At 43.6% G+C, this 143,398-nt stretch overlaps 3 protein-coding genes and 2 pseudogenes across 7 annotated transcripts; 4 read left to right on the top strand and 1 right to left on the bottom strand.

The window, feature by feature from the left end:
* Nucleotides 1–21,943: 21,943 nt before the first annotated feature.
* On the top strand, nt 21,944–22,327 carry LOC121463516 (60S ribosomal protein L31-like). The gene has a single exon (XM_041675775.1). It carries the CDS (start codon nt 21,953–21,955, stop codon nt 22,325–22,327), a length of 375 nt encoding a protein of 124 aa, XP_041531709.1. The 5' UTR covers nt 21,944–21,952.
* Nucleotides 22,328–34,699: 12,372 nt separating this feature from the next.
* Nucleotides 34,700–111,958, top strand: Tnpo3 (transportin 3). 5 transcript variants are annotated; one of them, XM_041675402.1, is made up of 25 exons: nt 35,059–35,184; nt 46,856–47,011; nt 52,991–53,055; nt 57,837–58,037; nt 59,425–59,498; nt 61,434–61,590; nt 67,253–67,396; nt 70,924–71,099; nt 71,788–71,926; nt 73,993–74,139; nt 77,440–77,547; nt 79,353–79,444; nt 81,401–81,540; nt 84,551–84,742; nt 85,170–85,261; nt 87,711–87,787; nt 89,254–89,314; nt 90,331–90,471; nt 92,316–92,432; nt 94,307–94,401; nt 96,493–96,649; nt 96,854–97,021; nt 99,637–99,749; nt 109,385–109,482; nt 110,929–111,957. In XM_041675402.1, the coding sequence occupies exons 4-24, from the start codon at nt 57,915–57,917 to the stop codon at nt 109,443–109,445; spliced, it is 2,574 nt and encodes an 857-aa protein (XP_041531336.1). In that variant the 5' UTR covers nt 35,059–35,184; nt 46,856–47,011; nt 52,991–53,055; nt 57,837–57,914; the 3' UTR covers nt 109,446–109,482; nt 110,929–111,957. The 5 variants fall into 5 exon arrangements, with proteins under 5 accessions (XP_041531333.1, XP_041531336.1, XP_041531335.1 ...); XM_041675401.1 differs by lacking the exon at nt 52,991–53,055; XM_041675399.1 differs by lacking the exons at nt 46,856–47,011; nt 52,991–53,055 and having other exon boundaries at nt 34,700–35,184; nt 110,929–111,958.
* On the top strand, nt 48,319–51,507 carry LOC121463243 (annotated as a pseudogene).
* LOC121463242 lies at nt 51,843–54,487 on the top strand (annotated as a pseudogene).
* A 2,313-nt stretch (nt 111,959–114,271) lies between the features above and the next one.
* On the bottom strand, nt 114,272–124,227 carry Irf5 (interferon regulatory factor 5). Its single transcript, XM_041675404.1, has 9 exons — nt 124,123–124,227; nt 119,823–120,028; nt 117,621–117,810; nt 117,023–117,087; nt 116,509–116,542; nt 116,067–116,327; nt 115,475–115,867; nt 115,270–115,388; nt 114,272–115,075 (listed from the first exon to the last, which is right to left on the bottom strand). Exons 2-9 carry the CDS (start codon nt 120,015–120,017, stop codon nt 114,827–114,829), a joined length of 1,506 nt encoding a protein of 501 aa, XP_041531338.1. The 5' UTR covers nt 120,018–120,028; nt 124,123–124,227; the 3' UTR covers nt 114,272–114,826.
* Nucleotides 124,228–143,398: the final 19,171 nt, after the last annotated feature.

Here is a 143,398-nt window from a genome sequence, read left to right as displayed (position 1 = left end):
TTAAGATCCAAAAATTTACATGTAAACAAGTATTTTATAGATTAAAATCACCTTTTATTAAATTAATAAACCTATGCATATGGTTTTTAGATTAATCTTTTTCCTTAAACATGTTTTGAAAGTGCCATACTTTTATTTTTCATTTATATAAAATCAACTAAACATGTCTGTCACTCATTTGCCTTTTATTTCTGCCATTTAAAATTTATATTTTAAGTATAAATGTTTAACCAATGCAGAAAATAAACTATACAAAGGCAATACACTGGTTGTCCTATTAGCTCAGGATTCTTATTAACTCTTACATCCTATATTAACCCATAATTCTTGTCTGTGTCAGCCTCATGGCTTAGTACCTTTTATCAGACAGGCATTCTCTTCTTGCTTCCTCTGTGTCTGGGTGACAACTGCAGACTGACCCTTTCCTCTTCCCAGAATTCTCCTTTTCTGGTCGCCCCACCTATACTTCCTGCCTGGTTACTGGCCAATCAGTGTTTTATTAAACCAATACAAGTGACAAATATTTACAGGGTATAAGGCCATTGTCCCACAGCAGTGTATTGATGCAAATTAACGATATTTTTGTCATATTACACTGTGTATTTCTATCTCTGATCAAGATAATTTTGTATATTGTCACAAGTTTGAGGTCATTGTCCTTATCTGTACATCTGTTTACAGACTGTTTATTCTTATAATTTGAAGCTTTAGTCTTTAAGCTACATAGGTGATTAAGAACTATAGATTAATAGACACCCATATTTATCATACTTATAGTTATGTTAGTTAGGTTATCTAGACGCAAAAAGATATATCCCATATAGCTAGGTAATCTTCAAACACTTCAAAGACCTGTAGAATATGGCATTTAAGATGTTTTAATAACTTAGAATTCTTTTTTTAAAGATTTATTTATTATGTATACAGTGTTCTGCCTGCATACCAGAAGAGGGTACCAGATCTCATTTATAGATGGTTGTAAGCCAACATGTGGTTTCTGGGAATTGAACTCAGGACCTTTGGAGGAACACAGTCAGTGCTCTTAACCTCTGAGCCATCTCTCCAGCCCCCTTAAACTTCTTTTTTATTCCTTTTTTTGTTTTGTTTTGTTTTTCAAGACAGGGTTTTTTAGTAGCTATGAAGCCTGTCCTGGAACTCTCTCTGTAGCTTAGGCTGGCTACAGAAATCCACCTACTTCTGCCTCCTAAGTGCTGGGATTAAAGGCATGTGCCACCACCGACCAGCAATAACTTAGAATTCTGTTGATGTGAGACATGACTGCTCCTGGCAGCACCAATCTACTCCCGAGAGGATGATGGGTTCCGAAGACAGTCCATATGGAGCTTGTTTTCTTCTTGGCAAAACTAGTCTATTGGACAAAGAGCTGCCCTGGCTTCGACTGCTGACAGTAGGCACCCTGTCCAATCTGGACAAACAGGATACAAGAAAAAGGTATTACTGAACCTTGCCAAGTCAGGATAAAGCAATCTTTCAAAATTTTCTGCTTCTGAAAATGGCCTGTCAGATATTCTAGGCCTGCCAAAGTTGGATGCCCCAACAGTACAGAGAAACATTGGGTGACTGTCCAGGAAGCTAACTGTTTTTGTCATGTCCTGCATCTTTTAGAAGTCACTTGCTTGCACTTTCTGCTTACTCAGGTACTATTACCTTCCTTCTCAGGTCTTTGATGGGGTTGAAGACTAGATAGTTATAGTTATAATTCTCCTGTATCTTAGCTAGGGGCATATTAGGTACAAGATTTGGACTCTTCATGATAGGACAGCTATTATAGTATTACCTATGGTCTGGACATTTAATATGTGTTTCTTATGATGTTGTTATTGTTGGTTGTAGTTTTCATTTTAATTTATGTTATTACCTTTTCTTTCTTCTGGACAATACTTGATAGTTCTTATTGTATATAGTTTAGGTTAAGATTAGAATCTTCTTAATTAGAAAAAAGGGGGGACATGTGGGTGCTCCACCCGTTTAGCCAATGACATTTGGAAGTGACTTGCCAGAGATGTTGTTATTTTCTCTGGAGATGTGATAAAATGGAAGAAAGGGTCAGAGATGCTCTCTTGGGTGGTCAGAGCCAGAGCAAGCCTTGTGGAGCAGGAGCAAGCCTTATGGTTGGTCCAGCGCTGTGGTGCCATATGGTTGGTCGTCATTGCCTTTGGGAGAACGACGAGACAGGGGCAGCTGGATCAGCATCACTTCATAAATTGTTAAATAGACTTTTGTGGGCTCACACTTCATTTCCTCCTTTTACTAAGGATAAGTAATAAGACAGTTAAGACCCAAGGTTATAGTTCTCAAAAAAAAGTGTGGGGGTACAGTGGAGGGGAGATGGGAAGAGCTAGAAGGAAAAAAAAGAAGGCAGATGTGATCAAAATTGTATACACATCCTAAGTTCTCAGGGACAAGGTTCAAACAGATTATTTAAACTACTGGGATATAGAGATGACTCCCTGGGCTCCCAGGGCACCTGCACTCACATGTGCAGACACACTTTCCATCATACATATATGCACACACATGCACACACACGCACACATGCATACACACATACTCACATTGAAAAGTAAATCAAGGACTGGAGAGATGGCTCAGTGGTTAAGAGCATTGCCTTCTCTTCCAAAGGTCCTGAGTTCAATTCCCACCAACCACATGGTGGCTCACAACCATCTGTAATGAGGTCTGGTGCCCTCTTCTGGCCTGCAGACATACACACAGACAGACTATTGTATACATAATAAATAAAATATTAAAAAAAAGAAAAGTAAAGTAAATTGAGAGAAAGGGGTAAGAGGACAAGAGCCTATGTCCCGGAGTGACTTCAGCTTCTCAAGAGAGAGTTGCCCTGGTTCTACTTCTTAGTCTGGGTGCTTGATCCATGGGGAGGCTCACTTTGTGAAAGGTACATGGGTGGTCACGTGTGCAGTTTTTTTTATATTATATGGTTCAATTAAATCCTTAAACGGTAAAACATACCGACAATCCTAGAATGAAGGAGAGCTGAAGGCTCACCTGTCTACATAGTGAGTGCTAGGCCAGTCAGGGCTGAGCAGTGAGACCCTTGAAACAGAGAAAGAGAGAGAGGAAAAGAAAAAGATGTTTCCCAAGTTTGTGCGGCTTAGGTCCTTTTTAAGAACAAACCCAAACCCTGCCACACTGAAGGCTCTGTTTGTGATAGAACAGAACAAAGCTAAGGGGACATCTCATGATAAAGTGACAGGTCCCAAGACTCAAGATCAAGGATGTTGTAGTTTGCTTTTTATGAAGTCTGATAAAACATTGGCCAAAACAACTTGAGGAGAAGGTTTATTTGGCTTACAGGCTGCAGTCCATCACAGAGGGAAGCCAGGGCAGGAACTCAAGGCAGGAGCCTGGAGGTAGGAACTGAAGCAGAGACCATGGAGGAGCGCTGCTTACCGTGCTTCCCACTCCTTGCTCAGCTACTTACCCTCTGGTTTTTAGTGTGTGTGTGTGTGTGTGTGTGTGTGTGTGTGTGTGTATGCGCGCGCACGCGCCTGCGCATGTGTTTCCTTCATGGGTGTTTGCGTACCACATGCATAACCTACAAGGTCAGAAAAGGCCATAGGATCTCCTGGAACTAGAGCTGCAGATCTTGTGAGCCACCATGTGGGTTCTGGGAACTGAGCTCGGGACCTCCAGAAGAGCATTGAGTAATCTTCATCACTTTCCGCCACCGCCCCCCACCTTCTTTATAGCCCAGACACACCTGCCAAGGGATGGTACCATCCACAGTAAGCTGGGCCCTCCTATATCCATTTACAATCCAGAAAATGCCTCATAGACGTACCATGGTCCAGTCCCATGAAGGTGCTTTCTCAGGTGAGGTCCCCTCCTCCCAGGTGAGTCACACTGACAAATGAAGTTATGACAGGCATGATCGAATATGCCCTTATGCAAAGCAGGGTCGAATATACCCTTATGAAAGAATGGTAAACCAAGGATGGTGGCATATGCCTTTAATTCCAGCACTTGAGGGGTAGAGGCAAGAGAATCAGTTCAACGTCATCCTCAGCTACTTACGTGCGTGAGTTTGAGGCCAGACTGGGATACGTGAAACCATGTGTCCAAAAAAAAAAAAAGTGAAAGAAGAACGAGACGGCAAATCTCTCTGGTGAAATTTCTCCTCATCCACGTTGGATCCAGGAAGAGCTTCCAACTCATATGCAAGAGCCAATTTTTACCGAGCTTGTCTTTAGGTGTAGTACCTATTTTATGCGCAAGAGGGCGGTATGGCACCACGGCGCGGGATTGGCAACAGGGGCGTTGGCTGGGTTGGAAGCCTTAATCCCTTCAACCTTGAGAGTCAAGCCACGCACCCCTTTGTCCGTCCCCCACCCCCCACCACCACTAGCAGAGTGAGAAGGGAGGAGACCCTGGCACAGGCAGGGGAGGTCTTTTGTATCTATAATGCATTGAACTGAGCGACACGACTAGGGAGTTTAGGAGTGCGTTGTTCCCTGAGCTTCACAAATGTGTCTGTTGCTTGTGGAGGCTTCCTAAGGAGGGAATATTGACTGAATAGGGTTTTGGGGGGGTTGGTTTGTTTGAGTAGGGAGGACCAAAACTGGTCTTGAGGGTAAGTAGCTGAGGATGATCTTGAATTTCCTCCTTCGCCTCTTCTATATGGGATTACAGGTGTGTGAAACCATATCCAGCCACATAGTGGGCTTTTTAAAAAAATTTTCCAGCCGGGCGGTGGTGGCGCACGCCTTTAATCCCAGCACTCGGGAGGCAGAGGCAGGCGGATCTCTGTGAGTTCGAGACCAGCCTGGTCTACAGAGCTAGTTCCAGGACAGGCTCCAAAGCCACAGAGAAACCCTGTCTCGAAAAAACAAAACAAAACAAAACAACAAAAAAAAAGGTTTTCCAGCGGGCATGGTGGTGCACGACTTTAATCCCAGCATTTGGGAGGCAGAGGCGGGTGGATCTCTGTGAATTCGAGGTCTGCCCACTCGAAACCCTGACTCGAAAATCAAAAAAAAAAAAAGCAAAGAGCCTTTATTTTATGCAAGTTTGCAAACTCGGTCTCTCTGCATGTCCAACGTATTGGAATAAACGGAGAGTCCCAAGTTCAGTGAGAGTTGGGTTTTTATAGTAGTAAAGTTAGGGGTGAGGGGTTTCTGAGGTTCAGGACCCCTGATTGCCCTGATTGGCTGATATTTGTCTAGGGATGTCCTGGTGAGTGTGTGCTGGCAGGTGATTGCTAAATGTGATAAATGTAGTAAGTTAGACTTTATCAAAATTCAAAGTTCTATCAAAAACAATTGTAGCTCTGCATACACACCTGTTACCCCAGAACTCAGAAGGAAAAGGTATGAGGATTAGAAGTTCAAGACCAGCTTGGGCTAAAAGAGACATGTCTCACATAAAAGAAAGACAGATATCAAATATTATTGAGGATGTGGAAAAAGAGGACCCCTTTATACACAGTTAGTGGAAATGTGTATTAGTATAACCACTGTGGAAAACAAAATGGAAGAGTTTCCAAAAACTAAAGTAGGTCCTATGGAAGAGCAGTCAGCGCTCTTAGTCACCAAACCATGTCTCCAGCCCTGAGGCAGCATCTCTTGATGAACTGGGAGCTCACAGACAGCTAGCACAGCTGTTAGCATGCCCAGCATGCCTTGGGCTCTGCTGTCTCACCTCTGCAGCGTGAGGAAGGGAAGAAGCAGTCGCACCCAGAAGGCTTTAATGTGAGCTCTGGGCATCAGTTCAACCTCCAGGCAACATGTTCACAAAGCCAGCACATTGTTCATGAACCATCTTCCTGGCTAGTGTCTTAATTCAGGGCTTTTGGTTTGGTTTGTTTTGGTTTGGTATTTGAGACAGGGTTTCTCTGTGTTGCCCTGGGTGTTCTGGAACTAGCTCTGTAGATCAGGCTGGCTTCAAATTCTGCCTGCCTCTGCCGGCCTCCTGAGTGCTGGTATTAACAGCGTGCACACCACTGCCCACTGGCAAGTGTGTTCTTAGCGTGCACTGGCTTTGAGCCTGACTTTCACCACCAACCTTGAACCAGACAGTTTTGTCCCAGCGCTAATTTTTCAGTTGTTCATTAACTTTGTCACGTCTCGGTTTCCTAATCTATAAAATGGGCATTCTAGTAATGCTTACCTCCCAGGGTAGGTGTTATAACCAGATGAGATAAAAACAGCTGCGGGGGATAAGGTCAATGATCTGGTGCTAGCTCAGAATACGTGAGATGCCGAGTTCCAGTCAGCTGTTAAAATTCCCTCCTGGGAGGATGCCAGCAGCATCCACCCTTTCTCTTAAATGCCCAGAGGGAAACTGAGACAAGAGTCCACCAAAATTCATTCTGGGGAATCATGAGTTTATTGGGAACCTTAAGAGCATAGGTGGGTGGTTATCTATAGGGGTGTGTGTGCTCCCCGCAACACGCCATACCTGGAAAGCGTTTGCCCAGCTGAGATGAGGGCTTCCCCCACCCCTAGTCTTCCTGACCTGTCTGGTACAGTCCCTGCCAGAGGCCATGAGCAGGGACTGTACCAGACAACAGTACAGGGTTCCATACAAGTGGTAGTGAGCGGCCAGAGGCTCAGGGGATGTAAGCAGCCAGCGAGAACGCTGACTTAATCTTTTTGCAAGGGGTCACAACTGAACTCTGCAAGATGGCGGTTGCTTGGACAGAAGCACAGTCACTAACAACAGTACATACACTCCAGAGAGTGTGGTGGGGAGAGAGAGGACCAATTGATCAATTGGATCAGCTCTTTGTAAGCACAGGTATGTGCTGTTATTTATTTTTGGAGCAAAAGTAAGGATTTGCCAAAAATCAGGCAAGCGGCTAGTGTGTGTGCATGTGCGTGTGTGTGTGTGTGCATGTGTGTGCGTGCGTGCGTGTGTGTATGTGTGTGTGTGTGTGTGTGTGTGTGTGTGAAAGCTTTGGGGCCGTTCAGGAAACAGCTCCAGAAGCTTCCTCTTTGTCACAGAACCTATCGCTGCTGGCCTTTGACCCTTCTTCTGCTCCATGGCTTTTTTCCCTCTGCTGTGCATGTCTTTCCATGACACCTGAGGATACTGAGAACTTGACCAGCCTGTTGCTAAGAGGAGATTCGAAAGCTGTGCAGGGCAGTTCACATAGAACTGGGATGTGCTCTGAGCCGTTGAACCTTTGTTATGTGAGCCCAGGAAAGACCATGTATTCTCCGTGTCTGAGAGCTGTTCTTCCTGGGTCACCGTCTGCTCAGAAGTTGGTTAACTCACTTCTTTCCAAATCATCAGTGCTTTAGGAAGCTCGAAACATGGAATCCAATGCTCAAAATCTCAAATAGACTATCAGACTTTGGGATTACAAGAATTTCAAAATAAAGGAAAATAAAAGCATCTGAATATCAGTTTGGATTAAATTTGGCATTAAAAGAAAAATGATGAAAGCCCTTAAGAAAGTCTGAAGAAGCCGGGCGGTGGTAGTGCACGCCTTTAATCCCAGCACTCGGGAGGCAGAGGCAGGTAGATCTCTGTGAGTTCGAGGCCAGCCTGGTCTACAAGAGCTAGTTCCAGGACAGGAACCAAAAACAACAACAACAACAACAAAAACTACGAAGAAACCCTGTCTCGAAAAATAAAAAAAAAAAGAAAGAAAAAGAAAAAAAAGAAAGTCTGAAGAATCTGGACAGCAGTGGCGCACAACTTTAATCTCAGCACTTGAGAGGCAGAGGCAGGAGGATCTCTGAGAGTTCGAGGCCAGCCTGGTCTACAAGATGAGTTCCAGGACAGCTAAGGCTGTTACACAGAAAAAGTCTGTCTCAAAAAACAAGCAAACAAAAACCAACCAACCAACCAACCAAGTCTCAAATGTATCGCTTTCTCTTATAAAATTCCCGGTGTCAGGGATACAGTCAGTGTACAGTGTCAGAATGCAGTGTCAGGAATCCAGCAGCCGGACTCGCCAGAGAGGGTCTTTCTTGCTGTCACGGGGGGGGGGGGGGGGAGTGGGGGGGGTGACTGCAGGGGAGCAGTTTGTGTTGGACGTGACAGGGCCTTTGTACACAGGAACTCACAGTGTCTGTTACTGCTTTCGCAAGATCAAGCGTGACAAAAATTCCAGCAGGGATGTGGGAGGGGCTCATGATGCCCCCTGCTAGCAGAGGAGCTGTTAGCAGCTGCTGGCTGCTGGGGAAGGGGAGTCAGTTTTCTCTGGAGAGTCAGCCTGCCTCCGCCTGCTTTCTATTGCATTGATAAAACGCCATGACCGAAACCAACTTGGGGAGGAAAGGATTACTTTAGCTTACATATCCTGAATCACAGTACACTGAGGGAAGCCAAGGCCGAAACTCAAGAAAGAACTTGGAGGCAGGAACCCACATCCACCATTCGTCAAGAAAATGGCCCACAGACTTAGTTATTGGCCAATCTGATGGAAGCAATTTCTCAGCTAGGTTGCTCTTCCCAGATGCGTCAAAGTCATCCCAGCCAGAAGCTCATAGGAAATTAACACAGCGAGATCAATACGTTTTAATTAGAACAGAATGAAAAGAGACTGACTTTTAGAATGCGTTGATAATGAAAACAAATCTATTTACAAGAAGGGGCATTACTTAGCCTGGACCCTTGGAAAAGGACGCTTGTAGGAAAGGTATGTAGCACGATTAATAAAAATCCAGAGAAGGAAATCGGGGTTCAACTTGAAGGTCAGAAAAGCGAAATAGCCAGCCATTGGCTCTTACTTCTACCTTAGTCCGAAATGGCGATCCTGCCTCCAGGAATCTCAGAATGAGACAATGTCTGAGAGCTGTCTCCTCCTGTTTTAAAATCTTCTCTAGGGCTGGGATTAAAGGCATGCACCGCCCAGTTTCTATGGCAACGAGTGTGGCTACTGGGATTAAAGGTGTATATGCCATTGTGGCTACTGGGATTAAAGGTGTGTGTTACCACTGCCTGTAAGACTGACCAGTGGGGCTGTTTTACTCTCAGACCTTCAGGCAAGCTTTATTTATTAAAATACAAATGAAATATCACTACAGAGGCAGACATGAGCAAGAACTTCTATACACTCTCCGCGAGGAATGAAATCTCCATTCGTGGTCCCGGCAAAGGTGTTTGCCGTGTAAGGTGGGAAGGTGGGGGTTTGCTGCTGCACCCCTCTCCTTGCCTTGGCTGACCTCAGCTAGCAGCTGCCCTCTTACACTGAACATCGACTTCATTGACCTCCTCTGTTGCTTTCCATGCCTCTTTGTCGGCCAGCTTTTTCATTCTGTGGTTACAGACCAACAGAAGAGAAAGTGTTGCTGAGGGGTGGATCTACCCTGGGGCCGGTCCAGTGACTCCTCATCCCGGAGCTGCCCTCAGGGTCTTTCTCTTGTTCTAGCAAGTCTAGCCTTCCTCTGGATGTGGCCTTTGTCCTTCAGAGCACAAGGCCTGGTCCTGAACAGTGGCGAGGGCTCCGAGGGAGTGTCTCCTATCTTTATTGATTGGTGGCTGGCTTTGAGAATAAGCTGAGGAGGACGTTAGTAATAGCTATAATTCCTTGTATTGTAATTCTTTGAGAACCTGTGCAGGAGAGTGTGAGAGTCCTGGAGGTAAAGTCGCACTACTGCCAGTCTGCCTTTCTGACCTGTGCCCCACCCCACCCTCGGGAAGTGCTGGAGAGCAAACCCTGTGGCCCCTGCGTGCTAGGCAGACAAGCGCTCTGCACCCAACCCAAACCCCAGCTTCTGAAGCACACAGACAAGGACACAGAGGGAACCCTCACTTGCCTTGCAGTTTGGTACTAACAGAGACCTTCTTTCTCTGGTTGGTCATGATTTAAGGAAAGCACGTGGCACGCAGAGCTGAGCATGAAGCAGTGTAGTGGTGGCCACTAAAACTGTCACTTATCTGCAACTTCCAAGCCAATGCTTCGGGTTTGATTTAGTTTGGCGGTTTGTTTGTTTGTTTTTTTCAGACGTTGTTTTATTCTGTGGTTCAGGCAGGGCTGGAACTTATTTAGTAGCCCATGTTGACTTCAAGCTCACAGCGATCCTCCCGCCTCAGCCTCCCACATGTCCAAAATGTCTGTCTGTGTGTCTCTGTGTGGTGTGCATGTGATTGTATGTGTTTGCACATGCCTGCATGGATGTGTGAAGGCATTTCCTGCCATCGTTCTCCACCTTATTTTTCAAGATAAGGTCTTTCACTGAGCTCAGAGCTCAACCGTGTGTTTGGCTGGCTGGCCATGTGCTCCAGACATCTGCGCATCCCTCCATGGCCTCCCCTCCACTAGAGCTACAGACATGCACCACAGTGCCCCAATTTATGTGGGTGCTGCAAATCCGAACTTAAGTCCTCGGTTGTGTGGCAGGTACTTCACTGACTCGGCCATCTCCCAAATCCCGGAAATGTTTCACTAAGCAGGGCATTCTGCGTCTGAGCAACATCAGATAGAGAGTTTACAGCACGTGAAGGGTGTTCGAAGCATCTTCATCCTCTGTGAGCTTTTGAGTTCCATGCATCGTGCTCTTTCTTTCCGTCATGAACGTAACTGTTTGAAGATTCTAAACAGTGATGTGGGGGCTGGAGAGATGGCTCAGTGGTTAAGAGCATTGCATGCTCTTCTGAAGGTCCTGACTTCAATTCCCAGCAACCACATGGTGGCTCGCAACCATCTGTAATGAGGTCTGGTGCCCTCTTCTGGCCTGCAGACATACACACAGACAGAATATTGTATACATAATAAATAAATATTAAAAAAAAATAAACAGTGATGTGTCTAACCCTGAAAGAGGCTGTCTCTATCTCTCTCTCATTTCAGAGTCATCATTCCTTAAAGGAAACCAGGGCTTTTGGGTCTCCTGCATCCTTCTCGAGAAGGTGCTCTCTCTGTATTCCTCTTGAAAAACAGCCCTACAATTCTTGTTTTATATGCAAAAACACAATAATGTTGCCACCTTTAAAATGTTTTAGTCCTAAGAGTTTTAACATGTCTACAGGGTCATGTAAGAACACCCCTGGTCACGGTGGAAAATGTCTCTGCTCTGGCAAACAAAAGGGATCAGTGGTTGGCAAACCTATCTGGTCTGGGTTACCCCCCGCCCCAGTAATCCTCCTTTAGCTGCATACAAGGTGAGCAGATGCCTCTTGGAACAGTGCGCCTAGCAATGCTGGGCCCTGCCTGCACTGCGCCACATGAATATCCCTCTCTGAACGGTGGTGCAGGTTTCTCTGCCACTAATAACCATCACACATACGTTCCCAATGCATCCAGGTATGAAAAATGGAAAGGCTGTTCTGGCCTGAGCTGACTTGGGGTGCAAGCTCAGTAAGGCAAAGCTGTGTCTACAGGTGAACTTCCAGGGGGACTCCCTATTTGCCCATCCCATGCATATGCATATGGGGAAAGCATCCCAATATGTATTAAGGGAATGGGCACGAACAGTAGGAACATCATTATATTTCCTATCCATCAGAACAAAGAACTACCTTCATTATGCCCCTTAGAAACCAAACTCATCCTTTTCTTGAAACCCATGAAAGGAAGACCCAAACCGTAGCTGGGCCCTTATGTAGCCCGTTGTCAATCTTGCTAGCACATCCCTCTACAATCTGTACTATCACTGTGAGACAGAGAAAGCTCTCCTGCGACTTTTGTCAATCTGGGTGAGCCTTGTTTTCATCTCTTTGGACAAGAGGCCAAAAACCTGGAAACATTCCACCTTGACCCTGACTGACCCCCGAGGTTAGGACCAGCCAGGATAATGTGAGAAAATCCTTTTTCCCCCCTAACTGCTAAAAGTGCCGTCACTACTTTCTACTCTTTTCATCCTGGTGTCTGTAGCTGACAGCCAGCTGAGCTAGTCAGTGTGGTCAGAGAGCCACTGGTCTACAGCCGGACCCCCGTGCCTGCCCCGCGGATAGCAGAGCTTACACAGGTGAGGCTGATGGACGCCAGGTCTCAGTTCCCTGGGGGAAAGTGGATCGATGCAGATGGTTGCTTCGCCAGGGACGAAAATGATGGCAAGGCGAAAGGAGAAGCAGGTGCCCTCGCCAGCCACGAACAAGGTATCCCTTGCAATCTTCCTCCTTCTTCATGTTGTTTTGAGTCTGTAGATCAAAACCAAACTCTTGTGCCGCTGGAGAAAAAAAAATAATCTTTTTTCCTCTCCCCCTCTCCGTTTCTCCTGCATTTTCGATCCAGTCTCACGGGAATCGGAAGGAATGTTGCTAGGTCTTGCCCTTGGATTGTTTCTGCTCTTTAAATCAGAGCCTAACTCCGCTGCTATCTGAATTTTAAATGTTTTTCTCCCCCTTTTGATTCTTGTTTTCTTTTAATTTAACAAGTGTCTAAGTTACGGGTGTCTAGCCCTGACATTCAAACATTAAGAACACAATTTATTGCTTGTTCTGTGTCTTTGCTTGAGTGGTTCACAACCTGCCTACAGAGTCAGGCAGGTGATTAAAAGGGAAAGAAACACAAATTAAAGGTGAAAATCGCCTACTTTTATCCAGTCAGGAAATAGATTGCCTTCCAAAATGGGGACCTCTCTGTGTACGGCCATTGCTTGACTGCTTCTCCTGTCTTTAAAACTTGTGTTGCCTGCCAGTCAGTGGGCACAGGTTAGACAATTAAAAGTCATTAGAGCATCTGCTAATGAAAGACTCTCATGACAGGATAACTGGGTTGTGGAAGTGAGCAAATTAGACTCTTCCCAGAGCAAGACAAATCCTCCCATCTGTCAGGTCAATGCTTGCATGGCGTGGCGGTTTGAATGAGAACAGCCCCCCAGAGGCTCATATATTTCCGTGGTTAGTTCCCAGTTGATGAACTGTTTGGGAAGTTATTAGGAGGAGCAGCCTTGTTGGAGTCGGTGTGTCATAAGAGGTGGGCTCTGAATAATCAAGAGCCCATACCAGGCCCAGCCATCCTCTCTCTGACCTTGTAAGTAAGCCTCCAGTTCAGCGCTTTCTTTTATGAGTTGCCTTGGTCAAGGTGTCTCCTCACAGCAAAAGAATAGTAATGAAGGGGCTGGAGAGATGGCTCAGCGGTTAAGAGCACTGGCTGCTCTTCCAAAGGTCCTGAGTTCAATTCCCAGCAACCATATGGTGGCTCACAACCATCTGTAACAAGATCTGGTGCCCTCTTCTGGCTTGCGGGCATACATGGAGGCAGAATATTGTATACATAATAAATAAATCTTTAAAAAAAAAGAATAGTAATGAAGATAGATGAATAATATGAACACTTTATCTTCCTTCCTGTGGCTTTTAGAGATCGACTACTAAATTTTGGGGACCTCACATTCCCAGACTAACATGAGCTCTAAATGTAAGCATTCAGGGACCCTTTCTTCTCTATAGCGTAAACTGGCATAACCTACCCTGTCGAATTTGGGAAGAATCTCCTCTTGTCTGGGTTCCTTATGAAATGGCTATGGATTTTCCCTTTCCCTTTTCCTACCCAAACGCTAAGGAAACAGGCACTCTTAGGTCATGGCACTTAAGACCCCAATATTCTTATAATGATTATCTTAAGCCATCCCTCCTAACAGTCCCAAATTCTCATTCAGGCAGCAACTCAACACGCATCAGCAGTTTTCCCAAGAGGCTCCCCCTGAGGGGGATCACATGGCAACCAGAGGGTGGCCCAAAGTCACGGCATTCACCGGGAATGCTACGGTTGGACAGCAGGCCTTGTTATGACCACCTTGCAAACATGCCTTTGTTTCAAGAGATTGTTATAACCAATTTGCCATGCTTATGTTCCGTTTCTGTAACCCTGCCTGTCAAATGCTCCATCTGGAAACCCCCTTACTCTTGAACTTGAACTATAAAAACCCTCATCTTACCCAGGTACAGCGCTGATCTCTTGAATCCCCAACTTTAGGGAGAGACAGCCCATGTACACAATTTTAAAAGCTTGCTTTAATTAACTGCGTGCTTTGATTAACATGGCCATGGTTTGGGTTGGTGGCCTTCCTCCTCTCGTCTGTGGGATTAACAAACATGCAGAGCAGTTTTGGTTAGTCGGGATTCTTGCCTCCTTCAACTGCTACCTTTACACTTTCGGTGCTAGTATGTTCACGGTTTAACTTTAGATTTGATATTCTTACCGTGAGTTGTATGTACATATTGTGTCAAACTCAGAGGATTTAAATAAGTTAAATCCAGACCTGGATCATATTTATTTATGGGGCAGGTTGGAGTTTTATCTCAGGAGAACTTGCCTCACATGAATGCCCTGGCTTCACTTCCCAGTACTGAGGGGGGGAGAGGAAGATTGATTGCTTAGAAATTACAGAGTTTCAAATTTTAGGCTTCTATTGCCAGAATGGCCTTCAAAACTGCAAGATGATGCCTGTGTAGTTGATTTTTTGTTTTTTATTTGTTTCAATTTTGCCACAGCCCTCACAGCTAGACCTTGGAAAGTTGACTGGGAGTAAGATAAGATTCAGACAGACAGACAGACAGACACAAGTAATGTAAGCTGTGATGGGGTGGGATGTGTGCTGGGAAGGAGATGCTCCCGCAGCCAGGTTAGCACGAAGGAGGATATAACTTAGCTAATCTATTTGGGGTCTCTATCAAGAGCAGTCCCAGGGAGCGTAATGAAGCAATCATCGCTGCGGTGGAAGCTGAGCTCTATACTTTTTACACATTCTGTCTTTAGCTAACAGCCAGCCAATGGGCAATATCTCTACTCGGTCAACTTCTTCTACCAGGAGAAGACCTTGCCGTTCCTGAGCCGAAAGCACTGGCACCCTTGACATGACCACACTCATGTCATGAATGCTCGTTCATACAGGGTTGCACTCGCTCCCCATTCAAATTAGCACAAGCGAAGGTCATCTGAGAAGAGAGAAAACACCTCCATCAGATTGATCTGTCAGCAAGTCTGTGGGGCATCTTCTTGATTAATGATTGGCATAGGAGGAACCAATCCACTGTGATTGGTACCGTCCCTGGGAAGGTTGTCCTGGGCTGTACAAGAAAGCAAGCTGAGTGGGCTGGAGAGATGGCTCAGTTGTTGAGAGCACTGGCTGCTCTACCAAAGGATCTGGGTTCAATTCCCAGTACCCACATGTCTGTAATTCTAGTTCCAGGGGATCTGACACTCTTACACAGACATACATGCAGGCAGACCATCAACGTATATATAAATAAAAAGATATTTAAAAAGCACGAAAGCGGGAGCTGGAGAGATGGCTCAGAGGTTAAGAGCATTGCCTGCTCTTCCAAAGGTCCTGAGTTCAATTCCCAGCAACCACATGGTGGCTCACAACCATCTGGAATGAGATCTGGTGCCCTCTTCTGGCCTGCAGTCATACACACAGACAGAATATTGTATACAAAATAAATAAATATTTAAAAAAAATAAAAAAATAAAAAGCACGAAAGCAAGCTGAGCAAGCCATGGAGAGAAGCCAGTGTGAAGCATTTCTCCAAGGTCTCTGCTTGAGTTCCTGCCCTGACTTCCTCCAGTGAGGGACTGTAATTGAGCTGGGATATGTAAGCCAAATAAATCCTTTCTTCCCTAAGTTACATTTGGTAATGGTTTTTCTTTTATTTTTCTTTTATATACATTGGTGTTTTGCTTACATGCATGCCTGTGTGAGGGTGTTAGGTCACCTAGAACTGGAGTTACAGACAGTTGTGAGGCACCATGTGGGTGCTGGGAATTGAACCTGGGTCCTTGGGTAGAGCAGTCCGTGCTTTTAACCACTGAGCCATCTCTCCAGTCCTGGTCATGGTGTTTTATCACAGCAACAGAAACCTAAGGTAATGTCCTTTCTCCTACAGCCTTGACAACAGATGAATCCTTGTCAATATATGAATCCCCTTCAATGTGGTCGTTGCAAAGTGCTCTTTCGTTGCTCTTTAATGCATCTCATTGAACTGGCAAAGCTTAAACTCTCTGTGAATGCGTCAGTCATGTGCAGTTCTCCAACAGTTTGTTCATATCCCTTGTGAGGGTGAGCTTGAAAGAGGTGGCACGAAGCTAAGAATCATGACAGGTACCTTACTGGTGTTCTTTGCACGGAGAGAAGACACCAAAAAATAACACTGCATGGTACAACCATATTTTGTGTTTCTTTGTGAACGTTGAGACCACGGTGAGCTGAGTGAGCTGCCTGTAAGCATCCCCAGAAGTTTATTCCAGATTGTGTGAACCAGCAGGCTGGAACTCCCTGGGGGGAGGAGCTGACCAAGGATGGGACGAACTCCTCCTTCGTAGGGACTGCGCCTTCTCCTGATCCTGACCTGATGACCCCCACATCTCTTCTGAACACCTGGCATCTTACACGCCCTGCACGGACACAGTGCATGCGTTTGCCATTCACAGATTTCTTCCTTACATTCACTCTGTAGCCAGCATCCCTTCTCCCAGCATGGAGACTGGTCCATCAGAGCGCTGGCCCCAGCATCACTCCCTGTGATGACAGAGAGATGTCAGACCCTTACTTCCTTCCCACTTGCTTTGCTTTGTTTTGTATCCCAGGCTGGCTTTGAACTAGCTACGTGACCAAGGATGGCCTTGAACTTCTGACCCTCCCACCTCTACCTCTTGCGTTTTCACCTATTGACCCAACTTTCTGAGATAGCTCTTTCCTGAATGAAGCCTATACTGAGTGGAGGGTTAGACTTTGTTAGAAATCCAGGAACAAAGAGGTGGTGACCAGAGAGGCATGTTAGAAGAGAAACACACAGGGAGTCCCCGGGGCCATCCCTCTGACTCAGCTCCTATGTAGTGTTGGCCCGAGGACAAGGATGGAAAAGCCTGTGGAGGATAAACAAGGACTAGGAAGACATTGCTGTGAATGACATCAAGACTAAAGGATTGAACTAGACTGAAGTGTTAAAACTAAGTTATTCTAGTTCCCACTGCTTCCTTTGACTAAACAGTACCTGCTATTTAGAAGCAATACTTACACACCATATTGCTTTTTATCACAGAATGAAAATGGAAAACATATAGGTTTTGGGGATAGTGGCACTTATAAGGCTAAGGCTAACATGCCTCTTGAAATTAGGAGTTTCAGGTCACCCTGAGCAATAGTGAACATCTTCTTCAAAATGTATATTAGAGCCTGGCATGGTGGCTCATACCTATAATACTGAAAGGTTAAAGTCTTAAGTTTGAAGCCAGCAAGGGCCACAGAATGAATTCTTTGCCTGCCTCAGTATGAAACCCTGTCTCAATTAAAATATATATATATACATATATATGTATATATATGTAAATAAAATAAGAATTATATAAGTTCATCAAAAATGCTAGCTGGGAAGTGGTAGAGTGCGCCTTTAATCCCAGCACTTGGGAGGCAGAGACAGGCTGATCTCTGTGAGTTCAAGGCCAGCCTGGTCTACAGAGCTAGTTCCTGGACAGCTAGGACTGTTACAGAACAAAATCTTGTTTTGAACCCCCCCAAAAAATTCTGAGGGCTAGGGGTGTAGCTTACTGGTTGAGGACTTGCCTAGTAGTCTTGAGGCCCTGAGTTCAATCCCAGCACCACCAAAAATAGTGGAAAAGTAACATAGATTTAGTATCTTTATTCCAGTTCACTCCAGTATACTGTTTACTGAGTATACAGCTTAGAAGTGTGAAGTATATTCATATTCTTGAGCAACTAATCATCATTTGTGTGGGGGGGGGAGGAAGAGAGAGAGAGTGATCCTCTATATACATGCAAGGATATGCATATGTAAAAGAACAGCTTCCAGGACTCAGTTCCAACCTTGCAGGTTTGGTGACAAATTGCCTTTATCTGCTGAGCCATCTCATTGGCTGTCTTAGGGTTTGTATTGTTGTGATGAAACACCATGACCAAAAGCAAGTTGGGGAGGTGTAGACGGAAGTTTCTGTCCCACCCCGTGCCACAGCATTCAGTCCCAAATAAACACACAGAGGCTTATATTAATTATAAATTGTTTGGCTTTTACTAACTACCTCTTACAATGTAAATTAACTCATAATTCTTATCTATATTTAGCCACGTGGTTTGGTACCTTTTCTCAGGAAGGCATTCTCATCCAGCTTCCTCTGCTTCTAGATGATGACTGCATCTCTGCCTTTCCTCTTCACAGAATTCTCTTAGTCTGGTTGCCCTGCCTATACTTACTGCCTGGCTATTGGCCAACCAGCATTTTATTAAACCAATATGAGTGACAAATCTTCACAGTGTAGAAAAACATTATCCCACAGCAGGGAGGAGAGGGTTTATTTGGCATACACTTCCATATTGCTGTTCATCATCAAAGGAGGCCAGGACAGGAGCTCAAACAGAAGAGAAACCTAGAGACAGGAGCTGATGCAGAGGCCATGGAGGGGTGCTGCTTACTGGCTTGTCTCCCATAGCTTTCTCAGCCTGCTTTCTTAAAGAAGCCAGGACTGCTAAGCGGTGGTGGCTCATTCTTTTAATCCCAGCACTTGGTGAGGCCAAAGCAGGTGGATCTCTGTGAGTTTTGAGGCCAGCCTGGTTTATAGAGTGAGTTCCAGGACAGCTAGAGCTACACAGAGAAACCCTGTCTTGAAAAACAAAACAACAAACAAACAGACAAACAGAACCCAGGACCTCCAGCTCAGGATGGCCCCCTCCACAATGGGCTGGGTCCTCCCCAGGGACCACAGTTAAGAACTTTGCTGCAGACTGAGACTTTGTACAGCCCTCTCTCATGGAGGCATTTTCTCAATTAAGGTTCCCTCCTTTCTGACAACTCTGGCTTGCTTTATCTTCCACACAGTGGTTGCACCTTAATCTACTGCTATTTCAGGCAGCAATTGCAACACCACAGTAACTGGCCTGCTTCTCTGGCAGTGGCCTGGCTGCTCAGACCACAGCCTAGCAGAAATTCTGTTCCTGCAGGCACGGGCCCTGCTGAGGCTGCTGCAGGCCGCTTTAACTAAATCTCTATTGTTTTATTTATAAATAAGACTCAAGATTTAAAGACTGGGTGAAAACCTGCCAGCTCAGAGAGGTTGAGTAGCAACCAGCTAACCTTCTCTCCTTGCTGGCAGCTCCTCAAAAGGCCTGTCCTTCTACTCCACCAAAACAGAAAAGGCTGAAACGGAAAAAAATTCCTCCCTACTTCCTCTAGTGAATCTCTCTTTCTCTCTCCCAGATGCCCTGATGCTCTATGATTACTTTCTGGACCCCATTGCTAACTCAGCCTCCTGACCCAAGGTTAATTTTATTTAATTAACGTAATACTAACTCAGGGTTCACAGTGTGATTAAATATCCCCCTACACTAGCTTGTGTCAAGTGACATAAAATTAACCATTACACTGGCCCTTCCTTTTCGTTTGTTTTCCCTCCCCTCTTTCCCTCCCTTCCCTCCTCCTTTTCCTCTTCCTTCCTCCTCCTCTCTCTCCCCTCCCTGTGTGTGTCTCCCTCCCTCCCTCTCTCCCTTCCTCCTTTTCCTCTTCCTTCCTCCTCCTCTCTCTCCCCTCCCTGTGTGTCTCCCTCCCTCCCTCTCTCCCTTCCTCCTTTTCCTCTTCCTTCCTCCTCCTCTCTCTCCCCTCCCTGTGTGTGTGTCTCCCTCCCTCCCTCTCTCCCTTCCTCCTTTTCCTCTTCCTTCCTCCTCCTCTCTCTCCCCTCCCTGTGTGTGTGTCTCCCTCCCTCCCTCTCTCCCTTCCTCCTTTTCCTCTTCCTTCCTCCTCCTCTTTCTCCCCTCCGTGTGTGTGTGTGTGTGTGTGTGTGTGTGTGTGTGTGTGTGTGTGTGTCCCCTCCCTCCCTCTCTCACTGAAATGGATAGAGCCTCCCTATGGAGCCCAGGCTGACCTCCCAAACACTAGAACTATGTGAATAGCACCAGGCCATCCAGGGCTACACAGACGATCTTGTTTTAAAAAACCAAAACCAAAAGAAAAGATACAAACTTGCAAAGCTCAAGGTCAGGGACTGGACCTGCTAGGCCTTCAAAGGCCCTCAAAGCCTGACCCACTGCAGGAATGTGCCTAACTTACAGCAAAATCAGGACTAATAAAAACAAACAAAAAGGTAAGCAGACTTCACTAAAATTAAAAATATTTGTATTTTAAAGTTTACTGTCACATGCCTGGGGTGCCTGAGGAAAGCAAATAAGCAAATGTGTGCTGGCAAGATGGCTGGTCAGTGAAAGTGCCTGCTGTCCAGGCCTGACTAGAGCCAACCTAGACTCCCGCACCCGAGCTGATGGTACACACGCGTGCACCCACAGCCTCCCCACCCACTCACAAAATGATGGTGATGTCAAACTAAAGAGCAAGGAAAGAGATATCTTCATTGAGGGGCCATTATGGGGCTAGCAAGAAACCTGGCAGTACAGAAATTCCTAGGAATCCACAAAGACGACCCCAGTAAGACCCTAAGCAATTGTGGAGAAGGTGCCTGAATTGACCTTGCCCTGTAGTCAGATTGATAACGGTCTTAAATGTCACCATAGAACCTTCATCCAGCAACTGATGGAAGCAGATACAGAGACCTACAATGAAGCACTGGGCTGAGCCCCCAAAGTCCAGTCGAAGAGAGAGAGGAACAATATGAGCAAAGAGGTCAAGACCATGACAGGGACACCCACTGAAACAGCTGGTCTGAGCTAATGGGAGCTCACCAACTCCAGCCGGACAGCAGGGGAAGCAGCATAGGACCAAACTAGGCCCTCTGAATGTGGGTGACAATTTTGTGGCTGGGACAGACTGTGGGGTCACTGGCAGTGAGACCAGAATTTATTCCTAGTGCTTTGTGGAACCCATTCTCTTTGGAGGGATACCTTGCTCAGCCTAGATATAGTGGGGAGGGTCTTGATTCTGCCTCAAAGTCAAATCAGACTTTGTTGACTTCCCATGGGAAGCCCCTGCCCTCTCTGAGAAGTGCATAGGGTGGGGGGAGCAGGAGGAAGGGAGGAAGAGGGAACTTGGATTGGTATGTAAAAATGAGAAAAGATAGTTTTAAAAAAAATAAATAGGAAAAGAAAAAGGGAATCAACTTTGGGCCACACAACATGCCTACAAAATCTAAAATTCTAGGGGTGCAACTCAGCAATTTGTGCTTTTTAAAAATGCTCTAAGCACCTGGAAACAACCTAGATGCCCTTCAATGGAAGAATGGATGAAGAAAGTATGGAATATATACATATTAGAGTACTACTCAGCAGTAAAAAACAAGGATGTCTTGAATTTTGCATGCAAATGGACAGAAATAGAAAACACTATCCTGGGTGAGGTAAGCCAGACCCAAAAAGAGGAACATGGGATGTACTCACTCATATTTGGTTTCTAGCCATAAATAAAGGACATTGCGCCTATAATTCATGATCCTAGAGAAGCTAAATAAGAAGGTGAACCCAAAGAAAAACATACAGGCATCCTCCTGAATATTAACCTTCATCAGGCGATGAAAGGAGACAGAGACCCACATTGGAGCACCGGACTGAAATCTCAAGGTCCAAATCAGGAGCAGAAGGAGAGAGAGCACGAACAAGGAACTCAGGACCGTGAGGGGTGCACCCACACACTGAGACAGTGGGGATGTTCTATCGGGAACTCACCAAGGCCAGCTGGCCTGGGTCTGAAAAAGCATGGGATAAAACCGGACTCCCTGAACATAGCGGACAATGAGGACTACTGAGAACTCAAGAACAATGGCAATGGGTTTTGATCCTACTGCATGTACTGGCTTTGTGGGAGCCTAGGCAGGTTGGATGCTCACCTTACAAGACCTGGATGGAGGTGGGTGGTCCTTGGACTTCCCACAGGGCAGGGAACCCTGATTGCAAGAGCTGGGCTGATGAGGGAGGGGGACTTGGTTGGGGGAGGGGGAGGGAAATGGGAGGCGGTGGTGGGGAAGAGACAGAAATCTTTAATAAATAAATAAATAAAATAAAAATGCTCTAAGCAAGACATACTGGATCATCCCTCTAATCTCTGCACTGGGGAGGCTGGGGCAGGAGGATCACCTTGAATTCAAGGACACACAATCCCTTGCCAGCTTGGGCCCAGCAGAATGGCTCCAGCAAAGAAGGGTGGCGAGAAGAAGGGCCGTTCTGCCATCAAGGAGGTGATGACCCGAGAATACACCACCAACATTCACAAGTGCATCCGCGGTATGGGCTTCAAGAAGCATGCCCTTAGGGCACTCAAAGAAATAAGGAAATTTGTCATGAAGGAGATGGGGACTCCAGATGTGCGGATTGACACCAGGCTCAATAAAGCCGTCTGGGCCAAAAGAATAAGGAATGTTCCATACCGCATCCGGGTACGTTTGTCCAGAAAACATCATGAGGATGAGGACTCACCAAACAAGCTCTACACATTGGTAACTTACGTGCCTGTTACCACGTTCAAAAATCTACAGACAGTCAATGTGGATGAGAACTAACCTACTGAATCTCAAATAAAGTTGGAGGGCTGATTAGCTAGGAGCTTTCTTCTTTCAGAAAATGATTTATCTAAACAGGGCGGTGGTGACACCTTTAGTTCTAGCACTCAGGAGGCAGAGGCAGGTAGATCTCTGGTCTACAGAGAGAGTTCTAGGACAGCCAGCCTGGTCTACAGAGAGAGTTCTAGAGAAACCTTGTCTTGGGGAAATAAAAAAAGGATTTATTTTTATTTTATATGCATGAATGTTTTGCCTGCATATATGTACCACTGTTATGGGGACCACCAAAGACAAACACTCAGACACAGTTTATGGCTAATTGAAAGTCTTTTTTTTTTAATTATTATATATACAATATTCTGTCTGCATGTATGCCTGCAGGCCAGAAGAGGGCACCAGAAGAGGGAACCAGACCTCATTACATATGGTTGTGAGCCACCATGTGGTTGCTGGGAATTGAACTTAGGACCTTTGGAAGAGCAGGCAATGCTCTTAACCACTGAGCCATCTCTCCAGCCCCCTAATTGAAAGTCTTTACTCCACTGGGTATTGTAACATGAGGGCCTGCTTGTTTGTCCCAGTCGCCTGGCTAGCTTAGCTCCAAAATAATCACACAGAATCTGTATTCATTAAAATATTGTTTGGCCCATTATTCTTATCTATGTTAGCTACTGGCTCGGTACCTTTTTTGGCAGGGTAGGTCACATCCTGGTGTCTGGACAGGATTGCAAAGGAATGGGCTTCCTCCTTCCCAGAATACTCGTGTACTCATTGCCCCGCCTCTACTTCCTGTCTTGTTGTCCCGCCTATACTTCCTGCCTGGCTAGTGGCCAATCAGCATTTATTTAAAACATAATTGACAGAATACAGAATTGTCCCACACCAGGGTATGGTTGTGCTTACCTTTAATCCCAGGACTCAGGAGGCAGAGACAATCAGATATCTGTGAGTTCAAGGTCAGTCTGGTCTTCAGAGTGAGTTCCAGAACAGCCAAGGTTACACAGTGAGACTCTGTCAAAAACAAACAAGTAATACATAAATAAAAAAAGAAAGTCCATTGTAGGGATAGCCCAACCCCCTTAGGGGGCGTGTTCGCTTCGGGCTAATGTTTACATATAAATCTGGCGAGTGTGAGCCCTCGGCCCTTTCTGCTTTCCTGTTCTCCACGAAAACCTGTGGTTCTGTAAGTCTATTTCCCCATTAAAGCTATATATATTATTACAATCTCTCTGCATTCATTTTCACTGATACAGTCCATCTGGAGGGACTAAATTTGGGAATTTGGGTCCTAAGTATTATCCTGAGCATTTAGATCAAGGGGTCTTTAAAGTCAAAAGCAACATCTTATTATCTCTCTCTGCTAGGGGGTGGTGCAGTGGGGGTAGGGGTTGGGGGGGTGTTGTTTGCACAAGTAGGAAGTTTAACAGAAGCTAAGATAAGCAGTTAACTGGAGAGGGGATTCTACACAAAAAGCTAAGATAAGTTATCTAGGGCATCTGGACTTGGGTTCCTAGGATAGAGTTGGGTAATTTTTCATGGGATTCTCCATGAAAGAAATTGAATTTTAGTGAAAACTGAAATGGCCTGAGCAGGAATATAAGATGGAGGAACCTGTGCTATGCACTGCCCTGCCTGTTACACCATATGTTTGCACGGTGCTATGCCCAAGTTTCTGCTCCCCAAATGAATTCACAGAGCCAGGTTTCCAATGCAAATTACACGAGGGTTTTTTAATATTCAAACTCAAGTTGGGATCAACACCTTTCCAGCACCCTAGCATGGTGGGTGTGGAAAGTGTGGCCATGAGCCCTGGGAAGGTAGAACTTTCAAAGGGGAAACTCCGTAATCAGGGGAGTTCATGTCCTGTCGCTGTGGGATTGGGTAAGGAGGGCATAGGGTAAGGTAGTTTCTGGAATCTTTGGTCAGTTTTTGGATGCAAAAGCCTAACAAAGAGCCATGCATAACTGACAAGTTATCTTCAAGGACAGGATGCCTCCCAAGAACATCTGGACCTCGTTAAATTTTATAGCCCCACTCCCTAGCTCCTTAATTGGCTGTTTTTGGGGTATCTGTTCAAATTCTGCTACGGCAGCACATTTCCGGAGCTGAGCTCGGCCCCTGCCCATTATATGGCTTAAGATGAAGCCCCTTCTTTAAAATGGAGTGTGCAAAGTCAGGTCCTCACATTGGTGCCCTAGGCGGTCAGCAAAGGTATTCAGAGACCCTGGAAATAGAATTACCAATAGTCATGAGCTGGCACATGGGTTCTGGTTATTCTACAAGAGCAACAATTGCCATTAAATGCTGAGCCATCTCTTCAGTCCTAATATATGACCTTTCTTGGCTACGACCACGAAGATTCAGTCAACACTGGCTCTTGGCAGATATAACCTAAAGTTTATAGTGTCTAGTGTCATTGTCTGAAGAACATAAAACCTGCTTTGTTGTTTTAGTTTTTAAAAAGCTCAAAATTGAAAAACATTAATGTACTCAACAAACATTTCTTGCCAACTTAGTCAAATGCCAAACATGGCTCAAAGCACTGGGGTGGGATAGTTGAGCACAGTGATACAAGTCTGGAATCCCAAGTGGAGGCAGGACATCAGGAAGGGAGGCAGACGTTGGGGGTCAGGGGACTGAAACCCAAAAATGAGATACTTATGATCAAAACCTTACTTTGAAGGATTCACTCTGTGAAAGGTCTGGGAGGAAGGCAGCGCTTCCATGAGTTCTCACGGAATCAGGGAGTATCACTCCCTGATATCAGAGCCCTGGAACCCAAAGTTCCTGCCAGGACTTTCATAACAAAGGCACAATTGATACTAGCATAATGATGCATGCCATGAGACTGAATGAAGTTCCATCTCCTCTCAGAAATCCTTTTGCATTCTACTTGGAACAATACTCCGAAGTTCCAACCCTTTAGTCCCAGGACTGGTCTTCCTAACGACCAGCTTCCAGCCTGAAGCTGTCTAGGCTTTTTCTTGAGTCACTTCATTGCCACAACCAAGATGTTGCTCACTTTGGAGATCCCAAGAGTTTTGAAGCACTAAACCAACACCTTGGAACAAGGACACAGCATATTCTTTATCACACATCACCTTACATGAATGGAACACATCAGTAAGAGAGATACAGAACCACATATCATCGAACATCACAAAACCAGAGAACATTCTTTCCCCCCTTCATTTCCTTTTCCTTTCTGCTCTTGTATCAGTCAGGGTTCTCTAGAGTAACAGAACTGATATAGCTAAAGATATGCATATATATTGTATGTGTATACATTGTATATATGCATATATACATATTGTTTGCTTGGAAACTCCACCTCACCCCTGTATGATCCAGAAAACCCCATTCCTGTCTCTCCAAACCCATCCCACTCAGAGGCTCTCTGAACAAAGGGAAGGCACCAAAGAGCCCAGTTCCGCATGCTGTATGCAAGTCCCCACCTAAAGCATTCAGCTTTTGACCATACTTGGGCACAAACCCAGCTTGTGGTGGACATGTCATCACCCCTCACCTACAACCTATATAAGCTCCCTGTTAGTTTGTGCATGTGGCTTCTCTGCCACTGGAAAACCCATTGGGAGATGCATTGCTCAAATAAACTTCTTGTTCTATGTTTTCAATTCAACTTGATCTAGCTTACTGCATTGGTAGAGAAACCCACTATGGGAGCAGGGTGGCAGAAAAATCTATTATCTTGGTGCTGAAACCCAGGAGGAGTTGAGCTCTCCCAACCAGTGGACCAGGTCCTCCAGCCACATGGAGGGGGGCACTCCTCTCCTTTTATCTTTCTCTCCACCAGACATGATCCACGTTTGACTGGGAGAAAGTCACCCATTTCCCAGCCACTAACTAAAGAGGTATCAGGTCTGTTTGCTCATGGTTCCAAAGGGTTAGGGTCCATGGTCATTATGGTGGGAAGTATGGCGGCAGGCAGCTCCGGTGCTGGAGCAGTAGCTGAGAGTTTATTCCTGATCCAAAAGCAGGAGGCAGAGAGCTAACTAGGAATGGAATGGACTTTTGAAACCTCAAAGCCCTTCCCCTTCCTCTAATAAGGCCAAATCTTCTAATCCTTCCCAAACAGTTCCAGCAACTAGGGACCAAGTACTCAAACATATGAACCTCTGGGGGCCGTTCTTATTCAAACAGCACATCCACTTTACTAAAAGAGCATAATCCCTAACTATATTCTAAATACTTATCCTTACACCCACAGATAAGTGTAGTGCTCATCTCTTATCAAAGAAGCTTCTCATTGCAACAGGCAGAGATCATTACAGAAAAGAAAAATGCAGAGAACAATTGACTATGGGTTTTCAGCCCCAGTAGCTACATCTACAACACAACTCCTATACCCCAGGCTCAGAGAACATCACAGAAGAGGAGGCAGAAAGAGTCTAAGAGCCAAAGGACCAGGAGATCTGCTGTGAGATTGTGTTTCCTGAGAATAATGGGACTCTTCAATCTGCTGCATAAGGCTGAACAAAGACAATACCAATAGACATGCAAACATGGAAGAGGGAACTTTCACCCCTAGACAAAGAACTACAGGTGACTAAGAAATACTGAGGGCAGGAGAAATAGTCTTCCTCAGGAATACGCCCTTTATTGGTTTACCAAAGTGTCAGCCTTGAGATCACATATACAAGTATTAAATGGAATAAACAAGTTGTGTTCATAAGTGTATTTACATATGCATGTACATACACACACAAACACACACACATATACACATACAAACGTATGTATAATAAAGAGGCCATGGATTTGGGAGGGCGCAAGGGAGGAGGCCCCCTGTGACTTCAATTTCCAGGCAGCCTTGGCTCCATTTTGAGTGCAAATGCAGAATCAGAAAGAATCGCCCTCCATCTCACTGAACAAACAGGAACTACCACCTGCCCAGCACCAAAGCCTATTGGAACAGACAGGAACACATGAGCTTATTAAAACCTTACCAGGACCAGGGAAACAGCTTATTTGGTGAAGTGCTTGCCATGTTTCTTAGCTGGTGTTGTATTGCCATGGAGACGTCATGACCAGGTCTGCACCAGGTCCTCTGAGCACATAATTATGTTCAGTGTTTTCATGGGATTCCCGAGAGCGTGAAAAAGTGGGTCTCTGATTTTATCCTTCTCTTGGGCCCCTTTTCTTCTTTTTGTTTATCTTGTTCAACTCCAATGTGTTAGTTTTTTTATATTATTGTATTTCACTTTATATTTTATTATATAAATATATATTTATAATATATTTTATTATTATTCCTTAGAAGTCCATTTGTTTTCTAGTGAGAGACAGAACGGGAGTGGATACAGATGGCAGGGAAGGTGAGGAGGAACTGGGAGGAGTAGAGGGAGGAGAAAACATAATTAGAGTATATTGTGAAAGACAAAAAAAGAGCAAAAAAAACCCCCAATTATTTTCAATAAAAGGGAAAAAAGGACGTAAATTGGTGCTGTGATCAGAGCTATTTCCCCCACAGCAGTCACGTGGCACCGAGGGATAAGGGACTTAAAGGTGCTAATAAGCCTCTACCACTTATTTTTTTTTTTTCGAGACAGGGTTTCTCTGTGGCTTTGGAGCCTGTCCTGGAACTAGCTCTGTAGACCAGGCTGGTCTCGAACTCACAGAGATCCGCCTCCCTCAACCTCCCGAGTGCTGGGATTAAAGGCGTGCGCCACCATCGCCCGACGCCTATACCACTTATAAGCTTACAGGACACTGACTGATGGAGGCGATGTGGAAATAAAGGGAAGACGGGCATCTCCAGAAATAGAACAGTTCTTTAATAAGAACAACTAACGGGACACCGTCTCTCAGTGGAAGCAAGATTATGTATATTTGGCAAGGGGGTGGGGCTTGGGATTGGAACTCAGAGGATGGGCAAGTCCATCTGCCAGTCAGCTCTCCTGCAGTCTGGGAGTAGTAGACACCAGTATTGATATGTGGAGTGCCCAGTCAGAAGTGTCGAGGTGTTATCTATCATGCCTACTTTCCCATTTAGACTTCTCAGTCCAGGCTTTTAGGTAATTAACCCTTCAGACACACCAAACAAAGAGACGATGCAACCACTTCATCGGAGACACATAAAAGGACAGACATCTCAGAGTCTAGCAAGGTTTGCTGGCCTGTCACTGTTACAGGCTAGTGTAGCATACCGCTTGCATCTATGCCCTGGACATCACCCACCCAGACGTTTCTCATTGTCCCCACCTAAGCATATTTCCCCCACTTCACACTGTGGTCCCTTTGTCTGGCCAGCTCCAGAGTCAGTTAGTTAACAGAATGATTGCCTGCCTGCAGGGGCTCTTTGCATCCGTATTGACTCTTTGCATTGGCTCTTTAACTTCTGTGATCTCTTCACCTCTCAGCTCTCTAGAACCTGTTTATAAATGTATGAAGCATGATGCAGAATTTGAAACTTATATTAGTAATTAAGATTGTACTAAAATTAATTTCTTTTTCAATTGCCATGGCCACAACCCTGGGTGAAATTAGAGGCACCCACTTGAGAACTGATAGTTCTCAAAGTCTTTTGACATTTAGGACAATCTGACATTGTGTAAAAACACAGTGTGTCAGTCTCTGTTAGTGGCATAACTCACTCATGACAGGACGACTCGGTGGAGCCATAGCTTAGCTTGCTATTTAACTTGAGGTTCATTGAAAGTCATGTCTGCCATCCTGGGACAGACCTAAGCTTTCTGACAATCTCCATGACAGCACCTCAGGGAACTGGAGAATATATCTGACACTCTCCTTCTCCACTGCCACAAAAGTAACTGTTTCTGTGGTCTGTGTTTCAGAAAGCTTCATTCCCTTTCTTCTCTGCATTCTGTAATCACAGCTACCACCACATCTAAACCCGTCCTCCCAAATTTATTTTACATCTCCACCTCTAATGCCTACATTAGGCCTCTATGCTCCTCACTAGGGTGACTGCAACTGTTTATTATTTCTGTCCTTGCCCAAGACATCCAGTGTTGCAAGCCGGAATGATTTAAGAGAAGTCTCTAAGGAGCGAAAAGACAGCCACTTAAAACAGTTTCTGCACACTTACCATATGTTAGGCAATCTCTTGAGGACACAAAGATGTGTGGGGTGTTGTTTTTGTTAAACATCAAGTCTTTTCTCCAGCTGGTGAGGACTTCTCTCAGTCTATAGACTCTATAGAATACGCTTTTCTCTTTTTCCTACAGACTTTAACAGTTGCTGCCTTTGCCTGGAATAATATGTTAGTTTCTTAGACATCTATCAGTCTGGTCTTAATTTAAAATATTTTTAGGTGATCATCCCAGGCCTTTCAATCTAGAGTGTTTTTTTTTTCTCTCTCTCTCTAATGACGGGATCTCATAAATTTCAGATTGGCCTCAAATTTACTAAGTATCCAAGAATGACCTTGAACTTCTGATCTTCTTGTCTCTAACTCTCAAGTGCTAGGATTAGAGGTGTATGCCACCACACTTTGTCTTAGGTGGTGTGCGGGATCAAACCCAGAGCTTTGTTCATGCTAGAGAGTTCTCTACCAACTGAGCTAATCCTCTAGTCCATGTTTCAGTAACCATTTTTACTTTATACGCGTGAGTGTTTTTCCTGCATGTATGTGTATGCACCATGTTCATGCCTGGTGCCTGAGGCGGTCAGAGAGGGTCCTGGAATTACAGATGCTCGTGTACCACCATGTGAGTGCTGGAACCAAACAAGAGCAACGCATTGGTATGAAACTCTCAGTCCCCTGGAACTGGAGTTAGAGTTGTAAGCTGCCATGTGCATGTTAGGAATTGAACCTGTGGGTCCTATGGAAGAGCAAACTAGTGACTAGTGCTCTTAACCACTGAGTCATCTCTCTAGTCTCTGAGTTCTTTCTTTTTGACTGGTTTTGGTTGTATAGCTAAGAAGCTTTTGCGTAACCCAAGGTCATGAAGTAACACCTCTTTTTTTTTTTTTTTTTTTTTTTTTTTGGTTTTTCGAGACAGGGTTTCTTTGTAGCTTTGGAGCCTGTCTAGATCAGGCTGGTCTGGAACTCTGCCTGCTTCCGCCTCCCGAGTACTGGGATTAAAGGCGTGTACCATCACCGCCCAGCCATACACCTGTTTTCATTTAAGAATTTTAACTCTTACATTTAAGACTTATGATCTTTTTTAAAGTAGAGACAGAAGTCCACTGTATTGAAGGCACTGTTCTATGGCTGATAAAAGACATCACAACCAAGGCAATTTATAAAAGAAAGCATTTAATTAGGGGCTTGCTTGCAGTTTAAGAGGTCTAGACATGACAACACTCAAGGCAATGGAGCAGTAGCTGAGAGCTATATCCTGAAGAGAGAGAGGAAGAGAGAAACATTGGCCCTGGTGTGGGCTTCTGAAAACCTCAAAGTTCATCCCTAGTGACAGACACACTTCCTCTAACAAGGCCACACCTCCTAATCCTTCTAATCCTATGGAAGGATTCCACTCTACCACGACTCAGCATTCATATAAGCCCATGGGAGCCATTCTCAGTCAAACCAACACCCCACCTGCTTTTGCTTAACTATAGTCAGCGAACTTTCTTACTCTCTATTGAATTGCTTGGCTTTTTGTTTGTTTGCAATTCCACTGTGAAATTCAAAGAGATTAGAGGCCAAGGTGGCCTTACTAAATCTTTTCTTCATAGATGAATTAGATAGCTGAATAACTAAGTTTCTTTTCTTTGCTAACAATTATAACAAGGATGCTAAGTTTTTTTTTCTCACATATTGGCAATTTAAAGTTTCTTGACAATAACAATTTGGAAGTGCACAACCACAAAGGAATGTGAAGTTTCTACAAATATTTAAAAGGTTTTGCAGCAAATCTGATCTGGAATCACATTCGCACTTTCATTTAAGAACCTTGTGACCCTGGGCAAACCAATTACCTTCATTCTCTTCTTTAATTAATTTCTTCCTTTTCCTAAGACAAAGTGTCACTATGTAACACAGTGCCTGAAACTCAGCATGAAAACAGGCTGGCTTCAAACTTGCAGCAATCCTCATGTCTCTGGTTCCCAAACGCTGGGATTACACGTGTCAGCCAGCATGAACGACCTTAAATTCTCATCTTTTTTTTATTATTATTAAAAATTTCCACATCCTCCCCTCCTCCCATTTCCCTCCCCCTACCTCCACTTCTCCTACCCCTCCATCTTCAGTCCAAAGAGCAGTCAGGGTTCCCTGCCCTGTGGGAAGTCCAAGGTCCTCCCCCTTACATCCAGGTCTAGGAAGGTGAGCATCCAAACAGACTAGGCTCCCACAAAGCCAGTACATGCAGTAGTAACAAAACCCAGTGCCATTGTCTTTGGCTTCTCAATCAGCCCTCACTGACCGTCACGTTCAGGGAATCTGGTTTGATCACATGCTCCAACAGTCTCAGTTCAGCTGGCCTTGGTGAGCTCCCATTAGTTCAGCCCCTCCATCTCAGTGGGTGGATGCACCCCTCTCGGTCCTGACTTTCTTGCTCATGTTCTCCCTCCTTCTGCTTCTCATTTGGACCTTGGGAGCTCAGTCCATCGCCCCAATGTGAGTCTCTGTCTCTATCTCCATCCATTGCCAGATGAAGGTTCTATGGTGATATGCAATATATAGGCTATAGGATAAGGCCATTTCAGGCTCCCTCTCCTAAGCTGCCTAAGGAACTAGCTGGGGACATCTCCTTGGACACCTGGGAACCCCTCTAGAGTCAAGTCTCTTGCCAACCCTAAAATGGCTCCCTTAATTAAGATATCTACTTCCCTGCTCCCATATCCATGCTTCCTCCATCTCAACCCTCCCACTGTTGTGGGAGCTGCAGGCTGCTTCCCTGCCGCCCCAGCTCCCAGCTGCCTGGCTAGCTTATGCCCCAAAACAACAACAGACAAATTGTATTCTTTTAAACATGGCTTGGCCCATTATATCTAGCCTCTTCTCGGCTAACTCTCGCACCTGGACTAGCCCATTTCTAATAATGTGTGCGCTTACCGCGAAGATTCTAGCCTACGTCCATCATGGGTCGGAGCTTCATCGTGTCTGCCCTGGCGAGGAGCTGCATGGTGTCTGTCTGAGGCGTCTTACCTCACTTCCTCTTCCTCCCAGCATTCTGTTCTGTTTTCTCCACCCACCTATGTTCTAACCTATGAGGGCCAAGCAGTTTCTTTATTTTTTTAACCAATGACCTTCCTCCATCATCCCATTCTCCCAAGCTCTCCCCATCCTCCCCTTCTCACTTTTCTCTCCCCATCTCCCCTTACCTCACCCCACCCCCAAGTTCCCAATTTTTGCCTGGCAATCTTGTCTACTTCCAATATCCAGGATAACTATACATTATTTGTAATAGCCAGAACCTGGAAACAACCTAGATGCCCCTCTATGGAAGAATGGATAAAGTGTGGAATATATACACGTTAGAGTACTATTCAGCGGTAATAAAAAAAAACCAATGACATCTTGAATTTTGCATGCAAATGGATGGAAATAGAAAACACTATCCTGAGTGAGGTAACCCAGACCCAAAAAGATGAATATGGTATGTACACTTGTAAGTGGATTCTAGCCATAAATAAAAGACATTGAGCCTATAATTCGTGATCCTAGAGATGCTAAATAAGAAGGTGAACCCAAAGAAAAATTCTCATCTTTTAAAATGTTTTACCAGGGTGGTGGTGATGCATGCCTATAAATCCCAGCAATCCGAAGACACAGGCAGGTAAAGCTTAGAGTTTGAGGCTAACCTGGTCTACAGAGCTAGTTCCAGGACAGCCAGTACTACAGAGAGAAGCCCTTTCTTGGAAAACAACAAACAAAAAGCAAAGTTTTAAGGGCCGGAGAGTTGACGGACTTGCTCTTGTAGAGGATCCAGATTCAGTTTCCTGAACCTATATGTTAGCTCACAACTGTCTATAACTCCCCCAGTACCAAACAGCCACCGTAGTGCAAATAAACACAAATGCAGGCACAGCCCTCAGACACAGAAAAAGAAACCTTTGAAAGGTTTTCAAGAAAAAGAAGGATTTATCTTAGAAGGCTGTTAATCTGTAATTATAACGTTTTACACACTGTCAACATTAATCAGATAGTAATGGTTATTTTTAGGGCAGCAGCAATATTGGGAAACTTCTTTGTGTGTGTGTGAACTGAGAATTGCTAGACTATTGATTTGCTTTTTATTTATTTTTAAATTAATTTTTTTCCAAGACACAGCTTCTCTGTGTAGCCCTGGCTGTCTTAGAACTTGTAGCATGAATAATAAAAACTCAGATACAGATACTGGGGTTCAACCTGAGGATCAGAAAAGCAAAGCAGTCAAGCCACTAAGAGAGCTCTTAACTCTATGAAATCTTCAGACTGAAAGAACACGAGTTCCTGTCTCATCCGCTTTATATTCCTCTCTAGTGCTGGGATTAAAGGCGTGCAAAATCACCACGCTGCCTAATATGGCTAACTAGTGTGACTGCTGGGATTAAAGACGTGTGCCAACCATAGCCTGGCCTGTATGGCTGACTAGTTTGGCTGTTTTGCGTTCTGATCTTCAGGTAAACTTTATTTATTAAAATACAAATGAAATATTACTATAGGAACTCGCTCTGTAGACCAGACTGGCCTTAAACTTAGAGATCTACCTATCTGCTTTTGCCTCCAGAATGCTGAGATTAAAGGCGTGCACCACCACCATTGAGCTGCTTAAAGACATGGTTTCCTGTAGCAATGGCTAATGGTGAACTCCTCTTGATGGTCTGTCTTCCAAGAGCTGAGATTACAGGCCCCCTCCATACAATCCAACAGAGTATTGACTTTTTATATAAGAAGAAAAGTATATTACAAAAGCAACATCCAATATGCAAATGACCCTAGAGGGTAAGAACCTGAAACAGAACAAGAATTTTTTTTTTTTAAATGTTAAGATCTTAGTAGGAAAAAGGACAGGCTCATTCTGGATTTATTCAGTGCGGCACACGCTTCAGGTGTGAAAATAGTAATTTGGTTAAGTGTACCTAGTGTGATTTTAATGAGAATCAGCGTAGGTACCGTGTCTTAAGTGACCTTTGACTATGCAGTACACTATAGATAGTAGGACCTTAGAGACAGTAGAACAGGAAGGACTGACTCCCTGGAGAGGGCTGCGGAAGTAGGAAACGGGAGGAAAGACTTTGGATTCTTTGTCAAGGAGATAAGATTAGGTCAGGGACGTGACACAAGTCGCTCTTAAAGCTCCAGTAAGACGTTAAAGACCTAGGTAACTACCTTGTGTCCCATCCTTTCAGTTCTCCTGGTCCGGCAGGGTCACTTCCGGGAGGAGGCGGGCAACAAGAGGAGGCGTGCCGGGAAGGAGGCAGTCTGTAGCGCACCAGACGGAAGTGTGCTAAGGTATATGGGCGGCTGCTTCCGGTCTGGTAAAGCTCTGTTTCAGGATCGCTGCGTGGTTTGTGTCATGCGGTGATAGGCCTCAGAGATCTAGGCGGGAGGTGAGGAGCCAAGAATCCGTGTCCGGACTCCAGAGACTGGATTCTAGCAGAAAGACAGGACAAAAGGGATCCGGGAACCTGAGACGACCTATCCGCTGTTTCCGAGGGGGCGACTTCCACGAGGAACCTCCCCCCCCCTTCCCTGGTAACGGCCAGAAAGGAGGAGATGGCGCCAGTCAGGGAGCGGCTGTGGCCGAGACAGTGAGGAATCGTGAGAGGCGGAGCAGCAGGGAAGCCTCGGAGTCGTCGCTGTCACCGCCGCCGCCACCACCATGGAAGGAGCCAAGCCAACATTGCAGCTCGTGTACCAGGCAGTGCAGGCTCTTTACCACGACCCAGATCCCAGCGGAAAGGAGCGCGCCTCGTTTTGGCTTGGGGAGCTGCAACGTTCGGTGAGGGGCGGGAAGTGGTCGTTCTGCAGCGCGTGGCCGGGGCCGGGTGGGCTCTAGGGTTGAGTGTGAGCGAGGCGGTTGGCCTGGGAAGAGCCTCTTTCCGTAGAAGCTGCTGCTGTGGGGTGGGGCTGAGCGGCCACATCTCTGCCGCCTTTCAGAAACTGGTGGCCCCTGATCGGCCACGAATTGGTCCTTCCGCTATCTCGTAGAATCCGATTTGTAATTCTGTACTTTTCGCTTGTGGCATGGATCTAGCCCCCTCCATCCCCCCCCCCCCCCGTTTACGTTCCGCCATCGCTTTTGCTTTTTAGGCCGTGCCTCTCTGTTTTATCTTCCTTTAGCCAAAGTCAGCCCCAAATGCTTTCCCATCTTTCACATCAGGATGCTTTTGCTTCACCTTATCTGTCCAAGGGATTCATCTGGCAATTTCTTCCCGGTGGTAGCCTTACTTAAACCGATTTTTACTCACGTTATTCTCGAAATTTCTCAGTCTTCTAGATTCATATTCATGACTTTTCCCCTTGCTTTGAAGTGCAATATAATATTTAAAAAATTAATTATTGTTTCAGGAAATCTTTTGTTGTATATTGGATTCTTACCTTATTTCCTCCACCTGTGGGTTCCTATTTGTAAGATGGGTATCGTAACTGCTTTAATTAGACCATATAATTATGTGAGCAGGTGGTGGAGTGTTTGTGTTATATCTGTTATATTTCCTCATGTTTAAGTTTTTTAGTTCATGTAACTTTCTTGACTCACATTTTGTATTTTCTCTCTTGATTTTCACCCTCACTTTTGCTGTTTTATGTATGTATTTTGGTTTTCGAGACAGGGTTTTTCTGTGTAGCCCTGGCTGTCCTGGAACTCACTCTGTAAACCAGGCTGGCCTCAAACTCAGAGATCCGTCTGCCTCTGTCTCCTAAGTGCTGGGATTAAAGGTGTGTGCCACCACCGCTCAGCTTTGCTATGTTTTATTTTTATGAGTTAGTATGGGTGCTGATTTTTTTTGTTTTGTTTTGTTTTTTCGAGACAGGGTTTCTCTGTAGCTTTTGGAGTCTATCCTGGAACTTGCTCTGGTAGACCAGGCTAGCCTTCCTTGAACTCACAGAGATCCGCCTCTGCCTCTGCCTCCCTAGTGCTGGGATTAAAGGCAGGCACCACCACCACCTGGCATGGGTGCTGATTTTGCTGACAGTGTATAGGTTTTAGTGTATGAGCTGTGAAATTTTTTGAAAACTGAGGAGTCTCATACAAACTGACGGACTAAACAGTAACCTTTATTTTTTGTTTTTGTGTGTGGTGCTGGAGATCCAGTCCATCCCTAGCTCTCCTCTCCCTTTAGTTTTGCATTTCATACCCACAAGTATATTTTTGTTTACTCTAACTCATAACTGATACTTAACGGTGCTCTTCTCTGGTATAAGCCCCGAGGATGCAAGTACATAGTTAAAAAAAAAATGCCACTTTAACTTTGATCTGTGTGTGTAAATGGGAGACCCAAGTTCTTGCTTACATAGTGGGAAGACAAGATTTTGTTGTGCCTGGTGGCACACGCCTTTAATCCCAGCACCCCAGAGGCAGAGGCAAGAGGCTCTCTTGAGTTTGAGGCCAGCCTGGTCTACAGAGAGTTCCAGGACAGCCCGGGCTACACAGAAACCCTGTAACCAAAACAAGAAAAAAGATTAAATTGCGGCTTCCATGTAGGTAGGGCTCATGTAGTTTTTAGTTCTGTAGTGAAAGGAGTTACAGTTCTCTGATTTTCATAGTTTCCTAAAATATAAATAACCTACTAAAGTCAGGACAGGGCTTCCCCCATAAACCTGGTAAGTGCATTTTAAATCAGTACTGGAGTGCTTACAATGGACAAAGAACTTTTTTTTTTTTAAAGATTTATTTATTTATTATGTATACAACATTCCTTCCATGTATGCCTGCAGGCCAGAAGAGGGCACCAGATCTCATTACACGTGGTTGTGAGCCACCATGTGGTTGCTGGGAATTGAACTCAGGACTTCTGGAAGAGCAGTCAGTGCTCTTAACCGCTGAGTCATCTCTCCAGCCGGACAAACAACTTTTGGATGTTGGTAATTGAAAGCAATCATCTGTGATGATTAAATGTAATATCTTACAAGAGCTATGAGAAGTTCAACATATATCTTCTGTTATCACTTTCTTAAGCTATCCCCCTTTCTGTCCCATCATTCTCTGTTGCATCTTTTCGTTATCATCATAGAATTTCAACAGGAAGACAGGACATATTTGACAAAATGCTTAGCAGAGAGAGTTTTTCTGCTTTTTTTTGTTGTTGTTTTTGTTTGTTTTGTTTTGTTTTGTATCTCTTAGCTCTCTTAGCTGTATCCCTAGCCTTCTTTCTTTTTTATTTTGACACAAAGACTTGCTTTCCTTTACCATGCCAGGGCAGAGTTTGTTATAAAGTACTTCTTATAAAGTTATAAAGATCAGAAGAAATAGTATTGTAACAAACTGTTATTTTTATGCTGGAAGAACTGAGCAGGATAAGTATAGTTACTTGGTTTGAGGGGGAATGATGAGTTTCTGGTGACCAAACTTGAGGTCCCTTGCAATGACAGTTGCTGGAAGAATGAATTTACTGACTCCTTTTCTGGGATACCCTATTGACCAAGCCAACTGGAAACCAGGGGACATTGAAAAAGTCAATTCAGGAGAGCCTATTGATAGTCAGGCATAGTGATGCAGGCCTGTAATCCCAGCACTGGTAGACGGGAGGCAGGTGGGTCTCTGAGTTCAAGGTCAGCTCTGGAGATCAAGGACAGCTAGTTAAGAGACCCTGCCTCAAGGGGGAAAAAAAGAAGGCTTCCTGGAGCAGAAAAGATAATAAAAAGGGTAAGAAAATACTACACAGTTACACCTCACCATTTGGGCAACTTCAGCATTAAATTATTGATTGTGTGTATATGCGGATACACCTGTGGACATCAGTTTTCTTCTGACTCGTGGGTTCTAGAGATCTAACGGAGGCTGCAGGCTTGACAGCATGTGTTCTCTCACACGCTAAGTATTCTTACACGCTAAGCCATCTCATTTGCCCCACATGAGCATTTAAACGGACAGGTCAGGTGACATTTGAACTTCTTGATTCTTTTATTTTCTTCAGGCCACAAAGTTGTACTTTGAATCTTGTCATTACCGAAAAGCTCCAGTCTCCAGGTCTCTACTCAGACAGTCTTCTCTGAGCACAATCTGCTATTTACTGTTTCCTGGCTCAAGAAGTTTAAGTAACCCCATATTTGATGGGTTTTGTTTGTTTGTTAGTTTATTTTTCGAGACAGGGTTTCTCTGTGTAACATCTCTAACTGTCCTGGAACTTGCTTTGTAGACCAGGCTGACTTTGAACTCACAGAAATCCATCTGCTTCTGCCTCCTGTGTGCTGAGATTAAGGGCTTGTGCCACCACTGCCTGGCCCATGCTTGAGTATTTACTATTTTGAAATCTTAAGTAATTTCAATTTTTATCAAAATTTCAAAGTTTTAGCTTTTTTTTTCTGCTCAGTGAGCAATATGCTTTTTTTTAAAGTTTATTTTGTTTTCTATATACCTAAGTCATTTGTTCCCAAATGTCCATAGTAGGTGTCCACTTTATATTTTCATATTAATCTGTTTTCTTTGTTGGCTGAAGAAGACTGTGTGGCCCTAAGATCTGTCAACCCCAAACATAGCCCTCAGTTCAAAGACAGTTTATTCTTGAATGGTCATAGTCCATAAACATGCATCAGGGTACCCTGAAATGTGTTCTATTATGGAAGTGGTTACATGAAACTGTACGAGTTATAGAACAAGTAAGTGGGGCTGCAGATAATGGCTCCGTGGTTGAGTGCTTACTGTTCAGGGGATCACTGTTGGCTTCCTCCCACCTGCCTGGCACCTCAGAACTGGCTGTCCTCAAGCACCAGGAGATCTGCTGCTCCCTTCTGTTTGCATACACACAAACACACACACACACTCACACACAAATAAGAATAAATAAAAAGAACAAGGAAAGTCAAATCAAAGAATTTACGGAATACATTAGTTGGGCATTGGATGATCGGGTTATAGAAAAGAAACAAACTGTTGAGTTTTTGTTTTTTTGTTTGTTTGTTTTATAGGGGTTTTTGTAGTTTTATTTTGAGACAGAGTCTTGTTGTGTTTGGCCTGGAACTTGCTATATTTACCAAGTGGCGTTGAACTCATGGAGACTTGCCTGTCTTTGCTTCCCCAATGTTTGGATTAAAGGCATGTGCCACCACAATTGGTTCTACAGTAGGCTTTAGGTACTATCTGATGACATTTTTAATTTATAGCCTTTGGATTGGTAGAAGTTAGTGGTCTGGTAAGAATATACCTTAAAGGTCAGAAGGCAGTGCATGCTGTTGTGGGGGCTAAAAATAGCCCAAGATAATTTGACTCTGTATCTGCAACATTCCAACTTTCTGTGATCAGAAGTTGTTTCCCTGTGTAATAGTAACAGTTCTAGCTGTCCTGGAACTACCTTTTGTAAACCAGGCTGGCCTCGAACTCAAAAGGATTCTCCTGCCTCTGTCTTCCAAGTGCTGTGATTAAAGGTGTGCACCACTACCGCCCGGCTGATCAGAAGTTCTAATTAGTTGTTTAGCTTTATAGAGTCTTCAACACAGGTAAGAGGTTTTGTTTATTGTCCTTCCATTTCTCTTATGTGCGCAGGTTTATGTGTGTGGGGGGGAATGTGAGTACATGCAGATAAAGGCCAGAGGACAGCCTTGGGTGTCATTTCAGGAACTGATGTCTGTCTCCTTTGAGAGAAAGTCTCATAGGTATAAAACTCACCAACTAGTGCTAGACTGGTTGGCCAGCTGAACCCTCACTTCTTCATGCTGGAATTGCAAACTGGTGCCTGGCTTTTTATTTGTATTTATTTATTTTTGTTGTGGGTTCTAGGGTTCAAACTCAAACCTTATATATGTGTATGTGTATATTTTCTTTTTCCTTTTTTTTATTTTTTAAGTAAGTACTTCCTAGACTGAGGAATTATTTTTAGCTTTTTTTTTTTTTTTTTTAAATAAAAACCTTGAGGGGATGAGGGCGGAGTTTCACTCTGTAACCCAGGCATCTTTGAATTCTTGATCCTTCTGTCTCTGTCTTCTAACTGTTAGAATTATAATGTATCACTGTACTGTTGTCTTAACTTTTCCTCACTTGCTTTTTAGGTAAAATAGGGAAGGGGGTAGTAGTTGGGATAGGATCTTGCTACATAATCAAGATTGGCCTACATCTTATTTTGTGTCCTAGGCTAGTCTTGAACTTGAGTTTCTTCTGCCTTAGCTTCAGGATGGGCTGCAGTCCATGGCATCTCTCACTGTCTTCATGTTGCTCATTTTTTCCTGGGCCACTTTTACTTTGAGTAGAGTCCTCTAGTCTGCCTGGAGATTATAAGCTAGTTGCCAGTGTCCCATTTGCTAGGTAGGGGAATGAGGGCAGGTGGTGGAGTTCAAGGTTTTCATTAATCTTTTAATTTCAGATAATATTCCTGTCCTTACCTGTGTCTTTTCTCAGCAATCCAGAGTCCTGCCAGAGTAAAGCACAGGTTAACCTCTTAGGATAGGAGGATAATAGTCCAGTGGCCCAGAGTCAAGGAGAACATCCAGGAATCTCACTGCTGCTTATACGGAGCTGGGTATCTGCCTTTCGTTGTACCTGGTGTTTATAATTCTCAGCTATAGGATTCATCCTGTCCCCAGGCAGATTTCAGCTATTTTTAGGTCTGTCCATTAAGATAGTTTATGTGTTGGAAGACTGTAGTCGTGCACACCTTTAATCCTGGCCGAGGCAGGCTGATTTCTATGATTCCGAGATAAACCTCGCCTGCAGAGTGAGTTCCAGTACAGCCAGGGCTATGCAGTGAAACTCTTGTCTTGAAAAAGTGCCTCCCCCCAAAAAAGTTTTTGCAGTTTTGTTGTTATCTGTTTCCATTGTCTTTGTCATGTGGGTTTTGCCTTCTTTTTTTGGACAGTGTCTCTTTTAACTCAGGATGGCCTTGAATCCTGCAACTACCTTATCCTCCTGCCTCAGCTGGACAAGTGCTGGGATTACAGTGTGTTCTGTCAAGTCCAGCTAAAATAGGTTTTCTGAAGAACCTTTATTCATTACTCTACAGACTTTTTCACCAAAATCCTTGGAACTCTTCAGACATAGTTACAGTTTCTGGTAAGCAGATATCACTGACAACTCCAAAGTGTTTTGAAAAGAAACTAAGTTATTTTGAATCAGATCTTAAGGAATCCTTATGTGATAGCAGTTTGCCTGTTTTGAAAATACTTAGTGGTTTCCTTTGGCCACCTCTAGTATATATACGGAATGAGTAGACAATTTAGAAAGCTCTGGGGAACACAGAGTGTCTCTCTCTAGGGCTAGTAATTATGCTGCTTAGTTGTTTTATGTTGGTTCTTTTACAGAGATAAGCTGTGTGTGAGAAGTTGTCTTGAAGTTATAGTTCAGGCTGATGCTATGGCCCAGTTGGTGGAGCGCTTTTCTAGCATGCGTGAAGCCATGGGTTTGATCCACAGCTCTGCATAAACCAGGCATGGTGAATCATGCCTATAATGCTAACTACTTAGGAGGTGGAGACGAGGAAACAGTCACATACTGAGTTTGAGGGCAGCCTGGGCATGAGACCCTATCTTAAAAATGTCAGAGACAACTGTGTGATGGTGACTCACACCTTTAATCCCAGCACTTGGTTGGTAGTTCAAGTCAGCCTGGTCTACAGAGAGTTCATGACAGACAGGGCTACACAGAGAAATTCTATCTCAAACAAAAACAAAACAACAACGACAAAACCAAACCAAAACAAAAGCCAGAGAAAAGTAGGCTCTGTGCTCTTATCTGGAAACTGAGTAGGTGATGAAAAGCATATTTAAAAAAATTGAAATAAAGTCAGTTATGCTTTAATGGTCTCGCTTAGTATTTTTGTGTATGATTTGTCACATGTCAGTGGAAATTTTCTCCCATAGCATGTCAGAAAGGTTATGGACCATGGCTTTCAGCTTCTGGTTTCTTTTCCGGTGCTTTTCCCTCTGGAACTTTATTTAGGAGGCAAAATAGTAAGAAGCAAGTTTTTCTGCATATGTGGTGTAGCCCTGTGCTTGTCACCTGCACAGTCACACACAGACGTTTTCAGAATCTCTTTCTTTAGGTCACTGGATGGTTCATTTTCCTTCGTTAGCCCGCCGTGTTTCTTCCAGGAATTCTCATCATACTGAGTGTGTACCAGGTCAGAGACAGATGATCTAGATTCATGTCCCAGTCTCACCGCTTACTAAATATGTGACTCACTCTCCATGTTCCTTTGGCTTCCTCTGCCTTGGTTTCCTTGTAGAGTTATGGATGACTCCAAAGCAGCTGTCCTACAAAGTCTTCACCCTAAATGAATGATGACTTCCCCAGCCAGACAAAGGAAGCCACCTGAAATTCTTTGAATCTTCCGCTTAGTTCTAATACCTAGACCTTTGGTTTGTTCTAGCAGCTGTAGTTAATAATTTAGTTTATCTTTTACATGTTTATTTTTGTGCTTTTGTTTGTAGCTTCTAGTTAAGTGACCTTTAAAACATAACTTGATTTTGAAATGAAGCCCTTTTAAAAAAGAAAAAATGTTTCTATATAACTTCTGAAGGTCATTTAGTGTAATGAATATAGGAATGAATATTATATGCTTCTCATTGGAAGAGACTGAGAGAAAAAGGCTACCTTGCTGATCTCCCTGGATCATTCCATGTGGAAGCCATTAACCAGGCATGGCTATAAGTGAAATGAAAGCTGAAATAAATCCATTACATTAATTGGACAGGGTATACATGGTTTGGAATCTTAGAGACTATGTGTGAATTTGTGATGGTGTTTTTGTGGATGTGGTTGTCTGTTTTCTGGTGCTATTCATTTTTACCTGGATTCATTCATTTCTGGTCCACCTGGTCCAGTTGATAGTTTGATCTAGAACTTAAAATCGTCAGGGCACTGCTACATTTTCTAATTACAACACAGGTTTTTCGAGACTTTTCCAGGTATTTATTCAGCTTTTATTGTGTTAATGTTTATGAGGAAAATGAAAAGTGTATTTCATGGGTTTAAAAATATTTATTATTGTGCATGTATGGGCACTCAAATAGGTCTGTGCACAACTTTTGGGAGTCTGTGTTTTTACCTTAAATGGATTGGGAGTTAGAACTCAGCTGGTCAGGCTTGTGCAGCCAGTGTTCTTACCCACTGAACTGTCTTGTTGACTAGCTTTTGTGGATTTTTAGATATTTATTTATGCCAGATGTGGTGGTGCACACCTTTAATCTCAGCACTCAGGAAGCAGAGGCAGGCAGAGAATTTGAGATTAGCCTGGTCTACACAGTGGGTTCCAGGACAGCCAAGGTTATATAAAGAGACCTTGACTTAAAAATATATTTATTTTATTTTTATTATTTGTGTGTGTTTCTGTGTGTGAGTAATTCAGGTGCCCACATTTGCCAGAAGATGGTGTTAGATTCCCTGGAGCTGGAGTTAGAGGTGATTGTGAGCACCAGATATGGTTGCTAGGAACTGCATTCTGGACTTCCATAAGAGCAGTATTTGATCTTAACCATTGAGCCATCATTTTATCTCAGTTTTTTTTTGGAGACAGTCTCTCTCTGTATAGATCTGGTTGACCTGGAAGTTGCTATGTAGATCAGGTTGACCTGAATGTACAGAGATCCTCCTCTCTCTGCCTACCAGGTGCCAAGATTAAAGGCATGCAGCACTGTTCCCAGCTATTGCGGATATTTTTGTGTGTGTGAGGAGAAATTCAAAACAAAAATTTGCCATTTTAGCTATTTTTGTTGTTTTGCTTTGGGACAAAATCCCACTATGGAGCAAAAGACTGCCTGCCTTTGAACTCATGCTCTTTCTCCTCAGTCCCAGCAGTCCTAGACTACAGGCTTTGCCTAGTCTAAAAAAATAGGTTTGTATGGCACCTGCACAGGCCAGAGAGGGCAGCAGCTCCCTGGAGCTGAAATTATAGGCAGTTGTGAGCTGCTGTCCACTGCGGTGCTAGGAATCCAACTTGGGTCCTTAGAAGAGCAGCGAGCATCCCTAACATGGGCTAGCTATGTCCTTCGCCCACCTTGTAGTCATTTTTAAGTATGTAGTTCAGTGATATTAAGTATACTGACATTTTGTGACTGTTGCTACCATACATCTCTAGATTTTTTCCTAAAATAAGATATACTCATTAAAACAGAACTAGTCCCTGTTCCCCTTTTCCACAGCAATCTAATGTCTTTGAAACCAGTGGCTGTCTGGAATCAACAATTTTGTGGTGTTACAGACTTTCTCACATAGCATAGTGTTCTCAGAGCTTATGCGTGAAGTCCCTGCTTATTTCTTTTGGGATATATGTTCAGAAATAGAATTGATAAATCACATGAGTTTTTGTTTTTAATTCTGGTAACTGTCTTAGGTTTTTAGAATCTTTGGTTCTAATTGAGTTTAATAGCAGTATAGGAAGTTTGGGTACATCATTACTCAGACTTTGTTGCCATCTTCCACAGCTCGCACCACAGTGCTGGACAGTCACCAGTGCTTTATGGTTGTCCAGGTGAAGGAAGCCCAGACAGAAGCTTCGCTTGTCTTTACTGGAAAGTCACGTTTCTGTTACACGGCAGGTTTGTAGCGGCAGGAATCCCTTTAGACACTACACATTTTCCTGCCTGGTATACCTTTCAAAAGAAAGTATTAGGAAACAAATCTTTCTTTTTCTTTTGATGAGATTTTTGGTAGCAGAACTTATGTTTTTTACTTATTTTTCTCCTTGATCCTGCAGCACAGTTCCTTGTTCTCAGTGTGCGCATTGTTTCTTCATGCTTTGTCTCATTAATAGTGTAATGACATTTGAACAGTCATCGCCAAAACAAGAGAGTATATGAGTGAATTTGAAAATAAACATTTTTGAAAATTCAGAGCCTTATTTATTTATATTAAGACAAGATTTCACTATGTAGCTCCTTCTGGTCTGGACCCGGCTATGTAGACCAAGCTAGTCTTGAACTCACAGAGATCTGCCTGCTTCTGCTTTCTGAGTGATGGAAGTAAAAAGACCCTACCGGGCAGGGCTCAAATCTTTTTAAACACAGTAATTTCATAAATAGTACCCTATTATCACATCTCGCATTTTAAAAACATTTTTATTTATTTTTGGCTTTTCAAGACCTAGTTACTCAGTGTAGCCCTGGCTGTCCTGGAACGAACTCTGTAGATCAAGCTGGCCACGAACTCACAGGAATCTATCTGCTTGTCTCTCTCTCCCGAGTGCTGGGATTGAAAGGTGTGTGCCATTGCCTGCCCTCAACATTTATTTTTATAAGTTTAAAATTTTTGATTCTCAGTTTTGTTACTATGGTTAATATGCAGAGTAAACTTTTATGAGTTCAGCAGGAGGTATATAGTTCAGTTGTGGAGTGCTTGCCTAGCATGCACAAAGAAGCCCTGGGCTCACATCCCAACAATGCATGAACCCAGGTGTAGAGGTGAATGTGGTGTAGTAACAGTACTGGGTATATGGAGGCAAGAAGTTCTGCAAGAAATTCAAAGTCGTCTTTGGCTCTGCTGTGAGTTCCGGATACTGGGGGCTACAATGGAATTTGTTCTCAAAAAAAAAAAAACCCTCCTGCTAATGAGATGTGCCTGCTGCCAAGTCTAATAACCTGAGTTCAATCCCTGGAACCTGATCTAAAGGAAGGAGAAACGGATTCCAGCCAGTTAACCTCTGATCTCCACTCAGGTGTAATGGCACACATGCATGTAAACACATATAATAATTAAAAATGTGATAAAAATTTTAAAATTTCATCTTATATTTGAATTATTATACATTTCCTTAGGTTGGCAGGAATGAAAGTAAATAGGTGTTCTATATTTTTGGCTTTCAGGAAGTCTTCTTCCCTGGACTATGCTTTCAACAAATGGTTCTTCCACCTTGACAGTCTCTGAAGAACAGCAAGTGGTCGCAACTGTTGCTTTCTCTATAGCCCCAGCTCTTTTGACCTTAATAACTATGGGAAGTTGAGATTGCCTAGCAACTCTCATTTAATAATTTTATCATTCATTGATTGGTTTTCCTTTAAAATGCAGCAACCAGAGACTTTGATGTTACTTTTCGTGTCTCATTGAATATCTTATTTCCAGAAACTCATTTTCTGTTTGTCAGAGCTCTTGGGTTCTCTGAAGGATTTCAAGTAGTTCTATGTAAGTTGTTTTTGTGAAAGACTAATTAACAGCCCTGATTTGAGTCTAAATCTTGGCAGCTAATGACTCCTTTAGCTCCTGTTTGGCTGTGTGCTTGCATTGTTGAGGCCTGCTGAGTGATTTTGGTTGATTTGGCAGTTTTAGAGCCGTTGGTATAGCAGTGAGTCCTGGAACAGCAGTGCATCAATAAAGAAGAAAAGAGGCAAGTACGGTGCAGATATGCTGTGAAGTCTAATGAAGGACTTGGTGCATGCTAGGGAAAGGGTTGCTGAGCCATAGCCTGCCCCGTATTCATCACAGAGTCATGGAAATAGCCTTTGAAAGAAAAGACTGTAAAGGTCTGTTCTGCTGCTGTGTGAAGAGGGAGATTGGAATTAGACCTTAAATGGAACGTGTTCTCTTGTTGCAGTCTCTTTGAAATGTGCTGCTAGTGGGAGCTGCAGCTTCCTGCTGACTCTGAGCCCCAGGCTTCGGTTGAGATGGCCCTTTGAGAATGTGGAGCTTAGTCCAAGCCTGGATTTCAGTGGGTAGCACCTGGCATCTGTGGCTAGAAAGTCCTTGAAGTGTAAGTGCTTTATTCTCTCCTTGTAAAGAGTCCTCTTTATCCTCCTTTATCTTTCTTTCTGCAGCGTAACAGGAGGAATGGTGAGCCATGTACTCTAGCATCCATGGAGTCAGAATTTGGTTGGCTTGGTGACCAAAACAAGATAACTTTTTACTGTTTATAGCTACAGCTCCTAACCCCTCCCAGCCACTAGAATGCAGAAGCAAAGAGTGAAATGATAACTTATTGCCTCTTAACATTTAGTGTTGGCAGTTTTGAGGGTAGAGGGGTTAGAAGCTGGGTTTAAGCCACCATGTGGTTGCTGGGAATTGAACTTAGGACCTCTGAAAAAACAGTGCTTTTAACCCCTGAGCCACCTTCTAGCCCCAGATGCTGAGTTTGACCTCAGGACCTTATACATACATGCTGGGCAAATGCTCTACAACTGAGCTGTATCCCTAACGTCTACCCCACCCCCAGCACTGGCATTGAACCTTGGACCTCATGCATGATAGGCAAGTACTCTACCACTGAGCTATATCCCCAGATCTTTTTTTCTTCTTCTTTTAGTTTTTCAAGACAAGGTTTCTCTGTGTAACCCTGGCTGTCCTGGAAACTCATTATTTAGATTAGGATGGCCTTGAAGTCACAGAGATCCACCTGCCTATGCCTCCCAAGTGCTGGGATTAAAGGCATGCATCACCACCACCACTGGGTCCCAGATCTTTTCTTACTTTGTAGTTTGAGACAGACTTTCAGAATTGTCCAGGCTAGATTAAAAAACCTCTGTATAGCCAGGAAGGCTTATTGTTTTAAACTAACAATTTATGTAGTAGTGTTTTTGTTTTTTAACATTTATTTATTTATTATGTATACAATATTCTGTCTGCATGCCTGCATGCCAGAAGAGGGCACCAGACCCCATTACAGATGGTTGTGAGCCACCATGTGGTTGCTGGGAATTGAACTCAGGACTCTTTGGAAGAGCAGGCAATGCTCTTAACCGCTGAGCATTAACCATCTCTCCAGCCCGTGTTTTAGATTTTTGAAACGGTCTCATAGAGTAGGCTGACCTACTCCTATGTAGCTCAGGATGACCTTAAGATCCTGTTTCTCAAAAAAAAAAAAATCTTGTTTCTCTTCCCTACTTCTGTCTACTCAGCACTGGGAGTATAGGAATGCACCCCCATTCTTGGCATTTAGTAACTTTGATTGTCATTTTCCTTAGGTATTTTGCATGTGATTCTCATATTAGTTTTATTCTAAAAGACAGATATTAGGAGGGAGAGGTACAATCGAGTAGTATACAAGGCAGCTTTAAGACTTAAATGCTAGATGAGTATGGTGGCTACAACGGAAATCCCAGTACTAAGCCTAAGGTAGGGAGATAGTCAGGAGCCGAAGATCAGCCCGGGCTATTAAGTGAGACACTTTCTGTGTCTTAAAAATTAAGTAAAAAGGTATTTGGAACTAGAAAATAGCTCTTCTTTTCTTTTGGTTCTGCTCTGAATTTTTTTGTTGTTGTTGTTGTTTGTTTTTGGTTTTTAGAGATAGTTTCTCTCTTCTGTCCTGACTGTCCTGGAACTTGCTCTGTAGATCAGGCTGGCCCCAAACTCCCTGCCATTGTCTCCCAAGTATTTTTACGGGAGTAAAATACTTTTACTCCTGGGAGGTTATTTCCTAAGGTCATTTACCCATAGAATTGTCTTAGGAAATGTTTATAGCTGTTCTCTATAGTTTTCATCACTAAAAATCAAACAAAATTCAGGATCCATTCTGGCAAAGCCTATGCAATTCTACAGATGAGAACAGGAGTCTCCTGGGTTGGAGACAGCTCAGTGGATGAAGCGCCTGCTGTGCAAGAGCGAGGACCCGAGTTTGCATTCCCAACCCCCACGTAGATCTGGAAGCAGTGTGTGCTTCTGGAGTCAGTGAACTCTGTGACATCATGGGAAGTGAAGACAAGAATCCCCTAAGCTTGTGGTTCAGCTAGCCTGGGCTGCGCAGTGGTGAGCAAGAAACCCTGTCTCAACCTAGAAGGTGAAGAGCACACCTGAAGTCCTGTGACTTCCACAGAGGCACCATAGCACTGCTGCACTTGCAGTCATGAACACACACACGTCAGATTCTTCTGGTGCTTCTGTGTCTGTAAAGACCTGATGTGCTTGCTCTGTTGCCCTTTCTCTATTTACATATTTTAAACTCTGGTGTCGTAGTTATTCTTAATGTATAAGTGTCTCATATCTAGGAGAGCATATGCTGCATGTTTGGGAAAACTAAGAAGTATCATAGAAGCTAGGTGTAGCTGTGCACGCCTTTAATCTCAGACTCGGGAAACAGAGGCAGGTGGATCTCTGTAAGTTTGAGGCCAGCCTGGTTTATAGAGTGAGTTCCAGGACAGCTAGGGCTGTTAGACAGAGGAACTCTTGTCTTAAATAACAAAAACAAAAAGACAGAAGAGATGATTGATACCTTTTTTTGTCATACTTAACAATGTAACGTGTACTTTATACAAAGCTTATTGTGACCTAAGGATTTCTCTATGCTTTGGGGAAATGCAGAGATAATTAAGGTTGCTTTTGTGTTTTGAAGATAGCTATGGCCTCTTAGAATATTCCCAGTATGGAGGGTCACAGTTGAGCTATGAGAGTCAAGGGTACAAATAAAAGAACTTATTATGCTAGAGAGAGCTTTTCTGCTGTTATTTTGTAAAAATTAAGGGTGGGGCTCTTTTGATCTCACTTTTTTTTTTTTTTTTTTTTTGGTTTTTCGAGACACGGTTTCTCTGTGGCTTTGGAGCCTGTCCTGGAACTAGCTCTGTAGACCAGGCTGGTCTCAAACTCACAGAGATCCACCTGCCTCTGCCTCCCGAGTGCTGGGATTAAAGGCATGCGCCACCATCGCCCGGCCTGATCTCACTTATTTTATAATTTATTATTTGTGTGTGTGTGTGTGTGTGTAGAATGTGAATGCGTTTGTGTGTCACACAGTGCATGTATGGAAAGCAGATGACAACTTTGTAAGGCCAGTTCTTTGTCTTGATGTGGATTCTGGAAAGTGATCTCAGGTCGTCTACCATTTCTCTTTTTTAAATTACATTTTGACACAAGGTCTTACTAAGTTGTCAGGCCGTCTTGAATGTTTCATTCTCTTGCCTCAGTCTCTTAAGTACTGGTATTACAGGTATGTACCACCATGTCTGGTATCCAAAGGTTATTAAAATCAAACAACAAAACAAATTCCAGAATTATGAAAGGTTCAGGAAAAATAAATCTCTTTGCCCTTTATGTTTGCTAATTTGCATTCCTGTTCCCAAGTTAACCAATTTGCCCAAGGCAACTTAATTTTGTTTTGTTAGGCTCCCTTAATTTTTATTTATTTTTATATATGTATAGGTTTTTTCTTGTGTGCATATCTGCATCACATGTGTGCCTGGTACCTGCAGAGGCCTGAAGGCATCAGATCTCCCAAGACTGGAGTACAGCAGGACTTCATTGTGGGTGCTAGGAATCAATCCCAGGTTCTCTGGAAGAGCAGTCAGTGCTTTTAACTACCAAACCTTCTCTCCTTATTTTTTAAATATCTACTTTTAAAGAGGCAGAGATAGTTAAATCAGAAATAGATATAATTAAGCTGGATGCCGTAGCTTATACACCTAAGGCAGATGGATTTCCATGAGTTCAAGACAAGCCCAAGCTCAAAAAAAACTGCCCACCTTCCTCCCTACCTCCAGTTGCCAGTGACATCAGTCTCTGTATCCTGGGACCCCATGCAATTGTCCACCCTCAGCATGATGCCCTATAAAAGAGAGGAGATGGAATTAAACCATCCCCAATCATCGGAAGATTTGGAACCTCACTGGAAGTGGGTATTGTTGGATTGTCAAATGTTGGGAAGCATACCTTTTTCAATATGCTAACCAGCAGACAGCTTCCCATTCTGTACTATCCACTCCAGTGAGAGTAGAGTTCCTGTGCCAGTATTGCAAACCAGCAAAGGTTACTGCCTTTCTAAATGTAGTGGATATTGCTGGCCTTGTGAAAGGAGCTTACAATAGGCAGGTGCAGTAAATGCTTTTTTTTTTTTTTAAATCTCGTATTAGTGCCTGTGATGGAATTTAATCTAACATACTTTTGAAGATGATAGATGATATCATGCATGTTGAAGGAAGTGTAGATCCCGCTTGAGAGGCAGAAATAGTACATGAAGAGCTTCTGCTAAAAGATGGGGAAATGATTGAACCCATTATAGATAAAACTAGAAAAGGTAGGTGTCAGAGGAGATAAGAGACTGAAGCTCAATCTAGGCAGTGGTGACTCATGTTTTTTTAATGCCAGCACTCAGAGGCAGTGGCAGTCAGATCTACAGGGCAAGTTCCGGGGCAGTCAAGGTTACACAGAGAAACCCTGTCCTAAGAAAAAGAAAAAGTGAAGCCTGAAGATGATATGATATGCAAAGTCAAATTCTGGGTTATAGATCAAAAGAAACATGTTCGCTTCTCTTATGTTGAATGCTGAGGAGAGACACAAGTAGCTAGAAGTAGGAAAGTAAACAGGACACAATCTGCTTTGCCAAAGATCAGCATGCCAACTAGAGTACTTTTTTTTACTGCAGGCCCATATGCAATGTGTGCATGGACCATCAGGAAAACAATGAAGGCTTCTTAGGCTGCAGGAAAGATACACACAGATTTTGAAAAGGGATTCATTATGGCAGAAGTAGTACCCTGATTTTTAAAAAAGAGTTTATGAGTGTTCCCCTGGGGTCAGTCCTGCAAAGCCTCATCCAGATCTCTGTCTAGCTCTTGAGTGCTTCCTTCGTGATGGGTGGGAGTGCAGGGATGGACCAGTGAATGAGTACCATGTTTACAGACATGCTGCTTATTGTTGTTATCTCCATGTGTGCCCTTGCTCACTGAGGCATCCTGATTTACAGGATAGGCTAATACGAGAGATTGAAGGCAGAAAAACAATAAAAAATTAGAGAAGGAAGCTATAGCATAATTTGCTGTTCAATCTCTCTCTCTCTCTCTCTCTCTCTCTCACACACACACACACACACACACACACACGGGGGGGGGAATCTAAAGAACAATAGAAATCTGTCAATGGTAGGAATGAAAGCCATGTTTGCGGTTGGCTTTTGCTGCCTTAATGGGAATGTATAATTCCATATTTGATGGTAGAGCCATAGCAAAGTTCCCCTTCACCCTACTTTCTTACATCTAAGGATTGTCTCATTAAAACCTGCTGGGAGATGACACTTTGATCTTCCTGTGTATTCTCTGTACTGTCAATTTGACAAAACATCCAGAAGATTGTTGGCCTTGTCCCTTCACAAGCTGCCACCAGCCAGGCTGATGGAGTTCTTGCTCCCCACGCCTCAATCTCCTTTTGGGAAGTTCCCTTTTATTTTTATTTTTTTAGTTATAAACTGATTGGCCCATTAGCTCAGGCTTCGTATTAGCTCTTATAACTTATATTAGTTCATTATTCTAGCATATGTTAGCTACATGGCTCGGTACCTTTTCAGCGGGGTGAGTCACATCTTCCTTCTTCAGTGTCTGGGCAGGACTCAGAAGGTCCCTTTTAAAGAGAACAGAATTCTTTATTTTCTGTCATACTTTTTTAGATATCACATTAGACTGGCAAGGTATCTGGCTGCAATCTAGTTTTGAGTTATTTCTCTGCTTTTTGGCTATGATCAGAATGAGAATGGCACCTAAATAATGGGATAGTGCTTTTGGTGATGGATGACTTTGTTTTGTTTTATTTTGTTTTGTTTTTAAGATAGGGTTTCTCTGTAGCTTTGGAGCCTATCCTGGAACTAGCTCTTGTAGACCAGGCTGTCCTCTCCCGAGTGCTGGAATTAAAGGTGTGCGCCACCACTGCCCGGCGATGACTTTTTAAGTGAACTTGTTAAATTTGGGTGATTTTTATGTAACCCCAAATATCATTTTTCTTGTTTTACATACGTGTTTTTGTGGGACTGATGATCAAGCCTGATGTGTACCATATACCATAGAAGCAAACTGTCCATGAGCCCTAGCAAATGGGTGAAAAACGGTTTGTATAACAAAACTTAATTGGAGTTACTTGTTGTGTTTTTATTTGTTTATTTATTTTTTTTTTTTTTTGTTTTTTTCGAGACAGCGTTTCTCTGTGGTTTTGGAGCCTGTCCTGGAACTAGCTCTTGTAGACCATGCTGGTCTCGAACTCACAGAGATCCGCCTGCCTCTGCCTCCCAAGTGCTGGGATTAAAGGCGTGCACCACCACCCCCGTTTGTTGTGTTTTTAAAAAGCCACATATGTCCCTTATGTTTAATAATTTTAACTGTTTTGTTTACAGAGATGTTTGATTTTGTGCATATTTAAAAAACAATTTCTGTAATCTGAACGTAAGGATAAGCATTTAATCCTAAAGAGCTAAAATAAAATTTTGTCATGTGTTTTTTTTACCAGAAAGAAAGAAAAAAAAGAGGAAGGTTCTAAAAATGCAGTCAAGGTTGCAGTAAAATAAAGACAAGGCAGAAATTATACTGTTAGAAATATCTTCTTTAAATTTAATACATCTCAGCAAACAAAAAAGAAATACATTTTAGTTATTGCGCAGATAAATGTACAACTTCCAGAAGGCAAATATGTTTTTTTTATTTTTTAAATTAAGGTTTCTTAAAATGGAATGGACAAAGTTGGGAATGGGAATTTTCTACAAACAAATTATTTTTGTTTTAAAATTACAGAATAAGTTTTGTATAACAAAACTTAATTGGAGTTACTTGTTGTGTTTTTATTTGTTTATTTATTTTTGTTTTTTTGTTTTGTTTTGTTTTGTTTTTTTTGAGACAGCGTTTCTCTGTGGTTTTGGAGCCTGTCCTGGAACTAGCTCTTGTAGACCAGGCTTCAATGAAGTTGAAGTTACTATACACGAATAGCTTTGTTTTTCACATGATTATGATCCTACTCCAAATTTTAGAAGCTTTTCAATAGCCATATTTTATGATACTTCATTAGTCTTCATCATGCATACCACCAAGCCTGACACATTTGATAGTGAGGACTGTGTGGCTTATTGAATCTATAGATATTGCATGTTTTACAGTAGTTCAGATGGCTAGACTCAAAGCATTGGACACAGCCGGGGATGGGAGGAAGGGGGAGAGGCAAAAAAAAAAAAAATCCCAGTTCCTTTGTGTACAGAACTATCTTCCTTAAATTTAGCCACAATTTAATGTATATGGGAAGCACTCAAGAGACTAAGCTAGGAGTGTTAGGAAATCCAGGCCAGCATGGGCAACATAGCAAAACTTATTCTGGAAACAAACAAAAAATTAAGATTAAAAAGAAAATGATATAATGGAAGATTGTGTAGTTGTATGCATATACTATGCCATTTAATAAAAGACATGAGCATCTACAGATCTTGGCCCTGGAATCAATCCAAGGGTAGAAGGACAACTGTTTTCTCTTGCAGATTGGCAGCTGGAACCATGCTTGATGAGATAAAAATTTGATTTCTTTGGCTGGGTGGTGGTGGTGCACGCCTTTAATCCCAGCACCTGGGAGGCAAAGGCAGGTGGATCTCTGAGTTCAAGGCAGCTTGGCCTTAGAACTAGTTCTAGACAGCTAGGACTGTTACAGAGAAACCTTGTCTTGAAAACACCAAATAATAATAATAATAACAACGATGGTGATGATGGTGATGATGATAATAATAATGATAACAATAATAATAATAATAGTAATAGAAAAGAAAAACTAATTTTGGTCTCTTTGTCGTTTTGGTCGTGTAGTTCATCCAGAGGCACATGATATCTGGTTGTCTGTTCTGGTTAGCTACTACTGTGAAGCATTACCCTAAAACAAAAGCTGGTTTATTGTATCTTATACTTGGTAGACAGGAATTGTTGCAGGGGTTCTTGGCTTATAATCATGCTCACTAAGATATCCACTTAGTCATTGGGCTGGTTTGGAAGTTTTGAGACACATGCTAATAAGACACTAGTAGAAGAGAAACCCTGTCTCGAAAAAAAAAAAAAAAAGACACTAGTAGAAAGGCCTAGAAAGTTAGACTTAGCCAGGCCCTCTTGTTCTTTGTATAGTCTCAGGGCCTTTCTGAGTTTCCCCACAAAGAGAGTTGTTGAGAATTCCCATGTGGCAATTGGTTCTCAGAATAATGCTGAGAAAGGTGGCAGAATTTCTGAACTTTTGAAGTCCCACATCACTTCTGCTGTGTTCTGTCAGGTACACAAATTACTCAAGGCCAGATCATATGAAAGGAGAGGGAAAATAGATTTGGTCTTTAATCTAGAAATAGCATTGAGTTACAGTTCTCTTTTCACCATCCATTTGCTTGTTTTTTGAGACAGAGTTCTCCGTGTAACAGTCCTGACTGTCCTGTAAACCAGGCTGGCTTGAACTCGCGCTAATTAATCTGCCTCTGCCTCTCAGGTGCTGGGATTGAAGGCTTGAATGGCATTCCCCATTCATTTTTGATAATGTACTCTGTTGCCAAGTCAGTGCTAAATCATTGTTCTGGTATGCATTTAAAAATGTTAGTTGCTAGAATACTTCTATGAAGGGATCCCTTCGTCTCTGCTTCCCTGTGTGCCATCACACCCAGCTTTGACCCTGATGCTGGGGACAGAACTCCAGTCCTCATGCTTGCGTTTTACTGACAGTGCCGTCTCCCTAGGCCATCTCTTTATTTCTTTTCCCCTCTTTTGTTTGGTGGCAGGAGGGTGCTGGGGGTTGAACACTCACCACTGAACTACACTCCTGGCTTTTATTTGAAGTTCTGTATTACATCTGTTCTAAATTTTGGGTTGACAAGACATAGAGGGTAGTAGAATTAAAATAGTCCATTTTCAGTTGTTATCCTATGTTAACTTTTAATAGCCTTAGACTAATAGTACCAATGCTACTGCTGTCAGTGCACATATGAGGACAGTTATGGTTCTTTTGACTACACACCAATGTTGAAGCCTCACTCTCTTATTTTGTTAGGTGAAGCTTGGCTTTTAAAGTTAATTAATTTGCATATTTGTTCATGGGTATGAGTGTGGGTCATACCACCATTTGGAGTTCAGTACAGCTTGTGGGAATGGTTCTCTGTCATTGTGGATCCTGGAAATTGAACTCTGAGGTGTTTTAGGCAGCAATCATTGGCCCTGGGTGGCGGGAAGGTGTGCTTAGTGTGTGTGCACATTGCTCAGAACAAAGGCTGTGGTAAAGTTGTCTTCGTCAACACACCTGAAACTCCTTGGACTCACCAATTGTTTAGTTTTAAATTATTTTTTGGTCACTGTGTGTTCAGAAACCTTTTATTGTTGCCAATGTCTTTTTCTTGGGACCTTCATGTTCATTTGCATGATGCACAGTTTAAGAAGTGTTGCGGGAGGTCCTCCCTCCTCCAGCCTATAGCCGCTGAGAGACCACGCGGACCTCCCGCAACAAAGAAGCCCGCAACAAAGAAGCCATGGACTTGCTGGGCGTTGGTGGTGGCGAGTGCCTTTGATACCAGCAATTGAGAGGCAGAGGCAGGCGGAGCTCTGAGACCAGCCTGGTCTACAAGAGCTAGTTCCAGGACTAGCCCCAAAGTGACAAACCCCGTCTCCAAAAACAAAACAAAAACAATTAAAGTCATGGACTTGAGGGTTGCGTCTGTGCCACGTGCCTGAAGGAGAAAGATAATGAGTTTCAGGCTATCCTGGGCTCTGTAGGCAGCCTTTCAGGAAGTGAAAAGAAAGAAGAAATGGCAGAGAAGAGAAGGGAGAGGGGGAAGAAAAGAAAAAGAGAAGAAATTGATTAGAACAATTTATATGGTGCTGGAGATGTTCATTTGGTGGGGTGCTTGCCTAGCATGCACAGGCCCTGTTCAATCTCCAGCACTACTTAAACTGGGAAAGGTATTGCATACCTGTACTTTCAGCTCTCAGGAGCTAGGGGCAGGAGGATCAGGATCCTCCACTACATAACTTTGGATGTATGTATCTGTCTCAAAAAAAATTTTTTTTTTCTGAAATTGACACTGTTTCAAAATTGAGACTGATCCCTTTTTTCTCATTGTATTATCACCAGTTTGTTAAGAGACAGCTTGCATAGCTGGATTAGAATTTGTCAATCATTAGTCAGATGTCTACCGTGTGCTGCATGCTTTTTCTTCAAGAGTTCTCTTTAAAATAGGACTCCCTCTTATTATGACCAGTTATTCGTGATCAGATTTGTTGTATTTTATTCTTTTTTATTATTTCTATAGACAGGTTAATTTATAAAAAACGATTTAGTCACCTTGTTAAACTCTGTCATATATAAGCATATCAGAAAATAAACGATGTAAAAATTTCACTTGGACCAAGATGTATTTCCTGTTGTTTATGAGGTACTAAACTTTAAAAAGTATGTCCAATGAGACCAATATGAAATGTTTTTCCTATTGATAGATATATTGAAAAGTTTCCAGACTTAAATCTTAGAGTGAACAAAACATTTAAATAAGAGAAGAAACATTCAACTTAAAAATAGGATTAGAAGCTTTATAATAATGTTTTTGTTTTAGTTTTAGTAGAAATTTCTGGGACTTTTTTTTTTATAACCACTGTATAGAATTGATTATTCTAGTCTTTCAGATTCTGTCTTTTGATTCAGTTGATCTGGCCATTAGGCCTTACTAGAGTAAATCACAAAGTCTTAGGGAATACTTTTGTTGAATAGGCCTTGCAAACTGAAGTTAATTTGTCAATTCTTTCTTCCATTATATTTATTCTAACTATATATGTAGAAGTTATATAACTTTAAAATTATTTATAAAAATAATACGCTTTATGATATCTTTTATTTACTTTCAGGTTCATGCCTGGGAGATTTCTGATCAATTGTTACAGATCCGACAGGATGTGGAATCATGCTATTTTGCTGCCCAGACCATGAAAATGAAGATTCAGACTTCGTTTTATGAGCTACCCACAGACTCTCATGCTTCATTAAGGGACTCATTGCTAACTCATATTCAGAACTTGAAAGATTTGTCACCTGTCATTGTAACACAGGTAAATCCTTTACTCACTAAGGAAACTTGTAAGGTCATTTGGATACATCATGATTTATTTTGGTTTTTATTGGTAGGCCATGTAAGGTAACGTTAACTTTATTGCTATATTTTCACAACTGTAGCAGAATAAAAAGTTTAATCATTTGTATTAATCTTTGAGTTCATTAGGCTCCAGACATTAAATATTAAAAGTGGGGAAGTAAATATGTTTTCTCTAGCATGTGCTCCCCCTACTGTTAAAATTGCAGATGATTAATAAAATGTGTATTATTCTGAGTTAGAAGTCTATGCAGTAACTTTTTTCAATTTTTATTAATTTATAAACTCTTTTCTGGAAGGACTGGCAGTAAAAGTCTTATAAATGAAACAATGAACGTCTTGGCTTTCCCCTTTAGCCAGGGAAATATATTAGAAAGTAAAGTACATATATGTGTTTGCCTGATGTGGACGTGCTCTTGAAGAGGAGGCTTCAAGATGAGAAATGGAAAGAGCAGGGAAATGGCAATCCATTATCTGAGGACAGAACCAAAGTCTAACTTTGTCAGTAGCTTTGATCTTTTGACAAACTATGATTTATCAGTCTCTGAAGTTCTATGGTATTGTATTGTCAAATAAAAGTAAGTATTGGCTGGACAGTGGTGGCACTCACCTATAATCCCAGCACTCAGGAGGCAGAGGCAGGCGAATCTCTGAGTTTGAGGCCAACCTGGTCTACAAAGAGAGTTCTAGAACAGCCAGGGCTGTTACACAGAGAAAACATGTCTTGAGTATCTATTTTTAAACATATTTTGATATTTTTAAATTGAGTATAGTGGTTTAAACCTGTAATTGCAAGTCGAGCGGTAATGGCACACATGCCTTTAATCCCTGCACTTGGAAGGCAGAGGCATGTGGATCTCTGTGAGTTCTAGGCCAGCCTGATCTACAAGAGCTAGTTCCAGAACAGGCTCCAAAGCTACAGAGAAACCCTGTCTCCAAAACCAAACCAAAACAAAACAAAACAGAAAACCTCTAATTGTAGCACTTGTGAGGTGGAGAAAGAAGAATCAGGAGTTCAAGGTCAGTCTCTATCTAGTGGGTTTGAGGCCAGTCTGAGCTAGAAAATGCTGTCTCAGAAACAACAATTTAAAAAAAGTATCCTATCTATCAAGTGTGTTTTGTTGATTTTTTTTTTGGTCTGTCTTTAATTTTTAAGGTTGATGTCTAAATCCAAGCAATTTGTAGCTAACTAGATGACTGGATAGGTAGACATTCATGGGGAAGGAGGAAAGGAGATGCTAGTCTTCACTGTCATAGTGTTTGAAAGAATTGTGGTCTCTTTTTTTCTGTTAACATTGATGGTTTCTGTATCTGGTCTATTCATTTATTTATCTCTTCCCATTCAGCTGGCTTTAGCAATAGCAGACCTTGCCCTACAGATGCCTTCTTGGAAGGGATGCGTACAAACATTGGTAGAAAAGTAAGTAATTTTTATCAATAGTATTTGGATTTCCATTAATCCACACAGAGAAATCTGTCCTAGTAAATTTTTCTAAATTGTGGGCATAAAATTAATAATTGCTTTAGTTTTCTTTTGTTTTATTGAGACAGGATTTTTCTGTAACAGTCCTGGCTATCCTGGAACTCACTGTGTAGACCAGGCTGGCCTTAAAATCATAGATCTGCCTGTCTCTTCCTCCTGAGTACTGGAATTAAAGGTGTGGGCCATCACCAAAGGCTTAAAAAAATTTTTTTTAAAAATTAATTATGTATAGGTATGTGTATCTACGTGTACATGGGTGCAAAAGCCCACAGAGGCCAGGTAAATCTTCTCCTGGAGCTGGAGTTATAAATGATTGTGAGATGCCTGGTCGGGAGGGGGAATTCAATTTGGGTCTTCTGGAAGAACAGCAAGTGATCTTAAACACGGAGCCATCTATTTCTCCATTCCCAAATGATATAATTTTTATTTCTCTTCAAAAATTGTTTTTTGTTTGTTTATTGGAGGTATGCTTGCCATATCACTGTGTCAAGTTCAGGGGACAACTTGAAGGAGTTGGTTCTCTCTACCATGTGGGGTATATTGAACTCAGGCCATCAGGCTTGGTGACAAACACTTTTATACACTGCAGTATTACCAGCCCCTGAATTTTATATTGTTAACTTTCTTGTTAAAGTAAATTTGGGGGCTGGGCATGGTTGTTGTACACCTTTAATCCCAACAATCAGGAGACAGAGGCGGGCAAATCTCTATGAATTCAAGGTAGCCCGATCTGCATATTGAGCTCCAGGCTTGTCAAGGCTACATTAGCTCTAAATAAATAAATATGTGCAATAATAATAATATTCTATAGTATAAACTTATGAATCACATATGACATAGGAGTCATGAAATTGCTGATTATCTTCGAAATTGAGGCATTAGGATTGCTTAGCCATACCTCAAAGTCAGGAAGATATTGGTGTTGAAAACTGGAGGCTAATGATAATACAGAACTTAGCCAAGTTAGTAAAATATTCGATCATATGTGTATGTGCATGTAATTTTTAAAATTAACTAAAACTGGGAACTGGAGAGGTGGCTTGATGGTTAAGAGCACATACTGCTCTTCCTGGGACCTGAGTTCAATTCTTATCATGGGATCAGGCAATTTACAACTGCTTGTAACCCCAGCTCCAGGGGGATCTGTGGGCACTTGAATTTATGTGCACATACCCCTTCCCCTGCACACATAATAAAAATACATTTATTTTTCCTTTTGAGACAGGATTTCTCTGTACAACAGCCCTAGGTGTCCTGGAACTTGCTCTTTAGACCAGGCTGGCTTCAAACTCACAGAGATCCACCTGCCTCTTGCCTCCCGAGTGCTGAGATTAAAGGCATGTTCCACCACTGCATGGCTACAGAAAAATAAATATAACTAAAACTAACTTACCTTCCTTTTTATTGCCTTATTTATTCTCCCTTCCTTCTTCCCTTCTCCTTTTTTTTTTTTCTACAGCCATATAACAAGTTGGAAGCCAGCATGGAATGCATGAAACCTTGTCTCAATAAAACAAAGATTTCATTCATCTACAAAACTACAGAGAAACTCTGTCTTGAAAATAAACAAATAAATAAAGCAAAGATTACATTTTCATTTTCTTCTTTTTTTCTGTTTTCTTTTTAAGGTTTTTTGAGACAGGGTTTTTCTGTGTGACAGAGCCCTGGCTGTCCTGGAACTCTCTGTGGACCAGGACTGACCTTAAGCTTCCAGAGATCCGCCAGCCTCTGCCACCACCTCCTGGCTCTTTTCCTCTTACTGTTGAGAGTGCTGCTTTTATTGTTGTGGACTATTTTGATGGATGGCGTTGTGATTCTGTATTTGCTGGCTCTCAGTGACTTGTGATACATCCTCCTCCTTTTCTTTTCCAGATATAGCAATGATGTAACTTCTTTGCCCTTTTTGCTGGAGATCCTTACAGTGTTACCTGAAGAGGTACACAGTCGTTCCTTGCGAATTGGAGCCAATAGGCGCACAGAAATTATAGAAGACTTGGCCTTCTATTCTAGTACAGTGGTATCTTTATTGGTAAGTTTGAAATACTCATTTGTTGATAAAGGACAGAGACCGTGGAGTGATTATTTTGTGATCTGGTCACAATGGTATGAAGCAGTTTTCTTTGGAAATGTGGCATTAATACTGTTTTGGCATTTATACAAAACTTTTTAATAATACAAAATACTTTTAAAACTTGTATTTCTTGAGCTTCTTGGTAATTCTTGTGAATGTGAATGGGCTTACTGATATTTGATTTTTTTTTAAATATTTTATTTATTTAATATGTATACAATATTCTGTCTGTGTGTATGCTTGCAGACCAGAAGAGGGCACCAGACCTCATTACAGATGGTTGTGAGCCACCATGTGGTTGCTGGGAATTGAACTCAGGACCTTTGGAAAAGCAGGCAATGCTCTTAATCTCTGAGCCATCTCTCCAGCCCTGATATTTGATTTTTAATTTAGAATTTGAACTCAATTCTTATGATATATAAAAGCTCTTGCCTCCAAGGACCACACTAAAAGAAGTGCATATAAACTTTAGGAAAAAGTAAAGACAAATTAGCATTTTGATAAAGAAATAATAGTAGATTTTACTTGGCCATTGAACAATAGTGTAATTATAATTACATTCAGTTATATTCAATTTGCTGTTAAAAACCTATTTGGAAAGTAAATATCTTTAAATTTTTTTTAAATATTTATTTATTATGTATACAATAGTCTGTCTGTGTGTATGTCTGCAGGTCAGAAGAGGGCACCAGACCTCATTACAGATGGTTGTGAGCCACCACATGGTTGCTGGGAATTGAACTCAGGACCTTTGGAAGAGCAGGCAATGCTCTTAACCACTGAGCCATCTCTCCAGCCCCTCTTTAAATTTTTTAATTGACCATTTTTTGAATTTTTCTGACCATTTATTTTTAAAGAAAATAGTATTTTAGAACATTAGAAAAAAAATTAAGCAATTACTATTCAAGTAACTTGGAAATCATGTCCTGTGTCTGTCTGTCTTAATTTGGGATATTGGGGGTTGAACTGAGGGCCTCATGCATACTAGAAGTGTTCTACCACTGAACTGCAACCACAATTCTCTTTTGTATGTTTTGGCTTTAGTTTCTTAAAATTACATGTATTTATTGTGGGGAGGGGACCCCACATACCTGTGTACCCTAGGATGTGTGTAGAGGTCAGCGAACAGTTTGTCCAAACTGCTTTTCTTCTTCTAATGTGGGTGTCCCGGGATCAGGCCATCAGTCTTCTAGCATGCGTCTTTTTTGTTTTTCTGTGTAGCTGTGGCTGTCCTGTAAGTTGCTTTGTAGACTAGGCTGGCCTTGAACTCACAGAGATCCATCTGTTTCTGCCTCCCAAGTGATGGGATTAAAGGCTTGCACCACCGCCACCCAGCATAGCATGCATCTTTAAGACATAGAGCAAGCCATTTTGGGGGGGAGGGGTTTGAGACAGGGTTTCTCTGTGGCTTAGGAGCCTGTCCTGGCACTAGCTCTTGTAGACCAGGCTGGCCTCGAACTCACAGAGATCCACTTGCCTCTGCCTCCCGGGTGCTGGGATTAAAGGTGTGTGCCACCACTGCCTGACCAAGCCATTTTTTAAAAGGGTCTCAAGCTAAGTTGGCTTCAAATTTGTTTCATATCTTCATATGAAACTTGTTTCATAGCCATAGCCTCATAGCTGATGATGACCTGCACTTTTAATTCCCCGATTCCCTTTTCTCTTCTACCTGATTCTGTCTCCTAAATGCAGTATTATAGTTGTGTGCTACCACACTTGTCCCTCAAATTTTTAAAGATTTATTTATAGTGTATGCAGTGTTTTGCCTGCATGTATGCCTGCATGCCAGAAGAGGGCACAAGATCTCATTATAAGATGGTTGCTGACACTTGACCTTTGGAAGAACAACCAGTGCTCCTAACCTCTGAGTCATGTCTCCAGCCCCATCCCTCAATTTTTGTTAAAAGTTTTTTATTTTTCTTTGTTTTTGTGCCAGTGTCTGCCATGTGTATGCAGTGGAAGGCAGAAGATGAGCTCAGTTCTCTTGCAGCTAGAGTTCCTAGGCCACTCAGTGTGAGCTCTGGTGTCTGCACTCTGGTTCTTTGGAAGAGCAGCAAGTGCTCTTAACCTCAGGCTTGAGCATTTTCTTCAGCCCTCCAGCCTTTTGGTTTGTGAGATGTGGTTTATAGAGCACGGACTCGGGTATTTTCCTGCGTTAGCTTCCTGAGTAGTTGAGACTGGGCACACTGGTGGACTGACTGCTGTTTACCCTTTCATGTTTGTCCCGTGAATGTATCTCTGTGGTTACAGTTTCCTGTTTCAGTCATCTACTTTTACTTTTTCATTTAGAACATTTCCTATGTAATGCCATGTTTTTAGAGCACATTCACATTCTCCCAGTTGGTTCTAAAATACTTGAAAACCGAGTTCACCAACAGTATCCACTTTGCCACCCTGTCTTGTTTTAGGCTAGCAGTCACAGTCCTCTGGCTCTGTCTTTCTGCAGAGAGCATTTGTCGGAGAGAATGTCTTTAGTATTTATGATTACGTTTTTTGTTTTTTCTGATTGTTTTTGTAATCTCCTTATTCTAATTGGAAGGTCTGAGTCGGCCCTACTGAATAAGGACTCCTCAAAAGAAATTAAGCCTAGTACCTTAGGGTATCCATTGCATGTAATAAATTCTCTACTGTATTAATAATGCTACCACTTACATTCCATCCTTAGGATAATTGAGAAAGTAGTTACTTGGATCCTTTTCTTCAGGGTTTAATTTATTTTCCTTCAGCATGCTGATTAGAGATAAATTAAGAGACTTGATGGTTTTAAGAAGAGGTTTTTTAAGTTTTGGATCGTGCCCATCTCAGAGTTATATCTTAGGCAGTATTATAATGCCTGATTGGTACTTTATTAGTAATGTTAGGGTTGTCCTCTGGATTAGGGTGATGACAGTCTGATTCCTCCATGCTTAGCATGCTTTCTTTTTTTGCAGGGTAATTTGTGTGAAGGTAGCTTATTTTAGGAAAATCCAACTTTTAAAAAGGGTATTTTTGAGACAAGATCTCACTGTGTATCTCTGGCTGGCTTCAAATCCCCTGGAACTGGAGTTATAGATAGTTGTGAGCTGCTGTTTGGGTGCTGGGAATACAACCAGGGTCCTCTGGAAGAACAGCCAGTACTCGACCAAAGTCATCTCTCCAACCTGGATCATAGGTCCTGAAGCAAGACTTGTGACATTTGAGTCTTTGCTATGCCATATTAAACAAGATAATTAACTCTTCTGCCTCAGTTTCATAATCTGTATATGAGAGTAATAGTGCTTTTTTAATTTTGTGAAGACTGAATTAATGCATTTAAAGCTATTAAAATCATGTTTAGCACATAATAGGGTTCAGTACATGTAATGGCTGGTCACTTACTTGTTAGTTATATGTTACTTCTTTGACTAAAATGCAGTATCCATAAAGAAATTAAAAAATAGAAGCAAGCCCATTTATATACTTGTATTAGCCTTTCTGTCTCCTGTTTGTCATATTAGAGGAAAAAAATTGATTTTAAAATGGATGTTTTTGCCAAGTGTGGCAGCACACACCTGTAATCCTAATACCTAGGAGGCTAAAGTAGAGGATAATGAGTTTGAGTCCAGCCTGGGCCAAATAACAAGATACTGTTCTCAAACAAAAAAACCTTACTCTTTCAATATGGTTCCATGGGAATGAAGTGGTATATAGTAACATACTAAACTTTCACTTCTCATCTTTACAACCAGTCTAGTACAGCTTGGAGGGCACTTATAAAAATGATCACCATGGCTAGGGATGTATACATTGTTGCTAGAGCATTTACCCAGTATGCAAGCAGGTCCCTGGGCTCAATCCCCAGCACCAGAGGAGAACAAAACTATCATCTATGGAGAAGGGTGGTACACACCTCTAATTCCAGCACTGCAGAGCAGTGGCAGAGGCAGGCAGATTTCTGTATCAGGCCAACCTGATCCACATAGGAAGTTCCAGGCCAGTCAGACAATGTATCACTGCAGATGAAGCTTTGAGTCTGGGGGATTTTTCTATGTAGTTGATATCACCGTGTAAACATAAATATCATAATTTTACTCTGTATACTGTGGTTGCCACAAGCTTGAAATAATTTTTAAAAATTGATACCAGTTGATTACAGGCAATGAATTATTATTATTCTGTGATAATGGAAACAATCCTGGAAGTCCAACTGCCAGACTGGAGATCTGGTGTGTAATAAATTGTGGATGTAGCCCCTTTTCCCTTTCTCCTTGCTTGTTGTCCCTCATGGCAGTTGTCATGTTTTTAGCCCACTGCCTGTGAGCTGTCTTGAAACATTCTTTTTTTTTTTTTTTTTGGTTTTTCGAGACAGGGTTTCTCTGTGGCTTTGGAGCCTGTCCTGGAACTAGCTCTGTAGACCAGGCTGGCCTCGAACTCACAGAGATCCGCCTGCCTCTGCCTCTGCCTCCTGAGTGCTGGGATTAAAGGCGGGCGCCACCACCGCCCGGCTCTTGAAACATTCTTATCTAGAAGAAGTTGCATTATGCTTTCTAAAATGTAGCACAAAATGTTCAGATAAAGGCAGTGGTCAGTTTTAGTCTGACTTGTTTTATGTCTTTCTTTCATAGTACTGGAAATTGAACCTGAGGTCTCTGTGTATGCTAAGCTGGTGTTCTACCACTAAATTATTTCTTATATTTCCAGATTCCCGCCCCCCCCAAAAAAAAGAATTAACAACTTACTTTAGAAGACTTTTTTAAAAAGATTTATTTTTATACAAAGTCTTACAGGTGTTTTGCATGCATTTATTTGTATATACCTGGTGCCTTCTGAGGCTAAAAGAGTTGTTGGATGCTGTAGAACTGGAGTTACAGATGATTGTGAGCTGCTTTGTAGGTACTGGGGATTTACCTTGGGTCCTCTACATCAGTAGTGAATGCTCTCAATTGTTGAACCATCTTTCTAGAAATCGCCCTAACATTTATTTATTTTATGTGTGTGTCTCGAGTGCCACACGTGTGGAGATGAGAGGATGGCATGCAGGACTTGTTCTTCTTCCTCCACCATGTAGGTTCCAGGGATTGCACTTACTCGGGTCATCGTGTTAGGGAACAAGCAGCTTTACCTACTAACCCATCTCACCACCTCTTTTTGAGAGAGGATGTCTCACTGAGTCAGTTAGACCAACTGATCAGGACAGCAAGCCCTAGGAATCTTCCTTTCTTCCCTTTCCAGCAGGGGATTACAGATGTGTACCGCCATACCTGGCTAGAGTAAGTACTGGGGATCCAAACTCAGCTCATGATGCTCGGGCAGCAGTCCCCCAGAATTAGGTACCGATTGCATATGGAGAATAAACTGGTATATTTTAAAAGCAGTTGTATTGATGAGAGTACATTAATGCATAAGTGGGAACTAAGAACCTTGTTATTTTTAATGTATGTTTTGGATCTTTCACCTCTTTGTATCTCAGTTTCCCCACTAAAAAGAGAAGATAATCGTATTGTAGTATTTTGCTGGAAATTATGTGGTAATAGGATTTAGAACAATGGTATTTACAAAACATTTGTGACTGCTTGTTGCTAATGTCGTTATAGATAGTATATAATAGTGACTAAAGTATAAAGGTTGATTTTTTTTTTCTTAAACTATATTTTCTATTTAGATGACATGTGTAGAAAAAGCAGGAACTGATGAGAAGATGCTTATGAAGGTTTTCCGCTGTTTGGGAAGCTGGTTTAACTTGGGAGTTTTGGACAGTAACTTCATGGCTAATAATAAGTTATTAGCGCTGCTTTTTGAGGTTTTGGTAAGTAAACCTATAACTGCCATTGTCACTTTAATAACCAACCTTCTGGGACAGCTCAATGTTTGTATTGAGAGAAAAATTTTATCTGAGTCTTAAGAATAGCATAAGAACTTGTTGGCCTTGCTGTTGCTCTTTGGGTTGACGAGGGAGGGGGACTTGATTGGGGGAGGGGGAGGGAAATGGGAGGTGGTGGCAGGGAAGAGACAGAAATCTTTAATAAATAAATAAATTAAAAAAATAATACAGAATTCAGAGAAACTAAAACGAGCTTCAGCAGCTAAGAGGTTACACATATACAAATATATGTATAACAAAAAAAATTTAATAGAAAATGTCTAACCTTTGTGGAATTTGAGAAAAAGATATGCAAAAATGTTTCTTGAATAAATACACTTCTGTTTGGTTTCTAAATAAAAAAAAAAAGAATAGCATAAGAAGGCGTTGAGCTTGATGGCACGTGCCTATAATCTTAGTATGTGAGGTAAAGGCCAGAGGGTGAGAAATTCAAGGTCACCCTTAGCAAATTTGAAACAAACCTGAGCTAAATAACACCCTATCTTAGGGAAAGATTGAAGCCCGCTGAGGCTGACGTGTAATGGAGCATGTGCTGCTCTTCAAATGACCCATAGATGCAGGAGTTTCAGTCTGCTGGACATAGGCACTGTTGAGCTTCTTACATTCATCCCAAACCTGTATACTTCTTTTTGAAAGAATTAAAACATTTCATCTATTTTGTGTATATGTGTGCTTTCTGTATGAAGATATGCACATGCCACAGAACCCATGTGGATGAAGCCCTCTGTGTAGATCCTTACCTTCCATTTAGTTTTTGAGGCATCATCTCTCCCCTTGTTCTCTAGGCTAGCTGACCTGAAAGGTTCTTGTGGATTCTCCTGTGTCTGACTCCCATCTTGTCAGAAGAGTGCTCTTATATAGTTCTGCGGGATCTGAATTCAGGTTCTCAGGCTTGTGTGGCACACACTTCTACTCCCTGAACCATTTACCTGTCCCGTCCCCTTTTCCTAATAAAGTATTTCCAGGATTGCTCCTTTAAAAAACAGGGATGGGGGACAAAAAGCTGGGTAGTGGTGGCACATGCCTTTAATCCCAGCACTTAAGAGGCAGAGGCAGGTGAATCTCTGAATTCGAGGCCAACCTGGCCTACAGAATGAATTCAGGTTAGCCAGTACTGTTATAAAGAAGCTCTGCCTCATAAAACTAAAATAAAGAAAGAAAATATTTTAAAAAGAGGTAAGAACCCAATGGGATGATTTGCATCTGTTAGCTCTCCTAGCATAAGTAGCTCTTATCCTTTATAGAGAAAGTCTAAGTGTCTGTTATCATTATCATTGTTGTTATTAGAGAAAGACTTAGCAGTGACAGCTTCACTGAATTTACAGACGCTCTTAACTGTGTCAGTGAATAAGAGCCCTCCAGTTTCCCTTGTTGTACTTTTGTTACTGTTTTGAGACCGTCTCAACTAAGTAACAGGCTGGCTTACAGCTAACTGCCTGTGTGACCCAGGTTATCTTCAAATTCAAGATCCTTTTGCTCTCACCACTGGGTGCTGACATTGCAGCTTGTGCTTCCATGTCGGCTCCACTGTCGGCTCTGATAAGTTCTCATTCTTTCTTATAAGTTGTTCTTTTGATTTATTCCCCAGTTATGATGCTCAGATTTCCCTTTACTTTGCTTTTCGGGGTTTATTGTTTTTTGAACATCTTCAAGTACTTTCCAAAGAAAATGTACAAAGAGAATAAACTTTTGAAGGTTTTTGAATGTCTCTGAAATATTTTGTTCTTGTTTTTTGTTTTGTTTTTTGTTGTTGTTGTTGTTGTTGTTGTTTTTGGTTTTTCGAGACAGGGTTTCTCTGTGGCTTTTGGAGCCTGTCCTGGAACTAGCTCTGTAGACCAGGCTGGTCTCGAACTCACAGAGATCCGCCTGCCTCTGCCTCCCGAGTGCTGGGATTAAAGGCGTGCGCCACCACCGCCCGGCTTCTTGTTTTTTCAAGATGGTTTGTCTTTGAACTCACTGTGTAGCCAAGGATGAACTTGTACTCCTGATCTTTTGCCTCCATTCATTCCCAAGTGCTAGGATTAAAAGCACCACAACTTTTAAAATACATTTAAAAAAATTTATCATATGCGTTTGAATGTCTGAGGACAATTTACAGAGGAGTTGTCTCCGTTATGTGGGTCTCGGGGATCAAACTCAGGTTGCTAGGCTTGGCAAGTGCCTTTATTTACAGAACCATTTTAGCAGCTCCAAAAATTCTTTTTTAAACCAGGGTCTTATAACTTTATAGTCAAAGCTACCTTGGAACTCAGTCTATCCCATGTTGATCTTGAATTTGTAGTAATCCTCTTGTGTCATCCTCCCAAAGTGTTTGAATTATAAGTGTATTGTATGATATCTAGCAAGAAATAATATTGTTTTTATTTTTGATTGATACATTGGGTAGCTGTAGTTTTAGGATTTGTTCTCATATACTAGCATGTATTACTGTGAATGAGAAATTGGGAGAATTTGCCATTTCTGTGTTAACTCGCTTCTCCACCCCTTAAGTTTTAAGAACCTCTGCTTAACTTTGGTATGTAATTGGCCTTTTGATGTTGCTGAACCTTTTCATTTTAAGCAGTACTTAAAAAGAGAATGAATTTCAAAATCCATTCAATGCCATTGAGAAACATGGCATTCCTTATGGAAGAAATAGTATAGAGAGAAACATGGGGGATAATCTGGTAACTCCCAGGCTGATGGCTTACACCTGATCCCAGAACTCTGGCTGAGACAGACAGAATGCTGTTTCCAAGAAAGCTAACAGAAGAAACTTGGTGCGATAGTACAGCCCCTTTCATCCCAATACTTTGGATCTCTGTGAGTTTGAGGCCAGCTTGGTCTATCTAGTGAGTTCCAAGACAGCCAATGCTACACAGTGAGACCCTTTCTCCAAAAGAAAGAAAGAAAGAAAGAAAGAAAGAAAGAAAAAGAAACAAAAGCAAATAAAATGAAAAAGTTCATATAAGTCTGAATGATGGATAAAGAAGCTCTTTTTTTTTTTTTTTTTTTTTTTTTTTGCCATGCCTGGAGAAGTAGGGTAAGGAAGATGTTGTCTTGGCAAGGTCTACACCTCAGGGGCTCTTCATAGTGTATTCTCAGTCAGGCGGACGTAGAAGTAGGGTAAGGAAGATGTTGTCTTGGCAAGGTTTGCACCTCAGGGGCTCTTCATAGTGTATTCTCAGTCAGGCGGACATAGAAGTAGGGTAAGGAAGATGTTGTCTTGGCAAGGTCTGCACCTCAGGGGCTCTTCATAGTGTACTCTCAGTCAGGCGGACATAGAAGCACATTTGGTGTGCATTTTTGTAATTCTAGCACAGGGAGCTAGTTTGTGCTACACAGTGACTTTAAGGCCAATGTAGATTACATGACACCTGTTTCATACAACAAACAACAACTTTCAGAAGGTTGTATTTGTTTTCCCTGGAGTACAATGATTCTGATTTCTGCTTTTGTATTCCGTCTTTCAGCAGCAGGATAAAACCTCATCTAACCTCCATGAAGCTGCTTCAGACTGTGTATGCTCAGCTCTCTATGCTATTGAAAATGTGGAGACTAACTTGCCGTTGGCCATGCAGCTTTTTCAGGGGGTCCTGACATTGGAGACTGCTTATCATATGGCTGTGGCACGAGAAGATTTAGACAAGTGAGTAACTATTGAAGTAGGAGCCCTGGGTTACCTACAATCTGGGGTTTTTCCTCAATTTTTTTTTTAATAATCATCCATTGTTTTTTGATTCTGTGACTTTGCACGTGTGAAGTGTGTGCTATAGTTGATATGTACCTGCCTCTGAATAGCGATTTGGATCTAGAAAAGAGGATTGCTACCAGTTCTTGGTTGTTCAACTGTTTTACACTTAAGAAAAGACTTGAAGAAATAGGGATAAACTTTAAAATGCATAGTTTAGGAGCTGTAGAGATGGCTCAGCAGCTAAGAATGGGCTCTTCTCTTCCATAGGACCTGACTTTGGTTCTTAGCATCCATCTCTGACCCCTCACTCCTGCCTGTAACTCCAACTCTATGTCATCTTCTGTATTCCATAAGCACTTGCATTCACACATGCAAACACCCACACAGAGATGCCTAGTTTAATGGAACTCAAGCTCTCTAGCAAGCAAGTGCTCTCAACAACTGAGCCATTGCTCCAGACCCTAATTTGAAGTTTTTATTCAAAGATTTGTAATAGAGAATATGAATTGACTTACCATCATATGCTCATCATGAGTATTCACTTGAATGGCCCTCAGGCAAAGAGACTTTTTGTTCATTTGACTCGTATCTGTGTATGTAAAGTCCAGATTCTTGACTTGGTATTCTCATTTTGCTTCTGCAGAGTTCTGAATTACTGCCGTATCTTCACTGAACTATGTGAAACTTTCCTGGAAAAAATTGTTTGTACTCCAGGCCAAGGTCTGGGAGATCTTCGAACTTTGGAACTGCTTCTTATTTGTGCAGGCCACCCTCAGTATGAGGTAGTATCTGTACTGTGTTAAGGCTTTTACTCTCTACTTGAGAATTTGCAATCTTGTTTCTTATTAATGTGATCTGGAAGTTGTGTATGGTTACAATTTTTTTTCAGTTTCATTATTTGCATATGAGAGTGGGGTGCTGTCCACGTGCTGTGGTGTGAGTGTGAAGCAAAGCGGTGTAGTACAGACACTTCTCTCCTCCCAAGTGCCTTACCAGTGGCCCACACTTACATGGCCCATGTTTAGGGTACTTTTAAGAACTGTGTTTGGGGCCGGGCGGTGGTGGCACACGCCTTTAATCCCAGCACTCCAGAGGCAGAAGCAGGCAGATCCTCTATGAGTTTGAGGCCAGCCTGGTCTACAAGAGCTAGTTCCAGAACAGGCTTCAAAAGCTACAGAGAAACCCTGTCTCGAAAAACCAACCAACCAACCAAACAAACAACAACAAAAAAAAAAAAAAACCAAAAAAAAAAAAAGAATTGTGTTTGGGTTTCCATTTTGCATTCTTTCTATTTTCTAATCTGTTGTTAAGGTTGACTGTTGTAGGCAACTCAGAGAATCTGTCAGAAAGAAAACCTGTTACCTCCCACTGGGCCTCCTTCTTCCCAGAATTCTCCTGTTGTCATTGACCTGCCTCTACTTACTGGCTGGTTGTCCTGCCTATATTTCCTGCCTGGCTACTGGCCAATCATCGATTATTTAAAATATAATTGACAGGATACAAACAATTGTCCCACACCAGTCAGACCTTTCGTTTATGTGTCCCTGGCTAGCAGACTGTTCTGAGAAGGATCCTGTCTCCATCTCAGTGTTCAGACAATAGGCATCTATTACTATACCCACTTATTAAGTTCCTAGATTTTAGAGGGTGGAGAGATGCTCAGTGGTTAAGAGAAATGGCTGCTCTTCCCAAGAACCCAAATTACTAGAACCAGTCCCAAGGGATCCAAGACCCTTTCTGACCTCTGGACACTGCACTCACGTGTGCGCAGACATGTAGGTAGACACCCATTCAGAGAAAGATAAGTAGGAAGTTTAGTTTTTTCCTAGATTGTTAAAAAGTTCATCTATTTAAGAAATTATACCTCCTATTTATCTCTTAAGAAATATAAAGGGGGCTGAAGAGATGTCTCAGTGGTTAAGAGAGCATACTTCTCCAGAGACCTGAGTTCAGTTTCAAGCACCCACATGTGGTGGGTTACAGCCATCTGGAACTCCAGCTCCAGTAGAATCTGATCTCTCTCCCCACCCCCCACAAGTTAACATAATAAAAATAATCTGTAAGTCATGTTTACATTAAAAGAAAAAATTAAAGAAGTGTTCTTGGGTTGGGGATCGTTTTGAACAGCTCTCCTTTGAATCCTTAATGGAAAGGAGCTTAAGCTTACTCCTGTGTCCTCAGCACCTTGTCTTTATCACAAAAAGTGCTGTTTACTTGTCTACAGAGCCCCTGAGGATTTCTAGTTGTGGTAAATCCCAAGCAGTATGGTTCTTTGCAATGGTAATCACTTCAGAAATAGCATTGCATGGAAGGTTAGCTGATCCTGAAATTCCAGTCTGTTTCTGCTGTCTTTCATGTTCATGAAAACAACTAAATGGGGCTGGACATGGTTGTGTATTCCTATAATCCCAGACTTGGGAGGTGGAAGCAGGAGAATAGGAAATTCTCAGCTACTTAGTGAGTTTAAAAATCAACTGTATTAGGGAATAACAATTAGCTCTCCTGGAAGACATGTGATGTTGGCATGATTAATGGTCCAGAGTTTGGTTAAAACTGCTTTTCAAGACTTGCATGTCTTTGTTTTCTATAGAATCTAATGGGATTTGGGAAAAGTTTCCTCAGTTATAAATAGAAAGTGTAAAGCTAGTCATCTAAGTAACCACTGAGGTGTAATTTGGGAAGATATTCAGGAGGTAACAGCAAACCTGTGCCACAGAAAGGGTGGTTCCCTAGCTGCATATACATAGGGAATAGTGTATATCCTTCGCTTTATGTAAGTAATGATAAAACTAATTTTTCCTCTGTTCTTTTCATGCACAAATAAACCATCAACTTTCTTACCTAACAGGTAGTAGAAATTTCCTTTAACTTTTGGTACCGACTAGGAGAACATTTGTATAAAACCAATGATGAAGTCATTCACAGCATATTCAAAGCATACATTCAGAGGCTGCTTCATGCCTTGGCTCGACACTGCCAGTTGGAACCAGACCATGTAAGTACCCTTCTCTACTTAATCTTCTCCACCTTTTGGTTCTGACTTGATCTAACAGTCTTCAAGTTTTTTTTCACTTTAGCTTAAAAATTAGACCTATATAGGCACATTGTTTTTGCTGAGCTAGTAATTGTGTATGTAGGAATTTGCTTTAAATGATGTTATAGAAGAAGAAAGCTAATTTTTTGTGCAAAGCCTTGTGTGTATATATATGTGTAAAATGTTTGACTATGTTCAGAAACTTGTTGAACCTCTGTGCAGCAATTAAAAATGAGAATTTCTGCAATAGTAATCGGTATGATAAGTGATAGAAATCAAAATGTAGAATTCTGTACTGTTTGTTTGGGCCTTTTTGTTTTCTTGTAGTGCCAGGGGCAAACCTAGGGCCTTGACCCATTCTAAGCAACTGCTCATGCTGAGCTACATTCCATTTCCTTGGTGGATTGTTTGGTTTTTTGTTTTGCTTTGAGACAGGGTCCACTGTATATGCTGGCTAGCCCAGAGCTTACTATCTAGACCAGGCTGACCCCAACTTGAGGTCCACCCGCCTCTGCCTTTGAAGCACTGAGATTAAATGCATGTGCCACCCCACCTAGCCTTATTGGTGTTTTTGAGACAGTGTTTTGATATGTAGTTGGGACCAGTTTTGAATTCTTAATTCATCTATGTCAGCCTCCTGATTACTGGAATTGCATGTTTACACCACCACATTGGGTTTATACTGTGTTTTTAATAGTGTAGGACATATGGTTAGGTAAGAATTAATACAAAAAAGTGAAAAAATTGTGTAAGGAAGTTGAATTTTGATTTCCCTCCACATGTGTATACACTTTCTTTATATCACTTATAATCATTTGATAATTTAACAAAAAATGCATACATTTGCTTAGAAGAAAATATACTAATGCATGAAATATTTCATTGGCAAGCTCTTCCACTGCTTAATGTCTTTGCATATTATGCCTCAGTGTTTTTACCTTCTGGGTGGTTGTTGGGTAGCTTTAGTCTAGGCCCTGGAGTACATTTAATTGCTTATATTGAAATTTGACATGCTCATCTCTGAATTCTCCTAAACTGAAGATTGATTATTAATTGTAACCACGATTTGCTTGAAAAACCACACATGAGCTGTTATGGTCAATGGATTCTCTGTTCTGTGCCAGTTCTGTGGTATCATTTCCCTTGCAAATGTTTTTTACACTTGAAAGTTTATAGTACTGTAGAATCTTATACGTTATTTCATCTGGAAAGCCATCACTTCCTCATTATTTCTCTTAGTTTCTTTATTCTAAAACAAGAAGACTGAGCTAGATGAGCAATTATTGGTGCCACTAAAGGGTGCTTCTACAATGTTCATAGCCCAAAGTTTTCAAAGGCGCCTTTAACCTCTCGAAATTAGTTGGTAACTCGCTTATTTGGAGAAGTGCATTGGGATAGGAAGGATTTTTTTTTTTAATTATTTATTTACTTAAGCAGTACCCTGCCTGTAGGCCAAAAGAGGGCACCAGATCTCATTACAGATGGCTGTGAGCCACCATGTGGTTGCTGGGGATTGAACTCAGGACCTCTGGAAGAGCAGTCAGTGCTCTTAACTGCTGAGCCATCTCTCCAGCCCTGGGATAAGAACGATTTAAAGTCTAAACTTTTCTTTGTGAAGTTATTGTGATAATGGTTGTTTTTTGTTTTGTTTAATATTTTGAAAAAGAAAGTCTCAGATTTGTCCAGTATTATAAAGAGCTGACCTCTAGATAGGCACCCTTTACAGCTTCTTTCCAGTCACTCTTGTAAACAAGCAAGATATTTAATTAAAAATACAAAATAAAGATACACAGTCACACACATAAACAGAAGAGTTTCTCATAGTAAAGTGGAGAGTAGACTGTGTTGACTCAGCATACCTAGCTCCTGAGGAGACCTTCTGTTCTTGTAACATAGTGTTGTGATTTCGCACTTTGGCTTATTAGCATTTGACTGCTGAAGAGCTTTATCTTTATGGGTTTTACTCAGAGAATTGACAGTGCCAGTGAGGTTTTTTTTTAATGTATTTTTTTTAATTGATTTTTATTGAGCTCTACATTTTTCTCTGCTCTCCTCCCTGCCTCTCTCCTCCTCCCTTCAACCCTTCCTCGAGGTCCCCATGCTCCCAATTTACTCAGGAGATCTTGCCTTTTTATACTTTCTACTTCCCATGTAGATTAGATCTATGTAAGTCTGTCTTAGTGTCCGCATTGTTGTCTAAGTTCTCTGGGATTGTGGTTTGTAGGCTGGCTTTCTTTGCTTTATGTTTAAAAACCACCTATGAGTGAGTACATGTGATAATTGTCTTTCTGTGTCTGGGTTACCTCACTCAAAATAATGTTTTCTAGCTCCATCCATTTTCCTGTTAAATTCAAGCTATCATTATTTTTTTTTCTGCTGTGTAATACTCCATTGTGTAAATGTACCACATTTTTCTTATCCATTCTTCAATCGAGGGACATTTAGGTCATTTCCAGGTTCTGACTATGACAAACAAAGCTGCTGTGACCATAATTAAGCACATGTTCTTGTGGCATGATTGAGCATCCTTTGGATGTATACCCAAAAGTGGTATTGCTGGGTCTTGAGGAAGGTTGTTTCTTAATTTTCTGAGAAATCACCACTCTGACATCCAAAGGGACTGTACCAGCTTACACCCCTACCAGCAATGCAGAAGTGTTCCCTTTTCCCCACAACTTCTCCAGCATAAGTTGTCATTGGTGTTGTTGATCTTGGCCATTCTTTACAGGTGTAAGATGGAATCTCAGATTTGCATTTCTCTGATGACTAAGGATGTTGAACATTTCCTTAAGTGTCTTTCAGCCATTTTAGATTCCTCTGTTGAGAGTTCTCTGTTTAGGTCTGTACTGCATTTATTTTGTTGGATTATGTGATATTTTGCTGTCCAATTTCTTGAGTTCTTTGTATATTTTGGAGATCAGACTTCTGATGTGGGGTCTGATGTGGGGTTAGTGAAAATCTTTTCCCATTCTGTCGGCTGTTGTTTTATCTTGTTGACCATGTCCTTTGCTTTACAGAGGCTTTTCAGTTTCAAGAGGTCCTATTTATGAATTGTTTCTCTCAGTGTCTGTGCTGCTGGGGTTATATTTAGGGGTTATATTTAGGAATTGGTCTCCTGTGCCAAAGTGTATTTCCCATTTTCTCTTCTATAAGGTTCAGTGTTGCTGGCTTTATGTTAGGTCTTTGATCCATTTGGACTTGAGTTTTGCGCATGGTGGACCAGTGAGTTTTAAACAGATGATACATGGTTTTGAATTTCAGGAGGGAGTTCCTGAAGAGACTGATGACTTTGGGGAGTTTCGAATGAGAGTGTCAGACCTGGTGAAGGACCTGATTTTCTTGATTGGATCTATGGAATGTTTTGCCCAGGTAAGTCCATTTGGAGATTCTTGAGTCAGTTTTACTGATTGCATTGATTGTGTTTATCTTGCTTCTATATCTTCTGTAAATGTTCCATCTCCCCCCTCTCCCAAGCTTGGCGGCTAAATGAGATAGTAGATAATGTAGGTGCCTAGCACATTGCCTGGCATATAGTAGCAATGTTCATTTAGGGTCCGATAAACTGGTTGTAGTGGATAGATAAATTCAGTTATGATTTCCTCTATTATTCTTACTAAGGAGAGCCATTCCAAGTGTACAGCTAATAAATAAAGTCTCTAGGAAACTTATAGGGATTTGAACCCCACTGGGAAAAATGGGCAGGTTTTCCTGCTTTGATCCTAACAACTATTTAAATAGTTATGTCGTATTTCCTTGGTCCACAGTTAGATTCTTGTGCAGCTTTGTCCCAGAGGTAAATAGACTCGAGTAGAAGAGTCATAGTCCTGTGGTTTCCTGGCGATCATTGAGTGACATTTTACTGTGTAAGGTTGCAATCATTATCATCATTCCACATCACTTAATATTAGAATATTTTCAGGTGTTGTTAGTATTGCTGGATCATACTTTAATGAGCCCTGATGTGACAGTTTGGATGCTGTGTTGTAGCAATACCAAATTTCAAAAAAAAAAAAAAAAAATGAGGAGAGGAGGGCTTGACACCCATTTTATATATAAAACTTTTATATAATTTTGCCCAGGAAATATTCAGTAAATTACAACTTTTCATTGCAAGGTTTTTTTTTGTTTTGTTTTGTTTTTTTTTTTTTTTTTTGATTTTTCGAGACAGGGTTTCTCGCAAGGTTTGTTTTTTGAATCTACTATATAGATTTGGAGAATTTTAGGAAGCAGATTCAGTGGGCAGATGACCTATACTCAGATTTCAACTCTTTTCTCACTGGCTCTTGTCTTTGATTTAAGCTTAAAAATTATATAAACTGTCAGTGTTACCAAGATGTGTTCTGTGGAGCACCAGGTCCAGAAAACGTTCTTTGGCAAAAATGAAAGGAAAGAGGTTTTGTTCTTGTTTTGCTTTCCTTTGTAGTGACTGTAGAAATTTAGTTTGTTTTGTTTTCAGTTATTTATTTTTGACTATAAACATTTTACTTGGCCTAATAGCAAGTTATGTTCCACACATATATATGATCTGGTAAATTAAGAACCAGAACATCACTAAGTATTCTGCTAGGTTTGCCTTTTTTAAAAGATGTGTTTTTTTGGCAGGATGATGGTGGCACATGCCTTTAATCCCAGCACCAGCAGAGGCAGGTGGATCTCTGAATTAGAGACCAGCCTGGTCTACAGAGCGAGTTCCAACACTGCCACAAAGAAGCCCTGCTTAAAAAAACAAAAGAAAAACAATAAGTGCTTGCATGTGCTATTGTATAGAGCCTCTGAGCAGTTAGTTTCCTTCCAGCACTTTCCCTTGCACTCCTGTTGGTGCAGCCAATAATTTATAAAGCAGATGCACATGCAGGATGTGTGCTTTAAGAACGTTTACCTATTGATGTGCTGTCGAGACCACCAGATACCCTTTAATGTTCAACATTTCCCCCATGATTCTCGTTTTTTGGAAACTCTTGGGGTTCTAAATATGTTTATTTTAGGCACTAAAATCGTAGTTCCTTTTAAACAGTGAGAATCCAAATATGAAAGTACTGTTCTTGGGTGGCTCTGAGAGATAATTGGGTTTAGAAAAAAGAGCCGGATTTCTTTGAACTAACATTTTTTGTTTTGTTTGTGTTTGGAATTCTGTTTTCTTTTAATGGCTCCATAATCCACCTCTTCTTCTCTAGTTGTATTCTACTCTGAAAGAAGGCAACCCACCCTGGGAGGTGACAGAAGCGGTTCTCTTTATCATGGCTGCTATAGCAAAGAGTGTTGATCCGTGAGTGTCTAATAAGTCTTTTGCTGGGAACTCTTAAATATCAAAAGAAAGGAGATTTACACCATGTTTCTGTATGGTATATTATTGGAAAGTCTTACAACTTCTATGCTGCTGTCTAGTCTTACAGCTTTAGTCTAGTGTAGGATGGCCTGCATTGCTGATGCCATATTTTAATATGTTTCCTAGAGTTAAACTTATTTTACTATTGATCCTAGAAATAGAATGCTGATTTTTTTTTTCCCCTCAGTGGCTCCTTTGTGACAGTGTGAAGGAGTTCGTTAGAGTGTTACATTGTTTGGTATTTCCTTAAAAACAATGGGATTGGCATTCATTAATTTGGGTCTCCTGTTTTTGTGACCTTAGGTAAGCTGTTTAATTACATTGTTCTCTTTCTCAATTTTAGGGAATCTATGGGTTTCAGAGGCAGAGCATTGGTACCATTTTACTTAAAAGAATAGAGAATCTAAAGGACAGTTGTTACTTTTGCTATTGCCATTGAAACTTTTAAATTATTTGAATTTGAATTACAATTGCTAATTGCTTAGCATGAAAATTAAATTTATGGAAAGGTTCTTAAGCAGAGTTTGCTCGTGTCCTGAGTTTATACACTGATACAATAATTTTGTCCAGCTATGTGGGATCGGCACTTACACTCTGGCTCTATTTAGGACCGTGATTGGAAGGCGGCCGAGACAGATGGAGGGGCACCTATTAAAGGCACAGTGCTTCTTCTTAGCTGCCTTTCTGGGCCTGGTCTGTGAGCTCGTAGATGTGTTTTCAACCCAAGAAATGCTTAAGGAAATGATTAGACCTATTTTTCTTTTTTCTAATAGAAGTTCTGCTTCTTAATTGCTTACTATAGCATTTGCTCTTAAACCATTTGGTGTCTTTTGGAACCTTCTCTGATGGTCTGAGGGTTACTATTATACCCAATAGGTATTGATTTGAAAAGGGATAGGTAGATAGTCTCCCATAACTGGTAGAGTGTCCAGTCTAAAGCATCAGTGAGAGAATAATTACTTGTTTATCCTCTCTTCAAGCCAACATGTGATTACAGTTTTTCATTTTGTTTTGGTTTTTTTTTTTTTTTAGTCCATTTAAAGGATGTGATAAGCCTAGTAATTGGCAGGTGATATTCATGCTATAATCCTAGATATCTTCATTTTAAACATCTTCATTTCTGGATTAAATTCTAACTGGGAACATCTTCCATTCTGTGTTTTAAATCCAGTTTAGTAGGAGGATGAGGGTGGTAAATTCACAGAACTGTGGAAAGTGTTTGATTGATTTAAATTTCCCCTCGTGTTCCAAATCAGGGCATCCTAATGGCCCCTGCTCCTGTTTTTCTTGGATTTTTTCACTTAGTAAACTGGTTCACCTGTACTTTCCTTTTCAGAGTTTCCAGTATCCAGCCATAAGAAATCCTTTGGAGGATAACAGCTAATAGAAGTGGTCTATGATTGTCATTCATTCATTCGCTTAAGTATTAAGCAGTATTTCCTGAGTGCCCACTATGTGCCAGGCACTGTTCTAGGTGCTGCAGATAGGGGACTAAATGAACTAGGTTCTTTAAAAGATGACTGTCACCATCAGCTGACATCTGCCTTTCCAATTGCAAATTCCTTTGTTTGCGGGCTTATATCTAGATACTTTGATGTCATTCAGAAGGAGCAGTGTACTTCTTCTGGAATATTGTTAGCTTTAATTTCTATCTTTTGTCACTTTTTGAAGTATTAGGGAATGTTTAGGACTGGAGAATGTGCCTCAGTGCACATTCTTAGCACCCCAAGAAAGGAAGAAGCCAAAGTCCTGTTTGAAAATGTTCTGCACTTTGATTTGAATAGTTACTATTTACTTAGATGCCCTTTTTACAATGTGAAGTTTCACTGCTGCCTGCTGCTTGGCCAGAATAGTACCCAATAGAAGTAACTATAAGTACTTGCTTTCTATCCTCAGGGAGAACAATCCTACACTTGTGGAGGTACTAGAGGGAGTTGTCCGTCTCCCAGAGACTGTCCATATGGCTGTGCGGTACACCAGCATCGAGCTGGTTGGTGAAATGAGTGAAGTGGTTGACCGGAATCCACAGTTCCTGGGTGAGTGTGGGTTCTGCCTCTGCTGCCATCACTTGAGCTGTCTCTTTTCTTTTGCACTTGTTTTCTTACTTCTCATAGAATAAGCACATTGTTATTTATATAAGTTGCTTAGTTTGAACATTTGTTAGACTTCCAGAGGGCTGGACTACTTCATACTTTTCTTAAATTAAGCACAGATATTTCTGTCTCTGATGGTCTTTGGTACATGTGTTAGCTAATCAGACTGTCCTTCTAACACCAACTAAAGGAAAGAAGGGGGTTTATTTGTTAAGTAGATTTTTTTTTAAAGATTTATTTATTTATTATGTATGCAGTGTTCTGTCTGGCTTGCAGGCCAGAAGAAGACACCAGATGAGTGTGAGCCACCATGTGGGTGCTGGGAATTGAACTCAGGGTTTCTAGAAGAGCAGGCAGTGCTCTTAACCACTGAGCCATCTCTCCAGCCCCATAAGTAGATTTTTTTTTAATCTAAGCTAATAATTATTCAAAATAAAAATAAATTAAAATGAGCTGGGTGGTGGTGGTGCACGCCTTTAATCCCAGCACTTGGGAGGTAGAGGCAGGTGGATCTCTGAGTTTAAGGCCAGCCTGGTCTACAAGAGCTAGTTCCAGGACAGGCTCCAAAACCACAGAGAAACCCTGTCTCGAAACAAAAACAAAACTTTATGCTGAACCCTGTCTTGAAAAACCTAAAAAAAATAAAAAATAAAATAAAATGAATCTTGAGAGTTGGAGTTAAAGTTGGAATCATTTATCCCAACACCCTTATTTTGCAAATGAATGCACTGAGATCCAAGGAAAACAAAACAAAAAAAATTTGTCCAGAGAAATATGTAATCAAACTCCCGATATTTAAAACGATTCATTCTGAGAATTTTATGTGTTCCCAACTTTGTGAATGTTTGCAAATAATCTGGTTTTAATGACTAAAGTGTTTGCCACAAAAAGTAAACCAGTAGCTAAGTGTGGTGGTGAACACTAATCTTAGCACTTGGGAGGCAGTGGCAAGCCGGGCTCTGAGTTCAAGGCCAGCCTGATCTACAGAGAGGCAAGGCTGTTATACAGACAAACCCTGTTTTGAAAAACCACACACACACACACCAAAATAAGTACATGTTTCTTTTTCTCACTTTTGTGCATGGATCCTATGATAGGTGTGCTCAGTTATTACCAAGCTACTTAGCAAGTGGAGCCTGCCATTCTATAATATTTTCAAAATTCCTATGGTGTGTGTGCACCCTTCTACCAGGAAGCAAAAGTGGGGTCATTGTTTGTCGTGTCCAATAAGCAGCCAAGTTGAGTCCCTGTTTGCAGTATTTCATTCAGATTTGTACATCAGCAGTAAACAAATTGCTGTGTTGGAAATAACTGCTGATGTTATTTGAGAGTCAACGCCTACAATGTTGGAGTTGTGTGGGCTATCATTTCCAATTCTCCATCTTCTGAGTATTTAACTAAATAGGCTTGGGACCTTTGGGGAAGAGGATAGACTATGGTAGGTTGTGTTAGAAATTAATTTTATAGTACCGAGGATCAATTCCAGGGCCGCAGTTACACTAGCTAAGCATCCTACCACTGAGCCACATTCTCACTTAAAAATAACTCTTTTAATTGGTTTTTGGCACAGTATCTTTTGATTCCTTAAGTTTTGTTTGTTTTTTCATGGTAACCATGAAAATGATCTTATGATCATATAGCACATTTAATATTTCCTTTCTTTAAAAATCATCTTTCCTTTCTTTAAAAAAATCTGATTTTATAAAGAAAGGGAAAAGAAGAATAGCATTAACTCTAGAAATAACTTTTTCAGTCAGGGTTGTTGTTTACGTTTGCTAATGTCAAGTCATAGTAGTCAATTAGTTTCATTTAGAAGTGCTACCGATGGGATTTGGGACATGGTTTAGTGGGTAAAGCACTTGCCCTGCAAGTTTGATGGGAGTCTAGGTCCACTTAGAAACTGGAAAGGTGAAATGGGCAACAGAAATCCCAGCATTAGTGAGACAGAGGCGATCTCCAGGGCGGGCTGGCAAGTAAAACAGTCAGCAAACAGTGTGTTCAGTTAAGAGCCCCTGCCTCTATAAATAGAGAGTGATAGAGGAACACTAACACCAACTATGGAGCTACATGTGAACATTCATATACATATGCACACATACACGATTGTATTTGAATGTTGTTCTTTTAAAGTATATGCAAGAGTGGGGATGTGTGCATAGGAGTGCAGGTGTCTGTGGAGGCCAGAGGCTTCAGATCAGTCTGGAGCTGGAGTTACAGGCACTTGTAAGCCACTCTAGGTGTTTGAAACTGAACTGAGGTCTTGGGAAGAGTAGTGCACACGCCTAAGGCTAAGCCATCCCTTGGGCTCACGGTCAGTGGTTTTCAAACTGCTGCCTGATTCTGTGGGGTTCGAAGGAACAGTTAACTACAATGAAGAAAAAATTGAAAGCTGAAGTGAATGGAACTCAGGGCTTCCTGACAGAGCATCAGTGAGATCACCTCCAAATCTGTAGGTTGGTTTGTTTTATTGGTTCTTTTAACATTTTTATTTTATATGCATTGGTATTTTGCTTCCATGTTTGCCTATGTGAGGTTGTTGAATACCCTTGAACTGGACTGTTCTACAGACAGTTGTGAGTTGCCACATGGGTGCTGGGAATTGAACCTAGGTCCTCTGGAAGAGCAGCCAGTGCTCTTAACTACTCAGGTATCTCTCCAGCCCCTTGTTGATTCTTTTGAGACAAGATCTCATGAGCTATGTAGCCCTGGCTGTTCTGGAATTCATTATATAGACCAGACTGGCTTCACACTGACAGAGATCAGCCTGCTTCTGCCTCCCAAGTGCTAGGATTAAAGGTGTGTGTCACCACTTGCTGAATTTTTATTTTAAACCAAGGATAACTTATATTACATTTATGGGTTACTTTTGAAAAATATACCGACCTTTGTTGCAACAAAGTATATACTTTTCTTGAGTATGATGTATAATCTGTATTTGGCTTTTATTTCGTAGACCCTGTATTGGGCTATTTGATGAAAGGCCTGTGTGAAAAGCCTCTGGCTTCTGCTGCAGCCAAAGCCATTCATAACATTTGTTCAGTTTGTCGGGATCATATGGCTCAGCACTTTAATGGACTCCTAGAAATTGCCCACTCCCTTGATTCTTTCATGTTGTCTCCCGAAGCTGCTGTGGGTTTGCTAAAAGGTTAGTAACAGTCTCCTCTCAACCATTACTTGTGGTTAAGTTTTTTTTTGAAGTTTTTTAGTTATAATGTTCTTAGTGATTTTTCTGTTCAGGGGAAATTTCCAATATGTGTTCATACATTCTTTTCTTAGCAAAACTTAAGCCTATCAAATTAATTCACACTGCTTTGCAGTATGTATAGTGTAATTATAGACTTGAGGTAGAGACAACACATTCGTGTTTGCTGCTAAGAAGAAATGAATGATGTGTTATATCAATGTGAAAATCAGCCTGAATTTTTCTAAACAAACACACAAGAAAGTTATAATTTTAAAAACAATACTGATCTTTTAAAAAGAATTCTGTTTATTTTTGTAATATAGATCAACTAATTTAATTATCTCAATTCAGCCTTTATGCTCTTCATTTGAGTCATTTTGTTTTTCAGGAACAGCTCTTGTCCTAGCAAGACTCCCTTTGGATAAGATTACTGAATGTCTTAGTGAGCTATGTTCTGTTCAGGTTATGGCATTGAAAAAGGTGAGCCCAAATAAGGAATTAAATATATACTTATATATATTCAGAAATAAAAAGTACAATTCCTGTATACAAGTTAGTTATATGTTTAAAAGGCAAGAGAATTAACTGAAATTCATTAAAATTAGTAATTGTATTTGCATCCTAGAAAATATGCAATTGGACATTAATTTACATCAAGGAAACAGTCTGAGAAAAGCATTGTTAGGCATTTTGTAGGTATCAGACATTTGACTATTTTACAAACCCAGAAGATCAGTCATTTGAAATGACTTCTTAATGCAAGTCAAGATACATAGCAAACACTGGGCATATAAGGGCTGCTGCTACCATAGCAATTTCTTTTTCCTGAGTATGTGTACATTTAAAATAATGGTAAGGCCAGACATGGTATCCCTTGCACTTGAGAAGTCAATTCAGTAAGATCAGGACTTTGAGACTATGTAGTGAATTTCAGGCATCCCAGACTAAATAGTGACATACTCTTCAAATAAACAAACAAAGCCAAAGTAACAGTAATAGTAGTATAGTAACACATCAGTAACGGTCATATCAGAAACAAATACAGGAGTAAACATTGCACACTGCTGTTTGAGTAGCTGTGAAATCAGTGTTAGGTTTTTCAGGTCCATTATAATCTTGTAAAGTGACTTTATACACGTGGTCTCTCATTGACCAAAACATTGTTTATGTGTCACATGATTATTTAAAAATTAGTAGATTCTCAGGGTGATGGTGGTTCATGCCTTTAATCCCAGCACTCAGGAGGTAGAGAAAGGTGGTTCTTTGAATTCAATGCCAACCTGGTTTACTGAGGAATTCCAGGACAGCCAGGGCTACACAGAGAAACCCTGTGGGGGTGGGAGACAGTAGATTCTCAATATTGGTGATAACAATTTAGAAGGTCCAGTGTGAAAAGCAGGTCCAGGAAGTAAAACCAACCATATTCTAAAAACCTAGAAACCAGGAGTATTGGCACACACCTATAATCCCAACTCTGGTTGGGGAAGATTGAGACAAGAGGATCATGAGTTCAAGGCCAGCCTCAGCTACTTAGTAAGACTGTTTGAGGAACAGAAAATCTCTAGTCTACCATATTTGGTTGAAGAACACTTGAAAGCTGTCAGCTCTTCTCCAGTTGCATTTCTAATGCAATAACAATAGGCTTACTAATGGAAGTTTTAGAACTTGCCATAATGGTCCTGAAGTTCATCTGTAATGATCTATACTGCTAGCAGTATTTAAGGAATTTTAGAAAAGAGAATGAGAGACAGTTTGCTTTTAAAACATGCTTTAAAGAAGTAATCTTGGGGCTGGAGAGATGGCTCAGCGGTTAAGAGCATTGCCTGCTCTTCCAAAGGTCCTGAGTTCAATTCCCAGCAACCACATGGTGGCTCACAACCATCTGTAATGAGGTCTGGTGCCCTCTTCTGGCCTGCAGACATACACACAAACAGAATATTGTATACATAATAAATAAATAAATATTAAAAAAAAAAAAAAGAAGTAATCTTAACACTTTATCTTATATAAAACTAAATATAAGTTGGGTATGGTGACACATGCCTATAATCCCAGTAGTTGAGTGCTGAGGCAGAACCTAACCTGGGCTACATATACATTGGAAGACTTTGTCTAAAACTTAAAACAAAACTGACCTGGGAAGAGGGTTCAGTGGGTCAGGGTGCTGGCCACCAAGCTTGAGGATCTAAATTTGATCCCCAGGACCCACATGGTAGAAGGAGAGAACTGATTCTCACTACTTGTTCTAGACCTCCACTCAACACTCTGCCCACCCCAGACTTAATTGTGTTTTTTCTTTGTTTTTGTTTGTTTTTTGAGACAGGGTTTCTTGTAGACCAGGCTTGCCTCAAACTCACAGAGATCCGACTGCCTCTGCCTCCCTAGTGCTGGGATTAAAGGCGTGTGCCACCAACCGCCTGGCAAATGTGTTTTTTTTTTAAAAATTGCATATAAGAACTGGAGAGATAGCTCAGAAGTTAAGAGCACTTGTTGTTCTTATAGAAGACCTGGGTTCAGTTCTTAGCATCCTCTTCTGGCCCTCTTGGGCACCAGGCTTATATACAGTATACATATATATTTACTCAGGTTTACTCATAAACTTAAATATTTTTTAGCTAAATACAAATGTTACATATACTAAGTATAAAATAACAATATACAGTTTCTATTATAGACATCTTAATCATAGATTAATAGAGAAAAAAATCAAATGATATTTTATCCTCTCAAGTGATTACATAGTGAATACACTAATATGCAGTCTAATCCAGGGCACAAGATGGAGGCAAGTAGTCTGCAAATAAGAAATTTGTACCATTTGAGTATTTTTTCAGCTCTTCTTAAAGAGATAAGCAAAGGTTGATATGTAAGAATGTCTGCTGCAGTATTCACTAAAGGTCCATGTGTGTTAATGTCTTTGTTTCTTCAGCTGTTGTCTCAGGAGCCCAGCAATGGCATATCTTCAGATCCCACTGTGTTCTTAGATCGCCTGGCGGTAATATTTAGGTAAGAAGGGAGGTTTAGTCTCCTAGAGTTAAAATGAAAACACAAATGAAACACCGAAATAAGCAAGCCAGTAGTGATGGTACAAACCTGTAATCCCAGTTCTAGGGAGGTGGAGGCTAGAAGATAAGAAGTTGAAGGTCATGCTTACTACACAGCAAGCTGGGCCAGCCTAGGCTACATAAGAAGATCCTGTCTCTGACCCTACCTTGCTACATACAAACACACACCACCATCATCCCCATCACTTTGGTTATTATTTTGGTGGTTCTCAAGCTAGTGTGTACCAGAATCACCTTGAAACTCTTTCTTTTTTTTTTTTTTTAATTTTTAATATTTATTTATTATGTATACAATATTCTGTCTGTGTGCATATCTGCAGGCCAGAAGAGGGCACCAGACTTCTTTACAGATGGTTGTGAGCCACCATGTGGTTGCTGGGAATTGAACTCAGGACCTTTGGAAGAGCAGACAATGCTCTTAACCGCTGAGCCATCTCTCCAGCCCCTGAAACTCTTTCAAAACAGATTGTTAGCTCCCATCCACCGAGGTATCTTGATTCATTGGATCTTTAGTAAGATGTAAACAGTTGACCTTTCTCTTAAGTTCTGTAGTGATATTGTTGTTTCTTCCTGCTGTTACAGAGACAATACTCTTCAGGATCATTGGTATATATTATATATATCCAAAAATTAATAAAGTCTCTTCAATGCTGGATGAAATAAATCCTTTGCATTCAAGAGGAGCCATGATTAAAAAGACGATTGAGTAATGGTGACCAAAACTTGATCTTGGCTGAGTTGTATAGCTTATACGTCTGTTAGGTTCATGGGCAATTAGAGTATCAGAGTAATACTTGCATAGTTGCATAGAAGAAGCCTATGCCAGACATTGTTTTTGCTTATTAGTTATTACTATCAAGTGACTTGATGCAACACTTTTCCCTTCATAGCTGTGAGAGCCTGCTAATAGCTTCCCTCTGACTCCACAAGGCAGTTTCTTTATAGGCTGTCCTGGAACTCACTCTGTAGACCAGGCTGGCCTTGAACTCAGAGATCCGCCTGCCTCTGTCTCCCGAGTGCTGGGATCAAAGGTGTGCATCATCACACCTGGCTGAACTTTCTCTGTTTTAATGCTCAGGGTAGGTTGTATGTATTTTTATTAATTTAGAAACAAACACATTTAGGTTTATAAGGAGAAATAATAGAAAAAGTAGTAGAGCCTGCCCTGCAGCCCATATAACCAGAGTTACATGAAATTTCCTTGTTCTAGTAGAACTGCCTTAGTGGCAGTTTGATGTTTGTGTATGGGGGGTGGCTTAAAGTATGTTTATTTTACTTGAAATGGGCTAGAAGAAAACTGTGTTGGTGTAAGTAAATGACTCTACCACCTGATTTTATGAGCAGAGCGAGGTCTGGGTTCTTAGTTAAATTTATCTTTCACTGTTTGGGGCTATTATCTTTTCCCAGGCACACCAATCCCATTGTAGAAAATGGACAGACTCATCCGTGCCAAAAAGTCATACAGGAAGTAAGTACTAATGGATGCTTTTTTTCTTTTCCCTTTGAGGATCTGTGTTGAGGAGACACTGATTTCACATGTTCATAGTGAGATTTAATTTGTTGGCATGGTAAGAGGTAGAAATTCTAAGATTAACTGATTGCTAAGAGGCTTAATCAGTCCTAGCCTAATATTGTGACAAAGTAAGTGACATTAGCTTTCCCTCAGTATAATACTCCCTTCTACTTTATCCACTCAGAATAATATGAGGATCAAGAGATAAGGGGTTTTTACTTATTAGTTTCTTTCTTATTTTATAAATTGTATCTGTGCACATGCGCTCGCAGGGCACATGGGTCAGAGCACAACCTGCGGGAGTTGGTTCTCTCTCTGTATTCTGTGTTGCCCAGGATGTAATTCACGTCATAAGTTTGGGTGGCAAGTGTCGTTACTGATGAATCATCTCATGGTTTCTAGAAGTGCATTGCAAACTTTGGAGGTTACATAAATACTAGATAGCCTTAATTTTTCAGTGTAGCAGATAACTATTTATATCCCCAGTTCTTTTGTGTGTTTTCTGCTTTCCTAAAGCTACCTTTAAAGATTTTTTTTCCTCTGAAATTCTTTTTTATCCTCACTGAGGAATTCTGAAATTTAGGAAAATGGGTATCTGATTTTTATAGAGTTGGTGGTCTTGTTCTAACAAGTCACTGTGTTTCTCTCAAGAAGCAATTGGGTTTTAGTAATGTGTAATATATGAACCTGTGCACATCTGTATACATACTGGCTGACTCAGGCCATGTATACTACCATAAAGAAAATCCTGTCCAAGTCAGACAGGTGTAATAATGTATGCAGTAATCCCAGGAACTTGGGAGGCTGATGCGGAAGATTGTCATAGCTTTGAAGTAGCTGAAGGCCAATCTATGGTGTAAGACTAATAATAATTACTTAGTTTAAAACAAATCAGATATTACCAATTTAGGATTATTTTCTCGGCTATTAGTTGATATGCTTTCTTTCTCATATTTTAACTTTTGATTCAGATATGGCCAGTTTTGTCTGAGACTCTAAATAAACACCGAGCTGACAATCGGATTGTAGAACGTTGTTGCAGATGCCTGCGCTTCGCTGTTCGTTGTGTAGGCAAAGGGTCTGCAGCCCTTCTACAGCCACTCGTCACACAGGTCAGTTTTCCTTGAGTGACATGCTTTGTATACAACTATACCTTCAGTGCAAAAACTTTGTTGATGAAAGGAAGCCGTTTTGATTGATTGATTGATTTACAAAGGAAAATATATTTTAATAAGTAAGTACATGAAGTAAGTATGTTGTCCATAGAGAAAGAGCTTGTGTAGCAGCAGTCTGACTAGACTGGCTAAGATCCTGTGAAGAGAAGAGCTCGTGCTCAGCCATTATGTGCCAGCGGTAAACATGTAAATTAATGTCTTGGGGACAATGAAACAAGTCAAACTTGCTGTTTCTTGAACCAGCCAGATTTTGTTCTATCTTGACTATATTTTGCTTTTCACATGGGTCTCTTTTATTTGTCAAAAATGAATGTGATTCTCTTCTTTTCCCCCAAGGGGTAGTATACATGCATGTGTATAGGGAGTGTGTCCAGCGTTAACAAAGAGTGTCTTCCTCAATCAAACTCTAAATTTCTTGTTGGGATGAGATCTCTCCCTGAACCTGGAGATCTGGCTATTCTAGCGAGATAGCAAGTTTGCTCTAGGTGTGCCTTGTCTGCCTCTCAAGTATTCAAATTGCAAGTGCCCATCCCACCTGCCCAACTTTTACATGGGTACTGGGGATCTGAACTCTGATCCTAATGCTTGTGCTTTTATCCACAAGTCACCTTCCTGGTCCCAATTTTTTTTTCTTTTAATCATTAAGATTGGTAATTGTGATGGTGTGATTTGAAGTAGTAGCATTTAGACCTACACGAAACACTTATCCTTAGGTCATTAAGTAATTTGTGTTTATGTTAGCCTCCTGTGTCAATATAGCACATTTAAACTTTGGGGAAGTTGGGGGTATATTTGTGCTACACTGCCAAATTAGAGTTAAAACATTGACTATGCCAACGAGACTACACTTTTACAGTGTGTCCCTTAACCAAAATAAAAGAAAAATGAGGGTTGGGCATAGCTGGTGCAGACCTTTAATCCTAGACAATGAGACTATATTTTGGAAATACTACCCCAAGTACTAAATTGCTTGTAGTTTGAAGTATTTGACAGTTCTTTCAACATTGTCTTCAGAAGGAAACCAGTCAAAGGCATGAAAGAACTCTTTAAACAGACCTTTAATCCTAGACAATGAGACTATATTTTGGAAATACTACCCCAAGTACTAAATTGCTTGTAGTTTGAAGTATTTGACAGTTCTTTCAACATTGTCTTCAGAAGGAAACCAGTCAAAGGCATGAAAGAACTCTTTAAAAAGAAAACTTGTGGACTGGAGAGATGGCTCAGAGCTTAAGAGCACTGGTTGCTCTTCAGAGGTCCTGAGTTCAATTCCCAGCAACCACATGGTGGCTCACAACCATCTGTAATGAGATCTGGTTCCCTCTTCTGGCCTGCAGCAGGTATACATGAGGACAGAACATTGTTACAATAATAAATAAATCTTTTAGAGAGATTTAAAAAAAGAAAACTTGAAAATTAAGTTGAGCCTTGTGTTTCAGAAAGTATTTCCAATAAACTGTAAAACTTTGCCTTAAAGAGAAAAGCCCCAGGGGCTGGAGAGATGGCTCAGAGGTTAAGAACACTGGCTGCTCTTCCAGAGTTCCTGAGTTCAATCCACCAGCAATTGCATGGTGATTCAGACATTTATAATGAGATCTGGCGCCCTCTTATGACTTGCAGGCATACATGCAGGCAGAATACTGTATACATAGTAAATGAGCAAATCTTTTAAAAAAGAGAGAGAAGCCCCATCTGATTTTCTTCCTGCAGATAGATTGTTGATACTCCAGATTCTTTCTGAGGGGTGAGGGATGAGTTGACTGGGTAGTTTCTTCTTGCAGATGGTGAATGTGTACCGTGTACATCAGCACTCCTGTTTCCTGTACCTTGGCAGTATCCTTGTGGATGAGTACGGCATGGAAGAAGGCTGTCGGCAGGGATTATTAGACATGCTCCAGGTGTGTTTCCCTGGGGAGAATATGCCAGGCTTTATGGGCCTGGGGGCCTTTGCTGTGTCTTTATTCCTATCACTGCCATGGCGTATTGATGTTCTAATGTCGGGGAGGCAGACACTTGGTGACTGTTTTATTTTAGACAGGGTCTCACTATGTCCTGGAACTCACTATGTAGACCAGGTTGGTCTCAAATTCACGGAGATCTGCATGCCTCTACCTTCCAAGTCCTGAGGTTACAAGCTCTACCACTATGCCTGGCTTTTTAATTTCTTAATGCATTTGTTGGGGTGTGGGGTACACATATCACCACAGAGTGTGGAAGTCAGAGGACAGCTAGGGAGTTGATTATTTTCTTCCATCATGTGGGCCCAGAAGATGAAACTCAGATACCAGGTTTGATGACTAGACCGCATCTAGTACAATATATAAAGTGTCTTCCCTAATGCTGGGATGGGCGCTTGCTGTTCTTGCAGAGGACCTGAATTCGATTCCAGCACCCATGTAGTGGCTTTCAGCTATCCACTGCTCCAGTTCCAGGGCATCTGATACCACTTTCTGACTTCCAAATACACTAGGCATGCAGATGGTGTACATACATAACATGCAGGCAAAATACTCCTACACCTAAAACAATCCTTAAAGAAATTTTTTTTTTAATTTCTAATTCCGTGCCAAGTATGATATTTCGTGACTATAGGCATTTTGTGAGTTGAAAGCCAGTCTGAGCTACATAACCAAATCTTGTCTCAAAAATATGAAGAGTAGAGTCGGGTGGTGATGGTGCACGCCTTTAATCCCATCACTCCAGAGACGGGCGGGTCTCTTTGAGTTCAAAGCCAGCCTGGCTTAAAATCAACAAGGAGCTGAAGAGATAGCTCACTAGGTAAAGTGCTTTCTTCAAAAACATGAGTTTGAATTCTCAGAGCCAGTAATTCCCATCAGATACAGTGGTGTAAGCATCTATAATCTCATGGTTCCTGTGGAAATTGAAGCTCTCAGACCTGGATGGCACATGCAACAGAAAAACAACAAAGGATCCATACCTAGGGTTGTCATCTGACCTCCACATTCATAAACAAACAAATACATTTTTAAACATTCCATGAAAGATTCAAATATGATGGTGCATGCCTATATTCTCATTATTCAGGAATCTGAAGCAATAGGATTACTGTGAGTTTGAGACCGACCTTGGTATACTGTGGCTCCAGTTTCAGGAGCTCTGTGACACTATCTTCCAAAGTAAAAAGATTTTAAGTGGGGATGAGACATAATCAATTCGTTGCATCAACTGAAATATGTACTTTTGTCCCTTAAATGTCTTCTGTGTATGTGTTAAGTGTATTGTGTGTGTGATATACACATCAGTGTATAGGTGTGTGTGTGTATATACATTTGGAGACAAGAATAGAGCATCAGGTGTCTTTCTCCTGCTTTCTGTCTTTTGCCTTGAGATAGGGTCCCTCACTGAAGCAGAAGCTTTTTCCACAAAGCCAGCCGGCTAGTAAGCTCTTAGCATCTGCCTGTCTAACCGCCCCCCCAAAAGAAATTGACGTTACGGGCACATCGGGCTCTTTATGCAGGCACTGGAGATCCAAACTCAGTTCCTCACGCTACCATAGCAGGTGCTCTTCCCTACTGAGCTGACTCCTTCCTCAGTCCCTAATAGGTGACTTTTTGATCCCCCCGCCCTCTCTCTCTTAAACATATAAGCTTGTTCTTTGAATTGGTCAAGAGTTCTCTTTTTCTATTCTGCCTGTCATAATCTTGTCATTTCCTACGTGCTTCTTCTACTTGTATTTGCTATGATGTTTGGCAAGTCTAAATATTGACATTTATGTTTAAGCATTAGTTTTAAAATTACTGTTTTGTTCTAGGCACTGTGCATTCCCACTTTTCAGCTCCTAGAACAGCAGAATGGCCTCCAAAATCACCCCGACACTGTAGATGACCTATTCAGGTTAGCCACACGGTAAGTCCTTCTGAAGAACAAGACTTTAATGTTAATTGCTCATCTCTTGTCACTGCCTAATTTTGCCATCTGACATTTTATTATTTCCTTCTCTATAAAATGAGGTCATCAGGAAAAGTAGCTTAATGATTCATAGCCTTTTTGTGAGCTGCCCTATACGCAGAGGTGAGGGGGTATTAGGTGGGAACATGGAAGGAATATGCGCCACATAAAAATGTACTTAGGCAGGCTAGGAATGTGTCTAAGTGGAGACTCCGAGCTCAGTGCCCACTATCAAATGAAAATCAAATAGTGCTTACCCAGTGTCTTCGTGGTTACTATTGCTGTGATGAAACACTGACCAAAAGCAACTTTGGGAGAAAAAGGTTTATTTCATTCACAGTTCCATATAACAGTTGTTATCAAAGCAGTGAGGGCAGGAATCTGGAGGCAGGAGCTGATGTAGAGGCCATGGAGGGTGCTTACTAGGCTTGCTCAGCCTGCTTTCTTTCCTATAGAACCCAAGACTGTTAGGCAAGGGTTGAACCCACCCTCAATAGGCTGGGCCCTCCCACATCAATCATTAATTAAGAAAATGCTTTACCGGCTTGCCTAGAGCCTGATCTTTTGGAGACATTTTCTCAGCTGAGACTCCCTCTACTCAGAAGGCTCTAGCTTGTGCCAGCACACACAGGCAATCCCCAGTGGTGTTACTGTCTCATGCTGCTCTCATTGTTTCCTGCTTCACTCTACTTCTTGAAGAAACTGAACATCCTTAAGATAGAACCAGTGATTCCTAGTTTTTGTTTGTTTATTTTATAGACAGAGTCTCCCTTCATGTCTCTGACTGTCCTGAAAGCTCACTATGTAGACTAGCCTGGCAGAAATCTGCCTGCCGGAATTAAAGATGTGCACCACCATGTCCAACTTCGTCTGACTACTAATTAATTTTCCTCTTTCTATGATTAAATACCCTGTCGGGCAGCTTAAGGAAGAAAGGGTTTTCTTTTGATTACAATCTAACGCTTTAGTCTGTCACAGTGGGGAAGTTACAGCAGTAGGAGCTTGAAGCAGCTGTGCTAGGCTGACTTTCTCCTTTTTATGCAGCTTAAGATCCCAACCCAAAGAATGGGACTGCCCAAGGGCTAGAGAGGTGGCTCAGCAGTTAAGAGCATTGCCTGCTCTTCCAGAGGTCCTGAGTTCAATTCCCAGCAACCACATGGTGGCTCACAACCATCTGTAATGATGTCTGGTGCTCTCTTCTGGCCTGCAGGCATACATGAACACAGAATATTATGTGTGTGTGTGTGTGTGTGTGTGTGTGTGTGTGTGTGTGTGTGTGTGTATAATGAATAAATATTTAAAAAAAAAGAATGGGACCGCCCAAAACAAGTGTCCTTCCCATCTCAGTTACGCTTATCAGGATAACCCCCACAGGCATTCCCAGAGGCCTGTCTCCCGGGTAATTCCAGATCTCATTGAGTTGAAATTGAGAATAGCAGGTTCACTGGTCTCCCCCTTTTATTTATATACATATGTATGTATGTAATGTATGTATGTATGAAGAGTTTTTAAAGAATAACTTCAAGGGCAGGGCTCCTTGGAATGGGTTCACCGTTCGGTGGCATCCAGTGTGTTCTCACGCTGGGCAGTGCCCATATCCGCAGAAGGCCTCCAAGGTTCTTTTAAAAAAAAAAAAAAGGAAAGAATGACTTCAAGTTCCCAGCAAAATTTAGTGAAAAGTATGGTTTCCCTGTGCCTTTTTTGTCCCCACACGCACATGGCATACACAACTCCCCATTTATCAACATTCTCCTCCAGAATGATCCATTTACTAAAATCCATTCTCCTACACTTGTTTTTGAAACACAGACTCTAGAGTGGACATTAGGATTCACTTCTGATATTTTTGCACTCTGGGTTCTGAGAAGGGTCTAAGGAGTGGTTACCGCTGTAATCTTACTAGAAGTCTTCTGTGCTCTATTTTAACCCTCCTTCCCTAGAGTTCCCAGCACCAGTGGCTTTTACTGTTTCCATGGTTTTTATCCTTTATCTTTGCAGCTTTTGTAGCCTAATCTTGTTATTAATACCTAACTTCTCCTCACATACCAGATTTATTCAGCGTAGCCCTGTCACCTTACTGAGAAGCCAAGTAGTCATCCCCATCTTACAGTGGGCCATTGCGTCTACCACCTTGGACCACCGAGATGCCAACTGCAGTGTCATGAGGTTCCTACGAGACCTCATCCACACAGGAGTAGCAAATGATGTGAGTATAAACATGCCTTTTTGTGTGTGTGTGTATGGCTTTTTTCTGTCTCTTTTGTGTACTTGGTTTGTTTTAGTTGACCTGTACCATACATAGGGGATCAGTCACTGACCAAGTTACTAACCTCTGGATGTCAGCCATCTGTGCTAAGTGCTGCATACTGCACAACCCTGGTTCCTAGTGTATGCTCCCGTTGTCTTACAGCATGAAGAGGATTTTGAATTGCGTAAGGAACTGATTGGACAGGTGATGAACCAGCTTGGACAGCAGCTTGTAAGCCAGCTGCTCCACACATGCTGCTTCTGTCTGCCACCTTACACCTTACCAGATGTGGCTGAGGTGCTCTGGGAGATCATGCAGGTTGACAGACCGGTAAGTGTCTTTCATAAGGTGCCTGTTCTCTCAGTTCCCAAACCTAATAAGCTTTGGTTCCTTGAAACTGGCCCTAAGTTTGAACCAGCTCTATTGTATATGTCCTTGAAACCAAATTTAGACACATCACTAAGCTTCATTTGTAAGTGAAAGGGCCCATTGAAAGCTAGTAACTCCTTATTGGATTCTTGAGGTTTGTAATATCACCAGAAGTGTGTACTAAGCTTTGGATTCGCTTGTGTCTAGTCCATGGGAAATCTATTCATTTGTGAGAGATACTTTTTTTTGGGGGGGGGGGTTGTTTGAGACAGGGTTTCTCTGTAGCTTTGGAGCCTGTCCTGGAACTCTGTAGACCAGGCTGGCCTTGAACTCACAGAGATCCACCTGTCTCTACCTTCTGAGTGCTGGAATTAAAGGCATGTGTCCATCAACACTGCCTGGAAGAGATAGTTATATATTAGTTATACCCAGATGCAGATTATTCAAGAAATGTACAATCACTCTGGACTCTATCCTGGATGACATTGATCCTTGGTGCTTCATTAACCAGAGTTTCTGTAGGGATACAAGTATTAGAAGTAAACCATAGTATACACACCTAGATTTGACTGGGTCCTTTTTTCCATTCAACGTGGAGTGGCGGGACTGCTCATACATGCTAAGGATGTGGTATACTACTTGTCTGTACCCCAGCCTTGGACATTTTATAAGGGTATGTAATAATGCACAGGTTATTTCAACCCTCATGCTCAGTGGGTGACAGATACTGCAGTCAAATGACCCTCGCTTCCTCAAGTAGTTTCAGTACTAGCTATGTAATCATAAATGATACTATGCCTACTATATAAAAATATGAGATTTTTTTTATTTTATGTGTGTATGAATGCCTGCATATATGTTTACAGCACATGTGCCTAGTACCTGCAGGGGCCAGAAGAGGGCATTGCTTCCCTTGGAACTAGAGGAATAGACAGTTGTGAGCTGTCACTTGAGTGCTGGGAGCCAAACCATAGTCCTCTGCAAGAGAAGGAAATTCTTAATCAGAGTCATATCTCCAGCTATCATGTCAGAGCTTTGAGCATAGTGACACAGTATAATACCCTATAAATTATTTTGAAAAATATGATTTCTAATTTTTAATGTTAATTTATAAGCCGTTTATGAAAATACACAGTAGGGCCTAAAATGAACTATCTTCCAGAACCAATAAATAAGTAATAAAAATGCATAATTGTACTATAGGTTCAGTTATTTATTCAGTTCATAGGTAGATATTACAAGGAAACTAAATTAATACAGTCCCTGGGCAGGATGACTTTAAAATCTTGATTCTCGATGCTTTCTGATATGGTTTCTATATCACCTGACCCAGGAATCATATATCCCTGACTCTTTCCCCAAGAAATAGCAGTACAAGTATAAAAAGGATGCATGCATTTGTGTGTGTGCATGTGCGGGGGTGTGTGGGTGTGTGGGTGTGCATGTGCGGGTGTGTGTGTGTGCATGTGCGGGTGTGTGTGTGTGCATGTGCGGGTATGTGTGTGCATGTGTGTGTGTGCATGTGCAGGTGTGTGTGTGTGTGCATGCATGTGCGGGTATGTGTGTGTGCATGTGTGTTAAAGAAGAAGTGTTTTGATCACTACCAGTTTAATAAGTGTTTAAAGGAACCTTTAAAGTATATGGTTTAAGCAACTCAGGTTTAGTTAACTGCAATTTTAGCATGTTCCTAATTAAGTATCACAATTCATAATTATAGTAAAAATTTTATATAGATACCTGAGTAGGAGGTTCATTTAGGCCATGGTACTATTTTGAAAACTTGTAAAGGAGAAAATTCTCATTTAGTTAATTCTGAGTTCCTTATTTTTCTATCTGCTTTATTGCTTTAAAAACACAGGTACAGGGTCTGGAGAGATGGCTCAGTGGTTAAGAGCACTGTCTGCTCTTCCAGAGCTCCTGAGTTCAATTCCCAGCAACCACATGGTAGCTCCAAACCATCTGTAAAGAGATCTGGCGCCCTCCTCTGGCGTGTGGAGGCAGAAAGTTGTATACATAATAAATAAATCTTAAAAAAAAAACACACACACACACAGGTACATAATGACACACACTGATCCCAGCTGATCTAAGTACTTGGGAGCTAGAGGCAGGAGGACCACAGGTTTGATGCAAGCCTAGTTACATAGTGAATTTTAGGTTAGCTGAGGGTTTGTGTTTAGTTCATATTACAGAAACAAAGCAAAAAGAGACAGTGTGAGTGTGTACAGAGAGGGTGTGTGTCTGTGTCTTGTTGATGTTTGATTTGTTTATTATTTTTCTTAAGACAGGATCTGACTATATAGCCTCAGCTAGTCTGGAATTCCCTATGTATTCCAGACTGGCCAGAAATTCTCAGTCCTCCTGCATCCGTCTCCCAAATGCTTGGGTTAAAGGCTGTGTCTTCATACCTGGCTATGTAAGCCACACAGTGTGGACTGGAGAGATGCTTTCGTTTTGTTCAACCAGAACATTTGAAGGCCTAGGATAGTATAGTATTTTGTTAATCTTATTTGGCCCGATTCTGTAGGTGCCAGATCTTATTCCTTTTAAAACTCGTGTCTAATTTCTCTATACAGACCTTCTGTCGGTGGCTAGAGAATTCCTTGAAAGGTTTGCCAAAGGAGACAACTGTGGGAGCTGTCACAGTGACACATAAACAACTCACAGATTTCCACAAGCAAGTCACTAGGTGAGTGGTGCCAGGGCCTTGTGAAAGGAAGACAGAAATAACTGCTTAGACTTGCTTTTATGAAACGGCATAAAAAGTCAGCGGGTGGCAACTTCATGATGGCTTACGAGTGATGTGGCCTTCAGTTAATCAGCTAGAGTGCCTGTTTAGTTAGGGTTTCTAGTGCTGTAAAGACACCATGGTCACAGCAACTCTTAGAAAGGGAAAGCATTTAATTAGGGCTGGCTTGCTTACACTTCATGTTATCATCATGGAGGGGAGCACGGAAGCATGCACGCAGACATGGTGCTGGCTTCATCTTGATCAGAAGGCAACAGGAAATAGAGTGAGACACTGAGCCCAATGGCTTGGGCATGTAAGACCTCAAAGCTCACCTCCACAGAGACAGAATTTCTAGTCAAGGTCACACCCACTCCAACAAAGCCACACCTTCTAATAGTGTCACTCCCTGAGTTTATGGGGGCTGATTACATTCAAACTGCCACAGTGCCCAAACCTAAAAACACTCAGATTCTTTTGAAATTTTAAAGTTTTAATACTGTGCAAATAAAACATTTCTGAGATGTTTAGGCTCATGAGTCATTTACAGTGCATTCTATCTTAATTTAAATGTGATGTGACTGTCTCCTAGTTACTGTCTTACAGTCATTAAAGTGCTCATACCTTTTGTTGCTCCTATTAGGAAATGGGTTTTCAGTTTTTCAGTATTAAAACCTCAAAAATAAAAATACAGTGTTGTTTTCTAAATGTAACCTTGAATTAAAGTCTGTGTGAGACATTGTGGTCTCTACATAGTATTCATGGCAGTTACTCGATTCAGATTTTGTAACTGATAGGTAGATCTTTTAAAATTTGGCTAAATCTTAAGTACAGGCTTTTATTCATACACTTGTGGGATGATGTGTAAGCCAAAGAATGAGTGCTGTAGCCAGGGTGATAATGTCAGAAGAAAAAAACAACCTGGAAATAAAATTATCTATCAATAGAGAATGGTTAAATAATTCATTATATGTCTGCACTAGTAAATAGCCACTATAAGAAGTACATGTGATAGATGAGAAATCGTACAGTTCAGACATGGTGACACTTGCTTTTACTTTTAAAAATTTTTGGCCATAATGAGAAAGGAACGTCATGTTGGAAGGACATAGAACAAAGCTGCTCATCTTACGGTAGCCAGGAAGCCGAGGCAGACAGAGTGGTACCAGGAGAAGATACATGTGTACTGAGAGTCTGGCAGGTTCAGATTCTAGTTCTGGAGGGTCTGGAAGGGGAGTTAAGGTGTAGGAGCTCAGGAGGCACATCTCATCTGTAGTCAGGAAGCAGGAAGAGATGAACACTAGTAGTTAGCTGGATTTCTCTTGAATTCAGCTACATTTATTTAGAGTAGGTTTTCCCTCCTTAGTTAACGCAGTTTAGAAACTCCTTTACACACATGCCCAGAGATTTGTCTCAGGTGATTCCAGAATCTGTCAAGTTGACAGTCAGCATTAGCCATGTATATGCCCTGTTTTATTTATTTTTCTGTTTGTGTACATTTAAGGTTGCTTCTATTCTTGTCTACTGTGAGTCATGCTGGTATAAATAACATTACCATAAACATGGATACCATTATTACACATAGCTCCTAAAACATGGATGTGTGAGCTCAATATGGTGATACAAACCTTTAATCTCAGTATCCACAAGCCAGAAACAGGAAGATCTCTGTGAGCCTGGTCTACTTAGCAAGTTCCAGGCTAGCCAGGGCTACATAGTGATCCCTCACTCGAAAAAACAAGAGAAAAATGGATATTCAAATACTCTTTGAGACCCTGCTTTCATTCCTTTTGCGTTTATGCTAGACTGGAAACTATTGTACTTGGGGAAAAAAAGAAAGGAAAAAGAATTTTTTTGAACAGCCACATTATTTTCCAGAGTACCTTCATTTCTTATATTTCCTCTAGGTGTGTACAGCGTTTTAATTTCTCCACATCCTTATCAACCTTTTTGATATGGGAAGTGCTAGTGGACTTCAAGGTTTTTTTTATTTTTTTTTATAGACTGATACAGTGCTTGTTCTGAATAACACTGGCTTTCCCCCCTCCCCAAGTATTTTTTTCTTTTATTGAAAATAGATTTTCCCCCATCACATAGTAAAATGTCCTAATTACAGTTTTCTGTCCCTCTACTCCTCCAGGCTATTTTGTTGGGTTGGTTTGGGGGATTTTTGGTTTTGTTTTTTGAGACGGGGTTACTCTTTGTAGCCCTGGCTATCCTGGAACTCACTCTGTAGCCTAGGCTGGTCTGGAACTTAAGAAATCTGCCTGCCTTTGCCTCCAGAGTACTGGGACTAAAGACATGTACCACCACCACCTGGCAAAATGTTTTATTGTGGACTCTTTATTTTTTGTTTATTTATTTGTTTGTTTATGGTCTTTTTCTCAGTGTTTTCCAGCTCTTACTAGTAGCTACTTTAGCAATTTAAGCCTAGTATCCTTTTTGGATATTTGTATCTAAACGACCTTTCTGTGTTTTGGGGTTTTTGTTTGTTTGTTTGGTTGGTTGGTTGGTTTTGTTGTTTTGTTTTGGTTTTTTCTTGAGACAAGGCCCTACTGTATAGCACAGGCTGAGTGGAGCTTACTGCCCTTGGTGAGCTTCCCACCTTGGCCTCTCTGGTGCTAGGATTATTGTGTGAGGCGCCTTCCAAGCTCTTGTTGGGTTGTAGAGTTGCTTGTGTGTTGGGCCTGTTAATTCCCTACTAGATACATGATTTGTAGGGTTTTTTTTCTCCCATCTTGTGGCTGCTTTTTAGCTCTGTTGGTTGTATCCTTTGATGTTCGGTTAGAACATGCTTATTTTTTATTTTTGCAGTGCTAAGGATAGAGCACCTTACAAGCATTCTGTTGTTGAGATATTTTGCCAGTTTCTTAAAGGTTTTACTATTACTGTAGTTCAATTTATTCATTTTTATTTTTGTTTGTTGTGTTCTTATCCTAGCCAAGAATTGTCAGATCCAACATCATAAAAATTCCCCTAGGTTTTCTGTGAAGAATTATAATACTTGATCTGTCTTCCTTCTGTCCCTCCCCCCTCTCCCTCCCTCTTTCCTTCATTTAGCTTATTTATTTCATATGTTAGGGCATTTCTTTGTTTTGCTAGTAACTATTCAGTTTTCGTAACAACATTTATTCAAATGACCATTCTTTATCTTTTAATGGTCTTACCTCCTTTGTCAAGAAATACTTGACCATATACGTGAGGATTTGCTTCTAGGCTGTCTGTCTCGCTGCCGGTGTCATGCTGTTTTGATTACTTTGACAATATCATGAATTTTGAAATCAGGGATTATGAGACCTCCAATTTTGCTGCCCCTTTTCAAGACTGTTTTGGGCATTTGGAGTACTTGAGATACCATGTGAGTTGTAGAAATCTTTGTTTCTGTAATACTGTTGCAGTTTTGTAGTTATTGTACTGAATCAGTAGACTTCTTTGGCTGTTGCTGATAAGACAACAATATTAAGTCTCAGAGCTGGGTGTGGTGGCTAGCACTGGGAAGGTGGTAGTGCAAAGGTGATAAATTTAAATTTAAAATAAATCCCCAGCCACATAGGGAGTACAGGGCCAATCTAACCTACAGGAAACTGTCTTAAAAGGGGGTGAGGGCGTTGAGGCAAGAGGCTCATCCATTTTAAGTACAAAGCCAACCTGAGCTATATAGTTTCAGGTCACCCTGTACTATAATGTCTTAGTTAAATGTTGGAGGTTGGTGGGGAGAACTGTTTATTTTGTAGCTTACTAAGTATCTAAAGGTCATGTCCTAGAACTGATATTTTAATTTTGTATCAGCTGATATGCATGGCTGAAAATTAGCACAGTAACTAGCCTTTGTGATACATTTCTCCAAAGTAGGGATTCCCCTGTACCAGGTAAGCATATATAGACTGGGTGACCTTATGAAATGATTTGATTTCCTTTCATTGTGACTTTATAGTGCGGGTGGTATTTCACATGACTGTGGTCTCTGGAGAAAGTTGTTTCTCCCTGCTTCTGTTTGTCTGTTCATCTTGCTGGTCACCAGAAACCATGATTTGTTGGCTCTAATTTCCTTGAAGCAAATGGAAGCCTAGGGGAAATCCTCCAGAGACTGTTGGCATTATGCTGTTATTTTCATTTCGGTTAATTCGTCTTTAAATAAGGTTAGTTCTACCCTGTAAGGTCATTAAGAGATGCCAAATGGAACCCCGAAGCTCCCACACAAAATAGACGATCCGTAAAGTTTAACTTCTTTTTGTTTGGAAAAGAAACTGCCAGACTGTCATTGCCTATTTGCAAAACTAGCTGGGGCATGTCTCCTGCCTGCTTTACAGCAGCCACCCACACATTCTGGAATATGTCTCCACAGGCCCATATGCTTTTTTCATGGGGCTAATATATGATGGATAGAATAATGAGTAAGTCTAAAATCAAGTCACAGACAGCATTCTAGTTCGTGAAAGAACTAGAGAAAAGGATCTAAGTAAAGCAGTATTGTGAGTAACCGTATCCTTGGTCCTTGCTCAGTGAGAAGGCAACTGAACCAAGTAGCCTTGACCTTTATTGCTGAACAAGTTCTGCAGCTCCCAGAGAAGGCTGGGGCAGGTGTGTGTGTGTGTGTGTGCGCGTGCGTGCGTGCGTGCGTGCGTGTGGTCTTGAGCTAAAAAGGGGTTTGAGATTGCTCACCTTCTCTTAGTAATTCTCTAGTGTGTGTTGTCCTTGAACCTGTGCATGACTCAGTCTCCCTTTTGGTTTTAAGGTTCTCTAACTCTTGCCTCAGCAAGCTGTTTTGTTTGCCCTCCTAGCAGGGAGGGTGAACTGGTTCAACTTCATTGTAGCAAGTCCTGGCCTGCTTTGCAAATGGTGCTGGTAATGAATTCTCCAGCTTTCTTACTTGGTCAAGTTGAAGAAAGCTGAGCTTTATCATCTTAGAATACATTTTTTTTTCTGAAGAAAAAAGAAAAAACATGATAAGCCATCATCAGTTCAAATTGATTGAGACTAAAAGAAATCCTGCCATTATTTCCTACTTGTCCATGCCTAACATGACATCATACCATGCATGACACTCTTAAAGCTAAAAGGTGCTGAACATAGGAAGTGTTGACACTGGAATTAGAGACCAGATGGGGTGCTTCACTGGTCAGGTTGTCATTGCCTACCAAGACACCAGATAAAATTTCCTAGCACCTGCCTAGGATTATGAGGGTTGAGAAATAGTGGCCACAAGCATATTTGGGGAAAGACTTGGAATTATGGGACTAGAATATAGAAGATAGTAATAGGGGTTGGAAAATAAAATCTGAGACCAGAAACTAGTCAGTGCCATAAGAACCACAGTAAGAAAATAGTATTGACATTTAAGGGCTTTTTAAAATTTTGTTTTCGCATTTTCTTTGTGTATAGGGGGTATTTTTGTTTTTATCTTTTCATTGAGCTTTTTGATCCTTTCTTGTGGGCTTACCCACCAAGGTCATTTAAGTTCAAAATTAGCTGGAGCTCTTGCCACCTAGGACAGTCATTGATAGAATTGGGCGCAGAAGTGGAACTGATTGGAGACTTACGTCCATCCTTACTGTCTCAGTCACTGTTCTATTCCTGTGAAGAGACACCATGACCAAGGCAATTCATATAAAGGAAAACATTTAATTGTGGGTTTCCGAGGGTTGGTCCATTATCATTTTGGGTCCCCATGGGCCTGTAGCAATATCCTAATGTAAAAACGCATTCAGTTCAATTTCAGAAGTCCTCATAGTCTTTCACAGTCTCAAGACCAAGGTTTTTCTGAGACTCATAACAGTCTCTTAACTGTAACCCTCTGTAAAATCAAAATAAAAACGAGATCACCTATTTCCAACATTCAGTGGCACAGAGTATACATTACTATTTCATAGAGGAGGAAAGGGAGTATAGTGAGGAAATGCTGGACCAAATTGAGACCAAAAGCAGCTGAGCAAATTCCAAATTCTCTTTCCCCGTGTTTCATATCAAATCGCTCTTCAGATCTCCACTCCTTTCAGCTTGTTGACTGCAACGCACTTCTCTCTTGGGCCGGTTCCTCACCCTGTTGGGGGCTTTCCTCAGTGGTATCACTGCTCTGGCATCTCCAGCATCTTGGGGTCTCCAACACAATCCAGGCTTCACCTTTACAACTTCTTGCAATGGTATTGTTGGGCCTCCATGCAGAGATACCCCTGGCACACAACTGACCCTTATTTAACCAAGAAGGGAGATTCCACAACCCCTTTCTTATATCCTTAACTTGAAAGCTAGAACCACACAGCTGGAACTTGGCTCCCTAATTCAAATACGTTTGTATCAACTTTCTGTTGATGGTTCCCTTCCCTGCTTAAGCTTTTCTTTAAGTCCTTTTCCCAAGTTGGAAGCTTAGTTAGGTTAGGTGGGATCTTGCCCTAGGGTCACCATTCCCTTTATTACTTTTAGCATCAGGCCTTTCTTTAACTTTTTATCTCCTTGAGCACAGGATTAAGCTCCATTATTCCATTACATTTTCTGGTGTTCCTTTTCTCCTCAAATTATACATTTTGTGTTTTTCCTTGCTCGGCTTGATCCTTTTCATTATAGAGTGACCACTAGTAACCGCAGAGCAGAGTCGGTAGTGGGCTGTCTTGAAACCTCTGGTAATGCTAATAATCTAAACCTCCTCAATTTAGCCTCAGTCAGACTTTTTTGGACAAGGGCAGAAAACAGACATACTCTTCTCCAAAATAGCATAAGAATCACCAGGTGGTGGAGACGCAGTGCCTTTAATCCCAGCACTCGGAATTACTCAGTCGGTAAAGCATGAGACTCTTAATCTCAGGGTCGTGGGTTCGAGCCCCACGTTGGGCGCCAAAATGTAACGGCGTAAACGAATGCAGACAGATTGTAAAAATATATATATCTATAGCTTTAATGGCGAAATAGACTTACAGAACCACCTTTCCCGCGGAGACCAGGAAAGCAGAAAGGGACGGCTGGGAGCATGCTTGCCAAATTTATAGGCCAACATTAGCCCGAGGCAAACACGCCCCCTAAGGGGCAGTACTTATCCCTACAGTTGATTTTTAAATAGACCAAAAAATATAATTTTGTTAGTAAAGCTTGTTAAATCAGTAGAAGTGTTAGGAATATAGGTATAGTTTAGTGGTAGGTTGCTTGCATAGCATGCACAAGACCCTGGGTTCAATTTCCCACTATGCTAGATAGAGAGTATTGTTGCCTGTGGCGGAGAAAAACTAGAAAAAAAAATTCTGAAATACTCTGTCATCTCCTGGAATCTGAGCCAATGAAATCAACACAAATATAGAAGGACCTCCTACACCAATTCCCCTTTCTGTTTAAACAAAAAAGAAAGGCTTCCACTTTAACATAGTAAAATTACATATAACAAAACAGTTATCAAGCAAGAATTACAGTTACAATATTTATTTATATATATTTTATCTTTTATCATAATTAAGGAAAACTATTTATTCTTCAACTAAATCAAAGATTCCAGAAGGATATAATATTACCTAAGTAAACCAGAAATAAGCAACTTCCGAAACTCTAGAAATGACGAAGACATCTCGCTGTCTGGACAGTCACCCAAAGTTCTTCTGTATCGTTGGGGCATCCATCTTCGGCCTTCAGGCCCATGGTATCCAGCAGACATTTCCATAAAGCAGGAAATTTCAAAGGCAGTTCAGTCACTTTCTGCTGTGTCCTGCAGAATTTCTCACAGACTCTTTCATGAATCAGGAACCCCGAAAGACCATCTCACCTTTAAGCAAGTTCAGCAGTCCTCTCTCTGTGAGTTCTTCATGTCCAGTTTACACATCAATCCAGAAAAGAGCAGTTTCTTGACCAAATGGCTAACCAACTCCATAAGGAGCCTCTTTGATGCCCATCTTCCTCTTGAAGTAGATTGGTGCTGCCAGGAGCAGACGTGTCTCATTGTCATGAAAAACCCTGAGTTATTAAAACATTAAATGCCATATTCTGTAGTCTTTGAAAGATATGAAGAATGCCTGTCTAACTGATATATATCTAAGAAAATCTAACTAACATGACTACAAGCTTGACTATTATTGATGATTATCCATTAACAACCTATATTTCCTAATTATACATTACATTTTTAATGAACTACACAATCACAATATCTTAATCAAGATCAGAAATACCTTTACACATAACAAAATTGACCTTAAATTTAAATCACTAAAGCAAAATCCATACTAATGCAAATTATCCATATCTATATCATATCCCCCTTTAAATGTAAAAGAACACTTATAAACAAGATTTGGGAATATGGACGTAGTTTTTTCTCTCCAAAATTTGGGAATATGGACGTAGTTTTTTTCTCTCCAGTGCTGTGTGGGGGCACTGTTAATCAGGTCTTTTGTGGTGTATCCTGTATGCTAGGTTCATCTCAGTCGGCAGTTGAGTGAAGTAATTTTCTGAAGGTGTTCATGGTGATCTTTCAGTAGGGCGTGGTCTATCATAGTCAGGAACTCTTTGCAGCACACCCTAGAAAACAGCAAAAAGCTGTGTTAAACTCTGGGTGTGTGTGTGTGTGTGTGTGTGTGTGTGTGTGTGTCTAGAATTCCTTTTCAAGCCCTCTCAGGTTTTATGTGGAGTTCATTACTACGTTGGACGCCACTCTGTTGTAAAACACCAATTTTGGACCTTTCTACTTGGTGAGGGAATCTGTAGATAGGCATTTGATACCTTTTCTGTTGCTAGCTTTTACCGGTTACTTCCTCTGGTATTTAACTAGCACAGGATGGCAAGTCTTCTTGAATTCTAGGCTATATCCCTGTGCCTGAGTTTCTTAGTCAGGAGAAGGTTTCAGGAGGATGTGTTAGGAAGTGCTTCCTTTCTCTTGCTTTGGCTTAGCCCCAGGTTCAGTTAGCAAAGCTGTTGGGGAGATAGCTAGAAGAATGAGATTTGCCTCAGCTGATTTCTGGATGGGTGTAAGACAAAGAAGAGTCAGGTGAATATTGGGCTTATATATTATAATACTGGGTCATCTCAGCATTTGCCAAGAACCAAGTCCTGTTCTCCTTTTCTGCATGTGTTAACCCTTTTCTTTCTCCCCCTCCTTCCATGAGGAGATCCTGAGCATCCTGTTCACTAGAGAATCAGTGGCTGATAGTCCTAGTTACTGGACGAGCCTTGTAAACAGCATCTGTCTTTGAATGAGAACAGGGAACCTGCTGGCTATCTTCCTTTGAGGGCTTCTGGGTTCCTTGTGTCAGGAACTTCAAGTATTCACATTTATTGAGTTGGTTTTGCTCACTGCTCTTTTGTCATGAATGTCTCATTTATATGAATGAATTTGAGTCCCCGAGCAACATGAAGTAAGTGATGGATGCGGAAACTGAGGAAAGATGGGCGTCTTGTCCATGAACACAAGGGCCAGGAATCAGCCCTCAACAGTTTGTCTCCAAAGGTCATTCCTTGAGAACCACCAAGCTTATAATTATCTTCATTTATGGAAGTTCATTTTTACCTGAGTTCTGGGAAGATCTCAGTCATGAGCTGATGGAACCTTGGCATTGCACTACTCCCCAGCCTGTTGGCTCTCTTGTCTGCAGTCAAGCGCCACCCACCCACCCTTTCTCTTCTAGTGCCGAGGAATGTAAGCAAGTTTGCTGGGCCTTGCGAGACTTCACCAGGTTGTTTCGGTAGCTCAAGCTCACATTCCTGCACTGTGCCTGTCGTCCAGGTGAGTTGTATATGCTTTGGGTTCTTTCTGGACTGGTGGGGAGGCTTGAGAATGGGGTTATATTTAAGGCTCATTGCTGAAATCAAGAAAGAACTTAGTGTGCAGTTATCACAGTGCCTGGGACTTTTCAGGACCTTGATTGTCTTGGACCAGAGCAGGCAGATTAACCATGTATCTGGATGCCATTTTCCATTCCATAGAGGGGAACTGTTGCAGGATGCACCTGAAAACATTTTTCCCTAATAGCTATTTCTAGCCTAATAAGTGTGTGGTAACAATCAAATTGGTACTTTTTAACCTTTGCTGAGAACAGTGGTGACTGTAATTCCTGGCACCGGTCTTCTAAGGCAGGCTTGCCAGGATTAATGTGTGAGCAGCTTATTCTTATTGTTTCTATGATTGAACTATGCCAAGGAGCTGTAGGAAAGCAGCAGTTTCTCGAGATGTCTCCTGATGGTCAACTTTCTCTGTGTGTGAGAAGCTCGGCTAAGGAAAGGAATGAGTAGGTGGTAAAATTTACTTAGCAATTTATTGCCTAAGAAAGGCAATTCTGTAAGCCTGCACTTTGACATCATAAGGAAGATTTATTGTCCCACCCATAGGCAATATTCTGAATCCTGCACTTACTTGTTTCTGTAGTGAATGCATTATTAGGTCAAGGTGATGTTCGGTAGTATCTTACCACACCAAAACTTTTTCTAAAGGTTGGTTCTTTAGTAAGTAATCTGAGGTTGTCAATGCATTGATAGACCTCAAGAGGTTGCTTGTAGACAGCTGTAGATGTTCTCTGCTTATCTTTCTCAAGCCTTTACTAAGTGTCAGGTACCATTCCTGTGTGTTGAATATATTAGCCAAAAGAATCTTCCTATGGGTTTCTACTACTGTACTCATTTTACAAAGAAGAAAATTGAAAGTCAAATATGTTTAACAATTTGCTAAATGTTACAGTTAGAAGCCAGGGGAGGCAGAGTTCAGGAGCAGGATTCTGGTACCAGAGCCCTCGCTTTAGCCATTATAATAGATGGCACATCTGTTCAACAGTATTGCCATAGAGTTTAAATCATTGTTAGTAAACAAAGCCCTCTTTCCAAACTAAATCTTGCATGAAAACCCAATATTTAACAGACTAAAATGGAGCTTTTCTGGTGGTTTACCATGGAAGGCTCAGTTCTGTTGGCTTCCTCCCAACCTTTACATCATCCTTAGTGTCTGCAGCTCAGCACTGGAGACATGCTGCAGGCAGTGGTTTAGGGAAGTTGATGTTGCCGTGAAATTAATTGCAAGTTGAGAAAAGCCAAACTTTGGTTTTGCATGCGTGTTAACCTGAGCCCTGTAACAGAGCCCAGTGAGTGCCTGAACACACGCATCGTGCTGCCTGAAGGCGGCTTTCATCCTGCTCCCTGTCCTCTAGAGCCCAGCTCTCAACCGTCTCTTCTCTTTTGTCAGGAATGTCTTTTTTTATTAGAAGACAGGAAGAAAACAACCCAGACTGTGTCCCACAATCAGAAACCTCCGTTGTGGCAGAGGGACCTTCACTGCCGCCAGACAGGGAGAAGCTTCAACCTCCCGAGGCATCCTGAGGAGTTCCTGTTTGGGGTGTGAGGGAGAAACAGCACGGTTTTAAAGGTGGCCGCAGCCTGTCCGGCGTGGTGGGAGGGGAACTAGTTTCCTGGTGAACTTCTTTCTAAAAGGAAAAATAATTCAAGGAAATTTAAAAAAAGAAGAAGAAGAAGAAACCCTGGAAGCTGGGATGAAAGCAGAACTGTACCGTTCACCTGGTAGCAGATGACGCACACGATAGACAACACCAGCATGCAGTGCACACACAGAAACATAACAGTGAGAACTTTCTGTGAGTCAAGTGAGAAACATGGCTACACTTGGAGTTAAAGAGCCGTTCATGTCTCCTCTGTTGTCCTGCCTTTAAACATGCACACCCCAGCCGTTCCAGACAAGGAGCCTGTTCTGCTTTCTGTCACCATCAGGGACGAAAGTCAGAACTAGCCAGGGCCAAAGTTGCTATTCCTGTAGAGCCCAACCCTGCTGTTGAGTTGCTGAGTCCACTCCAGTTCACATGCTAAGTCATCAACCTTGGGGAGAAAAACCAAAATTGAGGTGGGTGGAAGGGATATAAATGTGTGTTAAATATTTCTTTTTCTTAGTGAATTATTCATCCAGACATAGGAGGGGCAAGAACAAAAAAGGCTATAGAGAAAATGTATTTACAAGACTACTTGTATTTTGCTTAAAAAGTGAAAATTAATTGACCTCTTGGGACATGAGGCTGAAATGGGAAACCCAGAACAGACCTTAATGAGGGAGTGTGGTCTTGTGTTGCCATTAGATTACAGGGGCACTGTTCTGTCCTGTGGTGTAACCATCTCAAGATGAATCAACAGCACCAAAAAAAAAAAAATAGAAAAAAAAAAGAAAAAATAAAAACCCAATTTTTAAAATTTTACCGGTCTTGGTTTTTGTTTCCATTCACTACCTCACTGCTTCAAAGTGAATCTGGCTCATCCACCTGTATAATCAGCCTTTGTGGAGCCTAAGGGGCTGAGCAGAGTTTAAAAAGGCAGGTTCCACCCTGGGAGTCACCCTTCAAGAAACTGCTGGTTCTTCCTTTCTGCTGCTTCTCCTGCTTCTTCTCACCATTCATGCAGCCTCAGTGAGAGCGAACTGTGTTCATGTCATATAGTCACAAGCACATAAACTGGGAATGAACTGTGTGCCCGTGTGTGTCTATGTGCGCACACACGTGTTTCAGAAGCTTAAAAACAAGGTTCAGTCACCTTTGACATGGTACACCTGTGAAATTATGCCATAGCTAAAAAGATGGTGAACATATTAGTGTGTATGTGATATATATGCGTGGGAGGGGGCCACACATCATGGAGGCCAGAGGAGGGACATTTCTGTGGCCCTCTACTTAAAACCATTGATATCTCAAAACCTCATAGGACTTGGCAGTGGTGGCACACGTCTTTAATCCCAGCACTTGGGAGGCAGACAAAGGCAGGCGGATCTGGCCAGCCTGGTCTACATAGTGAGTTCCAGGACAGCCAGGGACATACAGTGAAAGCCTGTCTCAACAACAGCAACAAAAAATTAACAACCAAATACAGAATCTTGGATGGCGTCCTAAAACCAAAAGGGTAGGAAAGAATTAACTAAAGTGTCAGTGGCAAGTGGGGGAATGAAGGGTTCCATCTTGAGATAGAGTCTGAAGGCTTTGACTTCTTGACACTCAAGGCTCCCATGGAAAATACACATCCTGTAGCTGAGCTTGCATCCCCAGCCTTGTTTCTTATTTTTCAAATTTTATTTATTGTGTATGTCTGAAGTGGGGGACACACATGTTTTTCTTTAATAGCTGGGGATCTTGCTCAGTGGCAGGTCACATCCTTAGTGCCCCCCAAATGTTTTTGGAATACACACTAGATATTTATACTATTATTTCTCATATTTACTTCAGAATAACAGTAGGAAACCAAATGGGAGTTGGAATGAAAAAAGAAAGGCTAGATAATGTTCCTGTGAGCCAGGTTCCAGTGATGAACCCCAATTTGCATGTAATATCCTAATATTAGTAGACATGCATGAAAACAAGACTTACCTTACATCCCACTCTTGTAGGCACGCCGTCCCAGACTGGCTTTGAACTACTGAGCTTCCTGTCTTCACCTCCTCAGAACTGGGATTACATTACAGGCATAAGCACCATACCCAGGTATGTTGGGAGCAGTGAACTCTCAGATCCTGAATTTCTTGTAAACAACTTGTTTTCCTCTGCTCTGAGACAGCCTACAGCAGCTCTGAGTACGAGACCCTCAGGAGTTCCTGATGGCAGGGGAGTAGTTTCTGGTGGGTTTGGCTGGAGCGTGGCTATCAGTTAAGGATCCCTATATATAAGCGGCTCTGGTACACAATAAAGGGGAGCGTTCTTGGGGCATTCCTGTTTCAAGGATGACCCGTGTCTCTTTGTGTCTTTGAGTGTTTAAATCTCCAGGCCCTTGCCTGGCTCGCGAATGGTTCTGTAGTGCAGGCTCCGTAAGGGTTTTTACACAGCTAGGCCTTTTTTTTTTTAAATTTATTTATTTATTTATTTATTTTGCGGTGTGTGGGGGAGTGGTTCAAGACAGAGTTTCTCTGTAGTTTTGTAGCCTGACCTGGAACTAGCTCTTGTAGACCAGGCTGGCCTCGAACTCACAGAGATCTGTCTGCCTTTGCCTCCCAAGTGCTGGGATTAAAGGCGTGCACCACCACTGCCCAGTCAGCCTTTTTTATTTTGAATGTGTGTTACAATGAATGAAACATGGCCTTGTGCATTGCTGAGCAAGCACTCAACCGCTGAGCTACATCCCCGCTGTTAAGCTCATAGATTACTCTAGCACTTAAGAGATAGAGGTAAGGACAGAGGGTCAGGGGTTCAAGTTTAAGGCCAGCCTGGTATCAGAAAGAGAAGAGGATCCCAGATTCTGACAGTCTGAAGGGGAGTAGCACCCAACTATTTTTTTTTTCACTCTTTTGGGAAGGTTTGGGCAGTTTTTAAGATGGCACATTCAAATTCCACATCTACCTCAGTCTGCTTTCTCCTTGAATCAGAATCAGCCAGGTAAATGTCTGTGAAGGCCCAGCTGACTTCCTGACGGAAAGACAGGGTCTCCCCAACCCACCCATCCCACTGCCAGGCAGCCCACCCCACTGAAGCAAGGCTGGCCAACAACTGAACAGTCTGGTAGAACAGAGGAGTTTCTGGGCCTGGGAACAGTCAAGGAATGAGCAGATCTGCTTTTAACATTTATTAGTCCAAAAATATATTAAATTCTACTTTGTACCCCAGCTTCTTAGACTCTGAAGGAAGGTAGCTGTCAGCCCCGAGTGTCTAGTGATGTTCTTGTCAGAAGGAAGATGAGAAAGGCTCAAGCTAGGGAATCCCTAAATCAGGCCTATTCTCTGCAGAAGCCCCACGAACACTCCTTGGGTACTTTTTGCTAGAGGAATCGGGGTAACCATAAAAGTTGGCTACCCTGGGGTAACTGGAACCATGCATCTACGTCCCGCCCGGGCTAGTGATGCTTCTTCCCTCCCACTGAGCTGCTGGCTACACTTCTTCAGAGCCAAACATTACAGATCTCCCGGAGACAATGCTCAAATCGAAGAATTTTAGGGAGACTGTGACCTGAGACCTCTCTTTGATGTCCAACTCTTTGGCCCAACTCTTTCTTAACAGACTCAGAAGTAGAACCCTGCAGCCAGCCAGGCCTGCTGGGTCCACTGCATTGCCCTGTCAATCTCCACAGTTGCCCCAGGAAACCCAGGCCAGCTGCTATCTGTAGCCTTGTTACTGCATGCCAACTGGATGATGCATGGGCCAGGGCCCTTGGCCAGCACCAAGGCCTGCCACAGGAGGGGCCTGGACCATGGGCTGCAACCGCTGCTGGGACTGCCAGATGTGATGGAGCTCTTTGAACTGCTCCACCATGTGGTCTTTGAGATCTGGGTTTGAGATCTGCAGCCGGATGCTGTCCGCCGACCAGGAGAGCTCCCCGGAGAACATCTCCAGCAACAACCTGGCTGCAACGGGTACCACCTGGGGAACAAAGGAAAGACAGGGCATGGAGAATTGTGCCAGGAGTGTTCAATCTAGCTGGGCATGAAGACATCCAGAGGCAGATGGTGGACTGTCTCATCCAGCCCTAGCAACCAAGTCCTCATGGTCCAGAGGGTCCCGTTTCTACCCTGGGTCAAGGGTCCAGCCCCACGCAGAGCTGGCCAGGGACGCACCTGTACAGTAATGAGCTTCTTCTCTCGGGGTTTGAGGTCAGGCCATTCTTCACCAAAGCAGAAGAAGATCTCAAAAGGCGGCGGGTTGTTGGTCTGACCCTTCTGGAACAGGATGAGTTCTGCATCAAGATTAAGGCCTCTAGTTAGAGGTTAGAACCCTATCCTGAGTGAGGGACATCCAGGAGGAGCATGGAATGGACCTCACCATTGAGAAACTGCTCCAGGCTAAAGAGCTTTGTCTTGACTTCTCGTTGGATGGGGTTGGGGCGTGAGTCCTGGACTAAGGCACAGGGCCCACTCCAGAACACTTTGCACTGGCACAGACGGATGGCGTACAGGTCCTGGCCCTGCAGCTGGAGGATGAGCCCACGGTCCAGGACATCTAGCAGCTGGTTTGTATAGAAACGCTGCTTGTCACTAGGGATGTCCTCTGGGCTAGGGAAGCGCACTTGCTCCAGGCTCACAGGGCCAAAGAGTTCCACTTGCTCCTGGGTTGCCTCTAGCTGGCTGTAGAAGAGCCTACAGCCTTGGGGGTTGCTGATGGTGAGGGCACGGGGTGGCCGACCGCGGTACTGGAACTTGATCTCCAGGTCAGTCACTGTGGGACAGAGCATCAGGTCACCCAGGCTGTGAGCCCCATGGCTCTTGAGAGAGCCAAGTGTAGGCCCAACCTCCCCAGCCTCCCCAGTTTATCCCTGATCCAGGAGGACTGGCCTAAAAGCTCTCCTTCATCATCCTCCTTCTGAGTCAACCCGACCCCATCCCTACCAAACCGCCCAGCCCACCAGGGTCCTTACAAGGCAGCATGTGGGGGCTGATCAGCAGGTCAGGCAAGAGCTGTTCTGTAGGGGGCTGACTGGGAGCCAGCGGTCCAGGATCCAGGTCCTCAGGGAGAAGCTGCTGGAAGTCAGCAGGATTTCCGGAGGGAGGGACCAGGAGATTTGGATCTGGGACAGGGGGCCCCAGCCCTACAGATGGCTGGAGAGCAGGTGGCCACTTGATGCCGCCATCTTTGGGTAAGGAGTAGGGTGCTATGGGAGGCCCGGGTAGCACAGGTTCTGCAGAGGATATGGTGAACGCGGCTGTTAACGCCACCTCACCACCTCCAAGAACTCTCCCAGGCCTGACCCCAAGCCTTGCCTCCCCCAGCCTTCCTCAGCACCCTCCCAGTTACCTAGGAGACTTGTCACTTCTTACACTAGACAACCCCACCACCACCACCACATCTCCCAGCCCTACCTGTGATGCTCAGGCCCGGCAACATTCTCTGGAGCTGAAGGGAAGACACGGGCAAGGGAGGAGGGAAGGCAGGACAGGTTATTAAATTGGTATGATGCCGAGGAAACGGTGCTCAACAAACAGGGCAGTCCCCCAGCTTCAGTCCAGTGGTAGCCAGACCCCACTGCTGGTCCCAGACACCTGCCATCTTCAGTAGGTCATGAAAACTACCGGTTTTCCCATTCCCAAACGTGCATTCTGCAGGGAGAACTAACCACCAAGCCTAACTGTTGTGGAGGGTGGGCAAACATGTGACCACTGTACAGCAACAAAGCCCTAGGAGGGGCTAGACGGGCACTCTGTTCTCCTTCAGAGTCATCAAAGGAGCTGTGGAGGAGAGTGGGCTCCAGAGGAAGGGACCACTCAATCCTAAAGTGGGGCAGGGCAGCAGGGGTCCCACCAGGGCCAGCCTCATCAGCTTAGTGTAGGGGCCCGGTGAGTACAGCTCCTCTGCCCACCACTCAACCCCACACACCTCTTCCTCTTCCTCCTCCTCCTCTTCTCCAGGAGTGTAATCTTCTCCAGGAGTGGGCTGGGACTCTGCATGTTGAAGGAGACAGAGCAAGACAGGGAGTGAGGAACAAAACAGGAACCAGGCCAGGCTGTGGCTCCATCTGAACAAGCAGAGAAGCTGGCTGTCTGGCTGGTGATTCAGGCCTATGATACCAGCACTTGGGAAGTGGAGACAGGTGGATGAAGAGTTCAAGGTCATCCTCAGCTAGTTAGCAAATTTGCCAGCTAGCCTGGGCTACACGAGGCCCTGTCTTAAAAGAACAAAATTCTCTGGGGTTCCATGATTCGCAAAGCTGGCCAAATGTGGTTGAGTCAAAGGACCCAGCATCAAGACGCAACAGAGCAAGGCCTCTCCTGAAGCCAAGAGCCCAGAACAAGGGCAGTGGTAAGGAAGCAGCAGGAGCCCTTGCCCCACTCCCAGGTACTGGTAGGAGCCCTGGGATTATGACCTGGCATGGCCCACACAGAACACCCTGGAGCCCTTGGCTGGAAGGTCCTCAGGCTTCTTTGTACCCAGAGGTCACAGCTTTCCCGGCGTCACACAGGGCCAAGCATCGTACCTGCAGGAGCGGGGCCATTGGAGCAGACCTCGTAGATCTTGAAGGGCTGAGGTGGCATGTCTCGAGGACCATCGTAGTACAGGCGGAAGTCACGGCTTTTGTTAAGGGCACAGCGCAGGTTGGCCTTCCACTTGGCTGGGTCAGCCTCGTCCACCCCCTCGGTGTACTTCCCCGTCTCTTGAGCCCAGGCCTATAGAAGGAAAAGAAGACTGCAGATTACAGGGAGCTGTACCTGTCACTGAGACCCCAGCAAGTCTCTTGTCCTACAGACATCACTGCTGAGAATTTTGGCCACCAGGCTAAACCTTGCTAAGGCTTTGTCTGTGTTAGGTGAATAGGACTAAGCCTTGTCCAGCCCTTGGAGTTGGAACAAGCTCAATGAAGTCTGTGTGCTACTCGCTGCTGCTAGGAAGGCCAACAGGTACAATCTAAAAGGAACATGTCACTATACCAGCAGCCAAATTATCACTGTCGTTGTCACTATCATCGTCATCGTCGTCGTCGTGTTAAAGATGGAACACAGACCCTCACAGTTACTAAACCCATTCTCACTACCACTGACCCTCAACCTGCAACTGATCTTATTTTGCATGGCAATTCGGTAACATCAGGATTATAGGTGTTTCTTCTCTTTAAACTAACAATTTTGATAGACTTATATAGAATATAGGAATGTCCACACAGATTGTGGTAAGAATCAAGTATAAAAGCTAAAAAAAACATATATGATTTTAAAGTTTTTACAATCAGCACTTCTTTGGTCTAACAATTTTTAACTCTGAACTCCAGACCTAGACCGACCATTATAACAATGGGTAGAATGCAGGAGGAATTATGTTTCCTTCCTAACACGGTCTGAAGTGTCCAAACACTGAGTCTGGGTGCGGTATAGCGAATCCTTCCAGCGGCCACTCAGTGGTCACAAGAAGTGAGGCAGACGTGCGCTGGAAAGGAAAGCTAATCCTGATGCTGGGCGGAAAGATGCAGGTTCTAAACCAGCACGGCTTTATCCAGCGAAATGGGTCCGCACACAGAGGCATTTGCACTGTGTTTGTCATGTTTGACTACTGAGTCTGATCCCTGGACCCACACTGGAAGGAGAGAGCCAGCTCTTGCAAGTCGACCTCTGACCTCCACACACACGCTGTGGTAACTACACACTCCCCACAAGGAAGTAAACAAATAAGCAAAAATGAAAGCATATGTATGGGTTGACTGCTTTGACAGACATCTGTCATCCGGGCACTTCAGACGGGAGGGCGGAAGGATCGGAAGTTTAAGGCCAGAGTCAGCTGCATAGCAAGTTTGAAGCCAGCCTGAGCGATGTTAAGAACATTTCAAGACATATAAAATAATAAATAAGTAAAGCATGCGTGGGGGGGGGGGTCCCGAGTAGCAGATGGTGAGCACAGTGTTAGCAAGGCTGGTCTTGATCCCTAGCATAAAGCTTTCTTTGACGAGAAAGAGGCATTTTGGTACACGCTTGTAATCCCAACTCTGGAGGCAGAGGCAGGAGGATTGCCACACATTTAAGGCTGGTCTAATCTACAGAATGAGTTCCAGGCCAACCAAGACGACATAATGAGACCCCATCTCAAAATAAAACACATCTTAACATTTTAAAAATGTGACTGGATTCCAATCTTGCCTACCATCTACCCGTGCCGAAGCCTTAAGACGCTACAGTGCGCAGCCTTGTGTAAAACTACTGTAGGGAGCCTGCCGGGTGTCAGGGTTAGAGACTGCCGGACCTGTGACACATGCTTATAATCCCAGCACCTGGGAGGCTGAGGCAGGAGAAGGACAAGATCAAGGCCAGCCTTGACTACAACCAAGAGTCTGGCCACCTGGTCATCATAGAGAGACCCTGACTCAAAAACCAGACCAAAACGGAAAGATGTATTTGAACGCTGAGTCGGGGGCCTCATTTAGTGCATGTGTGTACTCAATGTGTACTCCTGTGTGACAGCGAGTCAAGAGCTAGGAGCATTACAAGGACTTACAGGGGGGCCTCCCAGAGACCCTCCTTGTCCACCTTGCTCTAGGCTACAGCTTAGAAGTGATCCTGTGTCCCCGAGTCCAGGCATGGGGTCCCCTGAGCACTGTAGCTGCAGAGTGGACCACCTCCAGGAGATGATCATGGATCTCCACTGGGGGAGGGGCTGCCCCAGAGGTCTAGACAGCACCTTATCCAAGGCTTACCTTGAAGATGGTGTTGTCTCCCTCCTGGCTGGGCCCATGTCTTGTGGCATGGCGCCAGGGGATATAGAAGAGTTTCCTTTCCCCATTGACCCACTGAAGTCCTGGGTACTGGCAGCTGTTCACCTGGGCCACCAACCAGGGCTTCAGCCTCACACGGCGGGGTGGTGGGGGAACCCCCGGGGCTGGCTGGTTCATGGCAAAGGGCTCTGCAGAAGAAAGCACAGCAGACCTCAGCAGATTCACACAAGATGCTCCCTGAAGGCCGTGGGTGGAGCCTTGCGGATATGGCTCAGGGCAGGCTGAGGTCAAGCCTGTTTTCCCAGCCTCCTCGGCTTTCTTGTCGCAGGCTCACTCGCCCCGGGGTTTCTGTCCTGGTGGGTGCTGTGGGCCCCTTCCTAACAGACCATCTGTTTTCGAGGGTGCACTCAGTACCCAGCTGCTGCTTCAGTGGAGAACTGCCCCAGTTGTCCCAGTGTCCCTGGTCAGGACACCCATCACTCTAGAGTCACATCACAGCCAAAGCTGGCTCCCTTACATGGAGGTGGGCTAGCGGGTGACAGGCGCTTCTCTGCCGTTGGCTATTGGCACCATGCCTTATCCCTCCCATTCCTGCTCGGTCTGTCCCCTCTGCAGTTTACTCCAGCTCCGTCCCCTGAACTGCCCTCCCATCCCCACCAAATCCTCTAAACCAGGATCCAACCTCAGGCTTCCAACGGAGGCCAGCTTTAGACAGAAGCAGACCGCGTGGATGGGGTGGGGTGAGCTCATCCCCAGCCTGCAGGGCTCTGTCATCACTTTCTGGCCTTTTGGCTAAGATCACGTGTTGCGCTGCTATTCCTCCTCAGTTTCTCTCAGGGGTGATGCTTTCATCCCCCTTGACCTCCTTATAAGAATCCCATTAGTCGGGGGCTGGAGAGATGGCTCAGAGGTTAAGAGCATTGCCTGCTCTTCCAAAGGTCCTGAGTTCAATTCCCAGCAACCACATGGTGGCTCACAACCATCTGTAATGGGGTCTGGTGCCCTCTGCTGGCCCGCAGGCATACACACAGACAGAATATTATATACATAATAAATAAATAAATAAATTAAAAAATAGTACTTTAAAAAAAAAAAAAAAAAAAAAAAAAAAAAGAATCCCATTAGTCCACTCAAATGACACTGGGCAGCCAGCTTCGAGGACACCACTCTGAAGCCATCAATGTCCTAGATGTCCTAGCTTTCAGTTCCCGCCCCTTTTCTCACATTCCTTCAGCGCCTAGGAAGCCTCTCGAGCAGTGGTTCTCAACCTTCCCAAAGCTGCGACCCTTCAATACAGTCTCTCATGCAGTGGTGACCCCCAACCATAAAATTACTTTTGTTGCTGCTTCATGACTACAGTTTTGCAACTGTTACAAATTATCAGGTAATTATCTGCCATATGACCCCTATGAAAGGGTCATTTGATCCCCAAAGGGGTCATAACCCACAGGTTGAGAAATACCGCTCTAGTGTTTACAGACCTGTGACACACACACACACACACACACACACACACACACACACACACACACACACGGTGGCAGGAAGTACAGGCCAAGATCTAACAGCTCCCTACTGGAGGCAAGCCCCTGGGCAGGCGACAGGACGCATGAGACCCTGGTACCCTCCCCTCTCCCTGCTCACTCTCCTCTAAAAAGAACTGGAAATTTACAGCAGTCTAAGGCTCCCTCTTAGCCACCCTCACTCTGGGAAGTTCTCTCCCTCCTTTGGCCACACCCTGGGTCTTGAACTCTTGGACCCAGAGTCAGAGGCAGGAAAGAGGGAGGCCACGGTGCCACCAGCTCCTTAGAAAGGAGTCACTTATTTGGCAAGTTAAGGGACAAAATGAGCAGGCTTGCCTTTTGTAGCATGGAGCCTCCGTTTCCCCTGCAATTCCGCACCCAGTATCTTTTGGGTTGTGGCTGCTACATGCCACATCCAGGCTAGCAGACTGTCACTCTGCAGACTGCAGGGCAGTGCCTAGCTCAGCTGTCAGTGACCCACTGAACAGTAATGCCAGCGCCAGCGTTGGACAGGGAGGGTGGAGATGCTCCCAGCCCTGCCCCCAAGCTTAAGAAGACAGAGGCTTAGTTCCTCTTTCTACATCAGCCTCCACCCTGACCTAAGGGAAATGAAAGTGGCCCTGATGGGACAACTCAGAAATCTGACTCATTGGGCTGACTTGTGGGCTGACGGCGGGAGGGGGCATAGAGAAAACTCATGAGAGTCTGCAACCCCCATCCTCTAGATCATTCCCTTTCTCTCAGACTTACTGACAACCACCTGCGTCTTTCTTTGTGGCTCTCAAGAAGCTTTGATCCTAGAGCAGCTGGCAATTCTGCTCACGGGAAAGCGGACACAAGGACAGGCGAGTTACCCTGAAGACCCCACACAGTCCAGCCTGTAGCTGGACAAGGTGCTCTGAAAAGAAGGCCAGGACTCTCTCCATGCTTCAGGGACCAAGGAGCCAGGGACCAGGGCAGCTTTCTGTCCCAATCTGATGTTTAATTCCGAGAAAGGCTTTGAAATTGTTACTCTGACCTCAGTGTTAGGAAGTGGCTCTGAGTCTGACCCGGGGTCTGCCAGTTGCCAACTCCAGTGTCTAAACATGACTGCCTTCTCCTGGGTCTGGAAGTTTGGAGTAAAATAGATACAGCACCCAGATTGAGATCTGTTGGCTATCAGCCCGGTAAAGGAGAAACCACAGAAATGTCAAGATGGGTATAGACTGCTGAAAACCCGAGGAAACATCCCACATAAAATTAGGCACAGAAGCGTCCTGAGAAGCAGTCCCTTGAGTCCTTGCTGCAATGGAGAGTTCCCACAGCTCACCCCAGGGTCCTGAAGTCCCAGGAGAGGTCACCTGGGTCGTCAGATCATTGAGAGCTACGAGGGCTGGTGGGGGAGATGCTGCCATAACGGAGGTAATAGAGGCAGAACTTCAAACCCCTCCTGTCTAGCTCTAAACCCCACACCCAGTTCAAGGAACATGCAAGGGGTTACCTGCATCAGGCACGAGCCTAAGTCCCGCCCTCTCCAGGTGAGCCCCACACCGGAGCCCCGCCCCTTCGGAGTGCAGACAGGCTGACTTACTGGGGCAGCAGGTGCGGCAGGAAGAACCTTCTCTCAGCTTCCTCCCAGGGGCAGGTTGGGGAAAGGCCAGAGTACAAGGGAAAGCCCCGGAGCAGCGCTTTTAGTTAAAAGGGGTGGTTATCCTACCTCTTTCCTAGTCCTAAACCAGGAGCTTAAGGAGTAGGGATGGATACTCCTCACCCGGGGGCCCCCAGCTTCTCCACCCTCCTCAGTCAGCCCAGCCCATGTCCTTTCAGGTCCTGTTCATTTATCACCACACTGGGTCCCCTCTCTGGGTCGGCCCCAGAAGTCATCGCAGTGTTCTGGCTTTAGTATCCGTTCCTGGACCACTGCTCTGGCTGGAGACGCCCCGCTCTGCTACGCCAAGAGGAGGCCAGGAAAGCCTCCACTTGCACCCCGGCTCCTAGGTACCGGCTCTGGGAGACAACTGCACAGCAGTTGGATGCCAGCCCTGGGCATCTCCCTGCCTGGCCTGCGCCGCGGCCATACTGCTAACACTTTCCCTCCACTTTCAGATTCTAAGTTGTTTTCTCTTAAGTTTAGGAGCAGGTCGTCAAGAAACCAGACCAAGCATTGCGCCCCCCCATTCTTCTTGACTGCTAAGAAAATCGGCGTCCCTTTTGAGCCACGAGTCAAGGGGCGGCGCCACTATATGACACCATCTCCCCCCAAACTGTATTTCCACAAATTCCTGCCCTTGGATTTAAGATCCTTGGGAAGGATGACTGAAACCTCAGCCTCTTACTCGAAAAGGTGAGACGTGGCCGGGGAGGAAGGACGGGGCTGTGCGTGGAAGGAATCCTCGGTGCCTGACTGCGGCCCCGCGCGAGGGCGCTTGGCATCCTTGACCCTGGCGAGGCGCGAGGAGGATGCGCACTCGTTATTCGTTCCTCGTCCCTCGCCTGTCGGGGGTTTTCCCCGCGCCTGTAGGCTGATGGCGGCCGGAGCCCAGCACTCCGAGCTGCCTGGGCGTGGAGCGCCTTGAAGACGTTGGCGTCGGCCGGGCGCTGCCTGCGATGGGCGCCCACCGCGGAGGAGCGGGATCGTGGCCCCGCCGACCCTCTTGGGCAGGTGTCCCCAGGGGCGCAGGCCGCCGTGGGACGAAGCAGTTGACTTGGCAGTAGCCGGGGACGGTTCCCACCACCCTCCGAGCGCGAGACCCAGCACAGCCCACAACTCCTGGACCTACCTGTCTGCGGTGCGCCCGCGGGGAGCCAGGAGCCCCGGCCGGGCGCTGCGGCCGGTCTGAGCCCTCCCCGAGCTGCGCCTCCCGCGGGTCGCCTAGTCCGCCCCGCACTTCCGCATCGTGCCGCCCCCGCCTTGGGCAGCGCCCCGCCCTGTCCCACTCAACCACCCTGGGTCCCCTGCACCGACCCGGCCCCCGCCCACCGCGAGGAGCGAGGCGCCAGGCTCCGGGCCTCGCCAACATCGCAGACAGCTCGGCGGCCCGCACAAAAGGCTCCGGCTTCTTCGGAGAGTCAGAGTCACCCATCACCCGGTCCCCAGACACCCCGTAGCCGGTCCCCACCCAGTCCGCGCCCGCCTGGAGCTGGAGATCTGCTGTGCACAGGCGTCAATGAAGCCACACTCCAGGGCGTTTCGAGGCGACTGAGAATCCCCTGGTCCTCCGCTTCCCACCGCGACCCAGCTGTAGGCTGCAGAACTCAGAGACCCCTTTCAACCTACCCTGGGCCGCTGTCTGTCTCCAGCCTTAACATACATACACCTACTCCGACTCAGACTCACTCTGTGGCTGCAATCCCGCCTCTTCTTTCTCTCCTACCTTCACAGTGGGTTTGCCATTTGAACTTTTTTTTTATTATTATTTCGGTTCCATAAACCTGCCTACCTGCTGATGTCGGCCTCAACTTTCACACATCCTGTTCCTGTAGGAACATTCTTCACTCGCTGACTCCTGCTCTTCACCTTTCGGGTCAGCATCGCATATTCTGGGAGTCTAGGTGGTTTTTCCGGAAGGGTCTACTCTTTGAGTCAGCTTCTGGTTTGTTGTTGTGTTTGGTGTTATTTGTTGGCTTGTTTCGTTGGGGCGGGCAAATGAAGGGACAGCTTTCCAGAGTCCTGGAGACCGAACACAGGTTGTCTTGTTCTGGTGGCAAGTACCTTTATCCAATCGATGATCCATTTCACAGGTCCCGGTTTGTGATGTTAATGTCTGATTTTCAGTGACATTCAGCTTAGTGGGGACCAGTCCTGTCTTGCATCATTCATGATCTGTAGAAATTTTTATTATTGTGTTTGTTACTGATGCTGGACCTTGCTCATGCCTATATACCTGCCCTGCTCTATCATGGTTTTAAAAGATGATTGTTTGTTGGTTTGTTTGTTTGTTTGTTTTTTTTAAGGAAAAAGATATGCTGCCTATGCTGGTCTAGAACCAAACAATTTTCCTGGCTCAGATTCCTGGAGTGGCTGAGATTTCAAGTGTAGTATCCATCTTAATTTTTTTAATGATTTATTTATTTTTATTTTATGCATATGAGTATTTTGTCTGCATGTATGTGCATCATGAACATGCAGAGACCCAGAAAACAGAGTTGCACCTCTGAACCTGGAGTTACAAACGGTTGTGAACAGACAGGTGGGTGCCGGGAACTGAACCCAGGTCCTCTGCAAGAGCAGCAAGGGCTTTTAAACACTGAGCCACCTCTCCTGCCCTAAAGATATTTTTGATTAAGAAATGTTCCGAATTAATTGTTAAGTTAAAATTGTTCCTGAATTTCTTTTGTGTGCTTATCTGTGGGTGCGCATGAGGATTAGTAGGTCAGAGCACAGCTTGCTGGGGTGAGTCAGCTCTCTCCTTCACCATGTGGGGCCCAGGGATTGAATGAAGGTTGTCAAGCTTGTCAGCAATCACTTTTGCCTGCCTAGCCATCTTGCTACCCCTCTCCACTCCGTTGTTCATTTTTATATAGCAAATAAAGCATATACATTCTAGACACGCTGTTTTTTCTTTCCATTTTAGAGCCTGGAGTTGCTAATAGACACAGTGGTGTTATTTAGATGAATTAGAATTTTGGCTTCTTTGTCCACCTCTGCTGCCTTTCAGGAATATCTGGATTGAACTTCAGTGAGTGAAAAGAATCCTGTGGGTTTGCTTTGTTTTTCCTTCTCTTTGTATATCTCACTGTGGCCTGGATATAAAATGGAAATATAGGGCCTGGAGAGATGGCTCAGCGGTTAAGAGCAATTGCCGTCATTTCAGAGGACCCAGGTTCTATCCCCAGCACCCACATGGAGGCTCATGATTCTCTGTGACTCCCCATTTCCTATTGAAAAACACCAATGCACATAAAAACACCAATGCATTTTATCTTTAAAAAGATAAAATGAAAATATATATTATTTGTATCTTCTGAATAAATCACTTTCTTACACTCTACCAATGAGCCACACCTCCTTCTGTTTCATATTTTTTAATTTAAACCATGTGTGGATCCATTCGTGGTGGCACATGCCCAGCACCAGGGCGTGAAGGCCTACACACATCCAGTTCCAAGTTAGCCTGGACTGCATAGAGAGAGCTTTTCTCACGAGGTAAGTAAATAGCGGAAAGAGGTGTGTGAATGGTTGCTTTTCTTTCCTTTTTTATTTCACTCTTTCAAATTTCTTTTTCTTGCATTTATGTGTGTGTGCATTCCCATGTGTGTATTTGTGTGTGCACACAAGCATGCATGCCCATGTGTGTATTTGTGTGTGCACACAAGCATGCATGCCCATGTGTGTATTTGTGCGTGCACACAAGCATGCATGCTCATGTGTGTATTTGTGTGTGCACACAAGCATGCATGCCCATGTGTGTATTTGTGTGTGCACACAAGCATGCATGCCCATGTGTGTATTTGTGTGTGCACACAAGCATTCATGCTGCAGCATTAGCATTGCAGGTCGGAGGACAGTTTTCAGGAACTGGTTCTCTCCTTCCACCACGTGGGTCCAAGAGATCAAAATCAAAGTGTCAGGCTTGGTCTGAAAGCAGTATGCTTTCCTGCTGAGCCATCTCTCCACCTACCACACCACCTCTTCCCGCCTCCTCTGATTACTGCTCTGCCCCTTTCATCCTAATGAGAGAGTTACAATGTAGCCCAAGCCCATGCTGAACTCACAATCTTCTTCTCTCAGCCTCAGAAATGCTAGGATTACTGATGCCGCCACATTGGGCTTATTTTATAAAACAGAGAACGTCTCAGCAGGCTTGTGGGGCTATACCTGTAATCCCAGCATGAAACAGGGTGTCAGAAGTTCACCGCCATCCCTGACTATGTAGTGAGTTGGTGGCCAGCTTAAGCTACATGAGACCTTGCCTCAAAACAAAACCAACTGCTGGCTTCCTGGGTGGGCACTTACCCGAAACCCCAGTACTTGGAGTACTGAAGCAAGGGAATGGCCGAGAGTCCAGGGACAGAGAAACTTCTACAGAATTGAACAATGTCCTCCACAAAATAAGAACTGCTTTTATTGGAGGTCACTTACATTTTGCTGTGGTAGGGATTGAACTCAGGGATTTCTGCATGCTAGGCAAATGCTCTACCACTGGGCTGTGTGTATCCCAGCTCCCTGGTCAGTTACATTTAATAGAAAACTATTCTGTTGGCTTAGAAATGTATCTGGGGTAATGTCCGAGAAAAGCCTTTTTATTGTCAGATGTTCCCAACACACAAACAATTCTGGGGACCGTGAGATTCCAGGTAATCCGTACCCAGTCCACATCCACTCTCTCTTTTTCTCAGATGAGGCCCCACCGTAGAGCTTTTGAATTTCACCAAGAACCAGCAGGGGCTATGTGTGGCAGAGGCACCGTTCACAACGGTGTGTCTCACCCGCTTGTCTTCAGAAGATGGTTTTTCTGGGCTCGCAGCACCGGCAGCAGGCCAGAGGATAAACAGGGCCCTGAGCAGACTCTGCTCCGTTCAGATCCTGTCTTCTCTTGCCAAGGAGCTCCCTAGCCAAAAACTGCCCTGTGTGTTCTGTTCAGCTCTCCCAAGGACGAAGGGTCCTCTAGATTTCTTGCACCATCACAAGCTAAGGGGAAGTGAGGCCCCAATCTTCTGCTTGAAACTAATCTCAGTTCCCTTTGTGCAGCCGGGGGCCCAGGAGGATGCAGAGTCTTGGCCTTTGCAGTCCCAGGGGCTTATCAAGAGCTCTGGCGACTCCCCACCAGGGACACGACCCTGTCACTCACTTCCTCTGAGCATGTGAGAAGAGGTGCATTCGTCTGCTTTGGGCAAAACTGTGGTATGAGGAGAGGCACAAGGGGGTTAGAGGAAGCCGGGCCACCAGAGGGAACCGAAAGAAAACCCAGTGTGAGTGACAGAAGGCAGACAGATCGCACCAGGAGAAGCTAAACGGACTCCCAGCACCTGGAGGGCAGCCCGCTTTAGGTGGGGCCTCAGAGGTGCCCGCTGCCTTTGCTGCCCAACACCTCCCGTACAGGAACCCCATTTTCTCTGGCCTAGGCTTTGCAGTGTCTCCAGGCTGGCATGGTTGTCAGACACACCACACTTCTGAGAGTGAACTAGACATCAGACTGGGTCCAACTGGGATCTAATCCTAGATCTACTCTCCAGGAATTGTACGACACACACCTGCTCTACTGGAGCCCCCTCCATCTGTAAAGTGAGGAGACACACCTGCTCTGCTGGAGGCCCCTCTCCATCCCTGTCACGGATGGAGGATGCCAGGCTGCCAATCAAGCTCCTTGCCCGTGCCGGGATAGAGTGGCAAACAAATCTATTCTGTCCTGGAGCTTCTTCTAGTCTATGGGCTGAGACAATTAGACTCAACCCCTGCTGGGCAGGACGACTGGGACCAGCGATAAGGGCCACCCCAGAGGCGGCTTTGCTTGGGGTCAGTGGAGAACTCAGAGCTGCAGCAGATGTGATCCAGCTGTTCTGGCCTGGAATTTTCCAATGGTTTTATGACCTGTGCTGTGGACATTGCTGTCAGAGGTTCCTCTCCGTTTTTACTAAGAGCTGCCTCCTCCGAGCCTTCTGAGGTATGACTTGGAAGTCCCCCATTCAGTCAAAACTGTCACGTGGGTCCCTCCAGACCTTAGGTTCTCACCTTTGCCAACCCACACCCAGTCTCTCTTCCACAACCTGCGGCCTTGGAAGCTGTGCCGACACCACTTCAAGGCTGGCTCTCTGCTCCTCTGTCCCACTAAAAAAGGAAATGGCACTTCCCTTTCTGTCCCTTGCTGGTCACTTCTCTCACTGATGTCCTGAATGAACTCCATTTTGACTTTTTCCCTTGGGCCTTGGGCTTGCCAGCTCAGATCGACCCTAGGCCTTCAGGAAGGCTCCCTCCCCAGCTCCAGCATTTCCTGACCTCTTACTTAAACCCCCATATCCAGGGGCTTCTCAGTGTTCCCTTTAATGGCTGTGGCGAAGATGCCATTTTCCTCTGGGACTCCTCTCCCACTGCCCTTCCTTGGGTCCTCACCTCTGGCTGTTTAGAAAGGCACCAGACTCTACTGGGTTAGATGGCCACCCCTCCCAGACTCCCTGCACTTCTGGCTTAGATCTGCTAAACTCAGCATAAGCATTGCCCCAAACAACTTCCCTCCCCATTGCTGAACTCTGTCATTGGAGGGACAGGGCCTCCCTGTTGCTGCCCTTCTAGAGGACACACTGTGTCCTCATGAAGCAGATAGCTGGCAAGGAGGAAAAGGGGAGGGAGGAAGTCGGCCTTCTGGGACTCCTGCAGTGGGCATGAGTGGGCTCCACAGAACCTGCTGAGGATCTCTCAGAGTGATGAAAGTAGGAAACTGGGAACTAACAGCCCTGGGAAGCTTGCAGGTCAGGGCCCTCTCCTTTCTTTGGTGCTTACAGAGAAGAAGAAGGTGCCAGTTCTCACCAGAGTGGACCTAGCGTTGAGCTCTTTGAAGGCTGGTGTCCTGCATCCTCAGGGTTTTTTGGAGTTTTCTAAGCCAAGACCCTGATGCCCAGCCAAACCATGGTGCTGGGCACAATGGACCATGAGGGAGCTGAAGGGCCTAGAGAGTAGGGAGGTCCTTGGCCCAGGTGGTCGGCTCCTTCCTTGTTTGTCCCACCTCCTTTTCCTCAACAGCTCTTTCAAAGACACAGAGGTGCCGGCATGCCTGGATAGCTTGATCAGGAACCATTTCTGGGAGATGGAGATGCAGGACAGGAGGGAAGAAGAGGCCCCTGCTCAGGCCTCTTCCTCTGTACCAGCTCCCCAAGTCTACAGAGTTTTGCTGTGAGATGGCAGATTATAAGAGGGCCTGGGACTAGGCACAGGGCAAGGGCTAACATCCCGAATCCCCTTGGGTCTTGGCAAGTTTGCTCCATCCCGGGTGCCTGATGCAGTTCTGAGGTTCAGGGTGAGCCAAGAAACAGGATAGAAGTGGGGATCCCTGCACACAACAGCCTATCCTAAACCACACAGAAGCAGGCATGATCCTACCACCTCCCCTCCACTCCCAACCATATCCTCACCAGGGGAGCGAGGACTACTGCTGACATCAGATGCTGGGTTTTGAAATCAACTAAACCGTAAGTGACACTTTAACCCTTTGGAGTCAGACAGATATAAGATTACACTAATGAGATCTTAACACATGCCCTCCACAGGTTAAGCCCTCTGACATCTTAATTGTTTAATTGCAGGCACTCACTAGACAGTGGATGCTATTTGTGCCTCCATTTGCCAAAGAAGTGAGCTGCGCTCCTTCCTTGCTAATTAACTTCACGAATTTTGGAACCCTCTTCAATTTACTTCTCTCTGTATGGGGTGGGGGTTAAATTTTACTGTCCAGTGGTGGTGGTGCACACCTTAAATACTAGGGAGGCAGAGGCAAGAGGATCTCTGTGAGCTTGAGACCAGCCTGGTTTACAGAGTAAGTTCTAGGACAGCCAAGGCTACACAAAGAAACTCTGTCTAGAAAAACAAAACAAAAATAAAAACAAAAACTATGTATGTATGTATGTATGTATTTTGAGACAGGGTTTTTTTTTTGTGTGTGTAGCCCTGGCTGTCCTGGAACTTGCTCTGTAGACTAGGCTGGCCTCAAACTCACAGATTCACCTGCCTCTGCCTCCCCAGTGCTGGGACTAAAAGGCGTGCACCCAGCTAAAATAATTTTGGAAGTTTATTTACTGTAAAGTAAATAAACACACATACTATGGTTATGTGTGTTAAACGTGTGTGTGAACATGTGTATGTGTGAATGTGTGTGTGTGAGTGAGTACACATATGAATGTGTATGTGTGAATGTGTGAGTATGCATATGAATGTGTATGTGTGAACTTGTGTGTGTAAGTGTGTGAGTGTGTATAAGTGTGTGAGTGTGTGCTGTGGACATGGGGAAGTGCATGATGCGGTGCTCTTGTAGTCGGAGGACCTCTTTCAGGATCTGGTTCTCTCCTTCCAGCTTGACTTCCAGGCACCCCACTCAGGTCCTCGGGCTTACTCCCCAGGTGTGTGCTGGGATTTCTATTTCAGGTCCTCATGCTTACGCAGCGAGTATTTTTACCTACTGACGTCACTTTATGTGCGTTTTTTTTATATTTATTTATTTATTATGTATACAATATTCTGTCTGTGTGTATATCTGCAGGTCAGAAGAGGGCACCAGACCTCATTACAGATGGTTGTGAGCCACCATGTGGTTGCCGAGAATTGAACTCAGGACCTTTGGAAGAGCAGGCAATGCTCTTAACCACTGAGCCATCTCTCCAGCCCCTTTATGTGCGTTTTTAAAAATAGATTTGGGAACAAAAACCCAGGACTTGGACTTGCTATACACTGCTGAGCTAAATCCCCCATCTCATCCATCCTGTGTATCTCACTACTGTCTCGGATGACCCACTGTTTGTAGGAATGCCACCCAGACCTTTGCCTTCATCTTCAAAGTCAAGGCATCGTCTCTGTCGACAGACATGCCTCTGCGCCTAAGTGTGCCCCCTTTTGCAGTACTTGGGATCACACTCGGGGTCTTGTGCCTGATAGGCACAAGGTAATTGATAGGTACATGATGTACCACTGAGCTATTCCTCAGCCCCCAAATTGTCCCCTTCCATAAAGGCGCCAGTTGTTGTGAAGTAAGGAGCCTCTACTGACTTCAACTTAACTAACTACATGTGCAGTGACCCTGCTTCAAAGACAGTCACATTCTGAGGCTCTAGACGGTAGAACTTTGATATACAAATGCAGGGAAAGGGGGCACAACTCAGCCTATGAGATTATTTCACACATCCGGCTGCACTAAACCCAAGACCATAGTTCATTAACATGCACAAAGCAGGGTCTGCTTGCCCTTCTTCACCTGAAGACGCTGAGACTCAGCAAGAGGAGGTGGCCTACCCGTAGGCCTATAGCAACAGGACAACGAGACACTGGGACCTGATGCCAGCTGCCCCGTAAGTGCCTTCTCCTGCAGACCGGTGATGCTAGCTGCTTGGCCTTAGCTTCCTGTGCAGTCTCTCTGCATCTCAGTGTTCTCATTTGTAAAGTGGACTCGTTACACTGTCAGCAACAAAATGCACTGCTCGGGATAAAGATGAGGCAGGCCCAGGGCCTTGCATGCAGTGCAAGCGACAGGAATAAACACAAGAGCGGCTGTGCCATAGGGCACATCCTACATTCTGTTGCTTCTCAGCTGCTTTAGGGACCGCCCATCCTGGCTACCTTAGTATGGGTTTTATTGCTGTGAAGGGACGCTGTGACCATGGCAACTCATAAAGGAAAACATTTAATTGGGGATGACTTACAGTTCAGAGGTTTAGTCCATTGTCATCAGGACAGGAAGCATGGCGACATGCAGGCAGACATAGTGCTGGAGAAGGAGCCAAGAGTGCTACATCTGGTTCAGTAGGCAACAAGAAGAGAGAATGACACTGGGCCTGGTTTAGGCATCTGAAACCCCAAAGCCCACCCCCAGTGACACACTTCCTCCAACAAGGCCACACCTACTCCATCAAGGCCACACCTCCTAATAGTGCTACTCCATATGGGCCTATGGGACCATTTTCATTCAAAGTACCACACTGGTTATATCTCTAGAGGAGGTGAAACCACGGGGACATGCAGATCCCCACACTCTGACAGCCTGGAGCTTCCTGACCCCCATGACAGGCTGCCCCTGAGACATGCCCCCCAACTTTTGCTCTCCTTTCCCTTCCCTGTGCCAGATATAGCAAGAGAGAGGGCAGAGGGGAGGCAGCCTCCTTCCCCACATTTGGGATCCAATATTGTCTGTGCATCAGAGGTGGCTTTGTGCCCTTGGGATGCTGTGGAAAGCAGGAGAGTGAGTAGCCTTAGCTAGAAAGAGATCCTTGAGAAACCACAGAAACAAAAAGAATATGGGATTGGTTGATTTCAAGGGGATAGTTCAAAGTGACTGGCGTGGTTCCTGTGTCTTGTTTGTTTGAGACAGGGTTTCTCTGTGTAACAGTTCTGGCTGTCCTGGAACTCACTTTGTAGTCCATGCTGGCTTCGAACTCACTAAGATCCCCTGTCTCTGCCTCCCAAGTGCTGGGATTAAAGACATGTGCCAACACTGCCTAGCAGGTTCCCATGTCTTAACATAGCTATGCTATTGCAAAAAATAAAACAAGACAAAAAACAAACAAAAAACTCAGGTGGTGGCACATACCTTTAATTTCAGCACTCAGGAGGCAGAGGCAGGCAGATCTCTGTGAGTTCAAGGTCAGCCTGGTCTACAGAGTGAGTTCCAGGACACAGAGATACCCTGTCTTGAAGAAAAATTCCTCAGAACTGTAATCGACAAAGGGTGAACTCGACTATAAGTAAACTAAAACTGCGTATTGAGACAGGGTTTTATGAAGACCAGGCTGGCCTCAAACACCTGCCTTGTGCGTGCTGACGTCACAGATATGTGCCACCATACCTATTCTGGGGATCAAACCCAGGTCATCATGCATGCTGGGCAAATATTGCAACTAAACTACAATGCTTAAAACAAAAATTAAGAGCCGGGCGGTGGTGGCGCACGCCTTTAATCCCAGCACTTAGGAGGCAGAGGCAGGCGGATCTCTGTGAGTTTGAGACCAGCCTGGTCTACAAGAGCTAGTTCCAGGACAGGCTCCAAAACCACAGAGAAACCCTGTCTCAAAAAACCAAAAAAAAAAAATTAAGAAACTTGTCAGGCCATATGGCACACTCTTGTAATCGCAGCGTTTGTGAGAGAAAGAAAAAATGATCAGTAGTTCAAGGTCAGCTTTGTCTACACCCAAGGATTCCCAGGACTCCTGGATGCTCCAGAGACCCAAGTCCACCCTCATGCAGTAGCTTTAGCTGACAGGCACGGGAGTTGAGGTCCCAGAAGGACATTGGTAATATTGAACGAAGGTGGGTTTGTGAAGGGAACATCCATCAAGGCATGGCCAGCGAAACAAAAGGTATTTTGGAAGTCCCATCCATGAAGAGCCAGGCCTCCCTCAGAAAAGCTGCTCTCAGAAGTTGGGTACAACGGATGGGGTCAGAGAAAAGAAATTCTATTTGGTCTACTCCCTTGCGTTCTTGACTACAGCAAATGTCTCTTAGGAGCCAGAACCTGAGCCTACAGGGAATCTGGCATTGTAGGTCGGATTCTGTCTGGGTAGGAGTAAGACAGGAAAAGACAGGAGGATGGCACGGGACGGGATGGCAGATAGAAAGACCGAAGCCACATGGGGAGAAGACTTGAGGACCCATGGCTGCCCTAACCTTCACCTCTGGGATAGCCAAAGATGTGCAGGCTGGGAGTCCAGAATGGATGATGAATTCGTGGATGGAAATGCGGCAGATGTCTGAGGATGGTCTGAGTGACCTTCCCAGGGCTCCCATCCTTCCAGGGTATTAGGGACAATTTTCTGAGACCTCACTCTGGGGCTTACACACATTGTGGACGTGAGATTGGGGTCAGGCTGGGTGGGATCAGATGCCTGCGTTAGTTGCTTTTTAGCTGCTATGACCAAATATGTGATGGTTTGGGGGTTCATGCACCATGATGGGGAGGGCATAGTGGCTGAAATCTCACGGCATCCACAGGCAGGACGTAGCACCCTCATCTCCCCCTTTTTATTTATCCCTGCACATAGGCTGGTGCCACCCATACTGGGGACAGATCTTCCTTCTCTAGTTAAGACTTCCTGCAAACACCTCCATAAGCACACCCGGAGGTCTGTTTCCTGGTGATTCTAAGCCCAGGAACTAAGCAAGTTAACAATGAAGGTAAGCCATCACAGTACCCCTGCCAGGCTCTGGGGAACCTGCATGCCCTTCCGGGACACCTCCCCAAGATATGGGTCCCTGAGAACTGCCTTCTCCATCTGGGCTGCTCGGGGACACCGACTGAGTTTCTGGGACTTGGCTAGGTGTCTGTTTCTCAGGAGATGGGAAGGACAGCTGTGCCCAGAACTAGATAGAGTCTGTGGTTAGCACACAGTGCACATCTGCAAGGCAGCTGTAGAATTCCTCCACGCACGCCTCCTGGTGGGAGGAGCGGAGAATGACCACACATATTTTAAGGCTGCCACAGAGGCAGGGCTGGTGGCAGTTGGTGGGGAAGACTTCCCTCCTGCCCCCTGGCAGGCCAGAGATGGGCCTGGTGCAGCGATAGGCACCCGCAGAGGTGTACAGGAGTATTCTCTGCCTTTTCACACAGCCACTGTCCTGCTCAGCTTGCGAGCCACACTTCTAGACTCACTACAGAAGGCGGCAAAGCTTTGAGGTCTGAGGGACAGCCCTCTGACTGGGAGGGAGGGTGAGGGACAGAACAGGAGGCCAACGGCCCAAGTCTGATCTCCTCCTCAGGGGTCTCTCCCGTGGATCCTCTTCTGCCTTGAAGCAGACTTTGGCAGGTAGCAACTCTTGTTACTGGATTTAGCATGCCAGGAAGCCGAGAATCACTGAAATGAGGGGTAGGTGCCTGGCTGAGGGACAGAGGACAGACCGTGATGAATAAAGAGGTCAGAGCCCCTTAAGATCCTTCAAGAGCCCCTTCATTCCAGTGCTCCCCATGTTGGGACGCCATGGTCTGCCCTTCAGTCCCCACCTGTCCTCCAGCACGCCCCAGCTCAGGTCCTGGGTTTTAAATGCTCAGGAAAGAAGGTGCTTAGATAACCTTGTTGGCGCTAAGGCTCTTGTTGGACAGTTCAGGAGCCCATTCTGGCACATGTTGAGACACAGGAGAGCAGGTAGTGGGGTGGTCACCAGGGGAACCTGACAGCAGTGTTGCTGATACCGACACAGGTATTTCTAAGGCACTGACACTGTCTTTACTTGCACGATCCTAGAGCTGTAAAGCCTGTGAAATCTCATCAAAGCTACACAGTTCCTGTAGTACTAACTTGAGCATCTCGGTGCCTCAGTCCCACTTCCTGGGGACATCTGGTCCAAGGCCATCCTTCCTTAGGTATGCTCTATGGACAGCTTCCTAGAGGGGGCAGGGATGTAGTACAGTGCACTGTCCATGGGCAGACACACGCCCAGGAGCCAGGAGCATGGCGTCTCTCTCTCTGAGGCGTCTGCTCCCGAGAGGAGAGCTGTGGAGTCTGAGCTCACTTCCTCTTCCTCCCAGCGTTCTGTTCTGTTTACTCCTCCCACCTATCTCTAACCAATGAGAGCCAAGCAGTTTCTTTTTATTTAACCAATGACCTTCCTCCATCAGTGGTGCAGGCTATAACCCCAGCATGGTGGAGCAGGCTATAACCCCAGCATGGTGGTGCAGGCTATAACCCCAGCATGGTGGTGCAGACTATACCCCCAGCATGGTGGAGCAGGCTATAACCCCAGCATGGTGGTGCAGGCTATACCCCCAGCACTCATGGTGCAGAGGCAGAAGGCTGGAGGCAAGTTAGGGTCTAGCCTGGTCTCCATAGTGAGCTCATTAAGAAAGTTAAAAGCTCTCGCTAAGATGACAATGAAGTCGACTTTCTCCACTTCCAGTCAGCTCTGTCCTAGAAGTCTTAGTTCATGTGGCAAGACGAGGAAAGGGCTTGAAACACACACAAACCAGGAAGGAAAAGAAAACTGTCCTTGCCTGTGGGTGACACAACTGTCTCTGTATAAAATATGGAACATTAAAGAAACGGGAGCTGCTAACTGTTTATGAGACAGGATAGGAAGCCTAGGAAAACCCTGAAGAAATGAGAAGGGGCAAGAAGACCCCCAACCTGCAATCCAGGTGAAGTCTCTGCCAGAAGCAGGAAAGAATTCCAACACAGTTAGCAACTACTTGAGGCTGTCTCCCTTCCCAGTCATGAGCCTACAGTTCTCTAAGAACCTCACCAAAAACTCCCATTTACAAGGAAATGACATATCCAAAATCCCTTAAACAACTCCCGTGGCTTCTGCCTTTACTATATCAGGTCATAAATCCCTCAAAGCCTCTCTAGAGTCACCTCACGTGTCTCTCATCAAAGAAGGAGAAGGGGGAATGCGGCTTAGCAACCACTTGAGAGTCAGTTAATAACATGGCCAATGCTAAGACAACTAACTACTTATATTTTTCGGAGAAGTCTGTTAAACGCCAGCGAGCATGTCTTCCTTCAGGTCTGACTTCTGAGGCTCCAGCCAGTCATCCCGGGTTAGGGACCAGGGAAACCACTGAGTTTTAGGGTCCCCAACTTCATCTTTGGACTTAGGGTAAATAAGAGGAAAGACCCCATCCAGGGAGGAAGAGAGGGGCAAAGATCTTTAAGGAATTCACCCAGCCCACTGCCGGAGGGTCGGCCAAAATCCCCAACAGAGACATAAGTGGTGTCGGAGAGTTGGGGAGTCACAGCGGCAAAGCCACAGTCATAAACTACCCTGATAATTTTATGAACACACACAAGTTGCCTTGTGGTTAAAATGTGGGCCACTAGATGAAATGGCTATTTATTTTGCCATAACTTAATCACAGTGTGAGATAGAGACCCTTGGTGCGGTAGCCTGTTAAGGGCACTCCAGAGTGTCACATGGCCGCACTATTGCACAGCTCAGACACAGGTCAGATCTCCTGGCACCAAAAGTTCTCCTGCCCCCGCCCCAGGAGGCAATGCAGAAGGCGGAGGGCCTGAGCGATGAGAAGAAGAGAGTGGAGGGAGGGAAAAGGACCTCTGCAGGCAGCCATGTCTTAGTCATTAACGGATCTAAACTCCAATGGATCTCCAGTGCCAGGATTTCCCAGTCCCTGGGAAAAGCAAGTCAGAAGAGACTGGGAAGATAGCGAGATGGGAACTCGCCACCAAGCCTGACAACCCAAGACCCACATGACGGGAGGAAGGAACCGATTTCCAGGAGTTGTTCTCTGACCTCTGTGTGTGTGCTGTGGTACACAACTGTCCCCACCAACCAATGAACAACTATTTAAAAAGAGCAGATGACAGACAGACAGACAGACAGACAGACAGAAGCCCTGGCTTGGAATAGGCATTCCGCTGACTGACCTGGTGTGGTGAAGCTTGCCTCTGGCTTCAGAGCCCAGGGCTTGGCGGTCACTGCCAGCTCTACGGTGTGCCCACCCACCAGGGCTGGCTGGAAGGTGAGTTCGGTATAACCTCACTCTTCTCTTACAAAAGTAAAAAAAAGCAAAAACCCGACCACACTTCTAGGGGACAAAGAAGAAGAGTCCTAATTGTACTGTCCTGTGAGCAGTGACCGGCAGGAGCGCAGATTGATTTTCCTGCTTCAGCAGACATCCTGAAGCTTGGCAGTGCTCCTAGAGTCCAAGCCGGTGGCCCTGAAGCCTGGACTGCGAAAGGGAGAGGATAGTTCAGCCATGCGAAGCTCATCCGTAAGAGAAAAGCCAATGATGAGCTCCAGCTGACGGCCTCAAATTCTCCAGCGGTTTCCTCGGGATGTATCTGAGTTGCCGGTGCCTTTCTGCTGTCCTTTGTTGTTTCAGTTGGAAGCCTTGCCTGAAGGGACACTCTGTTCCCGAGGGGACACTCTGCTCTGCCCAGGGCCCCTTCTATTGGGAACTCCAGCTGACTGCCTCAACAGGACTTCCCCAGCCGATTTCCAGTGGGCGTTTTCTATCGATTCATCTATCAATCTGTATACTTAATAAATTCATTCATTCGAAATGAAAAGATGGCCATTCTAGAACATTTCTCGAACCATACAGCACATAATGGGCATAAGTAGGCTCCATTCAATGCTATATTTGTTTTGAAGGACTGATTCTTATGAAAAATGAAAGGGGACTTATAGGACGATGGAGGTGAAGGGAAAAATGACACCCATGACCTCCGGGCACCTACACATCAACAGCTGGGATGACAAGGGAATCTGTGCTCGTGCGCCTGCAGTTCTGCAGTTCCTGGGTAATGTGTAGAGATTTGGGGGTCTTTGTGCACTGTCTTTTCTGCTTTTTCTTGCTTTCAAAGACTGTTCATTGATCAAGGTCACTGATATTGTCACAGGTTCTTGCCAGAATGCAAAACGTCCTCTGTATATCAGATGCTGTGAGATCACGGGAGAGACAAGAAAAAGGGGGTGCTCTAAAAATCCAAGCAATAAGGAGACTTGCCCACGACTTGCATCAGAAATAAAAAAAAGCATGGTAGCTTAATAATGTGAATGGGCAGGTACTCTTAATATGCCACAATGGCCGCCATGTGGACAATTGGATTCAGCTCTTGTTTTGAGAAATGAAATAAGAAAGAAACCGTAGAGGCTGGAGAGATGGCTCATCCGTTAGAACTGGCTGCTCTTCCATTCCCAACACCCATAAGGCAGCTCACAAGCGTCTGTAACTCCAGTTCCAAGGGTTTCAGCGCCCCCTTCTGGCCTTTGAGAGCACAGGGCGCACACAGTGTACAGACATTGCATGCGTTAAAACACCCCACACACAAAATAAAAGTAAATAAATTTCAAAATTAATTATAACAAATAAACAGTGCATAGGTGTGTGTGTGTGTGTATGTATGTATGTGTGTGTGTAGAGAAAGAGAGGCTGAGAAGGAGATAATATGAGGCTATACTTTTTAGAAAAGGAGGGAAAAAGTTTAGGGTAGAAAACATTTTATATAGTAAAATACAAAATGACTGAAGTTTTTAAAATGGAAAAGAAAAGATAAAAAGAAAACCAAAAACCTTAAAGCCAAGTTACAGAAAGATAAAGTTATATGAGGGGATGGGATGAAAGATGATATATATCTGATGATTTAAGGTTATTAAAATACCTGAATGAACTCAAGCCAACACTTATAAATGCTGGCTTAACAGAATAAGCCATGTATAACTAATAGAGATAGCCATTTGGGGAAACTGAGTCATACCAAAACTCAAGACTAATTTTAAACTGTTTGTTTTTTTGTTTTTTTGGGTTTTTTTTTTTTTTTTTTTTTTGGAGACAGGGTTTCCCTGTGTAACAGTCCTACCTGTCCTGGAACTAGCTCTTGTAGACCAGGCTGGCCTCGAACTCACTGGGATTCGCCTGCCTCTACCTTCCAAGTGCTGGGATTAAAGGCATGCACCACCACCGCCCAGCTTTTTTTTTTTTTAACTGTTTTTTTTTGTCTGAGCATTATCCAAATGTCACACTGACATTCCAGAGAAGTTTCAGCATCTACCAAGATCTCTCAGAAGGTGAGGGGCAAGACTGGGCACAGTTCTGTGAGGAAGTGTGTGTGTGTGTGTGGGGGGGGTGGTATTGACATGCTAGGGACCAGGCCTTGAGTGCAGGCTCCATGGCTGATGCTCAATAAGACTTTGAACCCCCCTCTCTCAGCTGCTTCATGGGTGAAATGGGGGCAGAGGCATTCCTCCCTGCATTGTTGGGGTACAGCTTAGAGATCATGAGAAAAGATGGGTATTTGTACCAGGGATTTTGTTTTGTTTTGTTTTTGAGACAAGGTTTCTCTGTGTAGCCCTGGCTGTTTTGAAACTCACTATGTAGACCAGGTTGGCCTTATACTAACAGAGATCCCCCTGAGAGTGCTGGGATTAAAGGCATGTGCCACCACAGCCAGATTGGGAATTAAGATTTTCATCTGCACAAATAGTTTCTGAGGAGGGTGATTAGAAGTTAGGGCCAAAGAGAAGGAAAACTGGCTACCGTGGGCTGGTAAAATGGCTTAGCAGTTGAGTGCTTACAGCGCAAGCCCTATTGTCTGAATTGGGTCCACAGTGGAGGGAGAAACCTGCTGCGATTGCCCTCCTGGTCCACACTGGTGCGGCGTGCACATGCCTGAACACCCCCCATCTCTCTCTCTCTCTTATCTCTCTCTCTTCTTCTCTCTCCTCTCTCTCTTCCTCTCTCTGTCAGTCTCTGTTTCTGTCTCTCTCTCTGTCAGTCTCTTTCTGTCTCTCTCTCCCCCCCTCTTTCTCTCTCCTCTCTCTCTTCCTCTTTCTCTCTCTCTCTTCCTCTCTCTCTCTCTGTCAGTCTCTGTTTCTGTTTTTTTCTCTCTCTCTGTCAGTCTCTGTTTCTATTTCTCTCTCTGTCTCTGTTTCTGTCTGTCTGTCTCTCTCTCTGTCAGTCTCCTCTGTTTCTCTCTCTCTCTCTCTCTCTCTCTCTCAGTCTCTGTTTCTCTCTGTGTGTCAGTCTCTGTTTCTCTCTCTCTCTCTCTCTCTCTCTCTCTCTCTGTCTGTCTCTGTTTCTCTCTGTGTGTCAGTCTCTGTTTCTCTCTCTCTCTCTCTCTCTCTCTCTCTCTCTGTCTCTCACTCGCTCTCATTACTTTTGGGGTTGGATGAGAGCTGCTAGTTCCTGGTTCTCTTGGCTTCACTGGCTCTGACTTTCCCTTTGCTGTGTGACCCCAGCTCCAGGTCACAGAGTTTGAGTCACAGTATCTTCCTCCCCCTGCTCAGCCCCAAGAGGGGCCCACACATCTGGGGAAGAGACCCTGCCCTCTTTTTACTCAAGCCTTGAGTCCGGAGGGAGACCTCCAGTTCCTGCCCTGCCTCAGTTGGGGGAGGGTGGCTTCACATTCCAGATCTTCAAGGCCAGGACAGGGACTTTGGCTGGATTCACAGCTCCACCCTCACCGTCCCTCTGCCTGTGAACATGGGGCCCCATCCTGCCTTCCCAGCTGCACTGAGCCGTTTCCCAGTCCTAGGCCCGGTGGACAGTTTTCCTCTTTCCCACACTTGGTCTCCTTCCTGCTAAGGGCCCAATCGTGCTCCCTAAGGGGCTGAAGGCCTGCCTGAGTGCAGTGTCTGAAAAGGAGGCTCATCCAGCCAGAGAAGGAAGGTCTGCATTAGAAGTGGTGAGTGGGGTCCAGGAAAGAAATGGATTTGAGAAGAGTGGGTACTCCTGACTGAAAGTGACCGTCAACCATCTGCCAACCACTCCCCTCGATTCCTCTCCCCATTTCAAGTGTGTGTGTGTGTGTGTGTGTGTGTGTGTTGTTCATCAGACAGGAGTTCAATGTATCCCAGGCAGGCCTCAAACTTGCTGTGTAGTGTTGAAACCTCTGATCATCTTGCTTCAACTGGGAAAGCTGGGATTGTGGGCGTGTGCCCCCCACACCGCTTTACACCCAGGATTGTGGGCATGTGCCCCCCCATACCGCTTTACACCCAGGATTGTGGGTGTGTGCCCCCCCACACCGCTTTACACCCAGGATTGTGGGCGTGTGCCCCCCCACACCGCTTTACACCCAGGATTGTGGGCGTGTGCCCCCCCACACCGCTTTACACCCAGGATTGTGGGCGTGTGCCCCCCCACACCGCTTTACACCCAGGATTGTGGGCGTGTGCCCCCCCACACCGCTTTACACCCAGGATTGTGGGCGTGTGCCCCCCCACACCGCTTTACACCCAGGATTGTGGGTGTGTGTCCCCCACTGTTTTACACCCAGGATTGTGGGTGTGTGCCCCCCCACACCGCTTTACACCCAGGATTGTGGGTGTGTGCCCCCCCACACCGCTTTACACCCAGGATTGTGGGTGTGTGCCCCCCCACACCGCTTTACACCCAGGATTGTGGGTGTGTGTCCCCCCACACCGCTTTACACCCAGGATTGTGGGTGTGCCCCCCCACACCGCTTTACACCCAGGATTGTGGGTGTGTGTCCCCCACTGTTTTACACCCAGGATTGTGGGTGTGTGCCCCCCACCGCTTTACACCCAGGATTATGGGTGTGCCCCCCCACACCGCTTTACACCCAGGATTGTGGGTGTGTGTCCCCCACTGTTTTACACCCAGGATTGTGGGTGTGTGCCCCCCACCGCTTTACACCCAGGATTGTGGGTGTGTGTCCCCCACTGTTTTACACCCAAGATTGTGGGTGTGTGCCCCCCACCGCTTTACACCCAGGATTGTGGGTGTGTGTCCCCCACTGTTTTACACCCAGGATTGTGGGTGTGTGCCTCCCACCGCTTTACACCCAGGATTGTGGGTGTGTGTCCCCCACTGTTTTACACCCAGGATTGGGGGGTGTGCCCCTGAACCGCTTTACACCCAGACTTCCTATATCCCAGCCCCGGAGATTCTTCATCTAAGAGACTTGGCTTGTTCTTCACTGTACAGTTTTAAGTGGACAGTGGATTTCACT

The sequence above is a fragment of the Microtus oregoni genome, unplaced genomic scaffold (assembly GCF_018167655.1).
Source record: "Microtus oregoni isolate MIOR12 unplaced genomic scaffold, Mior012 000026F_ref0000081, whole genome shotgun sequence".
Taxonomy (NCBI): Eukaryota; Metazoa; Chordata; class Mammalia; order Rodentia; family Cricetidae; genus Microtus; species Microtus oregoni.
Note: the sequence above shows the minus strand (reverse complement) of the source record. Positions and strands in the feature narration are given on the sequence as shown.

Excerpts from the sequence above, each read along its gene's own strand:
- LOC121463516 (XM_041675775.1), top strand. The coding sequence starts at position 21,953 with ATGGCTCCAGCAAAGAAGGGTGGCGAGAAGAAGGGCCGTTCTGCCATC.
- Tnpo3 (XM_041675399.1), top strand. The coding sequence starts at position 35,065 with ATGGAAGGAGCCAAGCCAACATTGCAGCTCGTGTACCAGGCAGTGCAG. Across the intron at positions 74,140-77,439 it reads GCCAGTTGGAACCAGACCAT|GAGGGAGTTCCTGAAGAGAC; the intron begins GTAAGTACCCTT and ends TTTGAATTTCAG. Across the intron at positions 94,402-96,492 it reads CTATTCAGGTTAGCCACACG|ATTTATTCAGCGTAGCCCTG; the intron begins GTAAGTCCTTCT and ends CTCACATACCAG.
- Irf5 (XM_041675404.1), bottom strand. The coding sequence starts at position 120,017 with ATGAACCAGCCAGCCCCGGGGGTTCCCCCACCACCCCGCCGTGTGAGG. Across the intron at positions 116,328-116,508 it reads GCCGGGCCTGAGCATCACAG|AACCTGTGCTACCCGGGCCT; the intron begins GTAGGGCTGGGA and ends TATCCTCTGCAG. Across the intron at positions 115,868-116,066 it reads CAGCCCCCACATGCTGCCTT|TGACTGACCTGGAGATCAAG; the intron begins GTAAGGACCCTG and ends TCTGTCCCACAG.